Raw genomic sequence first — 144,179 nt, 5'->3', positions numbered from 1 at the left:
CCTAAACAGCTCTCTTCCATCCCTCACCCCCCACTGGTCACAACCATCTCAGGTACTGGTAAACAGTCTGCCAGTATATTAGTTGTAGTTTTTTAATTATAATTATTATTTATTTTCTGCAGTGTAGTGATCATCCTCAACCCTCCCACCTCCATGATCCCCCAAAAAGCTCTGGCATCTGCCTTCATATGGAACCAAAGCACCAATTTGCTCTGGTTCCATATGCAGGCAGATGCCTGGGGCTCAGGAACTCCAGCTCTTGGCTATAACTTTACAACCGAGACTGCTGAAGCTTCCTGCAGCTCAGACATATTTGTGCGTCATGTGGTACGATAGGCAAAGAGTTAAGGGGTAATATTTATTCAGTTTTGATATTTTTAATGATGTTTTACTGTGTTTTATGTAAATATTTCATTTTCCAATGTTCTTCACATAGAAGAAAATGGTTTTTGTATTTCAAAATATATCTATATATATATCTGCATATATCTATATCTGTATATATTCATAACCAGGGCCGGATTTACCATTAGGCAAAGTAGGCATGTGCCTACAAATGCCTTCCATAGAGGGGCGCATGTCTCTCTGATCCATATGCCTTTTCTGCACACCTCTGTAGCTCTGCCCTCACCATAGTAGATAATAACTTTGCCAAAGATGACCGCCACGCTGGCCTGTCCGGTCCGTTTCTCCAGTGAATGCGGACAGAGCAGCCAGAGCAACCTGAGAAAAAGTGTGTGGGGTTGGTTCTTTTATGGGAAGTGACAGTGAGTGACTATTTGTGCGCTATTACAGAGCGCTCTAAGTTAACGGTGGGCATGTATCATCTGCAGCAGCAGTCAAAATCAAAATGACAGATTGCACAGTCAGAGGGCAATCTTTCATAAAAAATACCATAGGTATAAATTTTATTGCTAAAATGCAAAATGGTTTGTTGCACAGGATAAATACACTTAAAAAACAACAACTGACGCTTGGTTTATTGTGCACATTGCAGGCTTGGTCAGCAAGGTTTCTAAATGAAGCCCCAGTCTAGACAATCTGCACTTTTCTTGTATAAAATATTTTTTAAAAAGTATACTGTTCTGACTGGAATCTAATAATACTGGGCAAATACTGTCTGGAGTGTATTATTATAGATCATGGACTGCCTTTTATTTGGCAAAATTAGCAGCTGCTGTAAAAAAGTTTTAGGCTGCATCTATAGGTTCATACATGTGAATCGGGAGCGCGCGCACGGGGGGGGGGGGTTGCTTTAAATTTTGGTGCCTATAGGCACCTGGGCTGTAAATCCGGCCCTGCTGTTCATAACTACCTTTGCGTTTAGCAATATAGGACTAACGTAGTGTTAGGTTAGTGCTCTAGCGATAAGGTTTTTTTAAAAGTGTATTTTATCGAAGTCTATGGGGCGAATACATTAGCTCGGTCACGATATCCGAAGTCCAGGTTTTGCTTGTGTGCAAACAATTTACTTCAATTTGTAATCTAGCCCAATGACAGGAATCCTAAACCTCCATTATGGCTAAGAGATCAGGACACCTTGCATTGATGCACGCCTCCACGCATTTTGGAACATGGAGAACCCAGTTTATCTTGTAGTATCCAACAACACTCACAGACAAATTGAGTAATAACTATAAATAAACAGTTCTCAAATGTCAATATCTCCTGTGTTCTTTTGTCCATGCAAGTATTATGATGCACTACGCTGGACCCTGTAGGTATAGCTAGCACTACACAGGTGGAGTTTGATAAGTTTATGTACAAAATGAAAGAAGAGTAACAGATTGGTTGGTGCCTAACCTTTCTGGAGAGCAGCATTACCTTTTCCTGTCCTCTTCCATCTCTGCAGGACTTCTTCTTTTCCAGGATTCTACTTTATCACTTCATTGGTTCTCCTCACATGACAGGGATAAAAGGAAAAGTTAAAAGTCACAGTAACCCAGTGTGAGCAATTAGAATATTGCAGTGTTTTTTGTTTGTAGGCTTATATTCTTGCCAGAAATTCAATTCTCATAAAAAACAACATAAAAACGAAACAAAAAACAACAGGAAAATTCCTTCTATTAGCACTTTCTTAAAGAAAAATAAAAAAATGTATACTCTACCCTCCTCTACAATATGCTGGACACAAGTGTAACTAAAGAAAAATGACTCCATCACCTTACCCAGAAACTCCTTGTTTGTTTGTTTTTTGAGGGGCGGTGTGGAATGCATAGTCTAGGTTTCTAATTACCTATTAGACACAACTAAAGCGTGACGTTTCCCACAATTATGCATTTAAATAAGAACTTAAATTCATAACTACTGTTTCCGGCGAGCCCGAAGGCTCAATTAGCGCTCCGAAAATTAACCTCAGATCAGATCTCTGGTCCATTTTCAAAATGTGGCCCAATTGTCCCCCAAAAAAAGTATATTTTAGTTTTTTATAAAAAAAATATGTAGCTTTAATAAAATAAAATGCACAAAGCGGTTTTTAGGGGTTAAAGTTAACGTGTGTGCAGTGTTAGAAAAAAACGTCACTGAAAAATGCCATTACATTGCGGTGCACAGGGAACTGTGCGTGCCCTGTAAATAAATATGTACATGCCTATATACATATATATTTTTGTGTTGAAATATTTATTTATATACACTCAGTTGTATATGCCCACCATAAAACAACCACCTGGGTGAAGTATTGGAATACCATACAAAAAATATGCACTCTTTTCAATAAAAAATTCAAAATTTATTGAAGTTTCAGAGTCAGTGACAACCCCTTCTTCAAAACAAACAATTATGGTCAAAACAGCACTTTTATAGTGTACATAATTAATTTCAATACATACCCCCACTCTCTCTAATTGTGGCACCAAACAGCAACAGTGTGTTTTTGGAACCTAAACATGCGTTCCATAGTATCGTACAACCGGAAGTGACATTCCACCCACTTCCGGTTCGTCCCTCTATCCAATATTATATTAACAAGCTGTATAACATATATGTGCACATAGCCCTTCACAATTCCTCCTATATGTTTAAGTACAACTTTGCTCCTAATTAAGTATCATTATTTACGATCACTCATATAATAAGGATATAATTTATGGCCAAATTATCGCCCTTTCTTACTTTGCCTTTTCAACATAGCATAGCATTATTAACCCATAATGCTACATAAACTGATGTTTTATCATGAATCCATATAGTTACTGTATAAATGACTACATCAGAAACTAATTAGAATATATCCACGAACACTTTCATATTCTCAATGTCATATATAAAATCAACTTCCCCCTTGCCTTGTTATACTCTTATACCACTACCCTCCTCTATATGTAGTTATCGAGGTTCATGTGCATATTTGGGTAACAGCTTATAACGTCAGCTGTGATTCCATCAGGCAAAACCAATGGATACACCTCCTCCAGTTCTGCCTGATTAGAGGAACAATACTAGTGCTGGAGACCATCTGTAGATGTTAACCTGCACAAATGTACCTCTTGGAGCCACTCCAACCTTTAAGGTACCCCTGGTACATGGCACCCCCTCTTGTTTTCAATCAGGAGTTTAAGGTCTGGTACTGAGTTAAGGCCCCCTGGATAGATGGTTCCAAGTCTGTATATCCACTGTGCCTCACGGAGCAACAGCATTTTGTCCCTGTTGTCCCCTCTGTCCGGTTTTGTGACGTAGTCAATGAGGACATATCTGATCAAAGAGACCGGGTGCGCCATTTCGGCACAATGTCTCGCCACAGGTTGGTTAGACTGTCCTTTCTTCAGGGCCTGTCTGATTGCCAGCCTATGATTCGCCATCCTTTCCTTTTATTGTCCCCTTCATCTTTCCAACATAGTACCTGGCACATGGACAGTGTAGGAGGTACACCACATGTGTGGTGTGACAGGACATTGAGTAGCGTATTTTGTATATCTTGTTATGTGGGTGATGGAATTGCTTGGTGGCTATTAGGCCATTACAAGTTGTGCACACCAAACATTTATAACAATCCTGATGTTGCTCTCTGGTTCATCCTTATAACATGATTTTGGATCTGTCTTCACAAGCATGTCCCGCAAGTTATTACTTCTCCTGAACCACACTATAGGTTTAACATTTTGGGTGAAGGTTAGTTTTGTATCTGACGTCATAATGGGTCAATGTTTCCTCACAATTTGGCCTGTGTTTGTAATATTCAGTGTGAATGTAGTCATTTCACACAACACAGGCCTGACAGCAGTAAGAGATCACTTACTGAGAACCTCGAATTACAAGGGACCACCAGTGGAATATTTACTTTCATTAATCAAATTTTGTCTAAACAAAAACTATTTCAGGTTTGAGGATCAGTTCTACCTCCAGTCTGCAGGAACTGCAATGGGATCTAACATGGCCCCTGCATATGCAAATATTTTTATGTCCTACTTTGAAAATCAATATCTTTGGAAAAAATGTGACACATCTGTTATCTCATACAGAAGATTTATAGATGATGTATTTTTGATATGGAGAGGTGGGCGGGACTCACTTAACAGTACAGATACGACAGTCAGATTCAAAATCACAGTTGAAGAACAAAAAATTTACTTTTTGGACTTGAGTATATACAGTTGCAAGAAAAAGTATGTGAACCCTTTGGAATGATATAGATTTCTGCACAAATTGGTCATAAAATGTGATCTGATCATCATCTAAGTCACAACAATAGACAATCACAGTCTGCTTAAACTAATAACACACAAAGAATGAAATGTTGCCATGTTTTTATTGAACACACCATGTAAACATTCACAGTGCAGGTGGAAAAAGTATGTGAACCCTTGGATTTAATAACTGGTTGAGCCTCCTTTGGCAGCAATAACTTCAACCAAACGTTTCCTGTATTTGCAGATCAGACGTGCACAACGGTCAGGAGTAATTCTTGACCATTCCTCTTTACAGAACTGTTTCAGTTCAGCAATATTCTTGCGATGTCTGGTGTGAATCGCTTTCTTGAGGTCATGCCACAGCATCTCAATCGGGTTGAGGTCAGGACTCTGACTGGGCCACTTCAGAAGGCGTATTTTCTTCTGTTTAAGCCATTCTGTTCTTGATTTACTTCTATGCTTTGGGTCATTGTCCTGTTGCAACACCCATCTTCTGTTGAGCTTCAGCTGGTAGACAGATGGCCTTAAGTTCACCTGCAAAATGTCTTGATAAACTTGGGAATTCATTTTTCCTTTGATGATAGCAATCCGTCCAGGCCCTGACGCAGCAAAGCAACCTCAAACCATGATGCCCCCACAACCATACTTCACAGTTGGGATGAGGTTTTGATGTTGGTGTGCTGTGCCTCTTTTTCACCACACATAGTGTTGTGTGTTTCTTCCAAACAACTCAACTTTGGTTTCATCTGTCCACAGAATATTTTGCCAGTACTGCTGTGGAACATCCAGGTGCTCTTGTGCAAACTGTAAACGTGCAGCAATGTTTTGTTTGGACAGCAGTGGCTTCCTCTGTGGTATCCTCCCATGAAATCCATTCTTGTTTAGTGTTTTACGTATTGTAGATTCGCTAACAGGGATGTTAGCATTTGCCAGTGATGACTTTTGTAAGTCTTTAGCTGACACTCTAGGATTCTTCTTCACCTCATTGAGCAGTCTGTGCTGTGCTCTTGCAGTCATCTTTACAGGACGGCCACTTCTAGGGATAGTAGCAGCAGTGCTGAACTTTCTCCATTTATAGACAATTTGTCTTACCGTGGACTGATGAACAGCAAGGCTTTTGGAGATACTTTTATAACCCTTTCCAGCTTTATGCAAGTCAACAATTCTTAATCGTAGGTCTTCTGAGAGCTCTTTTGTGCAAGGCATCATTCACATCAGGCAATGCTTTTTGTGAAAAGCAAACCCAGAACTGGTGTGTGTTTTTTATAGGGCAGGGCAGCTGTAACCAACACCTCCAATCTCATCCCATTGATTGGACTCCAGTTGGCTGACATCTCACTCCAATTAGCTCTTGGAGATGTCATTAGTCTAGGGGTTCACATACTTTTTCCACCTGTACTGTGAATGTTTACATGGTGTGTTCAATAAAAACATGGCAACATTTCATTCTTTGTGTGTTATTAGTTTAAACAGACTGTGATTGTCTATTGTTGTGACTTAGATGATGATCAGATCACATTTTATGACCAATTTGTGCAGAAATCCATATCATTCCAAAGGGTTCACATACTTTTTCTTGCAACTGTGTGTATGTGTGTATATATATATATATATATATATATATATATATATATATATATATTGTTGATAATAAACTGGGCACAACATTATACAATAAACCAACAGACATAAATTTGATTTTGAGGGCAGAAAGCTTCCACCCTCACTCTTTGAAAAAGGGTATCATTGAATCACAGTTGATTAGATCCATTAGGAACAACACAGACAGGGAAACAGGCGTCTATCAGTTGTAACTAACAAAAGAAAAATTCCTGGAGAGGGGCTATAAAACAAGGCTGGTAAATAATTCCATAAAAAATGAGCTACAGGAACACACACAGCAAGACCTAATTGCAGGGGGAAGAAAGGAACCCACAGATGACAATAACCTTATCTTTTTAACTACATTTACACCGAATACTACAAACACAGGCCAAATTTGTGAAGAAACTTTGGCCCATTATGACGTCAGATCCAAAACTAAAAAAAAATGTGAAACCTATGGTAGGGTTCAGAAGGAGTAATAACTTGCGGGACATGCTTGTGAAGACGGATCCAAAATCATATTAAAAGGATGAACCAAAGAGCAACATCAAGGGTTGTTATAAATGTTTAGGGTGCAAACGTGTAATGGCCTAATAGCAAACGTGTAATGGCCTAATAGCCACCAAGCAATTCCATCACCCACATAACAAGACATACAAAATACGCTACTCAATGACCTGTTCCCCCTACACTGTCCATGTGCCAGGTACTATGTTGGAAAGATGAAGGGGACAATAAAGGAAAGGATGGTGAATCATAGGCTGGCAATCAGACAGGCCCATAAGAAAGGACAGTTTGACTAACTTGTGGCGAGACATTGTGTGGAAATGGCGCACCTAGTCTCTTCGATCAGATATGTCCTCATTGACCACGTCCTAAAACCGGAAAGAGGGGGCAACAGGGTCAAAATGATGTTGCTCCATGAGGCACAGTGAATTTACAGACTGGGAACCATCTACCGAGGGGGCCTTAACTCCTGAGTTAAAACAAGAGGGGGTACCACGTACCAGGGGTACCTTAAAGGTTGGAGTGTTTCCAAGAGGTAGATTTGTGCAGGTTAATATCTACAGATGGTCTCCAGCACTAGTATTGTTCCTCTAATCAGGCAGAACTGGAGGAGTTGTATCCATCAGTTTTGCCTGATGGAATCACAGCTGACATTATAAGCTGTTACTGAAATATGCACATAAACCTCAAAAACTACATATACAGGAGGGTACTGGTATAAGAGCATAAAGAGGTGAGGGGGGAAGTTGATTGTATATATGTCATCATTGAGAATATAAAAGTGTTTGTGGATATATTCTAATTAGTTTCTGATGTAGTCATTTGTACAGTAACTATATGGATTCATGATAAAACATCAGTTTATGTAGCATTATTGGGTAATAATGCTATGGTATGTTGAAAGGGCGATATTTTGGCCATAAATGATATCCTTATTATATGAGTGATCGTAAATAATGATACCTAATTAGGAGCAAAGTTGTACTTAAACCTATAGAAGGAATTATGAAGGGCTATAAGAGCAATATGAGCCAATATTTCACATAGCAGCCATATCAAAGAGTCACTGTTATTATGGTAACTATGGCAACATGCATAGCGGTTATGTACACAATCGTTTAATGTACAGTAAATGTGTTTATAAGGCACTAATTAGTTACTATGGTATATGACACATTGTATTTATGCACAGCATGTATAGTTTGTAAAATGTTAAGCATAACACTGGGGTAACTACAGAGAGCCAAATCCAAAAGTGCACATTGAGTAACTTCCGGTTATACAAAGTGGCAGATAGTAATACCTGGCTTTGAAAAAGATGGATGCTAGGATTGATACACACGTTTGGCATTATATACTAAGATGTTTGTATGTGCACAATTATATTATACAGCTTGTTAATATAATATTGGATAGAGGGACGATACCGGAAGTGGGCAAAAAGTAATTTCCGGTTGTACGATACTATGGAATGCATGTTTGCACTCCAAACACACACTGTTTGTCACTGTTTGGTGCCACAGAGAGAGTAGGGGTATGTATTAAAATGAATTATGTACACTATAAAGTAGAGATACAGTGGTAAGATATAGATCAGACCAAAAAAGGTGCTCATAAAAACACAAAAAGCAAGAACCATGTGAAGTATTAAATGTAACAATACAGAAATAGTGTATATAAATATAGTGATTTAGTCCTTAATGATAGTGGTAAGCCAAATCACTGTCTTCAGCAACCGGATCTATGTTCGGATGGTAAAACAACTCAGTTCGGCAGCACTCCCAAGATAATAATAATGGCATATAGTCCTATAAGACAGAAAAAGAGGCCCTTAAAATGTGTGATAACATCTATCACCATATAATGTTAGCAAACAGATGGCAACTCACGATTAATAGAAGCACACTTACTGCTATAAACCACAAGCCGAGACCTCAAAGTCACTCGACACTGCTCAACTGATTGCAAGAGAAGGTGTTCCAGGTGGAGGGATCTACAGACCATCAGCGATCTCACTGGCCAACACAACTGCAACTCGAAGATACGTCAGAGCAACTTCGTATAGACAAGAAGCTACCCACACCACAAGGTAAATTAGGAGCGAAAGCATGGTCAATATAAAATAGTTTTTTTATTAAAAGTATAAAACCAGGATAAACAACAACGCGTTTCTCGGCTACATCGGACGTTTCATCAGGCTGTAATCTACAATTAAGAAAAGCTAATTTTAAACACTCCTACAACCAATGGGTAAAGCCAGATCGGCACACGCCCCCCTCACTCCCCTGTAGTGCCCGCCTAAGTCTCATAGCGTACCACAAGCTAATACGTAACACTCCGAGGGAGTGAATGTGTGAGAAGGGGACACAGATTGGATAGTATTATTTATCAATAAGGATACTATTACTTACTTAGTTTATAACACACGCACTACACAAATATCGATTAGGACCTAGAATGATTATAATCATGGTCTCATTAAGTGATATACCACTAAGACGTATATAAATGTGCAGCAATTTATCCAACATTCCATATGATTTATCGCAAATAAAATGATTACAAATGTAACATAACTATAACACGCTACATTTTCTCGTTACCCAAAGATGTTTACAATTAATTTCATTGGCTACGATACACACATTGGATCAACACTTGGATTGAAGGACACCGATTGGATAACGTTATTCATCAAAAAGAGTACTATTAATTACTCAGTTTATAATACACATATTACACCAATAACGATATGGACCTAGACTGATTATAATCATGGTCTCATTAGATGATATCCTACGTGTACTACAAGTAAGATATAAATATAAAAAATGTGCAGCAGTTAATCAGACATTCTATATAGTTTTCGCAACATAAATAAAAAAGTATAATTACAATGTAAAATTACCATGAAACAATACATTTTCTCGATCCCTAAAAATATTTATTTCCTTAGCTACGATACACACATCACATCAACACTTAAAGTCTTGGGCTAAATACGACCGTAGCTGTATTCCAATGTGAAATGCCCTGTGTGCATCCTAACAAGGATATACAACATAAAAACTCTATGTGTATAATAGGCAATTCAATAAAGATAATACAAAACAATTCATACAATGATGATGCCTTTGTTTACTTATATATTCAAAGCCATACATAATCGAATGGACCATTGGACCTTTCAATGCCCCAGCAGCTTAAATATAATTTCTTAGCCTAGAATACACGTACCCTATCATGTGTTATGAGTGTGTGGAATATAAATAGACACTGTTGTAATTCACATCATAAATAATCAAATTTGTGGCTAAGAGACCCACTAACCATCAATAAGCACCATATACCACCTAATAGATATATTATAAACATGTTGAGATACTCTATAGATTCTAAATGTCATAGCTACCACTAGAGAGTTTGAAATGTAATCATATACTTGCAAAAATATGCTTTCATACACACAGACCATAATCTCTATGTGGACCCTATATGCATTATATCAATATAATCGGTACACATTTATTAAGTGAGTGGCTCCCATAGGTCAAGTCAGTCAAAAGCCGCAAGGTCCACATTCATAATAAGTCCAGAGGGATATAAAGGTTTTAGCTTGTGGATCCAATACGTCTCTCTCTGTCTTAACCTAATGAACCTATTGTAAATGTGTGACTTCTCAATATGTTCAATTGGCAAGATAGTTAAACATTCCAAGTTGCCTTTATGTCTTAAATTACAATGTCTAGAGACACTATGCAGTTTGAAATCATGTATATAAATCACTATATTTATATACACTATTTCTGTATTGTGGCACACATGGTTCTTGCTTTTTGTGTTTTTTGGTCTGATCTATATCTTACCACTATATCTCTATATATTTTGTTTTATGAGGTTAGCTGCATTGTGTATGGTTGTTACTGAGGATTTTTAGAGTATTGTATCCTTAGTTATATTTACGCTTCTAGGTATCTTTATACCCATATAGGTATCTTTATGAATATATATTTATTTTTATCACTTATGATTAGTTTATCATATTAGGTTACCATATCTAAGTATATTTGGATACTGTTATAGGTTCTTCTATCACTTCTTACATCACTCATTACTCTGAGCACTTATTAATATATTCAAACACATATTTGTTCATATATCTTTCACACTTTAAATAATTATTACTAAATTTTGTCACATATTTCTAATATCCAGTATGTTGTCTATGAACGAAAGAAATAATAAGAGATTATTAGTATCTAATATTGGGAATACTGATCAATCTCCAAATGATGGGAGTATAGAAAATCTTTCAATTCATGTGTCCTTTGCCAAATTAGAGAAGATTATTAATATAGAATGTCGCCATTGGTTAGATGCAGAAAACTGCTCTTTTAAAGAAGATGAAAACATACTTTCTAAATGGGAGGAAACCCTTACTGAGTACTCTATTAAACTAATGAAAATATTGATTACAAATAGAAAGATTCTAGTGGAAAAAGCTTCCAAATAAATAGATATAATTCAAAATCCTTTGGAGAAATTCAAGCCATTGAAAAAATATGGTGAATTGAACAGTATGGTATTGTTAAAGACTGACCAATTTCAGAAAGAATTAACAGAGAATAGAAATCGTAAATTGGCAAGAGATGAAGATGACTATTCCAAGGGAGATATTCATACTTATAATAAAAAGAAAAAGAAACCAAATTCCCCCCGGGAGTAGCCACCAATATCATCAATTATATGAAGAAGATACTTTTAAAGAACGTTCTACCAATCAGCAAACTAATACTAATTGGACTATAGTGAGTCACGATAAGAATAAGAATAAAACAATGAATAATAACAAACAATACACCTATCAAAATCAATCTAAAAATCATTATAATGATCACAATTGGAGGAATAATAATACCCAGCAAATGCATCATTATCAGACACCAAGAAATGATCAAAGAACTGAGACACATCACGATAGATCTTATCCATCAAGACCACCTTACAATAATTATCAGAAACAATCTAATTACAACACACATACAAGAGTTCCATATTCTGGACAATCAACAAACAATAGAATGTCTAATAGATATGAAGGTCCTAATGGCTTTGTGGCTGGAGATTCTCCAAACTTCAATATGCAGAATAGATATGAATGTTTGAATGAGGATGCTTCTGGACATTCTACTGATAATAGTAGGCTTAATGAGAATTTTTCTATAAATAACGATTCCTCTCCCTGTTTTTTAGAACAGTGTCCGAGACAACAGTCTTGGACACAACACAAAATTGCCAGTTACCTAAAACCAGTAGTCTCCCTGACTCCTTCTCACAAAGGGAAAAGGCCTGCAGAAACGAGGGTGTAGAGGATGTGGTACAACCATCAAAGAGGCAAGACTACAGGAACTAGGTAAAGGCATCTTCAATTTATCTTCCCATGTGTTATCAAATGATGAGATCAGAGTACTGGGTAAGCCCTTCCAATACATATAGTAAGTTTAATATTTTTGTTGATCTAAAAAGCATATCTAGATAGGCTCAATAGCTGCTCTCCCTATGGGAGAGTGGTGAACTTGTTCACACTCTATTTTTGTGTAATTTTTAATCTGCCCGGTACCCTAAATCCATGTGTTGCTCTTGTTACTAGCGCATTATAGTTAATTACGTGCTCAGTCTGGGTTGTGCCAGACCTACCTTAACTGCTAGAACTACCTGAATGATTGCGGTCTAGACTGAACCTTAGGGGTGTGATTGCTATCCTGACCTGTTTATTATTGCAGCGCAGGCTGCACTATATTACTAGCAGAGGTATCGTTGTGCTCATGCTAATTATTCTGATGACTAAACAATAATATCAGTTGAAATATTCACAACAATGTAGCTATTATGTTGCTAATTTATTATAATTAACTTTGTGCACAATCTGGGTTGTGCCAGACTTAGTTTAGCTTATAGAATTACTTGAATGATTGTGGACTTAACCAAACCGAAGGGTAGTGATTATTATCTTGACCACTTTATCATTGCAGCACAGGCTGCACTAGCACCAACAGTGGAACGCTATACTTACATTTATTGCTCTGACGACAAATCATAAATAACGGCCTGGTATTGACAACAATGTAACTATTATGCTACTAACTAATTATATTCAACTATGTGCATAGTCTGGGTTGTGCCAGACTTAGTCTAACTGCTAAAATCACCTGAACGATTGCGGTCTAAACCAAACTTATGGGGAGTGAGTGCTATCCGGACCACTTTATCATTGCAGCGTTGGCTGCACTATATCACTAGGAATAGATACGATATGCTAATATCAATTGTCCTGATGTCAAATCAATAATACCACCCGAGATATTCATAATAATGCAGTTATCATGCTCATAGTAATTGTATATATTATTATCACTTGATATCAGTTCCCCTATCTGAGCATATTTTATATCGCCGGTGACGTGGCTGCAGTATCTATTTAGGGAACACGAGCTATTCGCAAAAAGCACATCATTACTAACTCCTTATTATATTGAGTTATTCGCAGATAGCACATTCATATTAACTCCTTGTTAGACTAAATATTTTGTTATTTTATTTTGGTGTTACGTTAGTTGAATATATATGATACTTTAACCTTGTGTGAATATTACTCATTACAAGCGGCTAGTCAAAACATAGGCTGCAGATATATGATATACAGTGACACATTGAAGGCATATAAATATCTGACTATATCATAAGTCACATCAATCAATCATATACAGCCTAAGTTAAACTAAAAGAATATAGCCGCGGTACTTACGCTGAACTGATATTAGGTGACCAGATCATACGGGTCTCAAAGATATTGTAATGATGATGTCATCAGGACATTATACAGTGTTTGATATTTATCTCAAAGAGGGAATTGACCACCACTTATGCTGAATTTAAGATTATTAAAGTTTATAAAATAAAAACGTGTCTGACTTTATTAACCCATAACTGGAATGAATATTATACCATTTAAACACGTTTATCGACATACTCACATATAAACAATGTGTTTTGACATTATATCTAGCATGAATGTTAGTATACCACTGACTGATTAGTCTAGATGTATCTTTATTTTGAAGAGGAGATTTTATAAATATATACATATTATATAAGTGTACATTATGGGTTGTATTTAATTCAGGTACTACCATTCTGTATACAATCTTGATAATATCAATATATATACATCAGGAATACAGTGGGCCACATATATACCACATTAACACTTCTCCTTAATACACATTTGTATTTGAAACAAGCCTTAACTCAATTTAGCATTATATTTACCTAATATAATCCTTTGAGCATATTTGAGTTGATATCTGGCTGATAATGTACCGAACATTTAGTCAGGATTTTAGCTTTTAAGCACCACGTATCATTGTAGTTTAGCATTAGAGAGCAACCTTAATTGGTTATTATTTAGATCACAGTAACTGTTAATTTATACAGGCCGAATTATTATATTTTGTGATCTATTATTAGGCTGACCATATTGCCGCTTTAAAAAGGGACACATATGAAAAATACATATGTTAGGGCTGTTTTCAGGGCTGTTTAAAGAAATGGTTTTGTATAAGAACCCTCACATATGTATTTTTCATATGTGTTCCTTCTTAAAGCTGCAATATGGTCAGCCTATCTATTATACAACCTATCACATTGGTCCAGGTACTGGAGTGTATTTTAATTTTGTGTCAATCAACCAAACAACTTTGTTTTTTTATGCTTTAAAATTAATAAAGGTTATATTTTAAAATCCTGTTGGGAATTTCTGTTCCTTAGTTAGGGCCCAGAGTGCTTCAATTGCATACTTTGGGAATTATTGATATTCTCTATATCAATCTTCCTTTGTGTCCAAACCTTTAGTACATCTATTAGATTTAAATCCAAAAAGGGAGTGTTTAAGTGTGGTGTTAAGAGATGCAAAATGTGTGTCCATATAGAACATGCAAAGACCAATTTTAAATCCCACGCTACTAAGAAGATTTACTCCATATCTGACAATATCACTTGTGCATCTAGTTATGTGATATACCTTTTATCCTAAAGAAATGAGAGAACTAGTCCCAGATATAAAGTCACATTCAATAGGATAATAGCACTCAAAGCCAGGATATCAGTGATAAGCAATTAGAAACCTTATAAAGTGAGGCTGTAGTGATGACACAACACACCCCCCTCAAACAGAAACAATAGTTCATGTGAGCCCCAGTCCTTTCAGGCATCCACTATAGCGGAATAGGGTGAAATACAAAACTCACCCTTCTGCCGTAAGGATTCGCTAATGTCCGTAAAAAGGATGAGGCAGTAGTCTTTCCTGATGTGAATAAAAGTCCAATCTTTATTTCTCAATTAAAACATCACAGCAAAGGGTAAGAAGGTGCAGGCTGGTTGACTAGTTTCGGCAAAGTATCGTAATCATAATCCTGCAGCCACTTAAAATTGTGCATATTTAAAGGGATTTCCAAACACAGTGATTGGTCAATGTTGATGGGAGTGTAAGTCTACTCCCTCACATATTAACCTCTTACAAACTATTATCAAACCTATTCAGAAATATGACCTTATTTACATAGTTTGAGGCCTTAGGATATATTAATCACAAATAATCAATTCGTTTTTACATTCTCAAAAATAATAATAATAATAATAACATGTATCTTGGGCATATATTAATGGATATACAACACATTTCCACATCTTCACAACTATACCATAGATAGTAATAATATGAGCATATATACATATTTATAAAAGAGCATATAGCATAAGTATATAAGAAATGTATATTCATACTAATATAGTGGTATATAAATACATACATAAATATGGCAATAGTAGGATAATAACCACAATATGCTCTTTGGATAGTTAAATACATACATCGATAGACACATCACCAGGAAATATTTTCCAAACCTATTTTCCTTTTATTCGTAGCTCTTTAAAATGCTTAGACCATAATCTGATCTTAATTCAAAATCTAATAGTCAATAAGCTAAATATTCCGTTATTTGAACTATGGAATTAAACTCATGTAATGTGCTTATAGTATGTTATTTAAATTATATAAATTATATGGGACTATGCCCAGATCAAAGGACACATATGTGTATAAGCAAAGTTATTAATGTATTACTAAAGACTGTACATAGGTGTATATCCTAATATGCTAAGATATATGAAAGATGACCCAAAGCGGAATTCCCTCTTATTTTGACGGCATAATCAATCAATGTAAACTGCTAACAGGGTATGGAGACCATCAAAAAATGATGTTGACTGGTTGGGTACCAACCCAGCATGCGAAACAATACGTAAAGAGTACCAGTGTGGTACCTGTGGGACAGGAAAGAGCCCACAAAACATGTCACAGTATGCACATAAAGAGCACACATGTACACAATTTCCATATATATATAAGGGTGAACGGAGGGGATGAGGGGCCCCAATAAACAGAGGCATGCATCAATGCCAATGGTTGATGAGGTCAAACTCAGAATTGAAGCCCTTTGGTACCTGGGTTTGAAGTTTAAAAATCCAAAAGGCTTCCTGTCTGGCTAAAATCTCCTCTTTATTTCCACCTCTAAATGGTTGCTTAACCTGTTCAATTGCCCTCCAATTAAATTCCCTAACATCTCCTCCGTGCACCTCAATGAAATGTCTTGACAAGGCCGAAACAGTTTTCTCATTTTTGATGTAACCCAGGTGCTCACGTACTCTCGTACGGACATCCCTGGTAGTCATGCCCACATACTGCCGGCGATGCTCGGTACATTCAATGAGGTACACGACGAAATGAGTAGAGCATCTAATACATCCTTTTGTCTCGAATGTTTCATTAGTGACATGAGAATAGAAATTTCTTCCCTCTACTATGTAGTCACAAGCCTTACATCTACCATTGCTACATTTGTATGTTCCATATACGGCCAACCATGTAGCTGATGCTTCCTTTTGTGGTAAAAGGGAAGGAGACAAGATATTACCTAAGGTTACACCTCTAGAATAAACACATTTGAAACCCTTTTCCACAGTTCTTTTAAAGCCTTGTCTCCACGCAGTATTGGGAAGTATTTTCTTATGATGTTACAAACTTCATTATATTCTGATGAATATTGTGTAATGAAAAGAGTCCTATTGTCATCTCCTTTATTTGGCCTATGTGTTAGAGTATCCTGCATATCCACACTACCCACTTCCTTAGCCACATTATTGACCATGCTGGGCTGGTACCCCCTCTCAATCAGTCTGCCTACCATGTGTTTGCTCTCTTTCTTGAAGTCTGCGTCTCTGTTACAAATTCGTCTAGTCCGTAGAAGCTGTCCCTTGGCTATTCCCCTGAAAACATGCTTAGGGTGAGCGCTCTTACTATGCAAGAGCGTGTTACCAGAAATAGGCTTCCTATACAGGCGGGTAACAACTCTTCCTGTATCAACCTTTCCCTCTAGGGAGATATCCAAGTAATTGATCATCTTTCTGTTCCATTCACTGGTGAAATTGACCCCATTGTCACTCTCATTGAGGTAACGCACAAAGCTTTCAGCCTCCGTTTCACTAGATGTCCAAACCAAAAGCAGGTCGTCAATGAAACGTTTATATAGGATGATATGTTTCCTGTAGGGATTACTATCTGCATAGACAAAACATCTTTCTAACCAACCCATGAAGATGTTGGCATATGAGGGGGCAAACTTAGCCCCCATTGCCGTGCCTTGTCTCTGCAGATAGTAAGTGCCCTCAAAATAGAAATAATTATGTTGCAACAGGAAGGTGGTAACTTTAAGTAAATATTCCATTACATATTCCTCAATGTTATAGTGTAACTCTAAAAAATACTTTATGGCCTTAATACCCAAATTGTGAGGGATACTGGAATATAAAGATATCACATCCACAGCTAACCAACTGTGGTCAGTTGTCCATGTAAAGTCGTCAAAAAGTTGCAAAACATGAGTAGTGTCCTTGATATGACTGTGTAGACCAAGAACAATAGGTTGCAAGATTGCATCCAACCATTCAGACAACGGCTCTAGAAGGGAGCCGATGCCTGAAACAATCGGGCGCCCCTTTACATTGGTTAAGCCTTTGTGCACTTTGGGCAAGTGGTAAAACACTGGAGTAATTGGGTTTACCATATTAAGATACTTCAGTGTTTCACCATCCAAAATGCCATATTGTGCCCCATCATCCAATAAACTGTAAAGTTCTTTTTGGAATCTAGCAGTTGGATTACATGTCAGTGTAGTATATGTACTTGTATCCTCAAGTTGCCTTTTGGCCTCTGAAATATATGAATCTTTGTCCATAATAACAACACTTCCGCCTTTGTCAGAATTCTTTATGACAATGGACTCATTAAGACTGTTTAATGCCAATTTTTCATTTACTGTTAAATTATGCTTTTTCACACTTTTAGACTGGTGTAATAATGTGAGATCCTCCACTACACGCTTGTGGAACAGTTCAAGGGACTTCCCACGACTATGTATAGGATAAAAAGTAGACTGTCCCTTAAATCTTGGAAAATTAATATAATTGGGACTTTCACTATAATTAGCATCTAACTGGAGACTTTCCAGAGTAATAATATCACAAGTGTCAGAAAAATTAAAATTTTCCTTTACTTCACTTGATGTCACATTAGCAGCTTCATGTGTTATAGGAGTCATGGCGATATTGTTCTCTATATCATGAGAGAAGTGTTTATCCAAAGTAAGCTTTCTCATAAACTTATTTAAGTCAATAATAGTGTTAAACAAATTAAAGCTGTTATTAGGACAAAATCCTAAACCATAATTTAACACTTTGTACTCTGGTTTTGGAAGTATATGTGTTGATAAATTTACTACACTACCTACTTGGGCTTGCTGCCATTCTTGTTGTCCCTGAGGGTGTATCTGTGTTGTGCATGTATGGGGCCCTTTTATCCTGCAAGACATGTAGATGTCTTAACCATAGATGGTCAGAACACTATCGGAATATGAAAAATGATTTCAAACTGCATAGTGTCTCTAGACATTGTAATTTAAGACATAAAAGCAACTTGGAATGTTTCACTATCTTGACAATTGAACATATTGAGAAGTCACACATTTACAATAGGTTCCATAGGTTAAGACAGAGAGAGACGTATTGGATCCACAAGCTACAAACTTTATATCCCTCTGAACTTAATATGAATGTGGACCTTTCGGCTTTTGACTGACTTGACCTATGGGAGCCACTCACTTAATAAATGTGTACCGATTATATTGATATAATACATATAGGGTCCAGATAGAGATTATGGTCTGTGTGTATGGAAGCATATTTTTGCAAGTATATGATTACATTTCAAATTCTCTAGTGGTAGCTATGACATTTCAAATCTATAGAGTATCTCAACATGTTTATAATATATTATCTATTAGATGGTATATGGTGTGGAATTACAAAAAAATAGAAGATATCTCTCTAGAGATAACTAAATAGGGGGCGCTCTAAACAATACTCGAATAATCAAATAACGTGCAGGTAACAAATAATAACAAAAAATGTGGTGGAGACAAGATATACAAAGAAATATACCAAATAGCAATAAGGACAAAAATAATAAGTCTATTACTAAACTCAGTCCCAAAAAGTGATCCAAACAAAAATAAGTCACAGGTGAAAATCCGTGGATAGATGGCAGCAGCAGCACTCTCCTCACATCAGCTTGGGAAGACGTCTGTGCAGAAGGAAAAGAGAACAAAAAGAGGCGCTTGTGAGGCAAGCGCCTCTTTTTGCTCTCTTTTCCTTCTACATGGTGTGGAATTAGTTGCACCATTGCTACAATGCTTATTGATGTTTGGTGGGTCTCCTAGCCACAAATTTGATTATTTATGATCTGAATTACAAGTGTCTATTTATATTCCACACTCTCATAACACATGTGATTTATTTAACATTGGTTATTGCCATGACTAGTCTAGGTGTCATAAGTTTTGATAGGGTACGCATATTCTAGGCTAAGAAATTATATTTAAGCAGCTGGGGCATTGAGGAGTGCAATGCTCCATTCGATTATGTTAGGCTTTGAATATATAAGTAAACAAAGGCATTATCATTGTATGAATTGTTTTGTATTATCTTTATTGAATTGCCTATTATACACATAGAGTTTTTATGTTATATATCCTTGTTAGGATGCACACAGGGCATTTCACGTTGGAATACAGCTACAGTCGTATTTAGCCTAAGACTCTAAGTGTTGATGCGATGTGTGTATCGTAGCTAAGGAAATAAATATTTTTAGGGATCGAGAAAATGTATTGTTTCATGGTAATTTTACATTTGTAATTATACTTTTATATTTATGTTGTGATAACTATATAGATAGATATTTATATCTTAGTTGTAGTACACGTAGCATATTATCTAATTAGACCATGATTATAATCAGTCTAGGTCCATATCGTTATTGGTGTAATACGTGTATTATAAACTGAGTAATTAATAGTACTCTTTTTGATGAATAACGTTCAGGGCCGTCTTTAATATTGACTGGACCCTGGGCGAAAATTTTCTTGGCCCCCCCCCATGCAATTTCGCTCTCCACCCCAACATCCCAAAAAACAACTAAATCAATTTTTTTTTTAATTATTAGCCCAGCAGTGGATTATCTACTGCTGAGCTAATCATTTAAAAAAATGAAATAAATTGCAATATGTGAAACTGGACCTAAGCAGTACTAATAAGTAAATAAATATATAAATTCCTCCACTGTGGATTCATTTAATATTCTTTTGAATGTGATTCTGGTGTGAGGTTAGCTGGTTAAAGAGATTTAGGGCAGCCAACAGGAGCAAAGCAAGGTAAAGACTGAGGAGGAAGCATGGAGGTGCAGTATAAGTTTACTGACTGGAACAGCAGAACTACTATGGGAAGCTGTAAAATCTGAGACAGAGAGAAAACAAAAACTATAAAAATAAACCTTACATTAATGTGTGAAGTATCTGCATGACACTATACATCAGCCACAGCAGCACATGTCACTTCTTTGCTAGGAACAAGTTCCCTCTCACCTTGCACTAGACAATGCTGCATGGGGAGGAGTGTGTGTGCACTCACTTATTCTTCAAACTGACACCTTTCTACAAAGCACTGTTCCCCTAACAAACTTCAGTTAGTTGATCTTAGGGCCACAGCAGAAAGAGCAGGGCTAGGGGACCAGCAGACTGGATGCAGTCTGACCAAGGCTGCATGGATACAGTGTGAGATGTGTCATACAGCCTCAAGACTGAAGAGAGCAGTGTATGCAGCTGCACAGATGCTCAAATCCTCACTTGCTTGCTGCTCCAGCTTTCTGCTGCATGCACCTACAGTCAGCCCTACCCAGAAACAATCCCTACCACCAGAGCAGTTACCTGGGTAACTTTGGTAACCCCAGTAGAACCTTTTATGATGCAGTGGGAATGGCTGGATGCCGAGTTAGGGCTTTGCATTCAGTGCTGCACAGTGCACATCTAAAACAGCACATGGCAATAGCTTGGCATATCACATGACACCGGCACGGTCTGGCACAGTTTTTAAAAAAAAAATATATATATATATATATATAAGCAGAGTAATTTGACTGTGACAGTATTAGGACTGAATGTGTGTGTTCCCCATGTCAAATCAGCAGTCTGGTATGAACCATTAAAAAAAAAAATTTAAAAAAAAGTTTTTTTTTTGTTTGTTTTTTTAGGACTCTTGGGCCCCTCAACAGAAACTGGGCCCTGGGCAGCTGCCCCTTTTGCCCTGTGTTAAAGACGGTCCTGATAACGTTATCCAATCGGTGTCCTTCAATCCAAGTGTTGATGCGATGTGTGTATCGTAGCCAATTAAATTAATTGTAAACATCTTTGGGTAACGAGAAAATGTAGCGTGTTATAGTTATGTTACATTTGTAATCATTTTATTTGCGATAAATCATATGGAATGTTGGATAAATTGCTGCACATTTATATACGTCTTAGTGGTATATCACTTAATGAGACCATGATTATAATCATTCTAGGTCCTAATCGATATTGGTGTAGTGCGTGTATTATAAACTAAGTAAGTAATAGTATCCTTACTGATGAATAATACTATACAATCAGTGTCCCCTTCTCACACATCCACTCCCTTAGAGTGTTACGTATTAGCTTGTGGTATGCTACAAAACTTATAGGCGGGCACTACAGGGGAATGAGCGGGGCGTGTGCCGATATGGCTTTACCATTGGTTGTAGGAGCATTTAAAATGAGCGTGTTTTAATTGTAGATTACAGCCTAATGAAACGGCCGATGTAGCCGACAAACGCATTGCTGTTTATCCTGGTTTTATACTTTTAATAAAAAAACTATTTTATATTGACCACGCTTTCGCTCCTAATTTACCCTGTGGTTTGGGTAGCTTCTTGTCTATACAAAGTTGCTCTGACATATCGTTGAGTTGCAGTTGTGTTGGCCAGTGAGATAGCTGATGGTCCGTGGATCCCTCCACCTGGAACACCTTCTCTTGCGATCAGCTGAGCAGTGCCGGAGACAAGTCTGCCAAGCAACATTGAGGTCTTGACTTGTGGTTTATAGCAGTAAGTGTGCTCCTATTAATCGTGAGTTGCCATCTGTTTGCTAACATTATATAGTGATAGATGTTATCACACTATGAGGCACCTCTTTTCTGTCTTATAGGACTATCTGACACTATAAAAGTGTTTGTTTTGACCACAATTGTTTGTTCTGAAGAAGGGGTTGTCACTGACTTGCTTTTATATATATATTTGCATACAAAGAGAGAAGTGCTCTACCAGGAACAAACAACAGCTCATTAGCTAGTTCTATGGCAATTTACCACCCGGAAGCAGCCTCTTTTAGACCAGTGTGCTTTTCACAAAGGAAAATTTTCCTTAAGTATATCAGTCTGATCCCGCAGAGAAGGTCAGTCCAGCCCTGAAATACCAGGCAATTCTCCTCTGAACAAGGAATATGACAACCCCAGACAATCGTTTCGGCCTCCTGTGGGCCTCGTCAGTGAGGGGCAGCCACATTCCTCTAAGCACACTGGTCAAGGAGTCCACGTCACCCATAGAGAGACTTCCCCAGGGTCAAATTAATTTGCATACAAAGAGAGAAGAGCTCTACTAGGAAAGAACAACAGTGTTAGAGAAACAGGACCAGCACTCACCTAACAAACAAATTAGCAATTCTCACATAGCTATATTTTAACCCCTTCAGCACCTAATGTGAAATAGACTCCATTTAAAAACAGATGCAGCAAGTTGCTAGATAAACTGTACTATATGGCTAGTTTTTTTTAGCTATTTAGCTACATATCATATGTCTATAGTTTATTAATCTATAGTTTATTGATCAACTAGAACCAGACACAGTAGCATAGTCAACTAAGGCCTTAAATAAAAGGAAGTAAGTCAAATTCCCTGTTGAGTCCCTTGGGGTGCATAGTATCTAACTTCCAGATCCATCTGGCCTCCCTATATAGGAGGTCCTTGACCCTGTCTCCCCCTCTAATCTGTGCGGGGGCCTGATCTATTACCATATATCTGAGCTGGTTAATTTGATGGCCTTTCTCAATAAAATGTGCAGGAACTGGGAGGTTAGCGTTTTTCTCATTTCTAATTGTGGATTTATGTTGGCATATGCGGTCGTTGACCCTTTGGGTCGTCTCGCCAACATATAACAGCCCATAGCTAAAAAACTAGCCATATAGTACAGTTTATATAGCAACTTGCTGCATCTGTTTTTAAATGGATAATTTGTTTGTTAGGTCAGGTGAGACCTTGACAGGTGTGTGACCCCTCCCCTTTGATTTGTGATTGGTCTCCTATGTATATAAATGTGTGCTTTTTCTTTATACATGTTAGCTTGATAAAGGGGCAGGAGCCCTGAAACGTTGCTCTGTTAAATAAAGGCACTGTTGCCATATTTTGAGTGCCACCGGTGTGTTGTTTTATGCTACTTATTACTGGACTCTGGAAAGGGAGGTCCCCCTGGTGTGCACCATCTTGATTTTGTTTGGAATATCAAGGATAAAGTGAGTGCTGGTCCTGTTTCTCTAACACTAAGTACATTACCCTTTCAAGGAATACAGCACCACACATTGTTGTGCTTGGATTTATATACCGGTATACAACAGTTGCCACTGACATTTACAACATGGCCTGTGAAACAGGCAGCTTTTCTTATACAGATGAAGAGGCAGCTCGGATTGCTACCCTGACCCTGGGACCAAGTGAATTTCTGACTGCCCCGGAAAAAGATTTGCAAAAGCGGGAGTTGGAGAAACTCATGAAAAGGCAAGTTAATTTACAGCTACATGCCTCTACTATGGCCGAGTATTACAAAGTTAAACGTATCCCTCGAGGTATGAGGTCCCCCCTCCAACCCACCATCTTCTCAGAAAACCAAGAATTTTGTACTAAATACCAACAAATCCTGAACAAAAACTCTATGGACCTTATGATACTGAATATTGAATTTTCTAACCGTGAGCTGCAGGAGCTGTCTGGGAAGATAGAGGCACAAAGAACAAACTGCAGGACACGATGGGCGAAGAGGAGTTCCAGCATATACACCAGGAAGTTGTCGAAGGGGTTAATTCGGCAAAAGCTGAGATCGAGGAACGCAAGAGACGAAAATTCCGATGTGACGAGCAGGATTACACTTCCAGTAACGTGTACAGATGGACCCGCCCACGTAGACGTCCGACGCAAACAGGCCCAAGATGGATGACATCACGGAATCGCCAACAGAAGGCGACGGATAGTGATGCGAGTACCAACAGCTCCAGCACAGCACACGCATCGGTTGCCAGTGAAGGCACATCCAGTTCTTTTTTGTCAGGAGCAATGGGGTCAAGCGACAGAGGAGGTACAATAAGAGAAGGGGCGGCAGACGGAGGAGGAGGAGGAGGAATGGGGACCTGGCAGAAAACGAAGACCAAACTAAAGAGGTAAATGTGATTAACTTGTCTTCATATGCATTAACCACAGATGAAGTGACGGTACTGAATATGGGCTTATCTTTTTGCCCCACTAACACTCCTGACACATTTTCTATCATGACAGATCTCACACGTTTCTTTAGGGGACTACGACTCAAGGCATTCTTTAATAATCCAAACAAGCAGCCTTTCACACAGAAAACACGGGACATTCACAATGAAGGCACCTTTGATTTAACTCCCTTGGGTCTTCACTTAAAAAGTTCCTTTAACCCTTCAGGAGACAATGTGGCTGTTGAGACTTTTATCAAACTGGTGGATACCGACTTTAGGAAGTTAACTATGAATTACAAAGAGGACAATAGACACAATCTTAACAAAAATCTATACCAAGCACTCAAAACACTACAAAACAACAAAAATCTCACCATCAAGCCTGCCGATAAGGGCGGTGCGGTGGTTGTAATGGACACTGTAAAATATAAAAAGGAAATTATGCTACAGCTTGAGGATGAAACCACTTACATGAGATTGGACGGTGATCCTACTAACAGTGTCTGTCAAGATTTAAAGAGAATATTACTAATAATATGGGTTTAACTAATGAATTACTAACAAAAAATTGTATGATTTTTTGCTTCCTGTACATCCTATTGTCCCTGTATTTTAAGTAGTTCCCAAAGTTCACAAGTGTTTGGCTGACCCCCCAGGGAGACCCATCGTGGCTGGGATAAACTCCCTTCTTAGTCCCACAGCCCAGTTTTTGGATAAGGTTTTGTCCCCTATGGTCACTCAAGGGAAGTCATATATTAGGGACACAGGTCACTTCATTGAATGTATCTCTCAGTTTAAGTCACTGGGAGAGGATGTAATTCTTTCCACATGGGACGTAAATTCTTTATATACTGTTATACCGCATTCTATGGGGATTAACTGTATTAGTAACACATTAGCTAAGAGCGGTCTATATAGTCGGCAACAACAAGAATGGCTTATCCAGTTGTTGGACCTGGTCCTGACCAATAACTTCTTCTTGCATGAAAAGCAGTTTTACATGCAAAAGAATGGGACTGCTATGGGGTCCAATGTGGCCCCAGCTTATGCATGTTTGGTTATGGACTCTGTTACAGAAGCATTAGTTATTTTGTTGTGAAGAGCTTATTTCCCAGCAGCAATGCCTGAACCAGCAAGCCAGCGCCTAAGAAGGGCTCCAAGAAAACCGTAACAAGTATCATTTCATAAAGAGTTAACTCTTTTTTTTCAGCTTTTAGAAACTATTGTCTAATCACCTCTGGAGCCAGACTGCTAATTGATAAGATGAACTTGTAAACTTGTTATCTTAAGTACTGTAATCCTATTGTGGCCTGTCAAAGGACAGTGCTCTCTATCTAAATGTGTGATGGGGGATTTTGTGCTTCCCCCCCTCTCCCCCTGGGAGTGCCCTGTGTGCATGTAACCTTAATAAAAAGCAGGCTGGGCATCCCAGTCCTGAGTTCTTGTTTGACCCTCAATCGCAGCGTTGACTCGTTTTTGTGGGCAGAAGGGTATCCTAGCTGTACTGCAGCTAAGGGAGATTATTCTATATTTGCGAGACTCATATAGAATACTATGGAAAGCAGCTTCTCCCCTCTTTAGCAATAAGGATCCAGGCTACTAAGCGGTCCATCTCTCAGCGAGACTAAGGGTAACCGTAACATTTGGCGGCAGCGGCGGGATTTTCCTGGATTTCCTAGGAGAGGTACAGAACGGATGGAGAGCGCTTACGAAAAATTGAAGCGTACAACCCTAAAGGATTTACTTGAAAGCAGAGGGGGGTACGCCAGCAACCGGCCGAGGAGAGAGCTGATCGCAGAATTGACCGAACTGGATCAGAGCTTCACAATGGCGGAAACACCGACCACGATTAGTGACGAAAAAACCAGGATTGTTCGGGAAAGGCTCTCATTATACGGGCCGAACCCCTCCATGGAATTGGTACAGCAGTTGATGGCGGAGGCGGACGAGGATATACGAGAGACTCGAGCCCACGAACTCAACCTAGCGAACGCACACCGCAATGCTGAAGCCCCGCAGGTAATCATCCCTGTCGAAAATGCTGAGAGGCCCAAGATACCCTATGCGGCATTTCGACCCTTCCTAGAGAGCGAGACAGGGATTGATGAATATTTGGCGGACTTCGAAAGGCAATGTGCCCTGCACCAGATTCCCAACAGAGAGTGGCCCACGATATTGTCTGGGAAACTATCCGGGCGAGCCCTGGAAGCCTTTCGTACTCTGGGTGCTGAGGAAGTGACACAGTATGAGCTAGTTAAGGAGACACTGTTGCGACGGTACGCTGTAACTCCGGACACGTATCGCCGACAGTTTCGGGGCACGGAAAAGAAGCCTAACGATACCCATATGGAATGGGCGCACCGAATGCGGAGAGCGGCAAATCACTGGCTGAGCGGATGTAAAGCGGTGACTGGGGAGGAAATTTTACAATTGTTTCTCTTAGAACATTTTTATAATGGCATGGAACAGCAAGGGAAGGAATGGCTGCGAGACAGGCGGCCTTCTACCTTAGAAGAAGCAGCCAAATTGGCCGATGAACATTATGACTCCCGTCTTCACGAACCCATGAACTACCGAGCTCCAGCACGGGTCGAACCCAGAGAGGTTTACCGTGCACCCCCTCGTGCTGAATTCCGAGCCCCGGTGCCCACAGGGCCCGTCCGACACTCAGGACCACCCAATAACAGCTCTGAGCGTCCCAGACCGACTTGCCACCGATGCAAGCAACCAGGGCATTTCATGGCTAGCTGCCCCCTTAATACGCACCAGACACCCAGGAATTACAATTACCCCTCTGGGTCCTATCGTCCGGCCCGGGCCCTCTGTGTTAACCAAGAGGCCCCTATGGAGGGATATGTGGGGCCGCTTCACGAGGCAGACCCTGTATATGCTGCCTCAGATAACCGCCAGCACCATCGGCAGAGGGTATGGCTCGAGGGGCGATCTACCGAGGGATTGCGAGACACAGGGGCTACTATCACGCTGGTACAGAGTCATTTGGTGCCAGAGCACAAGCGATCCGGACAGACTGTGGCCGTTAGAGTGGCGGGGGGGGATGTGTACAAAATTCCAACAGCTAAAGTACATCTTGATTGGGGAGCGGGAAAGGGGGCTGTGAACGTGGGCCTAATGGATAATTTACCTGCCGAAGTACTACTGGGCAACGATTTGGGCCCCATGACTTCTGCCTATGCTCCAGTATGCAACAACGAGGCGGACCCAGTGACTACACGGGCCCAAGCCCGGACGGAGCGAGAGCTCTCACCAGTGCGGGAGACACAGGTAAGACCTACCCCGACCTTGCCTGACAGGTTAGGCCCCATACCCTGGGACACCCCAGATGCTTTCGAGGCAGAGTCTAAGACTGACCCGACCTTACAAAAGTACCGGGAACGAGCAGAGACCGGAGGGGGCGGGGCAGATAACGAAACATTCTTATGGGAAAAAGGGAAACTATACCGCTGGACAGAGAAAAGGGGACAGCGTAGGCGACAGCTGGTAGTGCCCCACAAATACCGTCAAGAAATCCTCAAAATAGGCCACGACATCCCCTTAGCAGGCCACCTAGCCGTTACCCGTACCCTACACCGCATTACTCACACGTTCTTTTGGCCAGGGGTGCACGCTGACGTTAGAACTTACTGTAACACCTGCGATGTGTGTCAACGAGTAGGAAGGCGAGGCGATCACCCTAAAGCCCAGCTAGTAAATATGCCCATTGTAGAGGAACCCTTCAGCCGGGTTGCTATTGACCTAGTGGGACCACTGGCTACCCCTAGTCCCTCCGGTAAGCGATACATTCTTACCGTAGTGGACTACGCTACCAGGTACCCAGAGGCTGTCGCCCTATCCAACATACAAGCGGATACGGTAGCGAATGCACTAGTACAGGTGTTCTCCCGGGTAGGATTTCCAAAAGAAATCCTATCCGACCGAGGCACCCAATTTACGGCTGAATTGACCCAACAACTCTGGCAGGTTTGCAAAATTAAGTCCCTCCTGAGCTCCCCATACCACCCCCAGACGAACGGGCTGTGTGAGAGGTTCAATGGGACCCTCAAGCAAATGCTCAAGACGTTCACTCAGGAATACCGAGACTGGGAACGCTTCCTGCCGCACCTCCTATTTGCTTATCGGGAGGTGCCCCAGGAAACGACAGGGTTCTCTCCCTTCGAGTTGCTCTACGGAAGAAAGGTACGGGGACCCCTAAACCTGATCCGGGAGCACTGGGAGGGAGAGATGGAGGCTGACGGTGTCCCCATTGTGCCATACGTGCTGGAACTCAGGGACCGAATGGAGCAATTAGCCAAATCCGTGCGGGCTAATCTCCAGTTGGCCCAGAGAAGACAGAAAGTATGGTACGATCGGGGGGCCCGAAAGAGAATCTTCACCATAGGACAAAAGGTGTTAGTACTTAAGCCGGTGAAGACAGACAAATTGCAGGCGTCCTGGCAGGGTCCCTACCAGATCGTAGAGAAAAGGGGAGACACCACTTATGTGATAGCTAGCTGCCACGACAACAATCTTAGAAAGACATTCCATGTAAACATGCTCAAGGAATATTTTGAGCGACCAGAGAACGTGACGGCCGTATGTTGTTCCCCTCAGGAAGACCCCGACAGTTTACCCATTCCAGACCTATTAGAAAAGAGCCTCCCCACAGGTATAGTGGCACAGGTTCAGATAGGGGACCGACTTAGCCCCACTGAAAGGGAGCAGCTCAACCAACTCCTCCAGTCCAAACACCTCACCTTCTCCCCGAAGCCAGGGTACACTACTTTAACCACCCACCAGGTAGATACTCCGGGACAAGCTCCCTTGCGCCAGGCTCCGTACCGAATCCCCGAAGCAGTTAGGACAGGAATGAAGAAGGAGATCGATGAGATGCTCCAGCTCAGGGTAATTGAGCCCTCCGATAGTCCCTGGGCCTCCCCAGTTGTCTTGGTGCCCAAGAAAGATGGGACCACCCGGTTCTGCGTAGACTATCGGAGGCTCAATGAAAATACCGTGACGGACGCTTACCCTATGCCCAGGGTAGACGAGCTACTCGATCGTATAGCCAGGGGAAATTACCTGACCACTATTGACCTCTGCCAAGGTTACTGGCAGATTCCCCTGGCCCCGGAGGCTATCCCCAAGTCGGCATTCGTCACCCCATTCGGCTTATATCAGTTTAGGGTAATGCCGTTTGGGATGAAGAATGCCCCAGCTACATTCCAGCGCTTGGTGGATAGGCTCCTGGATGGCTTCCAGAGTTTTGCTTGCGCCTACCTGGACGACATAGCGATCCACAGTGAGTCCTGGGAGGACCACTTAGCTCATGTGGGAATGGTTCTGGATCAGATCCGGGCTGCTGGCCTGACTCTGAAGCCAGAGAAATGCCACTTTGGGATGGCCGAGGTACAGTACCTGGGTCACCGGGTGGGGTGTGGAAAACAGCGACCAGAGCCGGCCAAAATAGAAGCTGTCGCCAATTGGCCCACCCCCATCACTAAGACTCAGGTCCTAGCCTTCCTGGGCACGGCAGGGTACTATAGACGGTTCGTACCAGACTACAGCACACTTGCCAAACCCCTGACTGACTTGACCAAGAAGAACTTACCTCGACAGGTCCTGTGGTCTCCCCACTGTGAAACGGCTTTCCAGGCTCTCAAAAATGCTCTAATTAACGCTCCTGTCCTGGCGGCCCCAGCCCTTAACAAACGTTTTATCGTCCATACAGATGCTTCCATGTTCGGGCTGGGAGCCGTCCTCAGCCAAGTAGGCGAAGATGGAGGGGAGCATCCAGTTGCCTACATCAGCCGGAAGCTCCTGCCCCGCGAAGTCAGCTATGCAGCGGTCGAAAAGGAGTGTTTGGCTTTGGTGTGGGCATTAAAGAAATTGACTCCCTATTTATATGGTCAGGAGTTCACTCTGGTCACCGACCATAACCCGTTGGTGTGGCTGAACCGGGTCTCTGGAGATAACGGCAGGCTATTACGTTGGAGCTTATCGTTGCAAACCTTCAATTTCACCATTACTTACAGACCTGGGAAACAGAATGGCAACGCCGACGGGTTGTCCAGACAAACCGACCTCAGCCCCGCATAACCAGCGGTCTGGACAGCCTTAGTCTGCCCCGAAAAGGGGTCAGACCGTGTCTGCCAGAGTGTTCCACAGAAAGGGAGCACTGTTACAGAAGCATTAGTTATTTTGTTGTGAAGAGCTTATTTCCCAGCAGCAATGCCTGAACCAGCAAGCCAGCGCCTAAGAAGGGCTCCAAGAAAACCGTAACAAGTATCATTTCATAAAGAGTTAACTCTTTTTTTTCAGCTTTTAGAAACTATTGTCTAATCACCTCTGGAGCCAGACTGCTAATTGATAAGATGAACTTGTAAACTTGTTATCTTAAGTACTGTAATCCTATTGTGGCCTGTCAAAGGACAGTGCTCTCTATCTAAATGTGTGATGGGGGATTTTGTGCTTCCCCCCCTCTCCCCCTGGGAGTGCCCTGTGTGCATGTAACCTTAATAAAAAGCAGGCTGGGCATCCCAGTCCTGAGTTCTTGTTTGACCCTCAATCGCAGCGTTGACTCGTTTTTGTGGGCAGAAGGGTATCCTAGCTGTACTGCAGCTAAGGGAGATTATTCTATATTTGCGAGACTCATATAGAATACTATGGAAAGCAGCTTCTCCCCTCTTTAGCAATAAGGATCCAGGCTACTAAGCGGTCCATCTCTCAGCGAGACTAAGGGTAACCGTAACAGACTCTATTGAAGAAAGAGTAGTCTATAATGATCCCTTGTTTAATGAGTGTTGTCAGGGGTGGTTCCGCTACATAGATGATTTGTTCATCGTGTGGCGGGACCCCCCTGAAAAATTGAGACAGCTCCAGGCCAACATTAATAATACTGTCCCCTTTCTAAAATTGAGTTGCAAATATGACCACAAGGTTGAGTTTTTGGATACTACTGTCCTTAAACAGAATGGGTCCTTAACGATTGATTTATTTGTGAAACCCACAGACCGTAATACTTTATTGCATCGCAAAAGTTTTCATCCCCCTAAGGTTTTTAACAGTGTCCAAAAATCCCAGTTAATTAGGGTAGACAGAATAGTCACTGATCCCCAGATGAAACAAGTCAGATTTGTTGAGATGAAAAATAAATTTATCCAAAGGGGTTATGATAGTCAGCAATTGGATGCAGTAGAACAATCCATTAAGAGTCCCCATGAGTCACATACTACATCTGCTAATAAAAGAATGAATTTTGTTACATCATATAACACTATGAGCCAAAAAGTTTTTAATATTATCAAGAGGAACTGGCCTTTACTTAAGGAAGCTTGTCCAGAGATTGAAGAGTTCCAGACTATCCCAAGAGCAGCCTATCGTAGGGGTAAAACCATAGGTAAAAGGCTGGTTAGAGCCATGTCTAGTTCTGATACAACTAGGAGAGGGGACCAGAGATTCCTTGGTAAACCCAAAGATGGTACATTCCCCTGCCTAGGTTGTGGTCAGTGTGGTAATGTCATAAAAGGAGGTAGCATTACACATCCATACACTGGGGAAAAATTCTCAAATAAAGGGTATTACACATGTAATTCTACACATGTGGTGTATGCGTTAAAGTGCTCATGTGGGCTGTTATATGTTGGCGAGACGACCCAAATGGTCAAAGACCGCATATGCCAACATAAATCCAGGATTAGAAATAAGAAAACCGCTAACCTCCCAGTTCCTGCACATTTTATTGAGAAAGGCCATCAAATTTACCAGCTCAGATATATGGTAATAGATCAGGCCCCGGCACAGATTAGAGGGGGAGACAGGGTCAAGGACCTCCTATATAGGGAGGCCAGATGGATCTGGAATTTAGATACTATGCACCCCAAGGGACTCAACAGGGAATTTTACTTACTTCCTTTTATTTAAGGCCTTAGTTGACTATGTTACTGTGTCTGGTTCTAGTTGATCAATAAACTATAGATTAATAAACTATAGACATATGATATGTAGCTAAATAGCTAAAAAAAACTAGCCATATAGTACAGTTTATATAGCAACTTGCTGCATCTGTTTTTAAATGGAGTCTATTTCACATTAGGTGCTGAAGGGGTTAAAATATAGCTATGTGAGAATTGCTAATTTGTTTGTTAGGTCAGGTGAGACCTTGACAGGTGTGTGACCCCTCCCCTTTGATTTGTGATTGGTCTCCTATGTATATAAATGTGTGCTTTTTCTTTATACATGTTAGCTTGATAAAGGGGCAGGAGCCCCGAAACGTTGCTCTGTTAAATAAAGGCACTGTTGCCATATTTTGAGTGCCACCGGTGTGTTGTTTTAAGGAAGGAACAACAGCTCATTAGCTAGTTCTATGGCAATTTACCACCCGGAAGCAGCCTCTTTTAGACCAGTGTGCTTTTCACAAAGGAAAACTTTCCTTAAGTATATCAGTCTGATCCCGCCAAGTAAGGTCAGTCCAGCCCCGAATTACCAGGCAATTCTCCTCTGAACAAGGAACATGACAACCCCAGATGATCATTTCGGCCTCCTGTGGGCCTCGTCAGTGAGGTGCAGCCACATTCCTCTAAGCACACTGGGCAAGGAGTCCACGTCTGGTTTCCCCCATCACCCATAGGGAGACTTCCCCAGGGTCATATTAATTTGCATACAAAGAGAGAAGCGCTCTACCAGGAACAAACAGCTCATTAGCTAGTTCTATGGCGATTTACCACCCGGAAGCAGCCTCTTTTTAGACCAGTATGCTTTTTACAAAGGAAAACTTTCCTTAAGTATATCAGTCTGATCCTGCCAAGTAAGGTCAGTCCAGCCCCGAAATACCAGGCAATTCTCCTCTGAACAAGGAACATGACAACCCCAGATGATCATTTCGGCCTATATCACAGATGGATATAACGGAACTCACTAACCGAGTGGGGGCATTGGCTCAGAACATGGATCTGATGATACAGGGACTCAGAGACATGCAAACTGAGAACCAGGAACTATGGAAATACATCCATGAACAAGCAGCTGTTAAGCCTCCAGCACTGGAAGTTGTACCCCCTGAACCCCATATTTGTCCATCAGAAAAGTTCTCTGGGGATAGAACTCTTTTCCGTGATTTCAAGAATTCTTGTAATCTTATTTTTTCTCTTAAACCCCGAAGTTACCCAACTGAGAAAATAAAAGTGTTAACTATAATATCCTATTTGAGAGGCGAAGCTAAAACCTGGGCAAATGCCTATTATGAGAACAATGATCCCATACTCAACTCACTTGAGTAATTTTTTAATTCCATGTCCTTATTATACGAGGATCATGACAAACAAAATACTGCCGAAACCACCATCAGGAGTCTTAAACAGGGTAGGCGCCCTGTTGAAGAATACATTACAGAATTTAAAAGATGGGCCCCAGACACACTCTCGAACACCCCAGCCCTGAGGAATCAATTCCGGATTGGACTCTCTGATTCCCTAAAGGATGAGCTTGCTCGCAAAGAGATTCCTGGAAACTTAGAAACTCTTATAACCCTAAGTATCTCAATCGATCGTCGCCTCAGAGAGAGGAAATTTGAGAAAAGAGCAACCGATCACCCCTATAGGAAATCTTATGCCTCTGCACCATCGCTCCCAATAAGACCTCAGAATGAGCCTATGGATATCGCCTTTGTAAGAGGTCCTTTGAAACCAGAGGAAAAGGTACGGCGCAGGCTGAACAATCTTTGTCTCTATTGTGCCGCCAAGGATCATGGAGTGAAGGATTGTCCCCTCTTACTCAAGTCCAAAAAGTCTTGTTACAACAAAGACGCCACCGTCCAGACCTCCTCTCACTTTACCCTTTCTATCTCTCTACAGTGGCACCTCCAACAAGTCTCCACCCTGGTCGTGATTGATTCAGGAGCTACTAGCAACTTCATAGATATCACTTTTGTTCACACCTATAAGATACCGTTAATAAAGAAGCACAATTCACTTGCTATTCGTGTGGTTGATGGTTCTTTAATAAATTCAGGACCCATTACACACCATACAGCACCTATGATAGTAAGATTTCCATCTGCTCATAATGAGACCTGTACATTCAAGGTCATTCATTCACCGTTATTCCCGCTTATATTGGGCTTAAGTTGGTTGAAAAAACATTAGCCTACTATACTCTTTCACTCACATTACTGTTCTACAAACTGTTTACCGACTCAGACCGTATTGCATGTAGACATACAACATCTACCATATATATACACCGGGTTTACTGATGTTTTCGATAAGAAACAAGCACAATCCTTACCTCCTCACAGATGTTTTGATTGTCCTAGTGACTTAATTCCTGGGTCAAAAATACCCTATGGACACATATATCCCTTGTCCGAGCCTGAACTTACTCATCTCAAAGAATACCTCGATGAGAACCTTAAAAAAGGTTTTATTCGCCCATCTACTTCTCCAGCTAGTGCAGGTATCTTCTTTGTGAGGAATAAGGACAATAGCCTTAGACCTATTATAGACTACAGGGAGTTAAATAAATGCACTATCAAAAACAGATATCTCCTACCACTGATACCGGAGTTAATTGAACGCCTCCAGGGAGCAAAGCTATATACCAAACTTGATCTGAGAGGTGCATATAACCTGATACGAATTAAAAAAGGGGATGAATGGCTAACGGCATTCCGTACCCGATACGGGTTATATGAATACACCATAATGCCGTTTGGCCTATGCAATGCCCCAGCCACTTTCCAGTATTTCATAAATCACCTATTTAGAGACCTCCTTGATTCCTATATTGTAATATATCTGGACAATATTCTCATATACTCTGACACTATAGAAAACCATATCACACATGTTAAAATGGTCCTCTTAAGACTCAGACAGAACCACTTATATGCCAAAGCCGAAAAATGCATCTTCCACTCTAAATCGATTACCTTTCTTGGGTATCATATATCCCCTTCAGGGATCCGAATGGAGAATAACAAGGTAGACGCTATTACAAACTGGCCTATACCTCATTGTAGCTGGTCTCGGTACCCCAGACTGGGTATACCCGCTAAGGTCAGCTTCCTCCCACCAAACGCCAACCCATGAACCTCCACTGGATACCTGCCGCTATTATAATAACGGCCGCTGCAAGTTGTTATAGCTACCCCCAATAACATTAGCATAGACTGAATGCTTGAGGGTCAAAATAGGAACTGCTTTATTGCACAGAAAACACAGTTTTTATACATTTCCAACAAATGGGGGTAGTTACTACATAATCAATAGAAACACATATTACACAATGAGACAAACCTCAGGTAATGGTTAATTAAACAAGATTCTAATCACATCCTGACTTACAAAAGGACAATGGATGACTCACACAATAACAGAAAAACACTTCACACCTAGACTAGATAACAACAGGGGGTCTCGGCATTAGATTGTCTGTGCTGTGTGTAATCTCTTGTTCTGTGCCTCACACCTAGACTAGATATACAGACACATAACAGCAGGAGGTTGCAATAAGCTTAAACATTCTGAGTCTGGGGGGGGGGTTGGAGCAGGCAATACTGAATTGGGCTGTCACATTATACTCCAACAAAACACAGGAATCCCAACTCTGTATCAGTTCCCTCCAGTCCTCAGAGTATCTGGGAATTCATGGGAACTGGGTAACCCTGAATCTAGGGCAAAAGTACTCCAAATGTACCCTGGGCACCCACCTCCCAAATCATAGAATCCCTTCAAGTTCTTGGGTCCATAGTCAGTGGGAAGGAGGCTGGCCTGCAGTCCTCTCCAAGTACAAAAGTAACAGAAGCTTCTGTTACATTCCCCCCCCCCCCCTGGGGTAGACTAACCAGGTACCAGACCTCCCACTGGTTTGGACCTGAGTTAGTCGGATGGCCCAGCCCAAAACTTTCTTCCATTTTTGTTTTTGGCCACTGCCACTGGGGAGTGAGAATGCTGACCTCCTCTTCCTGGAACATGCTAAACTGCTGGGGAGAGAGGTCAGCTACCTCCTCTCCCTGGAACTGGTTCTACCACTGGGGAGAGAGGTTGGCTACCTCCTCTCCCTGAAAACCGCTCTGCCACTGTGGAGAGAGGTCAGCTACCTCTTCTCCCTGGAAACCGCTCTGCTGCTGGGGAGATAGGTCAGCTACCTCCTCTCCCTGGGACCTGCTTTGTTGCTGGTTAGAGAGACTGGCTACCTCCTCTCCCTGGAAACTGCTCTGCCTCTGGGGAGAAAGGAAGGCTAACTCTTGGAAACCGCTCTATCACTGGGGAGAAAGGTCGGCTACCTTCTCTCCCTGGAACTGGTTCTGCCGCTGGGGAGAGAGGTTGGCTACCTCCTCTCCCTGAAAACCGCTCTGCCACTGTGGAGAGAGGTAGGCTACCTCATCTTCCTGGAAACCGCTCTGCTGCTGGGGAGATAGGTCAGCTACCTCCTCTCCCTGGAACTGACTGCTGCTGTGGAGAGAGGTCAACTACCTCCTCTCCCTGGAACTGGTTCTGCCGCTGGGGAGAGAGGTCGGCTACCTCCTCTCCCTGGAACTGGTTCTGCCGCTGGGGAGAGATGTCGGCTACCTCCTCTCCCTGGAACTGGTTCTGCCACTGGGGAGAGAGGTCGGCTACCTCCTCTCCTTTGAAACTGGTCTGCCGCTGGGGAGATAGGTCAGCTACCTCCTCTCCCTGGAACTGACTCTGCTGCTGTGGAGAGAGGTCAGCTACCTCCTCTCCCTGGCTTCCTGGAGCTGGTGCTGGGCAGAGGCCAGGGGTGCTCTGCCCTGTGGCCACCTCTTATGCTGGAGGCTCACTGGTCTGTCCCTCCTCAGAGGAAAAGTCTATTAAATTATCAATCTCTGGAGCCTGTGGCTGTGTAGAGAAATTGACTATTTCCTCTCCATGCGACTCCAGAGATATCACAGGTGCTGGACAGAGGCCATTGGTGCCCTGCCCTGTTTCCAGTGCTTCTACTGGTGTGGCAAGCTCAGGGCCAGGCTGCTGATCGTGGTCTAGCAGCTCATGGTAGCTCATTACCGGTTGCCACTCCTCTGAGAAAAAGTCCAATAAATCCCTGATCGCTGCACCATAGCCCTCTTCAGGCTCTGAGGCATGCTGCTGAACGAGATCTAACAGTCTTTTATATGCCTTTTCTAGATCCCACTCATGCGCAGCTAGGTAATCAAGATCGTCCCTCAGCCCGGGTACTTTTGTAAGGTTTAGACTGATAAAATAAGAAATAAGAAATATATGAAATACAGAATATAAATAATCATTAATTTTATTGTTAAAATTGAATTAAATTATTAATTCATATACAAAAGCAATAATACTAGTGATACACCTCCCTATTGGTACCAATCTTATAGTTAAGTTAATTAATTATACTTGTGAATAAAATATATATAAACAGTCTAAAAGAATATATGCACTAAAAGATTCTTCTTAAAAAAGGAACCTTAAACAATTATCCTGAGTTTAAAAGTTATAGCAGTTGGAATGCTTACAATCTGGCTTAAGCATATATAAAAATGTCCTTTTTGTTTGAAAAAATGATCCACTCCTGTTTAAATTTAGATATGATTGAGCAGTATAATCCACAATAAGCCAGCATGTGAAAGTAAAGAAAGTATTAGAAGCTCCAGTTGTCCGTATGGGAGACTTTCAGCAAAGTGACATTTCAGTCTTATAACTCCAAAAGCTGCACTTATATTTGAAAACAGTTTCAAAGTTGAAACTGGTACCTTATTTAGATCCGCTTCCAATGCTCGTCAGTTTAGGGGAGACGCCAAACACAAAGTCCCGTGTCGATCCTTAGACACGCCCACAAGTGCGGGAAATGACGTCAGCGGTTTAGTTCCGGACTTCCTTGGTAGCGTCCTTAGCAACGTCTCTGTTGCTGTATCCTCAGTGTATCCTCAGTGTATCATCAGTAATGGTAACGCGTTTCAGCTCCTTGGAGCCTTTGTCAAACCATACCGGATGATACTGATGGGGTCCTTTTATATCATTAGTGCCAATACTGATTAATTGTTAATTAGGACATTTATACATTTTGTGCTTGCTAAACAATATCCATTGTATTCATAATATCAGGCTTTTTATGCACAATGTAATGTTTATAATCAGTTAGCTTTCCTAAAATATTGTATTTTTTTAAAAGAACGAAAAAGAATAAAAGAGAAGAATAAATACTAAAGAAAATACAAGCTTATAAGAATAAGAGGCTTATAGATATAAGTTCTCAAAAAAAGAGCATAGTTTTGGATGAATCAATAATTTAATAATTTAATAATTTATTAATAACCACCAACTTGTTAAAAATTCATTTGTTAAAAGTAATAAATGTGAGATCTGATCTCAAAGGTGAAACATTCTTAGTGTATTATTAATAAACTATTAATAATAGTTGATATATATAAAAAACATATTACCGTACATAATGGACTTATAAAAGGTGATGTCATAATTGTGACTTTTTATAAGAGTACTTAAGATGATGTATAAATAAAGGAATTTAGGGAATTAGGATATCTAATATATTTAAAATGTTTAATAGATTAAAACATTTAAAAAACATATAAAAGAACAAGTTTATATTAAGGGGATATATACTCTGTTATTATATAAATTTAATGTTTTTTTAGGGATTATTGCATACAAAATCTTTTTTTAAAAAATGTTTTATTTAAAAAATGTTTTATTTAAAAAAGCTCCCTAGTTCAATTTCTAAATTAAGACCCTGAGGGTGTAGTGTATCCAGATTAAAAATCCATTTACTTTCTAACTGCAAAAGTTTATTATGTAAATCCCCTCCTCTTGTTTGTTTAGGCAGTTTGGCTACCCCCATATATTGGAAACATTTTAGATTCCCTCCATTACATTGTTTAAAGTGTTTAGGAACCGGTAAATCTTTATTTCTTTCTTTATCCATGTTTTCGATAGATAGAAGATAAGATCTGGGCTACACATAAAAAACAGGCAACATGAATTAATAATTTAATTAAATTTTAACAATAAAATTAATTAAAATTAATGATTATTTATATTCTGTATTTCATATATTTCTTATTTCTTATTTTATATTTTATAATTCATATTACCAGTACTTAGTGGACCGTTCTCTTTTTAAAACTAACCGAAATAAAACCAAAGGATAATAATAAAGATATTGATATAGAAGCCAATATTAAAAAGATCTATTGCCTTTTGTGTTTTACACATATTGGCGCTCAAATATATACCCATTTTTTGTACTCTTGATTGTTTTCAGGCTTAGGGATTGCCTGTTTTTTATGTGTAGCCCAGATCTTATCTAGCGCATTGTTTCTCTCACACAATTCCCCTTAACTAAGGTTTAGACTGAGCTCTCTGTGTTCCAGTATGTCCTTCTGACGACACACTGCTGTACTCCCACAGTGGGGGTCCTGTGTGAGACTTTTAAATAGCAATCCTGGGCCGCCATAGTCATAGCCCTCTGTAGGACCATCTGTCTCCATCTTCGGACACACCTGGGCCACATACCACCACAGTGCCCGGTACCCTTCATCCACCTCCATCTCTGTCTGGACCAATCCGTCCAGTTCGGCCATCCATTCCTCCCGGGGCTGCTTTTCCAGGAACGGCATTCGTAGATCCATCTGGAGCCAGTATTGCTGCTCTGGAGTAGGAAGGGACTTCCCCTGGTAGTCTTGTTCGAACTGGAGAGCCTTGTGCCAGAGTTTCTGTCGAACTATAGCCTTCCAGGCCAGTTTGCCCTCTGCCAAGACAGGGCCATCAAACTTGGCCAGCACTGCCTGCAATCTCCACTGGAATTCAGACTCCATTTCCATTGAGGTCCCACTGGTAGTTTGGAACTGCTCCATAAGGAGGAAGCAGATCCCACCGCTGCCAGCCAATTGTAGCGGGTCTTGGTACCCCAGACTGGGTATACCCGCTAGAGTCAGCTTCCTCCCACCAAACGCCAACCCATGAACCTCCACTGGATACCTGCTACTATTAGAATAACGGCCGCTGCAAGTTGTTATAGCTACCCCCAATAACATTAGCCAAGACTGAATGCTTGAGGGTCAAAATAGGAACTGCTTTATTGCACAGAAAACACAGCTTATATACATTTCCAACAAATGGGGGTAGTTACTACATAATCAATAGAAACAAATATTATACAATGAGACAAACATTAGACAATGGGTAGTTAAACAAGATTCTAATCACATCCTGACTTACAAAAGGACAATGGATGACTCACACAATAACAGAAAGACACTTCACACCTAGACTAGATAACAGGGGGTCTCAGCATTAGATTGTCTGTGCTGTGTGTAATCTCCTGCTCTGTGTCTCACACCTAGACTAGATATACAGACACATAACAGCAGGAGGTTGCAATAAGCTTAAACATTCTGAGTCTGTGGGGGGGGGGGGGGGGTTGGAGCAGGCAATACTGAATTGGGCCTGTCACATTATACTCCAACAAAACACAGGAATCCCAACTCTGTATCAGTTCCCTCCATCCCTCCAGTCCTCAGAGTCTCTGGGAATTCATGAGAACTGGGTAACCCTGAATCTAGGGCAAAAGTACTTGGGTCCATAGTCAGTGGGGAGGAGGCTGGCCTGCAGTCCTCTCCAAGTACAAAAGTAACGGAAGCTTCCGTTACAACCACCAAGAAAGATGTCCAAAGATTCATTGGCTTCTCGAATTTCTATAGGAAATTCATACAAGACTTTTCATCTGTAGTAAAACCTCTCACTTCCCTAACTAAGAAAGCATCCAAGTTCTATTGGTCTCCAGAAGCTAACCATTCATTTGAATTACTCAAAGCTAAGTTCATTACTGCTCCGATTCTTCAGTTTCCAGATCCATCCAAACAATAATTTCTGGAAGTGGACGCTTCTAGCTACGCCATTGGAGCAATATTATCACAAAAGATGTCACCTGAAGAGCCTATGCATGCTATAGCCTATTACTCCAGGACTATGAACACCGCCAAATTAAACTACCCGATAGGCGAAAAGGAACTACTAGCAATTAAGGCAGCACTTGAGTTCTGGAGACACCTTTTAGAAGGGGCTTCGTTCCCAACTATCATATACACCGATCATAGAAATCTGCAATATCTGAAAACTAGCAAATCTCTTTCTGCACGTCAAGTACGTTGGAGGCTATTTTTCACAAGATTTGATTTTATCAACACTTACTGTCCTGCTATCAAAAATGCCAAGGCAGATGCCCTATCCAGGTGTGGTTCCATACCTGAACACACTCGTTTACCCAATACTGTTATACCTTCTGTTAAGATTATTGGTCTCACAGTGGATAAGACAAGTCTCTTTAAAAACCACCTTTCGACTGATCCAATGAACAAAGACCCTAGATTGCAAAAACACCCCAAAGGCCTATTATACCATGGACAAAAACTATACGTCCCTACCACAATAAGAGATGAGATACTCCGTACAGCACATGACTCACCTCTATCAGGTCATCCAGGATACTGTAAAACCCTACATCTTATACAAAGAGATTTCTGGTGGCCTAACATGGTACATAGTGTTAAGCAATACGTACAAACTTGTGCTGTATGTTCCAAATGTAAACCATCACATATTCGTCCTTATAGATACCTTCTTTCTCTTCCAGTCACGGATAGGCCATGGCGACACATCGCAATGGATTTTATAGTGGAACTCCCCTCTTCCTTAAATAATAACACCATATGTGTAGTTGTTGATCAATTCTCAAAAATGGCACATTTTGTGCCTCTTCATGGTCTTTCTACCGCTTCTGAAACAGCTGACTTATTCTTGAAACACATAGTCCGCTTACACAGACTTCCCGACTCCATCACAACTGATAGGGGCTCTCAGTTCATCTCTAGATTTTGGACCCAACTTTGTAAAACCTTGCACATTCAGAGACATTTAAGTTCTGCATACCACCCGCAGACGAACGGGCAAACAGAGGACAAACCAAACTCTCGAACAGTATCTGCGTTGTTACTGCACTTATCAACAGGACAATTGGTCCTCACTCCTACCAACTGCAGAGTTCTCCTATAACAATACAGTAAACACATCAACTAAGTTAACACCTTTCTACGTTAATTATGGCTACCATCCTACCTACCACTTACTCCATAGAGACGATACAGTGTCACCTCTAGTAAATGACACTGTGAACACCCTGGCTCAAACTTTCACTTTACTCCAAGAAACCCTCAGGGCAGCCCAAACCAAACAAACATTACTATGACTTAAGATGGTCCAGACCTCCCGTATATAAACCAGGTGATATGGTTTGGTTGTCCTCCAAACATCTCCGTCTACAAATTCCAAGCAGAAAACTTGGTAGTTTGTTCGTAGGTCCTTTCAAGATCACCAAAGTTATTAATTCCAATGCAGTTACTCTGGAGTTACCATCCTCATACTGTATACATCCCACTTTCCACGTATCCCTTCTCAAGCCTTATCATCCAGTCAGACCTTCCCCTCACTCAGATCCTGATCCAGTTTCGTTACAAGATGATACTAATTATGAGGTTGCTGAGATCTTAGATTCAAGGTATCATCGACGTTGTCTGCAGTACCTCGTCAGATGGAAGGGATACGGACCAGAAGAAGATTCTTGGGAACCATTTTCCAACTTGGCAGCTCCAAGACTTGTGTCCTTGTTTCATCGCCGTTATCCGTATTGTCTGAAACTTTGAAACTTCGGGACGGCTCCTTGAAGGGGGTGTACTGTCAGGAACATGCTAACTTCTACCAATACTGCTGCTACTTCCCCTTTTAAATCTCTTACCAAGTGACCATGTATTCCTATATAAGGTTTCACCAAACCCTATACCATTGCTAGGTAATTTGAATCCTCTGGATATCATAGAGCATAGCCTCTGATCGAGCTCTGATGAGCTCTTATCTCATCAGTAATTTTACTGTTACCTGGTCGGTGGATCTATGACCGCAATTCATAACCTTTTCTCTGCTTTAAGTTAACCTTCAGGATTTCCACAGAACCGGACACCTGTAAGCACAGTACTCTCTCTCCTCCCTTGTGACGTCATCCACCCCAACGGATTGGAACTCTCAGCCTGCAGGCCTGCACACCAACACGATCCCCACAGGAGTACGGTACAGTCTCTTTTTGTATTGATTGCCTCTTGCCGCATTGAGCCAAGTTTAAGCCAGGACTATTGCTATTAATATAGAGTCAGTTAAACAAACTTACCTAACCTGTTTGCATTACTCTGCATAACTGCACTTAAAGGGCCATTGAATTTTTTGCATTATCTCATGTTGTGCACATCCATAACGCTCCTTATTAATACAAAGGGGTATTTGTCTCTAACAACAATCGAAGTGTGTTAAACTCAGCAACATTGCTTCCTATTACTTCCTTGAGCCACATTCTCAACCAGCAGATCCTGTAAAACCTCTGCTGAACCTATGAGCTCATAGTAATTACCTATACACCTAGCAACACATTATTGTTTAACACCTTACATATATATATTAATAACCTAAGTGCCACCATATATTACTAGCACTATATGTATATTTTAACATCTTGACCCTAGAAAGGTCACCCTCAGTTCAATGAGCATAACAAGGGAGTTACATAAACTTAACCCCCAAGGTGTGGTGTGAGACTGAGTGGTGCCATATATATATATATTGGGTATTTAAACCTTATCCTGACACGAGGCCCAATGAAGGCCGAAACGATTGTCTGGGGTTGCTGTGTTCCTTGCTCAGAGAGGAATTGCCTGGTATTTCGGCTCTGGACTGACCGTAATAGGCGGGATCAGACTGATATACTACAGGAAAAGCATTACTGGGCTAAAAGAAGCTGCACCCAGGTGGTAAATCGCCATAGAACAGGCTAACAATAGTATTGAGCCAGTTGTTCATTCCTGTGAGTGTGCTTCTCTGTGGGTATCTATCTATCTATCTATCTATCTATCTATCTATCTATCTATCTATATATATATATATATATATATTTATATTTATTTATATATATTTAAGATCAGCTGCCCATCACAGCGCGGCTTTCCACCTTTGTTGTGCTAGATTCTCATGCCTTGAGAACGAGGCTCCCATTGCAGTCTATGGACGCACGCCCTGATGAGTGCAAATCTTCCATTGCGTGTGCTGGTATTATGAGTGTAGGGCAAATATCACTGTCCTTAACCAGTGTCTGTCAAGTGGGTAGGGTTTCTCAAGTCTAGAGCATTCTTTACATGGGCCCCACATATACAGACACCTTCCTGAGTTATAAGTAATTTTGAAAGCTTTGCTTACTTCTTTATGACTTCCAATTTATCACTACTTTAAAACATATTTAATGCTTGTAACATGTTTTGAACATGTGCATTTCAGCCTAGGAATGAGGTACTCTATCTTCTGAGTTATCTATGATGCTTAGTAAATCCTTTAGATGTTTTATATTTCATAATAGTATAACATACAAAAGTATATGTCACAACCACCTCTCCTGACTAGACTGTGCAGGTGAGGCTGTGACTGAGATGTGAGGTTGAAAGGGTTAACAATACACTTTCTAAACCATTATAACTTCATGTACAAAAATCCCTTTATTACTAACCTCTATCTGCGCTATTACTATAACCACTCAATGAGAATTGGGATTTAGATCCTGGGTCACTCAAGCAATTTCAGAAAAAAATGCTCTCTAGAAAATGACAATTTTTGTGTAAATTCTCCCCACTATATACAGGGAAAAACACCTTAGGTTCCTAAGCCAGGCCATCTTGGTTAGAGGGTATAAGATAATCAACCCCCTGCTTTCATGGCCTTGTATTCTTAGTTAAAGAAAGTCCTGTACATTTCGATATGAAACACCATGCATTTTCCATTCTTTATTGTTTCAAGGCCTTATTTTTTTACAATGCTATTTATCCTGTTAATGACCTCAGATCTTTGTATTGGTGACATACTGTTGTCAATTAACTATATCAAGTTTTATTGCTTTTAAAGGCTGGTATCAGGTTCTGGAAATACCTTGGGACTAGTGATGTACATCTCACAAAGAGTGCCCTAAAAAATATTTATGTATGCTTTCTAAGATAATTCCTTCATTAAGGTTACAAGAATATGAACCTTTACTATGCTGAACAGTACTAGTTACATGACTATACTTGTAGACCCTCATAGACACAGGCAGGCCTCCCAACTGTCCCTATTTGAGAGGGACAGTCCCTGATTCTAAGCTTTGTCCCTCTGACCCTCTGAGACAGACATATGTCCCTCTTTACAGAATTTCCTTTAGCCCCACCCAAAAAACACCCAGAAACTCCTATAAACCTCCTGTGTCCCTCATTCTCAGCCACAAATGTTGGGAGGTATGAAGGTTTAATGTACTTACTCTTTGGCCTCTATTTATCAAGCCGTCAACTTACCTGCATTCAACGACACCAATACACACTCCTAAGATCTCCTAACATCGCGGCCATGGACCTGAATACGTTCTCCAAAATTATCAAAAAAGCTGTCAAAATGCCAAGCACCAAGTACTGTGCAATGAGCAGCGGACTGTTGTTAACTAACAGTCATCGATCTTGCTGCTCTTCTGCTTTTTTACAGCTTTCTTGGTACCCTGTCACTATACACCCACACTATACTAACTGTTTTGCCCCCTAAACCGCCGCTCTCGGACCCCGCCGCAACTAAATAAAGTGTTTAACCCCTAAACCGCCACTCCCGGAGCCCCTATCCTGCCACTCCCGGACCCCGCCGCAACTAAATAAAGTGTTTAACCCCTAAACCGCCGCTCCTGGAGCCCACCGCCACCTACATTATATTTATTAACCCCTAATCTGACCCCCTCTACACTGCCACCACTATATTAAATGTATTAACCCCTAAACTTAAGTCTAACACTAACCCTAACACCCCCTAACATAAATATAATTTAAATAAATCTAAATAAAATTATTCCTATTTAAAACTAAATACTTACCTATAAAATAAACCCTAAGCTAGCTACAATATAACTAATAGTTACACTGAGAGAAAAAAAGGAATGGCACTAGCACTACAATACTATTGTTACAGGGTTTCTCTATATAAACATCTATATATATATACCATGCATGTACGTTTGTATACCAATCTGAGAATGTATCTTTTAATGAGCTGGGGTGCTTGTGCACAGAAACAACTTTTCGATTAAGTCTGGAGCCCAAGAGAAAGGGTCAAGACTGGAAAGAGTGCACTTGGGCAGCACTCCCGTCCCTGATTAAAGTAAATGATAATAGGCTCACATTCAGAACCAAAGCGTTTCCATTCAAATAAATTCACTTAAAACATAACATTTATTCAACAATAGTTGTAAAATCAAAATGTAGTGTGTGTACTTTAAAAACACATAGGAGCTGGATTGTAAATATTCCCCAATGGTCAGTTGGGTAACCTAATTGTACAAATGTTGGGGGCACCTCCAAAGGGTCCCACTCTTGTATAGGAAATTGTTGGTGTTTTACGGTTAGCTTCTTATACTAGAAGTAGATTGTAATGTTTCACCTTGGGTTTATATATAGATACTATGTGGAGCACTTTCTAAATCTGTGATAAAATAGGTCCAGTATCTAGTTGGTAATTTTGCAAATATGGCCTCTGGTTGTTAACTGGTTAACTTACACATGCCCACAAATTAGGCCTGGTTTTGATTTTTTATATATATATTGGACTTCAAATTGTCCTCTCCTAGAATAGGTTATATATTGATTGTTAACCTTCTATCTGTATTCAGATTTTGCACTAAGTACCTTTGCACTTTGTATCTAAAGTATGAAAATAATTATTATTCTCATGAATTACACTCAGACCTATATTGCATCTTGTAAGGGCATATAGTGCTGATAGTGCTCAGAGTTGTTGGTCGAAATCAAGTTAGTTGCTATTAATACAGGTATATTAAATAGCAAAGTATGTTTGATTAAGTACTGTGCTTGCTTCCAAAAAATTCAATGAGTCTAGATTTCACTTTATTGGAGATAGCAAGACTGGTAAATCTAAGGATAGAGAGTTTAATTCTCTTGGCTGGACATACGTTACTTTCTACAATCTTGTTTATTTCTCTTTTTTTACTCTTTATTATGTTTTGCAACGATTTCAGATTAATGTTGTCTAGTGGTATACATATTTGAAGTATACTGTTAGATCAGCTAATTTAGGTGATGTCTTGTTTGGACATACAGGGTTTATATATCTGTAACAAAAGTTATATAAGATTAGACTTGCCAAACTTATAGCTACTGGCTGTTTGTCTCACATCTTAGGGTGCTTGGTGTAAAGGATGGCAAATTATACGTTTTGTAACTGGCTGTTTTAAATGTGTAGTGATTTTATTTTTTGTCTAATGCAGCCAGTTTTAATAGTGTCTAAGTTTAACAAAAGTTGTTGCAGATTTAAAAATTAAACCTGTATACCATTACCACCTAACATCCACTTCATACGTGTGGTTAAGTCACTAGGATATTTTAAATCAGAAAGATTGTTGTATTATTGTTCAACTATAATACTCTTTGCCAATTTGACTAAATTTTAAATTGAACATAAATAGCTTTAATAGCTAAATGGAAAAATAACGTTTTGTGTGTTTTGTTACAAATTTGGAACAGTAGTTGTTTTACTTATGTGTTAATTTGTGCACTCACTCTTGAAAAAAAGGGGGGCCTTATTTGGCATTAATTCTCATAAGTTGAACCGTTCGTTGCAAGTTATACCTGTATATCATTTGCATCTATTAGTCAACTCTAGCATATGACTATGTTACCAGAATATCCAGGACCACGCAGGTCAGTACACTGTTACCCAAATGTAATGTATTTTTTGGTGTCTACAATCACCGTTAACTGAATAGTAAATTGCACACACACTACTTAGAATGGTGGATGCTAAGATAGCGTAGTATGCGAGTGGTGGCAGTCTTGAGCAATATCTCTTTTAGATTGGTATTGGCTTGTATAGTAAATCTAGGTAAGATGTCTTATTTTGGCATCTGTTAATAAAGATTAAGCTTCTAACTTTAACAAGTCCAAGACTTAAAGGGACCTGAAACCCAAATTTTTTCTTTTATGATTTAGAAAGATTCTATTATTTATTATTCTATTATTTATTGACCAAGAGGGGCAAATTACAAAGAGACATACAGGACTTCCAAGACAATAAAGTGTACAAATGGAGAAATAGATTTAACAACTCCAACACTAGGTCACAGAGAAAAATCCAACTAGTAGAGACAGATGTCTCAGATACTGATGTGGATGACACAGATGATACTGAAACAACCAATGTACCTTCAACTTCAACTAACCAGGTTTCTATTGAAAATAGAAAGAGGAAGTCTTTTTTAGAGGAAGAAAACAGCACAGATTCAGAACCACCAGGAGAGGTGGGTGGAAAAAACAAAAGGATAACAAGAAACAAAAAGAACTCAAAGGACAAACCTCAGACAGCGAAACAACACAAACGCAATCCGAGCCCATTCTCAATAATGAGGATGAAAAACTAAGAATAATTAATTTATCAAATCAAATGCTGAACGAACATCACATCAAGGTTCTATCTAAAGGCTTATCATTTTGCCCTACCACCCCACTGGATAAATTTGAAGCAATAAAAGATGTGCAACTCTTTTTGAGGAAACTACTTCTGAAAAAGCACTTCAGCAATAAGGACAGTGATGAAGCACCAGCCACCTGGTCTGAAGAGGAATTGGAATCACTTCAGATTCTAGAAGATTTAATAGGAGAACAAGAACCCAATGAACAACCAAATTGGAGGAAAACACTGAAAGTCAAATCCAAGTTCGTCCCTTTGACTAATACCAGCTCCAACATTGATGTTTTCAATCAAATCATATGTCAAAGCATTAACAATTTGGAAACTAGCATTAAACCATCTAACTTATCAAAACAGGAAAAGAAAGCCCTAACAGAATTGGAATCTTGGAATGATGTCATTATCCGCAATGCGGACAAGGGCGGCAATATTGTGTTATGGCCCAGAGATATGTATCTGAAGGAAGCAAATACACAATTAAAAAATAAGACATGTTACAGAGAACTGTGGGGAAACCCATCTACAGAATTCCACAGCCAATATAATAAATTGATTGATACAGCTAGTAAGAATGGGCTTCTAAACAACAAAGAAAAGAAGTTCCTAAGGGTCACCCATCCAAAAACGGCAATGTTCTATTTGATTCCAAAGGTTCACAAAAACAGCAAAGAACCACCGGGCAGACCTATTGTATCCGGGAATGAAAACTTGACGGAAAAAGCCAGCCAGTACGTAGATCTTCGCTTAAGACCCTTCCTAACACAATTACCATCGTATGTGAAAGATACAATGGAGGTGCTACAAATAATCAAAGATATCAACATCACAGAGAACACCTGGCTAGTTACCAGTGACGTGGAATCCCTGTATACTAGCATAGAACACAATCTAGGATTGAAGGCTGTAAAACATTTTCTGCAAATGTCCTCAGAAGAAAGCCCTGATCATAATCTATTCATACTTGACCTACTAAAATTTGTATTGACTAAAAATTATTTTCTCTTTAACAACAAATTTTACTTGCAAACACAGGGAACGGCGATGGGCACGGCATGCGCCCCCACCTACGCTAATTTGTTCTTAGGATGGTGGGAGCAGACTGAGGTATTCACAGACACAAATGATGAACATTGCATGAAGATTCCTTTATGGATCAGATACATAGACGACATTTTGTTTCTATGGGAAGGAACCGAACAAGATCTTGAAATCTTTCTTGCAAAATTAAATCAAAATAATCTAAACATCAGGCTAACACACCATAAGAGTCAAACTGATATCTCATTCTTAGATCTGGCTATTAAAAAGGAAGCAGACGGTTCATTGAGCACGGACCTATTCAGAAAGGAGACAGCCACCAATAATGTCCTTTTTGCTACCAGTGCCCACGCTCCCAACACTGCCAAATCCTTACCAATAGGTGAATTCCTAAGGCTAAGAAGAAACTGCTCTCAAGAAAAGACTTTTAAAACAAGAGCTACAGAATTAGAGAAGCGCCTTCTACAGCGAGGATACAGTAAAAGATCCAATCGAAAAGCGAAAACTAGAGCACTTAAGACTCCAAGATCAGATCTTTTAAAAACCAGGGCCAAAAAAGGTGACTCAAAAACCCGATTAGTGCTGACGCATAATCAAGACACCCATCTAATCACGAATATAATCCAGAAAAATTGGTATATTCTTCAAGCTGACCCTGTACTTAAAGACCTAATAGGAGACCGGGTCCAATTGAGCTATCGAAGAAATAAGAATTTGAAAGAAATACTCAGTCCCAGCCACTATGTATATAAATCCAGAAAAACAAGACCAGTGGAACAAGGATCCTTTGCCTGTGGAAACTGCTCATCTTGTAGTAATATGATAAAAAAGAAAACCATAACGGACAGATTTGGTTATCATCATAAAATCAAGACATATATCAGCTGTAACACCTCGGGCGTAATCTATGCCCTTCAGTGCAAATGTCCACGAATCTATATAGGGATGACAACAAGAACATTACACACAAGATTGATGGAACATATGCGAAATATTAGAAATGCCCCATCTGACTTGTCAAAGGATAGAAAGATCACGTCTGTAGCATCTCACTTTCTCAGATATCACCAATCTAAAACCTCTGAACTTAAGTGCCATGGGATCCAAAAAATATCATTGGGTCTAAGAGGTGGTGACCTGGAAAAAGCCCTTCTAAAGGCTGAAACCAGGTGGATCTACTTAATGGATTCAGTATACCCCAAGGGTATGAATGAACAAAACAACTACTCCATGTTCCTTTAGGGACATGGAGACCAGAAAACTGATATAATAGAAACAGTTCAACCAGCTTATGATAAACTAAGGTCACCCCTGTAGACCAATACACTATGTGTGGCTATTAATTCATTTTAATTTAAATTAAATATTCAGATGTGTTTCATTTAACACACATCCAGTATTCCATTATTATTTATATTTCCATGCTGATCTTAAGAGATATATTTTGTGCAGTGGTTCTGCACAACCCCCTCCCCTTTCCCTCCCAAGTTTTCCTTCCCCCCCCTCTCCCCCCCCTTTTTTCCTTCCCTTCTTTTTCCCTCCCTATCCCCTTGGGCTTTAACAAAGTAACCTGCACAAGAATTCCCAACCACATAACCATCACGTTATTAATTTGACACACTTGTCTTTACACCATATTAAATCTTTTCAGTGTTTTATTACTGTCTTACACAGTGCACAACACCCAAAACATTTGTGTTTTATGATTTATGTAATCCAATTGTTTCTCCCACTAATTACTTCACACAATTGTATCACCTTCTGAGTTTATAGACTATAATGTCACTTATGTACACTACATATTCTCACTGGGACCTTCACTCTTACAATATCTTTTCTCGCACATTAGTATTCACATGCCAACATGCACTAGCCAAAGAGCTCAAAAAAATCTTGTATTTTATTTGATATAATAAACAATCTTGATGTAGTTTACTCAACATTGTGTCACTTTTTCGTTGCTCTTATTAGTTCATATTCACTATTTTAATTCTAATCAGAAAGTCACCAACATCCACATCCACATTAAACTGCTTTCTCCTTTATTAATATTTCAAATACATGACACTCATTGAACTAATGTGAATCAATTTGGGTTGTCATAGTATATTCTGGTTAAAGCATCATCAACCCAGTATATTTTATCCCTTTATATTTATTTTCTAAGAAATAATATATATTTATTTATGCACTTATCCTAGTGTATTTTCACATATATTTAGCCAAAAAATATCTATTTGAGGGATACAGTAATCAAATATATATTCAAGATACATAGCAAATACAGATTAAATATCAGGCAAATTGCACCCTGCTCATAATATCCAAAGGAACACAAATCTTAAACTCACAGGCAAAACAGTACTTTCAATCAGTTAAAATATAATATCCTTAGAATTAAAATTATCAGCAGGGAGATACACACTCTCTTGTTTATATATTACTTTATCTAATCATTCACACAGCTTTTCAGATTTCCCCATGGTTTCTATTAATTATTATTATAATTTCTTATTCATTATTCATTTTTATTTATTCTTTATATAATATTTATTTTTTGTTTATTATTTAATTTTTATCTCTTATTACCATCTTTTGGCCACATCATACTATTAATAGCCAGTCAATCAAACGGGATATGAACTTGATATTCAAATATAAGCAGTAAAAGACAAACTGTTATAGCAGTATTATTCAGTTTTCATACCATTCATAAATCTAAGGATGATCACACATCACAATTCAGCGGAGGTATGACGATGTTTGAACTTAACACACCTCCAGTTCAGAACTCTATGATTGGTCGACAGGAACCAATCATTTTCGTTCAAGGCATTCAAAAAACCCCAGACGCCGGCGCGCGTCACCTTTGAAAAAGCCAAGATAGCATCGGCGAAACATGTCAGGGGGGGTATAGTCTAACAAACACCCCATCAGCCGTTTTTAAATGGCATAGGAACTGGTCAATATAATTTAACCTAATACGTTGGTAATTTAAAACTCTATGTACTTAGTGTAAATTGTTCAAACGCAGTCACAGTATACTGACCGGAATGTCCAGAGTTATACTGGCAACCTGGTAACACGCTGGGGGTGGCAGCTTGTGTGGGGACAGCAAATATTTAAGTCTTGGACTTGTTAAAGTTAGAAGCTTAATCTTTATTAACAGATGCCAAAATAAGACATCTTACCTAGATTTACTATACAAGCCAATACCAATCTAAAAGAGATATTGCTCAAGACTGCCACCACTCGCATACTATGCTATCTTAGCATCCAGCATTCTAAGTAGTGTGTGTGCAATTTACTATTCAGTTAACGGTGATTGTAGACACCAAAAAATACATTACATTTGGGTAACAGTGTACTGACCTGCATGGTCCTGGATATTCTGGTAACATAGTCATATGCTAGAGTTGACTAATAGATGCAAATGATATACAGGTATAACTTGCAACGAACGGTTCAACTTATGAGAATTAATGCCAAATAAGGCCCCCCTTTTTTTCAAGAGCGAGTGCACAAATTAACACATAAGTATAACAACTACTGTTCCAAATTTGTAACAAAACACACAAAACGTTATTTTTCCATTTAGCTATTAAAGCTATTTATGTTCAATTTAAAATTTAGTCAAATTGGCAAAGAGTATTATAGTTGAACAATAATACAACGATCTTTATGATTTAAAATATCCTAGTGACTTAACCACACGTATGAAGTGGATGTTAGGTGGTAATGGTATACAGGTTTAATTTTTAAATCTGCAACAACTTTTGTTAAACTTAGACACTATTAAAACTGGCTGCATTAGACAAAAAATAAAATCACTACACATTTAAAACAGCCAGTTACAAAACGTATAATTTGCCATCCTTTACACCAAGTACCCTAAGATGTGAGACAAACAGCCAGTAGCTATAAGTTTGGCAAGTCTAATCTTATATAACTTTTGTTACAGATATATAAACCCTGTATGTCCAAACAAGACATCACCTAAATTAGCTGATCTAACTGTATACTTCAAATATGTATACCACTAGACAACATTAATCTGAAATCGTTGCAAAACATAATAAAGAGTAAAAAAAGAGAAATAAACAAGATTGTAGAAAGTAACGTATGTCCAGCCAAGAGAATTAAACTCTCTATCCTTAGATTTACCAGTCTTGCTATCTCCAATAAAGTGAAATCTAGACTCATTGAATTTTTTGGAAGCAAGCACAGTACTTAATCAAACATACTTTGCTATTTAATATACCTGTATTAATAGCAACTAACTTGATTTTGACCAACAACTCTGAGCACTATCAGCACTATATGCCCTTACAAGATGCAATATAGGTCTGAGTGTAATTCATGAGAATAATAATTATTTTCATACTTTAGATACAAAGTGCAAAGGTACTTAGTGCAAAATCTGAATACAGATAGAAGGTTAACAATCAATATATAACCTATTCTAGGAGAGGACAATTTGAAGTCCAATATATATATAAAAAATCAAAACCAGGCCTAATTTGTGGGCATGTGTAAGTTAACCAGTTAACAACCAGAGGCCATATTTGCAAAATTACCAACTAGATACTGGACCTATTTTATCACAGATTTAGAAAGTGCTCCACATAGTATCTATATATAAACCCAAGGTGAAACATTACAATCTACTTCTAGTATAAGAAGCTAACCGTAAAACACCAACAATTTCCTATACAAGAGGGGGACCCTTTGGAGGTGCCCCCAACATTTGTACAATTAGGTTACCCAACTGACCATTGGGGAATATTTACAATCCAGCTCCTATGTGTTTTTAAAGTACACACACTACATTTTGATTTTACAACTATTGTTGAATAAATGTTATGTTTTAAGTGAATTTATTTGAATGGAAACGCTTTGGTTCTGAATGTGAGCCTATTATCATTTACTTTAATCAGGGACGGGAGTGCTGCCCAAGTGCACTCTTTCCAGTCTTGACCCCTTCTCTTGGGCTCCAGACTTAATCGAAAAATAACTAATAGTTACATTGTAGCTAGCTTAGGGTTTATTTTTATTTTACAGGCAAGTTTGTATTTATTTTAGCTAGGTAGAATAGTTAGTAAATAGTTATTAACTATTTACTAACTACCTAGTTAAAATAAATACAAAAGTACCTGTAAAATAAAACCTAACCTAAGTTACAATTACACTACACTAAAATTAATTACCTACATTAACTACAATTAACTACAATTAAATAAAAATAAATAAAATTATCTAAAGTCCAAAAAATAAAAAACACTAAATTACAGAAAATAATAAAATAATTACAAGTTTTTAAAACTAATTACACCTAATCTAATCCCCCTAAAAAAATAAAAAAGCCCCCCAAAATAATAAAAAGCCCTACCCTATACTAAATTACAAATAGCCCTTAAAAGGGCTTTTTGTAGGGCATTGCCCCAAAGTAATCAGCTCTTTTACCTGAAAAAAAGTACAATACCCCCCAACATTAAAACCCCCCACCCACACAACCAACCCTACCATTAGACGTCTTCACCCAACCGGGCTGAAGTCCTCCACAAAGCCGGGCGAATTGGTCCTCCAGACGGGCAGAAGTCTTCATCCAAGCCGGCCAGAAGAGGTCCTCCAGACTGGCAGAAGTCTTCATCCAGGCGGCATCTTCTATCTTCATCCATCCGGCGTGGAGCGGCTCCATCTTCAAGACACCGACGCAGAGCATTCTTCCTGGCCGACGACTAACCGACGAATGAAGGTTCCTTTAAATGATGACGTCATCCAAGATGGCGTCCCTTGAATTCCGATTGGCTGATAGAAGGTAGGAAAGGTAGGAAGGTAGGAAAATCCTATTGGCTGATGCAATCAGCCAATAGGATTGAGCTCACATTCTATTGGCTGATTGGAACAGCCAATAGAATGCAAGCTCAATCCTATTGGCTGATTGCATCAGCCAATAGGCCAGGAAGGATGCTCTGCGTTGGATGTCTTGAAGATGGACCCGCTCTGCGCCGGATGGATGAAGATAGAAGATGCCGCCTGGATGAAGACTTCTGCCCATCTGGAGGACCTCTTCGCCCCGGCTTGGATGAAGACTTCTGCCCGTCTGGAGGACCACTTCGCCCGGCTTCGTGGAGGACTTCGGCCCGGTTGGGTGAAGACGTCTCAAGGTAGGGTGATCTTCAAGGGGTTAGTGTTAGGTTTTTTTAAGGGGGGATTGGGTGGGTTTTAGATTAGGGTTGGTTGTGTGGGTGGTGGGTTTTAATGATGGGGGGTATTGTACTTTTTTTTCAGGTAAAAGAGCTGATTACTTTGGGGCAACTATTAGTTTTATTGTAGTTAGCTTAGGGTTTATTTTATAGGTAAGTATTTAGTTTTAAATAGGAATAATTTTATTTAGATTTATTTAAATTATATTTAAGTTAGGTGGTGTTAGGGTTAGTGTTAGAATTAGGTTTAGGGGTTAATACATTTAATATAGTGGCGGCGGTGTAGGGGGGTCAAATTAGGGGTTAGTAAGTATAATGTAGGTGGCGGTGGGCTCCGGGAGCGGCGGTTTAGGGGTTAAACACTTTATTTAGTCGCGGTGGGGTCCGGGAGTAGCGGTTTAGGGGTTAATAAGTATAATGTAGGTGGTGGCGGTGTAGGGGGGGGGACAGATTAGGGGTGTTTAGACTCGGGGTACATGTTAGGGTGTTAGCTGTAGACATTCCCATAGGAATCAATGGGATATCCGGCAGCAGCGAACATGAGCTTTCGCTGCTTTCCGACTCCCATTGATTCCTATGGCATCCGCGGTCTCCAGGGCGGTGGATTGAAAAACCAGGTACGCTGGGCCGGAATAGTGCCAAGCGTACCTGCTAGTTATTTGATAACTAGCAAAAGTAGTTAGATAGTGCCAAACTTGCGTTCGGAACATCTGTAGTGACATAAGCATCAATCTGTGTCGGACTAAGTCCGGCGGATCGTATGTTACATCACTAAGTTCTACTTTTGCCGGTCTGTAGGGTTTGATAACTAAGGCGAATCAGGCTCGCCACAAATACGCTGCGGAATGCCAGCGTATTTGCGGTTGACGGCTTAATAAGTAGAGGCCTTTGTGTGAGTTTTTTTTACATTTGATTATGTAGAGAATGAGCTATGACAATATTTGTAAGTTTAGGACGTCAGTCTGAGCTCTATTACATTACTGTTAAAATGAAAAAGCATACAAATTGCCCTGAGAAGTGTATAAGTGATTAAACTCTTTTACAAAATAAAAAAAACCCTCTATCCTAAAAAAAACTGATAAAAAACTATCCTAAAATAATGCCCTGAAAAGGGCATAAGTGATTAAGCCCTTTTGCAAAATAAAAAACCCATATGCTATAAAAAACCTAAGTTAAAAAAAAAACTATGACAAAATAAATGCCCTGAAAAAGGCATAAGTTATTTAGCTTTTTGTGCAAAAAATAAATAAAATACAGCTGCGGGTCTATGGTGGCGCTCCTCTGGGGCTGTCCTCTTCTTCCATCTTCCATCCGATGCGTCTTCTTTTCTTCCATCCGATGTGTCTTCATGCTGTCTCTTCAGCACACTGAAGCTTGAATGCAAGGTTCTTCTTTTTATAGGGTTGCACTTGCATTTCTATTGGCTGATGGAATTTTGAATGGAAAATCAGTCAATAGAAATACAAGAGACTTTAGTTTTAGGATAGGGCTTTTACTAGTGGTGGTTTATTATATATAAGGCGATGTAAAGTTCCTGAAACGTTACACTTGTCACAGTAAATTTGATTTTTCAAATACCCTGCGAGTGCAAGTTTTATTGTTGTTATTGCGTATACCTCTAGCACCCTGGTAGATGATTGGAAGGTGAGAGTGCACATCCTGGATACATTATATATATATATATATATATATATATATATACTGTATATATAATATATATATATATATTTATATTGGTAATGGTAGTGTTTTCTTATTTTTGTAACTTAGGGGGTCTTGGGGGTACTTTGCGATGGGGGTTATGGCAGTTTAGGGGTTAAGCAGAGTAGGGAAATAATTGCAATTGGGGGGTGGCCGATAGGGGTTAAGTAGAGTAGGGAGTTTATTGCATTGGAGGTGTGGCAGTTTAGTGGTTAAAGGGACAGTCTACTCCAGAATTTCTATTGTTTAAAAAGATAGATAATCCCTTTATTACCCATTCCCCAGTTTTGCATTACCAACACAGTTATATTAATACACTTTTTACCTCTGTGATTACTTTGTATCTAATCCTCTGCAGATTGCCTCCTTATCTCAGTGTTTTTGACAGACATGCATTTTAACCAATCAGAGGCGACGTTTAAATAACTCCACAGGAGGGAGTGCAATGTTACACATGAACTAGCAGTGTCTAACCGTCAAAATGCACTGAGATAAAAGGCAGTTCAACTGCTTAGAAATTAGCATATAAACCTACCTAGGTTTAGCTTTCCACAAAGAATAACAAGAGAGCAAGGCAAATTGATGATAAAAGTAAATTGGAAAGTTGTTTAAAATTGCATGCCTTGTTGGAATAGACTATAATAATAGAGAGTCCCTTTAAGTAGAGAGAGGAGTTTTTTTTACAATGGGGGTGTGGCAGTTCAGGGGTTAATAGTGTAGGGGGTGGATAGTGTAGACGGAAAAACTTTATTATCTTTTTGTTGTTGTTTGTGTGTGTGTTTAGTGCATCCTTTTTCTCAGCCCAAACTTTTAATGCAAAACTTTGAAGTCGCGTAAAAAGTTTGAGTGTAAAACACAATTGCATATACTTTAAACTTGGAAGTATAGGGAGCACAAATTATCGCAAATTTGCGCAAACTTGCAGTAATTTAAAAAAATATATATATATATATAATACGGAGTCGAACACAAAGATTACCACGATCTTGGGTTTACATTTGCTTTTCCCGCGCAAACAATTGTGCTTCACCTGTAATCTGGCCCATAATCTAGCCAATTATTAGCACTTGAAAATAATTTCTTGCAAATGTTTGTTTGAACCTAATTTATTTAATTAAATAATCTATAAATATATTATTACACCTAAACCCCCTTACAAGTTGTGCTGTGTTGTAATTTTATAGCTATATAATAGACATGTGCATTCAGTAGCTTTTTTAGCTGCCGAATGCAGAAGAAGGCAGCTGATCACTGCCTTCGTCTCTTTTTGGAGCCAGATTTATTCTTGTGGAAGTTAAACACACTAAGATCTGTGCAAATCCAGATCTTAGTGTGTTTAACTTTCACAAGAATAAATCTGGCTCGGAAAAGAGCCGAAGGCCATTTGCGGCCTACTTCTTCTACATATCGCATCTAACAAAGCTGCCGAATGCACATCTACTATATAATCAGTTTATAAATCTGTATCACAGCAGAGTCTTTCATACACTTGGGAGACAGTATTGGGCCATTGCTGGTTAATGAAAATTAGAGACAGTTTACTTTATTATGATCTCCTCCTCATTTTTAGCTAAAATAAACCAATTTCCAATGTATGATCCACTTTCCTTGATAGGCTATAGAAAGAATAGGTTAATACTATGCTGTTTGTAGGATTGGTCCTAACCTAGATATTACTTAAATTTAATGACAGATTCTATCCAAACACTTACTTATTCTTTTTGTAAAATTGGATTCATGGCTGCATTTATAAGTGAAACCCATAAACACAAAATAAAAATGCAATCACTGTTTACTTATGTATTTATAATGCTGATAAAACTATGATTCCTATGTATTCTCTATCCACATTAACCATTTCTCTGTTTGGGAAAGAATAAACTCATATAAACAAAGAAAAAGTTTTATTGTTTAAGTTTTTAAAAATTAATTTTTACACTTTCTTTATGCAGTGGAGCTCATTCTATGTCCCGAGAGGTGACCGGTTACATTTAATTTCCATCTAGGGAGGGACCCAGTGGCTGAGTAATGATAATAGGCACACTAGCTCAACACACTGAGTAGAACCCAGGACACTGAGTAAGACCCAGGAAATCTTCAGCAGGATGTAAAACTGGCACAGGAACCAATAGGGCACAGAGGCCAGCAGAAGATCTCAGGAAGTTGTAGCAAGGGTCAGTACTGGAGAATGATCAAAACGAAAAGGGTTAACATTGATCTGACAAAGAGGCACACAAGAGAATCCAAAAGAATAGTTTAAATACAAGCAGAGGGTCAGCAACAATCTAGCAGGAGAGGCACAGAGGATAATCCAAGAAGGGTAGTCAAATTCAAACAGGTAGTTGGCAGGAAACTGACAGCAGCAGTAAAGGGTTAATCTAAAAAAATAGTCAAGGTCAAGCAAAAAGTTCAGCAGCAAAATATCAAGCAAAGAAGTAAGCCCCCAGTAGCAAACTACAAGGGAATCAGGTCAAGTGTGGAACGCTAGCATAAATAGAGGCAATGGTGGTGGAAAATGATATGGTGTGTACGTAAACAACTGGAATGAGGTATAACCCCAGGCGCCTACCCTAAGGAGGCTAGGTGAATAAAAATATAAAATAGAATCTAAACTTCAGTGTTGTCTAAAAATTGTGTTTTAATACATATGTTTAAAATCTTTGGAATGAATGTTTTACAAATTAAAACAAGTTTACATACAAAACTTCATGGATCCATGATGAATAACAGATAGAATAAAAAATGAAATAAAAACAATGAGATAATACTTGAGCAATAATATACAATAGCAGCGATGAAGAAATAAAAGCAGTTGCTGACAATTCTTAGTAAAACTTCTCAAAATTGTTCAAAATTGAATTCGAGGTGAGTAAATTATTGGGGAAAAAAGTGAAAAATTTGTAAAAAATCTGTGGAAAAAACTCCTCAAAATATAATCCAAAAAAATATATATATAATCCAAAAAAATATGTATAATAAAGGTGAAAGTCTGAAAAGGTGAAAGTCTAAAAAGTAGTCCTATTTAGTCCGGTGGCTGAAAATCCCAAATCACAGTGAAAATGGTGTATCCAAACTGTTACAAAATCAATGCAAATGATACAAACTTAGGTGTAGAAAATGTCACAATAGAAAATGATGTTTAAAAATAAAATGTGAGTGCTCCAATATTCCTCAAAATGCTTATCTTCAAACACAAATCTTCAAATCAAATTAGGATGAGTGCATAAAAAGCGAAAAAAATGAAAAACAAAAATAATAACCTGTGGAGAGAGAAGAAAAGGAATATAGTGTAGATTGTCCTAAAAGTTTAGCAAACAATAAAATAAGGCTTACCAGTGCTGGTCAACGCGTTTCGGCCCGTGCTAGGCCTTTCTCAAGACTGGTTTTAGTTTACAAGTGGTAGCCTTATATAGGGTGTTTAACCGGATGTAGTTTGATGTTTACTTCCGGTTTGCCGAAATTGATTACTTTTTGGCTAGATGTTCTTAGACTTTATCCAATTGTGTGTAATTCTATTGTCTTAATTCAACACAATAAAATAATAAAATGCTTCCTCAACTTAATCTGTTGTTAAAAGGGATTTTTATTTCTCCCTTCCTAATACCTCCGTGAGTTACGTGACGTCACTTCCGGTCTAGGTAATTTTACGATCAGTTTGTATAGATCGTGTGATCGAATTGGGTAATATATGTTATAATGGAAGTGGGGTGTTTATATTTTTCTTCGTTCCTTACCATTTTGGGTTTCTTTAGGCTGCTAAAATTAGGTCCGTGATCGGACCGACCTGATTGGTCATGACGTCATGGCCTCGGGTTGGCGCCTTTGATTGGCTCTAAGAAGTGGGTTTGCCTAATCCTGCCTTGCTATTGGTGTATTTGTGGGCTATGTTAATGGCCCTGATTAGAGGCGTGTGAATGCTTTATCGTTCTGGTTGGATATAAGGATTATATTAATCCTAATGAGATGGTATTATCTAATATTAATCTTTTAGGAATTTCTCTTGGGGAATTCTTTATTTGGACGATCTTCAAATAGAGGTCTCAATGTTAGGATGTCAGATGTAAATATCGTATCTGTTTGTTCACAATAAATTTGTTTGTTCACAACAAATTTTGAGGATGTCGATAATAATAAATTTTTAACATATTTTTAATATATTTTTAAAAAATGTGGAGGGAACATTTCTTGTTCTAATAGGTGGTATGTCACTTTATTGAAAATCTTCGTCAATGGAAAAGGGAACTTTTTTGGGAAAAAAAGGAACTATTTCTGTATATATAACATGGGAGGTAGAATTTGGTTTTAAACGTAACCAATTGAGTGACAGGGGGAGGGGAGTTAGACCCTATATTCTCTTTCTTTGTACCTAAAAGTGGGGGATATTTTCAAAAGCACTTTATGCTTTTAGAAGTCTGGTTGTGTATTTTAAAAAAGAGTTCGGAATTCTGTAATTTGAAATATTCTTCTTAGAGAGGATTCTGCTTTATAGGGTATCTTTCCTCGTTTCGTTGGTACCTTTTGGTGGTGGCAACGTGAAAAGGGGATGTTATCATACTTCCTACTTATTCTAATTATTACTAAAAATAAGATTATAGAATAAAAAGAGATATGTGTACTATACCTAAATGGATAGTTATCTATATGCATCTTTCTCGTTAAAATAGATAGTTCATTACTATGAGGAAACTGAAGGGGATATATGATCCCTATAGAACTTTAGTATGGGCTTTGGAGACATCAAGGTTTGGGGACTTGGAGCGGAACTTGGATTATGGTCTAACTAGAGTGTAACAATGTTCTCATTTAACTTTTCACTCTTTGCGTGTTTTTTGATGTTTCTTATCAAGGCTTGAATCGTGAGATGCAATTTGAGAGAGAGTGTTTTGGTCAAAGGAGATTCATTTTGTGGGGAATCTGTTTTCGATTCAGAATGTCTGGTATAGTCAGGACATATTGAAAAGATGCGATAAATCTTCTTTATTATTAAGACCTCTTGGGTGCAGACAATCTAGGTTAAAGATCCACCTGGATTCTGCTGTGAGGAGTCTTTTTTCATAATTCCCTCCTCTCCAATCCTTTTTGATCTTTTGTATCCCTAGAAAGGTAAGTTCTTTAGTATTACCTTTATGTTTATCTGCAAAGTGTTTGTATAAAGCTGTGTCTACATTTAATTTTTCGATCAGTAGCAGATGTTCTCGCATCCTATCCTTCAGGGTTCTGGAAGTTTGACCCACATATTGTAGGCCACATGAGCATTGAAGCATGTAGATAATGCCTTTGTCTTGGCATCTGATTAGATCCTTAATCTTGTGTGTTTCCTTGGTGTTGTGACAGATGAAGGATGCTGCTTTTATGCCGTGTTTACAAGACTTGCATGATATGCACGGGAAAAATCCTTTTATTTCTTTTCCAAACACATTTGTAACTCCAGGGGTCTTTTTCTTAGGTATACTCGGGGCTAGTTTATTTTTCAGGTTCTTGGTTTTTCTATAAATGAACCTAGGTTGAATAGGGAGTTTTTCGCCTATTAGATCATCGTCTTTTAGTATACCCCAGTGTTTTTTTAATATTTTTTCAATGATATTTTTATTATCACTGTACTCTGTGATCATCGCTATGTCGAATGACTCTTCATTTGTTGTTGTTTTGGGTTTTTTATATTTTGTAAGTGTAGCTCTGTCGATCATCCTGACTTCTTGAATTTTCTGATCCAACTCTGTCTCGTTATACCCTCTCTCAAGAAATTTACATTTTATCGTTGTTGCCTGTTCTTCCCATTTATCTGCAGTAGAAAAGTTTTTCCTCATTCTCAACAATTGACTCTTTGGGATGTTGTTTTTCCAATTGAAGTGATGGCAGCTGGTCATATGTATATAGTTGTTGCTGTCTACTTGTTTAAAGTGGGTTGAGGTTTCTAACTTCCCATTTTTTACTTCGATTTTCAAGTCAAGGAAGATTATATCAGTCTGGCTGCTGGTATATGTGAAATGTAGATTGTTCTTGTTTCTATTCATAATTTCAAAGGTGAAGTCAAGATCCGATTGTGTCCCCTTCCAAACTATTAGTATATCGTCAATATAACGACGATAGAGGACCAGGTCCGCGCTAGCTGGGCAAGATTCCCAAAAGATATGCTCCCATTTGCCCATATACAGGTTGGCATAGCTAGGCGCGAACCTGGTCCCCATTGCTGTTCCACAAATTTGTTGGTAATATTGTCCGTTATTGCAGAAATAGTTGTGTTGTAGTATATACTAAATACTATCCAGAGTAAATTTCCTTTGTTCATCTACGACTTCGTTATCCTTTTTTAGGAAATATTCCACCCCTTCAAGTCCTTCTTGATGAGGAATACAGGTGTATAATGAGGTGACGTCACAAGTGGCTAAAATATAGCCTTCTTCCCATATTATATCTTCCAGTAGATTTAAAACCTGGGTAGAGTCTTTCAGGTAAGAGGGAAGTTGTTGAACATATCTCTGTAAATTCAGGTCAACGTATTCAGATAGATTACTACTGAGTGATCCGATACCTGAAATAATTGGTCTTCCGGGGGGTTTTTGCAGTGATTTATGTATTTTGGGTAGATGATATATCACAGGAGTTATAGGATGATTTATGTTGATGTAATTATATTCTTTCTCGGTAAGGATCCCTTTCTCTTTTGCCTTATCCAGTATGCTCAATAGTTCTCTCTTGTATGTTCCCAGCGGATTTGAGCGTAGTTTGCAATAGGTATTTTGGTCGCTCAATATTCTTTCGTTTTCCAATTCATAGTCACTCCTGTTCATAATGACGATGCCTCCTCCCTTGTCAGCTGGTTTAATGCTTAGGTCATAGTTGTTTTCGAGTTCCTTAATTGTTTTCAACTGTTGAGTTGTTAGATTGTGTTTCCTTATTTTGAGTTTCATCTGTTGGATGTCTCTAATTTCTCGACATACTAAATTCTCAAATGTTTCTATAGCTACTCCTTTGCTCGCAATTGGATAAAAGGTTGATTTAGGTTTAAGTTCCGTATGTCTATAAGGGTCTGTATATTCTCTTGGTGTATAAGCCAATCTCTCAGTTGGAGACCTCGAAAAGAACCTTTTGAGTGTGAGTTTCCTCACAAATTCATTGGTGTTAATAAATGTTTGAAATTTATCTAGACTCTTAGTAGGAGCAAAGGATAAACCAAACTTCAGGACTGAGTTTTCATCTTTCGTCAGGGTGTGTGAACTAAGATTAAAAATGCCGCTGTTATTTTTCGCATTTTTGTCTGGTTCATGTTCCTGGTTTGATTTCATGTTTAGTTTCTTGTTTAGTTTTATTCCTCCTCTTCTTCCTCGATGAGTCTTCTTTTTGATGCTTTTGGTTTTTCTGGTCCTACGTTTTTTTGGGTCATCAGTAGCTTGTCTTTCTCTTTGCTGGGTAGATGTTCCAACCCTAAAAAAGAGGAGGATGAAGATAGGACCTCGATGTTTGAAGTAGTGGATGTTTGTGGATCAACTCTTGGTTCTGTTCTTTTAATGCAATGTTGAATCCTCCACTCTTCCTTTGTGTTTCCGTCGTCTAGTGTCTTCCCAGGGTGTTCTTCTCGAGCTGTCTTACGACCTCCTTTTATTTGGGGTGTCTTGTATGCCTCCCTATGTGTATAATTGGAGTGGTCTCTTCTTTTGTATTCTTCAAAATTAGTATTTTCTCTCTGTTGGTAAAAGGCAGGTCTCCATTTGTTTCGTCTATTTCCTTGTGTCCTCCTATAGTAGTGTTGTCTCCTTTGTGGATAATATTCCCCTCTCCAGTTGGTTTGATTGTTGAAGTTTTGATGTTTTGGTGTCCTATTGTCATGATGATCCCACCCATTGTTCCATTGGTTTGTCCTTCTATCTGGGGAGTAGTAGACTCTAGGCCTCGTATCTCTCCTTCTTTGGGGAGTGTAACCATAATCATTTCCCCTTCTTTCGAGAGTATAATTATCTCTAGGTCTTCTGTCTCTGTTATCATTGAGTTCCCTGTAGTTATTGTAGTCGTTGTATCGCCTCCGGTTTTGTCTATACCCGGGCTTTTGTCCACGATTTGGATAAGGTGATCTTCTATGGTCATTTGCTCGCATCTCATAATTATTATAATTAGATGTATTGGACTGTTCCTGTTTATAGAGTCGTCTTTTATATTCTTGCTTGTTCTCTAAAACTTGTATCTCATCTCTATGTTTCAGTGTATGTGCAGTTTTTGTAGTCAGGCTTTCGCTGTTGACTATCTCTGCCTCAGTGTTCTCAATTTTAGTAGTGGGTTCCTTTGTGTCATCACTACTTTCTTTATTTTCTTTGTTTTCAAGCTCAATCATAAGTTTTTTGGTTTTCTTTTGGATAACATCTTCTCTGGCTTTTTTGACTCTCTTAACCAAATTGTCTCTCTTATCTGTAAGGTCTTTGGACTCATGTCCGGAATGTTCTAAATTTAGCAAAATTGCTTCGTTTTCTTTAATCTCATAATCCATCTCCGTGGTGAGAGATTCTCTATATTCGATAATGAGCCTCATTAACTGCCTTGATGTGTTGATTAACACCATTTTCCATTTGTCAGAGATCGAATTTGACAAGGGGAAGGCACACTCTTTATGAGTAATTAATCCTTTTGGTATGATGTCCAATTCAAGACATTTTTAAAAAAAGGATATTTCTGCTTTAAATTTGACTTCTGAAATTAATAGTTTTTCTAAGTCTTTAAAAATGGACTGAATATCTATAGTTTCCTCTTCCTCAACTTCAATACTTATTAATTTAGTGTGTTGGTTAACTTCTATAAGTACATCTTGTCTCAATGAATTAAATGAATCCATCTTATTTGGAATATTTAAAATTTCTAAAATTTCTAATTTAATTTAATTGGCTGCTAAGGACTTGCTAGGATATGTCAGAGTCAAATTAGAAAAAATTGACCTCAGCGCCTAATATTAACCTATATGCCCGGGGAGGGGTATTCCTAGCTTTTACCCAATTAAAGAGAAAAAGAATGAGGTATAACCCCAGGCGCCTACCCTAAGGAGGCTAGGTGAATAAAAATATAAAATAGAATCTAAACTTCAGTGTTGTCTAAAAATTGTGTTTTAATACATATGTTTAAAATCTTTGGAATGAATGTTTTACAAATTAAAACAAGTTTACATACAAAACTTCATGGATCCATGATGAATAACAGATAGAATAAAAAATGAAATAAAAACAATGAGATAATACTTGAGCAATAATATACAATAGCAGCGATGAAGAAATAAAAGCAGTTGCTGACAATTCTTAGTAAAACTTCTCAAAATTGTTCAAAATTGAATTCGAGGTGAGTAAATTATTGGGGAAAAAAGTGAAAAATTTGTAAAAAATCTGTGGAAAAAACTCCTCAAAATATAATCCAAAAAATATATATATAATCCAAAAAAATATGTATAATAAAGGTGAAAGTCTGAAAAGGTGAAAGTCTAAAAAGTAGTCCTATTTAGTCCGGTGGCTGAAAATCCCAAATCACAGTGAAAATGGTGTATCCAAACTGTTACAAAATCAATGCAAATGATACAAACTTAGGTGTAGAAAATGTCACAATAGAAAATGATGTTTAAAAATAAAATGTGAGTGCTCCAATATTCCTCTTGAGAAAGGCCTAGCACGGGCCGAAACGCACTGGTAAGCCTTATTTTATTGTTTGCTAAACTTTTAGGACAATCTACACTATATTCCTTTTCTTCTCTCTCCACAGGTTATTATTTTTGTTTTTCATTTTTTTTCACTTTTTATGCACTCATCCTAATTTGATTTGAAGATTTGTGTTTGAAGATAAGCATTTTGAGGAATATTGGAGCACTCACATTTTATTTTTAAACATCATTTTCTATTGTGACATTTTCTACACCTAAGTTTGTATCATTTGCATTGATTTTGTAAAAGTTTGGATACACCATTTTCACTGTGATTTGGGATTTTCAGCCACCGGACTAAATAGGACTACTTTTTAGACTTTCACCTTTTCAGACTTTCACCTTTATTGGGTAAAAGCTAGGAATACCCCTCCCCGGGCATATAGGTTAATATTAGGCGCTGAGGTCAATTTTTTCTAATTTGACTCTGACATATCCTAGCAAGTCCTTAGCAGCCAATTAAATTAAATTAGAAATTTTAGAAATTTTAAATATTCCAAATAAGATGGATTCATTTAATTCATTGAGACAAGATGTACTTATAGAAGTTAACCAACACACTAAATTAATAAGTATTGAAGTTGAGGAAGAGGAAACTATAGATATTCAGTCCATTTTTAAAGACTTAGAAAAACTATTAATTTCAGAAGTCAAATTTAAAGCAGAAATATCCTTTTTTTAAAAATGTCTTGAATTGGACATCATACCAAAAGGATTAATTACTCATAAAGAGTGTGCCTTCCCCTTGTCAAATTCGATCTCTGACAAATGGAAAATGGTGTTAATCAACACATCAAGGCAGTTAATGAGGCTCATTATCGAATATAGAGAATCTCTCACCACGGAGATGGATTATGAGATTAAAGAAAACGAAGCAATTTTGCTAAATTTAGAACATTCCGGACATGAGTCCAAAGACCTTACAGATAAGAGAGACAATTTGGTTAAGAGAGTCAAAAAAGCCAGAGAAGATGTTATCCAAAAGAAAACCAAAAAACTTATGAGGGAGCTTGAAAACAAAGAAAATAAAGAAAGTAGTGATGACACAAAGGAACCCACTACTAAAATTGAGAACACTGAGGCAGAGATAGTCAACAGCGAAAGCCTGACTACAAAAACTGCACATACACTGAAACATAGAGATGAGATACAAGTTTCAGAGAACAAGCAAGAATATAAAAGACGACTCTATAAACAGGAACAGTCCAATACATCTAATTATAATAATTATGAGATGCGAGCAAATGACCATAGAAGATCACCTTATCAAAATCGTGGACAAAAGCCCGGGTATAGACAAAACCGGAGGCGATACAACGACTACAATAACTACAGGGAACTCAATGATAACAGAGACAGAAGACCTAGAGATAATTATACTCCCGAAAGAAGGGGAAATGATTATGGTTACACTCCCCAAAGAAGGAGAGATACGAGGCCTAGAGTCTACTACTCCCCAGATAGAAGGACAAACCAATGGAACAATGGGTGGGATCATCATGACAATAGGACACCAAAACATCAAAACTTCAACAATCAAACCAACTGGAGAGGGGAATATTATCCACAAAGGAGACAACACTACTATAGGAGAACACAAGGAAATAGACGAAACGAATGGAGACCTGCCTTTTACCAACAGAGAGAAAATACTAATTTTGAAGAATACAAAAGAAGAGACCACTCCAATTATACACATAGGGAGGCATACAAGACACCCCAAATAAAAGGAGGTTGTAAGACAGCTCGAGAAGAACACCCTGGGAAGACACTAGACGACGGAAACACAAAGGAAGAGTGGAGGATTCAACATTGCATTAAAAGAACAGAACCAAGAGTTGATCCACAAACATCCACTACTTCAAACATCGAGGTCCTATCTTCATCCTCCTCTTTTTTAGGGTTGGAACATCTTCCCAGCAAAGAGAAAGACAAGCTACTGATGACCCAAAAAAACGTAGGACCAGAAAAACCAAAAGCATCAAAAAGAAGACTCATCGAGGAAGAAGAGGAGGAATAAAACTAAACAAGAAACTAAACATGAAATCAAACCAGGAACATGAACCAGACAAAAATGAGAAAAATAACAGCAGCATTTTTAATCTTAGTTCACACACCCTGACGAAAGATGAAAACTCAGTCCTGAAGTTTGGTTTATCCTTTGCTCCTACTAAGAGTCTAGATAAATTTCAAACATTTATTAACACCAAGGAATTTGTGAGGAAACTCACACTCAAAAGGTTCTTTTCGAGGTCTCCAACTGAGAGATTGGCTTATACACCAAGAGAATATACAGACCCTTATAGACATACGGAACTTAAACCTAAATCAACCTTTTATCCAATTGCGAGCAAAGGAGTAGCTATAGAAACATTTGAGAATTTAGTATGTCGAGAAATTAGAGACATCCAACAGAGGAAACTCAAAATAAGGAAACACAATCTAACAACTCAACAGTTGAAAACAATTAAGGAACTCGAAAACAACTATGACCTAAGCATTAAACCAGCTGACAAGGGAGGAGGCATCGTCATTATGAACAGGAGTGACTATGAATTGGAAAACGAAAGAATATTGAGCGACCAAAATACCTATTGCAAACTACGCTCAAATCCGCTGGGAACATACAAGAGAGAACTATTGAGCATACTGGATAAGGCAAAAGAGAAAGGGATCCTTACCGAGAAAGAATATAATTACATCAACATAAATCATCCTATAACTCCTGTGATATATCATCTACCCAAAATACATAAATCACTGCAAAAAACCCCCGGAAGACCAATTATTTCAGGTATCGGGTCACTCAGTAGTAATCTATCTGAATACGTTGACCTGAATTTACAGAGATATGTTCAACAACTTCCCTCTTACCTGAAAGACTCTACCCAGGTTTTAAATCTACTGGAAGATATAATATGGGAAGAAGGCTATATTTTAGCCACTTGTGACGTCACCTCATTATACACCTGTATTCCTCATCAAGAAGGACTTGAAGGGGTGGAATATTTCCTAAAAAAGGATAACGAAGTCGTAGATGAACAAAGGAAATTTACTCTGGATAGTATTCAGTATATACTACAACACAACTATTTCTGCAATAACGGACAATATTACCAACAAATTTGTGAAACAGCAATGGGGACCAGGTTCGCGCCTAGCTATGCCAACCTGTATATGGGCAAATGGGAGCATATCTTTTGGGAATCTTGCCTAGCTAGCGTGGACCTGGTCCTCTATCGTCGTTATATTGACGATATACTAATAGTTTGGAAGGGGACACAATCGGATCTTGACTTCACCTTTGAAATTATGAATAGAAACAAGAACAATCTACATTTCACATATACCAGCAGCCAGACTGATATAATCTTCCTTGACTTGAAAATCGAAGTAAAAAATGGGAAGTTAGAAACCTCAACCCACTTTAAACAAGTAGACAGCAACAACTATATACATATGACCAGCTGCCATCACTTCAATTGGAAAAACAACATCCCAAAGAGTCAATTGTTGAGAATGAGGAAAAACTTTTCTACTGCAGATAAATGGGAAGAACAGGCAACAACGATAAAATGTAAATTTCTTGAGAGAGGGTATAACGAGACAGAGTTGGATCAGAAAATTCAAGAAGTCAGGATGATCGACAGATCTACACTTACAAAATATAAAAAACCCAAAACAACAACAAATGAAGAGTCATTCGACATAGCGATGATCACAGAGTACAGTGATAATAAAAATATCATTGAAAAAATATTAAAAAAACACTGGGGTATACTAAAAGACGATGATCTAATAGGCGAAAAACTCCCTATTCAACCTAGGTTCATTTATAGAAAAACCAAGAACCTGAAAAATAAACTAGCCCCGAGTATACCTAAGAAAAAGACCCCTGGAGTTACAAATGTGTTTGGAAAAGAAATAAAAGGATTTTTCCCGTGCATATCATGCAAGTCTTGTAAACACGGCATAAAAGCAGCATCCTTCATCTGTCACAACACCAAGGAAACACACAAGATTAAGGATCTAATCAGATGCCAAGACAAAGGCATTATCTACATGCTTCAATGCTCATGTGGCCTACAATATGTGGGTCAAACTTCCAGAACCCTGAAGGATAGGATGCGAGAACATCTGCTACTGATCGAAAAATTAAATGTAGACACAGCTTTATACAAACACTTTGCAGATAAACATAAAGGTAATACTAAAGAACTTACCTTTCTAGGGATACAAAAGATCAAAAAGGATTGGAGAGGAGAGAATTATGAAAAAAGACTCCTCACAGCAGAATCCAGGTGGATCTTTAACCTAGATTGTCTGCACCCAAGAGGTCTTAATAATAAAGAAGATTTATCGCATCTTTTCAATATGTCCTGACTATACCAGACATTCTGAATCGAAAACAGATTCCCCACAAAATGAATCTCCTTTGACCAAAACACTCTCTCTCAAATTGCATCTCACGATTCAAGCCTTGATAAGAAACATCAAAAAACACGCAAAGAGTGAAAAGTTAAATGAGAACATTGTTACACTCTAGTTAGACCATAATCCAAGTTCCGCTCCAAGTCCCCAAACCTTGATGTCTCCAAAGCCCATACTAAAGTTCTATAGGGATCATATATCCCCTTCAGTTTCCTCATAGTAATGAACTATCTATTTTAACGAGAAAGATGCATATAGATAACTATCCATTTAGGTATAGTACACATATCTCTTTTTATTCTATAATCTTATTTTTAGTAATAATTAGAATAAGTAGGAAGTATGATAACATCCCCTTTTCACGTTGCCACCACCAAAAGGTACCAACGAAACGAGGAAAGATACCCTATAAAGCAGAATCCTCTCTAAGAAGAATATTTCAAATTACAGAATTCCGAACTCTTTTTTAAAATACACAACCAGACTTCTAAAAGCATAAAGTGCTTTTGAAAATACCCCCCACTATTAGGTACAAAGAAAGAGAATATAGGGTCTAACTCCCCTCCCCCTGTCACTCAATTGGTTACGTTTAAAACCAAATTCTACCTCCCATGTTATATATACAGAAATAGTTCCTTTTTTTCCCAAAAAAGTTCCCTTTTCCATTGACGAAGATTTTCAATAAAGTGACATACCACCTATTAGAACAAGAAATGTTCCCTCCACATTTTTTAAAAATATATTAAAAATATGTTAAAAATTTATTATTATCCTTTATTATACATCCTCAAAATTTGTTGTGAACAAACAAATTTATTGTGAACAAACAGATACGATATTTACATCTGACATCCTAACATTGAGACCTCTATTTGAAGATCGTCCAAATAAAGAATTCCCCAAGAGAAATTCCTAGAAGATTAATATTAGATAATACCATCTCATTAGGATTAATATAATCCTTATATCCAACCAGAACGATAAAGCATTCACACGCCTCTAATCAGGGCCATTAACATAGCCCACAAATACACCAATAGCAAGGCAGGATTAGGCAAACCCACTTCTTAGAGCCAATCAAAGGCGCCAACCCGAGGCCGTGACGTCATGACCAATCAGGTCGGTCCGATCACGGACCTAATTTTAGCAGCCTAAAGAAACCCAAAATGGTAAGGAACAAAGAAAAATATAAACACCCCACTTCCATTTTAACATATATTACCCAATTCGATCACACGATCTATACAAACTGATCGTAAAATTACCTAGACCGGAAGTGACGTCACGTAACTCACGGAGGTATTAGGAAGGGAGAAATAAAAATCCCTTTTAACAACATAGATTAAGTTGAGGAAGCATTTTATTATTTTATTGTGTTGAATTAAGACAATAGAATTACACACAATTGGATAAAGTCTAAGAACATCTAGCCAAAAAGTAATCAATTTCGGCAAACCGGAAGTAAACATCAAACTACATCCGGTTAAACACCCTATATAAGGCTACCACTTGTAAACTAAAACCAGTCTTGAGAAAGGCCTAGCACGGGCCGAAACGCGTTGACCAGCACTGGTAAGCCTTATTTTATTGTTTGCTAAACTTTTAGGACAATCTACACTATATTCCTTTTCTTCTCTCTCCACAGGTTATTATTTTTGTTTTTCATTTTTTTCGCTTTTTATGCACTCATCCTAATTTGATTTGAAGATTTGTGTTTGAAGATAAGCATTTTGAGGAATATTGGAGCACTCACATTTTATTTTTAAACATCATTTTCTATTGTGACATTTTCTACACCTAAGTTTGTATCATTTGCATTGATTTTGTAACAGTTTGGATACACCATTTTCACTGTGATTTGGGATTTTCAGCCACCGGACTAAATAGGACTACTTTTTAGACTTTCACCTTTTCAGACTTTCACCTTTATTATACATATTTTTTTGGATTATATATATATTTTTTTGGATTATATTTTGAGGAGTTTTTTTCCACAGATTTTTTACAAATTTTTCACTTTTTTCCCCAATAATTTACTCACCTCGAATTCAATTTTGAACAATTTTGAGAAGTTTTACTAAGAATTGTCAGCAACTGCTTTTATTTCTTCATCGCTGCTATTGTATATTATTGCTCAAGTATTATCTCATTGTTTTTATTTCATTTTTTATTCTATCTGTTATTCATCATGGATCCATGAAGTTTTGTATGTAAACTTGTTTTAATTTGTAAAACATTCATTCCAAAGATTTTAAACATATGTATTAAAACACAATTTTTAGACAACACTGAAGTTTAGATTCTATTTTATATTTTTATTCACCTAGCCTCCTTAGGGTAGGCGCCTGGGGTTATACCTCATTCTTTTTCTCTTTCATTGGGTAAAAGCTAGGAATACCCCTCCCCGGGCATATAGGTTAATATTAGGCGCTGAGGTCAATTTTTTCTAATTTTTCTAATTTTTTTCTAATTTGTACGTAAACAACTATCAGCAAAAAATTACACAAGCGATTGTGGTGGCAAAAAATGATGCGATTGACAAAAATAAAGAGATACTATTGCTAGACATTGATACAGCGTGACATTACAAAATTTCGCTGCTCCTTTGATTATAATGAACTCAGGAATGTGAAAAGGGGCAGGCACAAATTTCTTTGAATTGCACAATATTGGAGTTACGAGTTTGGGGTGAGGTTTTTCAGACAGACATTGAATTTAGGCTTTGTAAGTGCCATTTTAATGGATAGGATTGGGGACCAATGTCATTTTAACTTACAGGACATTTGTTATTCCATTGCTAACTTTCTTTTTTTGACTTTGCTATGGCTCAGATAATTATCCTTATGTAAGACATAAATGTGTGTACTCTCCCCTGAACTCATTTTACCATGCACCTTTTTATATATTGATTTTAAGGTTGCCACCTTTTGCCTACCCGATTCCTGGGCACTTTTAAAATGTGCAGGGTTTGGGGTGTGCTTGGGGGCGTGGCTTCACACAACCTCAATAAAATATATTTTACCATTTTTGGTCTACCATTAAAGGATTGAGCTATATAGGAATGTTTTTAGGCATAAAAAAGTTAACACTTTCATTACCAATACCGGCCGGCCAGCAGCAAAACCTTTGTGGGGGTTTGGGGGTTGGGGAGTCACACCCAGGTGGTCATAGTTTAAAATGATTCTGTTTTTTTGTTTTTTTTAAACTATGTGGCACTGAAAATAAATGTAATAGAATATTAATATATTAATTTAATCAAGTGGAACATAAGAATAAAAAGGTTTATGTTAAAAAGATATGAAGTTTTACATTTTTTCACCAAAGTACTAGTCAAACACTACTGACCTCATCAAGTCAAGACTTCAAGTGTACTTAAAGGGACATTATACACTAGATTTTTCTTTGCATAAATGTTTTGTAGATGATCCATTTATTTAGCCTCAACAGCTTTTTTTTTTTTTTTTTAAATGTATAGTTTTGCTGATTTTAAATAACATTACGCTGATTTTCAGACTCCTAATCAAGTACCAAAGTGTTAGGAAAATACTGATGTCTACCTCCTCCAGCTTGCTCCTGTTTGTGTAAAAAAGTCTTTTCATGTGCAGAGGAAGGGGGAGTGTCTGCTTTTTTCGCTATAGAACCACTTGCAGTGGGTGTTCCAGCTAACCTTTTCAACAGTGCTAAACTGGGAGCTTCTAAGTACAGTTTTATACTGGATTTTCATTGTCATGTCTATTACATGCAGTTAAATGAAAATTTGTGTATACTGTCCCTTTAAAGGGACATTGCGCACTAGATTTTTCTTTGCCTAAATGTTTTGAAGATGATGATGATCCATTTATATAGCCCATCTGGGAGTGTTTTTGTAACAATGTATAGTTTTGCTTATTTTAAAATAACGTGCTGATTTTCAGACTCCTAACCAAGCCCCAACGTTTTAGATGTATACTGATGTCTACATACTCCTTGTTGTGTAATGGGCCTTTTTTATTTGCAGTGAAGGGGGAGGGGGGGGGGGGTGCCTGCTCATTCTGATATCCCAGCCCCTTTCACTGGGTGTCCCAGCCTAATCTCATCAACAGTGCTAAACTTGGAGCTTCTAAGGAAGTTTTAAAAAAAAAAAAAAAAGTTTTTATACCAGTATCTGTGCATATTCTTCTTTATAGTAGTGTCTATTACATGCAATTTTATGAAAATTGGTGTATACTACTGTCCCTTTAAATGTTAAACTGAGCTAGGCCAGGAGCTAGGATGTGTTGTTAGCCCAAGCTGCTTTGTAATTGTACAAAGCTACTAAATAAAGCTGATCCTGCAAGATAGTACATTCATGGGGGCCGATTTACCAAGTGTCTGTCCGACATGATCCGCTCAGCGGATCATGGCCCACAGACATCGCTGAATGACATCGCTGAATGCCAATAGCATGCACTGTCAGCATTTAACATTGCACAAGCAGTTCTGGTGAATCAACCCGATTGTATGAGATTGGGCGGATTGCTGTCCGCAGCCTCAGAGGCTTAAGACCGCTGCTTCTTAACTCCTGTTTCCGGGGAGCCTGAAGGCTTGTGCGGAAACAGGGGCATCACTGGCCATTCCGCCCTTGATAAATTGGCCCCATGGAATGCAAAACTCTGCAATATATATTTAATAATATATTTAATTTGGAAAACAAGTATGTGTGTGCCTAATGGATCATTATATAACCACGTCTGTGAAGGACTTCTTAATTTGATCACTTCAGGAATGAATTATGCACATATTATTACAAGATTTTATTTTTTATTACAAATTTTTTATTAACATCCTTTCTTCAATATGTTTTTAATACATCAAGTATTACAAATATAAAATATTTGCAAAGCTATGGTTGTTTATAAATATAAAATATATTTTAATGGTGGACACAATCACATAAATAATGTCACTGAATTAAGAAATGTGATTATGTGAAAATGAAGCTGCAATGCTGTGCAAATTAAAAACATATTGAAGAGTTTTGTCATTTATAAAAGCTTGTAATAATAATATATGCATCATTCCAGGGATCAAATTAAGAAATGCTTCACAGAAGTGGTTATATAATGATCCATTAGACACACACATACTTGCTTTGCAAATGAAAAACATATTGCAGAGTTTTGCATTCCAAAAAAAGATCTGCTTCACAGAAACAGGTAAGTGGTTATATAATGATCCATTTATTATTACTGTCTCACAAACACATTAGGCTTCCCCTCCCTTCCCAAGATTAAAACGTTAACACTTATTACCAGTACCGGCCGGCCAGCAGTAAAACCTTTCAACAGTGTTGTGTGTTAGAACTTAAAGGGACAGTCTAGTCAAAAATAAACTTTCATGATTTAGATAGGGCATGTCATTTTAAACAACTTTCCAATTTACTTTTATCATCAGTTTTGCTTTGTTCTCTTGGTATTCTTAGTTGAAAGCTAAACCTACGTAGGCTCATATGCTAATTTCTAAGGCTGCCTCTTCTCTGAATGAAAACACAAGAAAAAAAGAAGGTGCCGAATGGTGAAGTAAGACACTCAATCGTGATACAAAAGAATAGTGGGAACTGGTACTCACAAACAGAGAAGCGCACACAGTGCTATACCGGCAGGCTGAACTCTGTTAAGAGCTGTCCAGAGGACTCATACTCCGGAATATACAAGCAAGGAACTGACTGTGAAAAGTCGCCCAACAGACTTACTCTCCAGATCAGGCAGGTGGTAATCCCTATACAATCTAATATAACCTGATCACCTAATGGTCTATCTAGCCACTACCAGATCGGATAAGTATGTCAACTAAATCCTTTCAGAGTGTGATACCAGACCGTTGCGTGGATAAGGGTATGACGTACCACAATTAAGTGTGATCAGTACAAACCCCAACAAACCACAATATGTTTCTCTGTTCTATGACCGTTTCCTCAGGTGTATACTTACAATTGATTCGTGTCCATTTAAGTATGATTCTCATGGCGTGCCCACACTGCATCTGCGCATGCATGGAGCTTGGTGTAATTTCATGATGACAAGTATTTTGGAATACCCAATACAATTGGTTGAAAAACGGGGGCATATTCATAAGGCTGTCAAATGAGCAGTCAGAAAAAAACAAATAGACACACCCCCACCCTCTTAACGTCACAACCAATCTAATGTTTGCGGCGTATGGGACCAATAAAATGCTAATATTCTAATTAGCCATGTGCGTGCTGAATGTGAATGATGTCTATCTATCTATCTATCTATCTATCTATCTATCTATATATATATATATATATATATTTACAATGAGACGGGTACACATAAAAAAAATTGTCTCATGTATATTAAGGATAGACTTTTCATGTAATCAATGCTTTAAAGGCATTTCAATCGAACATCTTGGGCACGTTCTAACAATATAAGCTGAAATAATAAAAATAAAGGACAAACAATAAGAGTATGTAACTCATAAAATTATAGATCTATAAATTATATATAATACAATATCATTATCTCCATATGAGATCTCTCAAATATAAAAATAGTTTACATAAGATATAAAATCTCATAAAAAATACTCTAAACGAAATGTAACTACAACACTGCATGAGCAAAATTGTTAGAAATGATAATATAAGAAACCTAATAAAGAATGACCTAAACAAAAATAAAGAATGACCTATACAAAAATAACAATGACCATGATATAAACATGACACTTGTCAAAAGACAAAGAGATACATATTTAATAATTGAAAGCAGCCATATCAATTTTCAGCGATGTGGACTTGAACCAAATTACTTTGACCTGACTCATTGATGACCTTTGACTCGATTCAACATAATCAAGGATGACTTGTGACTTGACTTAGACTTTGACAGCAATGACTCTAGACTTGACTTGGACTTGTGCCCTATGACTTGCCAAGTCTTTATACATTCTAAAGGTCACAGTTGTGATATAGGATGGTCCCTGGAGAATGACAATTCATGAAGTGTAGGGTATAGGGGTCCTAGCTTATGTCTGTGATGTGAGGGGATCCATAGTAGGTCTGTAAGGGTAAGGTTGGGTGGTAATGTGGAAGATTCTACTAGGAACCAGCCAAAAGTGTTCGCTTTGAGATTATTCCAGTCTAGGATGTGTGTGAGTCTGGAGGCGTTGAAGTAGGTAAAGAGGTTGGGGAGAGCAAGACCTCCTTGTGCGTAAGGTCGTTCTAAGGTGTGTCTGGCAGTCCTAGGCCGTCTGCCTTTCCAGATATAATTAGTGATTAGCCCTTGTAGCTTGTTCAATACGGGTCTTGGGATGTTGTATGGGATGCAGCAAAAGAGATAAATGATTTTGGGGAGAAAGGACATCTTAATGGCCGCAATTCTCCCCGACCAAGATATTTCTCTGTATTCCCATGTGCCTAGTAGTTTATGGAACTCTGTAAGTCGCTCCGTGAAATTTTTGTGTATGGTTAATGTGGGATCTGGAGTCAGGTGGACAACCAATATCTTTACTGAATCAGTTCTCCAGTTAAATTTGTATTGGTCTTGCAGGGCTTTAAGTGTCTGAGGTGGGATATTTACTGAAAGAGCTTCCGTCTTGTCTATGTTTAACTTATAGAAGCTTATAGAGCTAAATGTCTTGATGATCTTGAAGACTGCTGGGATAGATTCTGTTGGGGAAGTTAAGAATAGGGTGATGTCATCCGCGTAGAGCGAGATTTTGTGTGTATGATTACTGGTTTCCTGACCTTTCACCAATGGGTCAATCCTGATGGCTTGCGCTAGGAGCTCTATGGCTGTGGCGAAGAGTAATGGGGAAAGGGGGCAGCCCTGCCTAGTGCCGTTGATGATGGCAAATGTGTCTGATTGGAAGCCTGTGCCTCTTATTCGGGCAGTGGGGTGGGAGTTTAGGGCTTGAATGGCCCTAATGAAGGGGGCTGGAAACTTGAAAGCCTCTAATGTCTCCCATAAATAACTCCAACGCACCCTATCGAAGGCCTTTTCTGCGTCCAGGGACAAGGCCAGAAATTGGGCCTCGCCCCTGGACACAAGGTTAAGTATGTCTAAAATCCGTCTAGTGGTGTCAGGGCCCTCTCTGTCTGGGATAAATCCCACTTGGTCTGGGTGGATAATGGTAGGAATTACTCTTGACATTCTGTTGGCTAAAATTTTTGCATATATTTTAATGTCTAGGTTGAGGAGGGAGATGGGTCTGTAACTGCCACAATGCTCTGAATCTTTCTCTGGTTTGAGGATGGTGATAATTACTGCCTCAAGAAACTCAGTTTTGAATGAGCCTTTTTGCATAACTTCCTGAAAGGTTCTGCAGAGTAGGGGAGCTAGTATTGCCTGATAGACTTTGTAGAAGTGGGCTGTGTAACCATCTGGCCTGGGGACTTCCCTAGTTTTAGTGATTTAATAACACTAATGACCTCTTGTGGTGTGATCTGGGCTGTTAACAAGTGGGTGAGTGTTGGGTCTAAAGTCGGGAGATGAAGATTTGCTAAGAAGGTGGGTGTGTCTGTAGGGGGGGGGAGTTTAGCTTGGTCTGTTTCAATATTGTATAGTGACTGATAAAAGTCTTTAAAGGCTTTACCTATATCTCCCGGGGAAAAGAGGGGTTGACCATGTACGTTTCTAATGGTTAGGATCCTGGATTGCGCTGAACGGTGACGTAATTTTTTGGCTAATAGGGACGTGGCTTTGTTACCAAAGTGATAATATAGTTTTTTGAACCTCTCTAGAGTATTATCTGTTCTTTGTAACTCAGCGTCTTGTAGTTGTTTATTTATCTCTTGGAGTTTGTAGTTAGTGGTGACAGAGTAAGACTTGGTTAGCTGTTCTTTCAGTCATCTAGCCTGGGTGACTAGTGTGGAAAGGTTGGCTCCTCTCTGTTGTCTAAAGTCAGTCTCTAAGTCCATTAGGTGTCCTCTCAATACAGCCTTTAGCGTGGCCCATAGATTTTCATTGGATGTTTGGAGGTCATCATTTATTTCAAGGAAGTTAGTGATTATCTCCTGTATTGCTACTTTGGAAGGGGGGTTTGTGAGTAGGTTATCTCTCAGTCTCCAGGTCGGGCCCGGAGGTAGGGAGGGGCGAGCGTCTAATATCATATGTAGAGTGTCATGGTCTGACCACGATACTTGGTCTATGTTGACGTAACAAACTTTTTCTAACAGTCTAGCAGGTATGAAAAAGTAAGAGAATGACAATTCAAACAGTCAAAGACATTTTTCAGTCTGAATTTGGAGAAAGAAACATTCCAGCTGCTGTAAACACATGATGGAACTCAACACTGAGACAGGTACGGGCAGTAATTGAATGTGATCATCCAAGGGTCTGTTGTGTGCTGGAAAAGTCTGGACATAAATAACTGTTCAAATCAAGGGAGTGGCTTCAATTTAAGGAGTTGGTGGGTATTTGCAGAGACAACAGATTTTACCCAGGGGGAGAAAATCGTGACAATCAACTCTGTTGTTCCATCTGTTCTTGCTCTGAATCACCACTTGGAGAAACTGAAGTCTCAGATCTGTTTGTTAACTAACCTGGTCAGAAGTCTGCAGTCATCGCTGATCAAAAGATTCCTTGGAATCTTTGCCAATGTGAAGATGACAAGCACAAAAGATGTAACCACTGCACCTTTTTCAGACCAAATCTACCTAAAAGCAGCTGTCTTGGGTCAAGCTTTTTCACTGCAGTGGGTAGGGCATCATGTGCTTGTCAACCCTAAAGTCAGGGAAGTGGTTGCACAATAAATTAGAGAGTTGTTTGAATGTGCATGCTCTATCTGAATCATGAAAGAAAAAAAATATCCCTTTAAAATATGATAATATTTACCCTTCACTTATTTTTTCCTGTAATGGCACACTTTAAATGATTGAAACAAAAACAGATTTTAGTTTAACTAACTGTATCTTTAGTTGTAATAGTATGTTACTTTCTGCTGTGCTTACTCTTTGCTAGAACTGATCTTGCAAGATGTAGTTGAGGATGTATCTGCTGCTTCTTGTTTTGAGGATGAAAAGAAAGAGGTTCAACAGCCTGAAGATGAGGTTTGGCTGTTTGCAGTATATCGCAAGAAACCAAGAAAGGACGTTGGGACCACTCCAGCACATCAGCTAAGTCACAACCTTGACATATCTGAAGGTCAGAATGCTCCCTTGTTCTGGGCTATGAACATAAAGATTCTTCCAGCACTATTTAAAGTGGCCTTCAGGGTATTGGCAGTGCCTGCTTCTATTGATCATGTGGAGCGTGTTTTCAGCCATGGAGGAATCGCTCTACGGCCCAATTGTGCACAAATGTCTAATAGACTTTTGGCCAATTTAATCTTTTGTAAGTGCATTGCTTAATATGTTTCAAAGAAAATAACCCTCACTCACATTGACTCTCTCTTAAAGAGAGGGATTGCCTGGTATTTCGGGGCTGGACTGCACTGTTAAGTTAGGATCAGACTGATATGCTACAGGAAAGTTCTTCTCTGTGAAAGGCACATATTGACAAAAAGAGGCTGCTTCTAGGGTGGTAACTAGCCATAGAACAAGCTATTATGCTATTGTTCGTTCCCAGGCTGAGCGCTTCTCTCTTTTTATTTATGCAAATTATGACACTTGGGGAAGTCTCCCTAAGTGTCATGCGGGAATCCAGACGTGGACCCGTTGCTCAGTGTGCCTAGAGGGATATGGCTGCACCTCACTGACGAGGCCCACAATAGGCCGAAACGTACGTCTGAGGTTTTGCTGTTTCTCTCGTTCAGAGAGGGATTGCCTGGTATTTCGGGGCTGGACTGCACTGTTAAGTCAGGATCAGACTGATATGCTACAGGAAAGTTCTTCTCTGTGAAAGGCACATATTGAGCAAAAAGAGGCTGCTTCTAGGGTGGTAACTAGCCATAGAACAAGCTATTATGCTATTGTTCGTTCCCAGGCTGAGCGCTTCTCTCTTTTTATTTATGCAAATTATGACACTTGGGGAAGTCTCCCTAAGTGTCATGCGGGAATCCAGACGTGGACCCGTTGCTCAGTGTGCCTAGAGGGATATGGCTGCACCTCACTGACGAGGCCCACAATAGGCCGAAACGTACGTCTGGGGTTTTGCTGTTTCTCTCGTTCAGAGAGGGATTGCCTGGTATTTCTGGGCTGGACTGCACTGTTAAGTCAGGATCAGACTGATATGCTACAGGAAAGTTCTTCTCTGTGAAAGGCACATATTGAGCAAAAAGAGGCTGCTTCTAGGGTGGTAACTAGCCATAGAACAAGCTATTATGCTATTGTTCGTTCCCAGGTTGAGCGCTTCTCTCTTTTTATTTATCTCTCTTAAAGTATGACAGCACAGCACTTTTCAATTACTTGGGTTTTTGAGTACTTGTTGTAACACTTGTTGTATTATTTCTATAATAATTTTGTTACCAATAAATACTGTGTTTTTCTCTGTTTGTCCTTATGTCACAATTTCAAATTTTAAATTTTACATGAAATTGAACTGGGGAAATATAAACATATTTTAAACACCTTCCTGATATAAAGTACTGTACATTTTACACAATATAATGCAAAGAGTACTAATGACTTGTTGAACACTTGAATCTTAAAGCGGAGGACTTTACCTAGACTTGCCTTTGTTGACTCAGGACTTGACTTGGACTTGCTTGTCTTTACTCAGGACTTGACTTGGACTTGCCTGTCTTGACTCGGGACTTGATTTGGGACTTAAATACTAATGACTTAATCCCACCAATATGTCTTTTTGTCTTAATCTTTCCAGTCTATTCCCACCCCAAGATTTAGGTATATATTCTATAGGGGTGATTTCTAGGATATCTTTCCTATCCTCATGATTGCACATTGCATGTCTAGGAACACTGTGTTTAAAGGATTGTTTGAGAATATTTCTGAGGTGTTCACTTCAGCTCTTCCTTATGGGTCTGGTGGTTCTACCTACATATACTGTATTCCACAAACACACTCCAAGTGGTAGATTATAAAAGGAGAATCACATGACATACATGATGAGATATTAAACAGCTCCTTGGTTACAAAATATCTAAATGTATCAATCCCTCCTGGAGTGTCTTTGCACATGCCACATCATTTTTTTCCACATTTGAAAACTTATTTTTTTCATAAGGCAATTATTGTTATTATTGGATTTTCTTGAAGCTGATAAACCCCATTACTTTTTCATTTATACCTTACTTGGTGCTAATCTATTTTTAAGAGTAGGTGCTCTCTTAAAGGTACATCATGGGGCATCACCCACAATATATATCTCTCAGAATAGGATCCCCCATAAGGATAAACCAATATTTTCTCAATGCATCTTCAACCAAATGATGGTTACTATTAAATTGTGAAATAAACCGCAATTTATTTTTAGTATAAAAGTCCTTCTTTATAGAATGATCTTTATTGCTTACTAGAAGATCTTTTCTATCTTCCTTTCTAGCCTGTAAATAGCCCCTATTTATAAGATCTTCATATTTGCAAAACTGGGCTCGAACCTGGTGCCCATGGCCATACCCTTGTAGAAAAAATTGTTCCTGGAACACAAAATAATTGTGTTCCAGGATAAATGAAGTAGCCTCTAATATAAATATATGCTGTTTTCTCTAATCTGAATGCATTTTTACATGTTTCACAACTAGAGGGCATTAGTTCATGTGTGCCATTTAGATAACATTGTGATCATGCCCGTGGAGTTACCTAGGAGTCAGCACTAATTGGCTAAAATGCAAGTCTGTCAAACAACTGAAATAAGGGGACAATCTGCAGATGCTTAGATACAAGGTAATCACAGAGGTAAAAAGTATTGGTTATGCAAAACTGAGGATTGTGTAATAAAGGGATTAGCGATCATTTTAGAATACAAATTAGGTTACAAAACTGGGTCCATCCACACTCTGTTGTGATAATGACAGTCTCAGTCAGATCCGAACTGAGTTACAGAGGCGGGACAGAGACTGAACTACAGTGTATGGCAACCGCGCAAGGACAAACTTTTGCATCTGGTGCTGTAACAGTCAGAACAAAAGACCTCCTCCAGGAGTCCAGGACATAAGTGGTTAGATCCGGGACACGGGACATAACCCTGCATTCCGGGACTGTCCCTGTTATTCCGGGACAGGTGGCAACCCTAATTGAGTTGCACTTCTTTAAAGGGACATTAAACACTTTGGGATGGTAATATAAAATGATAAATCATATAAAAAAACATAGCAATATACTTTTATTATTTATTTTGTGCCCTTTTTCTTTAATTCCATTCTGAAATTGTGAGCTTTTAAGTTTCTGTTAGAAATGGAAGTGCAGAGCACTGTTATATTCCACACAGCTATTGGATGCACACTCTAGAGACCTATTTATAACTTCCTAATTGGACACAGCAGAGAATGTAACCTAAGTTACAACATGGCAGCTCCCATTTTTATTTAGACATTAAAACTTTACACTTATTTTGACAATATTTAAACAGCTAATGAAAATGTAAAAAAAACAAACTACATGTTATTCTCAGACTATTCTTTTTTTGAATGCATCATTCTATCTAGCATTTATTTACAGCTAAAAGCAGCGTTGAGAGGTCCTAACGCTGCTTTTTAACGGCCGCTGGTATTACGAGTCTTGAAGGTACAGGTGTACTGCTCACTTTTTTGGCCAGACTCGAAAATACCGCAAATCCACTTACATCAATTGCATATCCTATTTTTTCAATGGGACTTGCATAGCGCCGGTATTACGAGTCTTCCAAAAAGTGAGCGGTACAGCCTCTCCTGTCAAGCCTGGTACCACATTTAAAAGTCAGTAGTTAAGAGTTTTATGGTCTAACGCCGTAGTATAAAACTCTTAACTAAAGTGCTAAAAAGTACACTAACACCCATAAACTACCTATTAACCCCTAAACCGAGGACCCCCACATCGCAAACACTATAATAAATATTTTAACCCCTAATCTGCCGAGCCGGACATCGCCACCACTATAGTAAATATATTAACCCCTAAACCGCTGCACTCCTGCATCGCAAACACTAGTTAAATACAGGGAGTGCAGAATTATTAGGCAAATGAGTATTTTGACCACATCATCCTCTTTATGCATGTTGTCTTACTCCAAGCTGTATAGGCTCGAAAGCCTACTACCAATTAAGCATATTAGGTGATGTGCATCTCTGTAATGAGAAGGGGTGTGGTCTAATGACATCAACACCCTATATCAGGTGTGCATAATTATTAGGCAACTTCCTTTCCTTTGGCAAAATGGGTCAAAAGAAGGACTTGACAGGCTCAGAAAAGTCAAAAATAGTGAGATATCTTGCAGAGGGATGCAGCACTCTTAAAATTGCAAAGCTTCTGAAGCGTGATCATCGAACAATCAAGCGTTTCATTCAAAATAGTCAACAGGGTCGCAAGAAGCGTGTGGAAAAACCAAGGCGCAAAATAACTGCCCATGAACTGAGAAAAGTCAAGCGTGCAGCTGCCAAGATGCCACTTGCCACCAGTTTGGCCATATTTCAGAGCTGCAACATCACTGAAGTGCCCAAAAGCACAAGGTGTGCAATACTCAGAGACATGGCCAAGGTAAGAAAGGCTGAAAGACGACCACCACTGAACAAGACACACAAGCTGAAACGTCAAGACTGGGCCAAGAAATATCTCAAGATTGATTTTTCTAAGGTTTTATGGACTGATGAAATGAGAGTGAGTCTTGATGGGCCAGATGGATGGGCCCGTGGCTGGATTGGTAAAGGGCAGAGAGCTCCAGTCCGACTCAGACGCCAGCAAGGTGGAGGTGGAGTACTGGTTTGGGCTGGTATCATCAAAGATGAGCTTGTGGGGCCTTTTCGAGTTGAGGATGGAGTCAAGCTCAACTTCCAGTCCTACTGCCAGTTTCTGGAAGACACCTTCTTCAAGCAGTGGTACAGGAAGAAGTCTGCATCCTTCAAGAAAAACATGATTTTCATGCAGGACAATGCTCCATCACACGCGTCCAAGTACTCCACAGCGTGGCTGGCAAGAAAGGGTATAAAAGAAGAAAATCTAATGACATGGCCTCCTTGTTCACCTGATCTGAACCCCATTGAGAACCTGTGGTCCATCATCAAATGTGAGATTTACAAGGAGGGAAAACAGTACACCTCTCTGAACAGTGTCTGGGAGGCTGTGGTTGCTGCTGCACGCAATGTTGATGGTGAACAGATCAAAACACTGACAGAATCCATGGATGGCAGGCTTTTGAGTGTCCTTGCAAAGAATGGTGGCTATATTGGTCACTGATTTGTTTTTGTTTTGTTTTTGAATGTCAGAAATGTATATTTGTGAATGTTGAGATGTTATATTGGTTTCACTGGTAAAAATAAATAATTGAAATGGGTATATATTTGTTTTTTGTTAAGTTGCCTAATAATTATGCACAGTAATAGTCACCTGCACACACAGATATCCCCCTAAAATAGCTATAACTAAAAATAAACTAAAAACTACTTCCAAAACTATTCAGCTTTGATATTAATGAGTTTTTTGGGTTCATTGAGAACATGGTTGTTGTTCAATAATAGAATTAATCCTCAAAAATACAACTTGCCTAATAATTCTGCACTCCCTGTATTATTAACCCCTAATCTGCCTGCCCTAACATCGCCGACACCTACCTACATTTATTAACCCCTAATCTGCCGCCACTATATTAAATGTATTAACCCCTAGACCTAAGTCTAACTCTAAACCTAACCCCCCACTAACTGAAATATAATTTTAATAAATCTAAATAAAATTACTATCATTAATTAATTTATTCCTATTTAAAACTAAATACTTACCTATAAAATAAACCCTAAGATAGCTACAATATAACTAATAATTACATTGTATCTAGTTTAGGGTTTATTTTTATTTTACAGGCAACTTTGTATTTATTTTAACTAGGTACAATAGTTATTAAATAGTTATTAACTATTTAATAACTACCTAGCTAAAATAAAGACACATTTACCTGTAAAATAAAACCTAAACTATGTTACAATTACACCTAACACTACACTATAATTACATTTATTACCTAAACTAAATACAATTAATTACAATTTAAATTTTTAAAAAAAAAATCTAAAGTACGAAAAACAAACAAACACTAAATTACAGAAAATAATAAAATAATTACAAGAATTTTAAACTAATTACACCTACTCTAATCCCCCTAACAAAATAAAAAAGCCCCCCAAAATAAAAAAAAAACCCTGCCCTACTCTAAATTACAAATAGCCCTTAAAAGGGCCTTTTGCGGGGCATTGCCCCAAAGTAATCAGCTCTTTTACCTGTAAAAAAAAAAGTACAATACCCCCCCAACATTAAAACCCACCACCCACACATCCAAACCTACTCTAAAACCCACCCAATACCCCCTTAATAAAACCTAACACTAACCCCTTGAAGATCACCCTACCTTGAGAAGTTTTCACCCAACCAGGCCGAAGTCCTCAACGAAGCCGGGCGAAGTGGTCCTCCAGACGGGCAGAAGTCTTCATCCAAGCCGGGAAGAAGAGGTCCTCCAGACGGGCAGAAGTCTTCATCCAGGCGGCATCTTCTATCTTCATCCATCCGGCGCGGAGCGGCACCATCTTCAAGACATCCGACGCGGAGCATCAGCCAATAGGCTTTTTTCTACCTTAATTCCGATTGGCTGATAGAATTCTATCAGCCAATCGGAATTGAAGGGACGCCATCTTGGATGACGTCATTTAATGGAACCTTCATTCTTCAGTTGGACGTCGTTTGAAGAGGATGCTCCGCGTCGGATGTCTTGAAGATGGAGCTGCTCCACGCCGGATGGATGAAGATAGAAGATGCGGCCTGGATGAAGACTTCTGCCCGTCTGGAGGACCTCTTCTTCCCGGCTTAGATGAAGATTTCTGCCCGTCTGGAGGACCACTTTGTCACTTATTTTATAGGTAAGTATTTAGTTTTAAATAGGAATAATGTAGTTAATTATAGTTATTTTATTTAGATTTATTTTAATTATATTTAAGTTAGGGGGGGTTAGGTTTAGGGTTAGACTTAGGTTTAGGGGTTAAGAACTTTAATATAGTGGCGGCGACATTGGGGGCGGCAGATTAGGGGTTAATAATATAATGTAGGTGGCGGCAATGTCGGGGGCGGAAGATTAGGGGTTAATAAGTGTAAGATTAGGGGTGTTTAGACTCGGGGTTCATGTTAGGGTGTTAGGTGTAGACATAAAATGTATTTCCCCATAGGAATCAATGGGGCTGCGTTAAGAGCTGAACGCTGCTTTTTTGCAGGTGTTAGGTTTTTTTTCAGCCAGCTACCGTAAGCAGCGCTGGTATTGAGGTGAGATGTGAAGCTAAATTTTGCTCTACGCTCACTTTTTTGCGGCTAACACCGGGTTTCTAAAAACCCATAATACCAGCGTTGTCTGCAAGTGAGCGGTGAGGGAAAACAGTTAGCACCGTACCCCTGTTACCTCAAAACTCGTAATCTTGCCGTTAGTGTTTAATGTCCCTTTAACAGGGTTGGTTCCATTAATTTTCATTTAACTATATTCAGCTATACTACATTAGGCTGGTATTTTTGTACTAATTAGGATTATTGTAATAGTCATTAACTTTTAATAACGTTTATGATAGTAATGCAATTTTCTTTGATTATGAGAGTATTTTCAAATGTTCTGTATTCCTTCTTCATATTACAAAATCTCAATTCTCAATATATTTTGTAACTTTGGCTTTTAATAAAAGAGTCAAAAAGACATGGAAGTAATTTATTTTTAAAGGACTACTAAACACAGTAAAATAGCTTAATCAATAAATTCATAATAAAGAAACAATGCAAAAAGGACTTTGTTTGAAATTCTGCTTTGGGTAAAAAGTCAGGCACATTTTTGCAAGTACACAGCTAGATTAAAACTAACTCTTCCATTTTGATTTTAATTTAGCTGTATGCTTGCATGAGAGTTCCATATTTTCTATGAATTGTGTTAATATTTCCGTTTTGTAGTAGACATGCGCAATTGAAAAATTTGTTTCGGTTTGTTTCATTTCGATTCGTTTTTTTCTTTTTTCCGTTCTATATAGTCGGATTGATTCGTTATGCGTCGGTAATTCGTTTTGGTTACATTCGTGACACGCTGAATTGTGATATTCGGATTTAATCGCAAATGTTATCGAATTATTCGTAATTTCAGATCAATTCTTTATTTCGGCAATATTAGTTATATTCCGTTAAATCGGTATTTCTGATCTTATTTGGATCTATATTTTCGGATACATTCGTTTTCTAATCGATTCGATAATCGATATTATTAATAAATTTATTTCACTGTTAAAATGACTGTAATATTAATAAATAAATTTAATATTTAATTTAAACACTTATTTACTTATTATTATTCAGACTGTGCAGCCGAACAGGCAGCATGACAATTATGCTTGCATCACTCCTCACTTTAGCCACACCAATGTAACTAATATCTTAGCTTTGTTTGTGAGTAGAAGAGCAGGGTGTAGTGAGAGATATGTCTGTTAGAGAAATTGTGGATGTGGTAGGGAGGGTTCATGGAGGTAATAGGGACAGTAGAATTCGGGACAGTGGAGTTACTAGGGAGAGTAGAGGTAGAGAGAGTGGATGTACGGATAGGGACCATGTAGATAGGGAGAGTATAAGCAATAGGGAGAGTGAGCGTAAAGGTAGGTATTGGCATCATGTAGGTAGGGAGAGGGGCCTTGGAGGTACTAGGGAGAGGGTAGGTAGGGGGAGGCATACTGTAAAAAAGCACACCAGTGCCAAAGTAGTCCACCATAAGAGGAGTAGGCCACCTACATCCTCTGAGGAGAGTGCTGAGGAGGAGGAACAGCAGCCAGCAGCAACACCACGGCATAGAGGGCAAATCGTCACACACAAAGAAAATCTGGCACTTGTGGCTTCTGTGATCAAAGTCAAGCACATCTTATTTGCTTCTGATGTGTCGTCATCTGCAAAGACAGCATCATGGAACACAGTGTGGGATGCTGTGTATGCAGTTGGATCAGTGGACAGAACAGCCGCCTGTGTCAGGCACCGGTAAGTTTCAAAAACTATTTTCTTTTATAGTAAAATGTAGCTAGTGTTAAAGCCTGTGTGTACACAGGCCAAAATGTGTAAGGAAAGAAATAAAGTAAACCTCTTAGGAGGCATTGTGCCCTTTTGCACTTTTATCTCGAGCACACACTCATCCTTAAAGGGACAGTCAACCCAAAATGTTTTATAATTCTTATAAATTATAGATAATCCCTTTATTAAAATACCCATTCCCTAGTTTATCACAGAAAACATGGTTATATAATATAAATACACTTTTTTTTTAACTATCTGTGTGATTACCTTGTTTTTAAGCATCTTCTGTTGTGACTGCCCCCTGATCACATGACTATCTATCGACTTGCATTTAAGACAGTGCTGTGTTGTTAGAATCCACGGGCGTCAGCACAATGTTATCTATATGTCTCACATGAACTAGCTTCCCCTGATGTGGGGTACGCACTATGCATAAATAAATAGTGCGATCTTGCTACTTTTATATAGATAGCAGCAGAGAGAGACCCAGGCTAACATAGTCAGACAGCATCCTTAAAGGGATATATTACTAAACCCAAATTTTTTCTTTAATGATTCAGATAGACCATGCAATTTTTTTAAGCTACTTTTAAATATACTCATATTATCAATTTTTATTCAATCTTATGGCATCTTTATTGGAAAAAGCAGGAATGTAAGGCAAACTTAAAGGGACACTGAACCCAAATTTTTTCTTTCGTGATTCAGATAGAGCATGCAATTTTAAGCAACTTTCTAATTTACTCCTATTTTCACATTTTCTTCATTCTCTTGGTATCTTTATTTGAAATGCAAGAATGTAAGTTTAGATGCCGGCCCATTTTTGGTGATCAACCTGTGTTGTTCTTGCTGATTGGTGAATAAATTCACCCACCAATAAACAAGTGCTTTCCATGGTCCTGAACCAAAAAATTAGCTTAGATGCCTTCTTTTTCAAATAAAGAAAGCAAGAGAACGAAGAAAAATTGATAAAAGGAGTAAATTAGAAAGTTGCTTAAATTTGCATGCTCTATCTGAATCATGAAAGAAAAAAAATTGGGTTCAGTGTCCCTTTAAGTTCTGCATCTGGGTAGTGCTTGCTGATTCTTGGTTAAATGTAGCAAACCAATCATCAAGCTCTACCCAGCTGCTGACTTAAAAATGTGCCTGCTCCTAACCTGATATTCCTACTTTTTCAAATAAAGATATCATGAAAAAAAAGAAAAATTGCTAATAGGAATAAATTAGAAACTTGCGTAAAATCGCAGCTCTATCGTGAAAGAAAAACATTGGGTTTAGTATCCATTTAAGGGCTTAACGAGCAGCCCCGTTCTCATGCTTGTCTCGCACAGTCTCCTCTTCCCTCTACTGCGCATTCTGCGTTGGTTGTTAAGTTTTTACGGCCAGGTATGTTTTTCTCGTTCTGCAGACATACCTGGCCTTTTATAATATAGGATTATTAAAGGACCACTCATGCAGCATAATCGCATAATTAAGAAGTGCATAATAAAAATACAATGCAATCATAACACTTTAAATTTATAATAATTTTTTTATTTTTAAAGACCATTTTTTTTTTATTATCCCCTGTACTATGTGACAGACATCATCCAATCACAGACTAGTATACGTATGTATACCGTGCTAGCTTCTGCAGATGCTCAGTATGATATAGTTCCTTTTAAAGTGTGTATATAAAAAGACAAATTTAGATAAATTAAGTAAATTATAAAATGAATTGTCTTAAAGGGACATGAAACCCAAACATTTTCTTCCATGATTCATATAAAGAATACAATTTTAAACAACTTTCCAAATTACTTATATTATTACTTATATTATTTAATTTGCTTCCTTCACTTATTATCCTTTGCTGTTCTAACTTGTTAACAAAACATATTTATTTGTTTGTCACATACATAAATCTTATATTCATATAAACTATTATAACCTGTGTATATATATATATATATATATATTATATATATTTATAATTTTATATATATATATATATATATATATATATATATATATATATATATATATATATATATTATATATAAGTAGGTAAAACTATAAACATCAGTGGTACAGGGCAGGCAGTACTTTCCAATATGTTAAACTCTGCTGGCATTCTTTTGACGTTAAGATGATAACTGTAAGAAATCCTTATTTTCAAAGAAAGTCATTATTGTTGTTCCAATGTGTGTATGTTTTAATTTGCTTAAAGGGACAGTCTAGTATAAATAAAACTTTCATTATTCAGATAGGACTTTTAATTTCAATCAACTTTCCAATTTACTTTTATCATCAAATTTTCTTTTTTCTCTTGGTATTCTTAGTTTAAACTAAACATAGGTAGGCGCATATGCTAATTTCTAAGCCTTTGAGGGCTGCCTCTTATCACATGCTTTTTAAATCTCTTCTCAACACAAAGAGACAGAAAGTACACGTGGGCCATATAGATAACACTGTGTTCAGGCACAGGGAGTTATTTAAGATCTAGCACAAAACAATGCTAAATGCAAGACAATAGATGATAATAAACAGTCACAGTCATGTGATCAGGGGGCTGGAAGAAGGTTCCTAGATACAAGGTAATCCCAGAAGTAAAAAGTATATTATTATAACAGTGTTGGTTATGCAAAACTGGGGAATGAGTAATAAAGGGATTATCTATCTTTTAAAACAATAACAATTCTATGGTAGACTGTCCCTTTAACAAAAAAAGTTTTTTTTTTTAATTTATAGGTATTATGATTGCAGGGCGCTGGTGAAAAGGAAAATGTCACTAATGCGCGCTCCACATCAAAGACAGTGAGATTTAACAGTTGGGAGGAGCAGGTCAGGGACAGACTACTTCCAGAGGCTGTTGTCACAGGGGTCTGGAGCGCGAGTCGGACAGACGAATCTGGCAAGCAACAGAGAGTTGGTGAGTAAAATTAAATATGATTATTTTAAGTTCTCATTATGTGTACTGTTTTAATACTACTTACCCGTGAACTGCTTGTATAATCATGTAAGAGATGGTCTGTCTCCTTCTTCATCAATATCAATGTCCAGTGTGTCTTTATTAATCTTTAACTAAATAGAGAAAGAAACAGAGAGAGTTAGATATTAAAAAATGGAAATAAATGATGGAATGTGGATTAAATGGTCAATTTACAAGTCACTCACTTGTTTGTGCCTCTGGGCTGAGTGCCTTTGGGCCAAACATTTAAATTCTTTTCTTTATTCCTTCTTATGAGGAGTGGACTTCCAGAATGACAACACTGTGTCCTAGAGATTAACTTTATGGTTTTGCAGATGGTATATATATATATATGTGTGTGTGTGTGTATATATATATATATAAATTAAGAAAGTAATTCAAAAGTTGAAGTTATAAATAACAGCAGCCATGCCCAAGGGAGTATAGCAGGGAATTAGAAAGGACTTATTTGTGGCCATTCAATGACAAATCATTGCATAAAAGTTCAATGTTTCTTCTTAAATATTCAAGGTTGAAGGCCACATGATGTTACCTTGAAATTACAAATAAAAATAAAATTTGTGACATTTTTTGGGCTTAGCTTTTAAGTGTAATGTAGTTTTAATTTTTATTTTTAAATAATTATTTCAACCCTGCTGTAGGAATAATAGTATGTCTCAAAGAAGGGTAAAATTTGACTTGGGCAAGTTACTTGATTAATGTCCTCTAGCTAACTACCAAATGTCATCAAAATAAGAGATATTTAGGTTTGGGAGCCATGATGATTTGGCATGGAATGACACTCGGGCACACAGTGCAACTGGGTCAGCTGGAGATTATGGGAATATTTTTATTCTGCATGAAAGCTGAGAGCATGGTAACCCAGCTTTGGTATGTTTATTTTTAAAAATGTCATCTGCTCCATGAGCTGGGGGGCCAACTGTGAACGCTAAGGACAAAGTGTATTTCCTGTGATTAAAAATACACATTCACTGTGGACTGCGGTGGGCCGAGCAGTGCTAGAGCTTCTGGTGTTAGGTGACAGAGTATCACTATTAGTCTCCTCCATCTCTTCTTCTTCCTCTAATGGTAAGGACATTTTTCTTTGTCTATCACACACCCTCTCTATCAATTTGTCCCTCCATGTGGTCAAGATATTTGTGTGGAGTGCTATCTTGCCCTTTACTCTAGGATCGCAAATTGTGGCTAGCATGAAGCGAGGGCAAGTGTCAATACGCTCTTTTACTTGACCAAGTCAGTTGCTCCTTCAGCCTCCTTACAAGGGCAGCAACATCATTAAGTAGACTACCACCAGGCAATAGTTCCCTGTTGCAAAGGAAAGCATCTAATTTGTTCGAGAGGTGGGTGAAGACTGAAGAGGGGAATGCCAGGCTAGTGTTCTCTTGGCTTAAATTTTCTGTCACCATCCAGAAAGGCATGAGGACTGCCACTAACTGTTCAATCATGGCCCAATCCTCCCTGCCCAGTGGTCTGGCAATGCCAATAGAATGTTTGTATGCCTTGAATTGCCTTTTGCTGCTCTAATATATGCTCCAGCAGATCTAATGAGGCATTCCATCTCGTACTCACATCTTATTTGAGACCGTGCTCTGTGAGGCCTGCCTTTCTCTGTTCCTGCCTAAGGAGATGGCTATCTTTTACACTGTGATGGAAGTGGCCAGCTATTTTTTGGCACAACTCCAAAAGTGTTGCGAACCTTCCGGTGTCCTGATCGAGGGCAGCCTTAACAACCAGATGCAGTACATGCGCAAAACAACGTACACCCACAAACCTACCATCCTGAAGCACCTTTATCATATTGGCTGCCCCATCGGTGACCACAAACCCCATTTGTGCCTTTGTCCCTTCCTGCTCTCCCAGCCAATGAGCCACCATATTATTCAGTGCATGTCAGGGGCGTATTTATCCCTAGCCCAACAAGGCCAGTGCCTAGAGCGGCAGATTTGGGGGGGCGGCAAAGTGGCACTTTCAACTGCATTTTTTTTTTTCCGGTAAATTAAAAAAAAAAAAAATTTGTTCTGTGGTCACGTGACCCGGCTTTTTGCTGAGGTCACGTGACGTTTTCCTTACTTCTGCCGCCCGCCTTCCTGTTCCAGACTGTTGCCGACTTGCCGCACATTGGAGGGAGACACGCACGTGCGCACGTGATCTCCCTCCCAGGGTAGTGAGGAGCGGCTGTGAGGATCGCACGCACTGACACGCATGATCGCAGTGTGAGTGGGATCATCGCAGATCGGACAGGAGTCAGGACAGTCACCGGAGGCCGGAGCGGAGAGGACTGGTGAGGAGGGAGGGGGCCAGCAGGGCAGGGGTGACCAGGCGAGAGGACTGGTGAGGAGGGGGGTGATGAACGTGCCGTGCCGGTGATATAGTAAGACGTCACCCGGTCACCGTGATAGTAAGATGAGCAATGTTTAGTTCCTGAATTGCTGGCTGGCATATACTATCATACTATCACTATGCATGATGTTTTTGTATAAAAAGTGACTAATTTTCTTTTAAGCGGCTGACTACCTACCCCAGCCATGAAATCCTTGCTGCTTAGATATGTTCATTTCAGCATTGATTCACTTAACGACCACTAAAAATGGGCAAGTCTAGATCTGCAAAATTCAGCACTTTTCAGCACCACATATATTTGTAAAAAGTGCAATACCTTACCTAGTGGGGTGTGAAACCATTAATTTGCAGTAGAATGATCCTGTAAGTCATGTGACAGGTGTTTTGTGTGCTTGGTGAAGGTTTTTTAGGGGTTAGGGGATGTCCCCCTACACAAATGTCAGACTTATAAGAACATTACAAAGTCCAAGTGTACATTGTTCAATACTAAACCCTTTTAACCTCATTTTGAGTCATACAAATTATAAAGTAATACACTTTCCTTTACAACTTGCTTCATTATAGATAAACTACTGTGTGGTTGGGAACAGATTAGACCAAGATACTGAGCTTGTGGCCATGAAGCCTGAAAGGACAATGACTGCAGCATTGATTTATTGAAAATCCCTGTCAAGATACAAGAAAACAGGAGCGCAACTCCGTGCACCAAACAGTACACGGACGATCTAAGTGTAGATTAAAAAACTTTTTAATGGTTAAAACAAAAGTACAAACAACCAAACATATGACTGAACACTCACATCGATGTCCTCAAACATATGAGGTATGTATGCGCATCTCTTGTTGTTTAAAGTGAGCGTCTCTCCACCGGTCTCCTCCTCTCACCCTCCTGTGATATTCGATAGCCAGCGGGTAAGTCCTCTCATAGGTATTAGGACCCTTGAGAAATTTCTAGAGAAAGAACCAAGGGAAATCTGTCTTGGTTCACTGATTTAGCTTATAAATTAAACTGCTGGCCGTATTCTGCCTCAAGTAACAGGCTGACTGCACCGTGCTCAGGGAGGGAGGGGAGGTGATTGCCTTGTCTTCTTGACCTGGCTCAGCTGACTGCAGACTCTCTCCTTGATACGGCACCTCTCTCCTCGTCACTGCCACTCTGCTGCTTGATTAAATACGCATCCGGTCCAGTCCACTCGATACAGAGAGACACTTACAGCAATTGAATTCAATTCAATGTGAATGTTCAGTCATATGTTTGATAATTTGTACTTTTTGCATCCACGGAATACACACCAGTGGACTTTAAGGAGCAGCAGGACAGTGTGGAAAAAGACTGTGGATCTTACATTTATGCATGGACTGCAGTGATTTACTATAACCCCTTTTTTAAACATATATTTGGTAAGAGTACATTTATTTACCTGCTACATTACCTGTTACATTACAGGGGTTTAGTGTGTATGGTTTATAGGCTATATATTCTATTAGGATTGAATTGTGTTTAATAGATACCTATATTTCTATTTGTTTTAGTTTGACTTATTAATTATCAAATCAGTGGGTCTATTATACATTTAGGGTGGCGCTTTGGGAATTTGTTCTTTTTTTTTAGCATTGATTTATTACTCGGTTATCATAATCTGTCCGAACTGTATAACTTTCCCTCCCTCAGGCACACAGACCCAGCAGCTTGTAATGAGCCAAGCTTCCTGCAGAATAAAACTCAGTTCCTCTTCTGCTGGAAGTAAGCTGTGGTTCATTTACCTCTCTGCACTCCTATTAATCATTATACTGAGCACTCCCAACCGAACCCAAATAAAAAAAAAAATCACAACTCCCTAACCAAATAATGATATCTCAAAAAATGACCTAAATCCGGGGGGGGGGGGGGGGGGGGGCGGGCAGCAGGATTCTGAGTGCCTAGGGCAGCACAAAACCTAAATACGCCCCTGGTGCATGTAGGATATTCTGTGAGGTGTGCTGATGATACATCACCTCAACCTGCAGGAGCAAAGAGTGGTGCCCCTTGGCTACTGCACCAACCACTGCCCCTGAGGCTTTTGCCCCTGAACATTTTGGTAATATATCTTGTGACACATTGGGCAGCAACCAATGTGCCCTCAAGGACGGGAAGGCATGTTGGCCACTAGGAGCACTCCACAAGTCAGTGGTGAAGTGCACTGACTGGCCAGCAGCCTTTCCCAGCTCCTCTTTCAAAACCCCAACCTATGACCGGTAAAGTGAGGGCACTACAGTTCTACTAAATGTGGTATGAGATGGAACTTTATAATCTGGTGCAACAGCCTCCATAAGTTGTTTAAAGGGGTCCCTTTCCACCAGATTAAAAGGAGCCCCTCCAACGGCTATGAGCTGAGCAATGAGGCATGTCATTTTTCACCCCTGCTGTCTTGACATCCTACTGGAATTAAATCCACCAAAATGCTTTATTGTGGGCTGGATGGATTGCATGTGATGTCGGCTGTCACTAGGAACAGCTGCACCAGAAGAGGCATGATCGCCCTGCTGCTTGTGCTGCCTTCTGGTGGTGAGTGTGACACGGGTCCTAGTAGTTCTCCTAGTAGTGCTGGCTGGAGGAGACACACCACTTTTTGCCCTTAACACCACTGGCTTGTGGTGGGTGCAGAGATGTTGGTTCATCCCTGAATTGGTGAGATGCCCCAACACTCTCCCCCGGCTAACTTCCCTGCCATACAATTTGCATTTGGTTAGGCGGCCGTCACCAACAGCCACAAAATGCTCCCACACTTGTTAGCAACGGCTACCTTTCCCACTCTGCGGTGAAGAATCTTAGGTGGCAGTTTCTTCCGACGCACATGCTGGAACAACTTCTTTAGTTTTTGTTAGATCATGGCCTTTTCTCTGTGACATAACAGGAGGAGGCCTAAACATTGCAGGGATGGTGGGAATGGAGGAGGTTAGTGGCCTACCAGTAGTGGCGGGTGCACTAACTCCAATCTGGCTGGGAGACTTAACATGAGCTATTGGAGAGCCAGGGGACACCGGTGACGATGTTTGAGACTGAGGGGAATACAAAACTATAGAATCAGGAGAAATATGGGCAGGGGAATAGCGAATATGATCATGTGGTTCATGATCAAAATTATGAGATAACACTGATTCTACATCTTTTATGTTTGTAAAGATGGATTTATTACCAGCAGCAGATGTTGGGGAGCCCCCTTCTCCCTGGTGCCTACTAGTGCCCTCTTCACCTATAGAAACAGCAGATTGGCTATCATTAATGGTGGCACTGGCAGTAGTGGTGGTGGTGGTGGCAGAATGAGCACGAGCAATGTTATCCTCATATTCCAATACTTCACGTTTGAGCTGCTTAAATGAATGTTCACTGGAAAAAGCCTGTGTTGGTACTGCCTGGCCTCTCCTGTAAAACATGTTAGTTGTCACCACGGAACTAGAACTGGCAATAGCGGAGGTGGTGACACAACTGGCACTAGTGATTGTACAGGTGGTTTTGGGGGGAAGATCCTGAAAAAGACGACGAGGAAGAAATGCAGACTGCTTCCTGGTCTCAGAGGAGGACCTATCAACCCTGCTAGAGGATTTTAAACTTAAATATTGCCTCCCAGACCTTTTCCATTTAGAGGGTGGGCTCAGCTGACTAGTACTACTGCTACTGAAGCTACCAGTGCTTTGACTCCTGCTGCTGCTAGCTCTGCTTTAACACATTACCTTTACCTGGGGCACAGAAACAGGACAGGGCAACAGTTCTTGCTGCTTCATTTGCCTCTCCTTTGTATCACATCTCTTGTGTTGTTTTACGTGTGGAGGCTGGATAACAAATGTCTGTGCCTGGCAATGAGGATGTGGAAGTATGTGACACAGACAATAGCGGTGCACATGTGGTGGTTACTGTGTCACTGCTGCTGGATTTTGGAGGAACATGAGGTGGGGGAGGACTATCTATTACAAATAATTATGTCATTGTGTACTAATTAGATTTAAAAAAATAAAAATAGAAAACTCAAATAATAGTAGTACTATATAACTATATAATTATTATCATTAATAATAAATAATATAGGATAATGTGTCTTCTGCTGCTGTGTTCAAAATCATCTCCTCAACAACAAGTATGCCTGTAATCTAAGTTTGAGTAACTCTCTTAAAACAAAAAAATAGAACTAGAATATTATAATAATATTTAACTAACTACCCTAGTGATAACTTTACATAAATCTATTAATGCAAAAAATAACTATAATAACAAAAAAAAAGATATTTGACTGTTGTAAAACTTTCTCCCTTGAGTCAAAATTTCACAAACAATAATAATAATAACAAAAAAATACTAAATAAAAATGTAATTTTTCACGCAGACCAGTAAATCTCTAGGACACGGTGCCTTCATCTCTTCAGTTCAACTTCAGGACTTGTCTTTTTCTGCTGCCAGCCTGCAAGTCTGAATTAAATCTCTTCCCTTTGCTTAACAACAACAGCACAGCACCACCCTTGAGGAAAACAAAGCAATTCTAAAAGCACATTGCACAGCGTGTACCAGTAATCCAACCCCCAAAAGTAAAATAATCAGATTATTGGACTAGAAGACTATCACTGTGACAGTAATCCAACCCACAAAACAAAAGGAATCAGCTGATTGGACAAGAAGTCCATAGACGAATATGACACGCTCATTAGAATAAAACAAATGTATTTGAATTGATTTGTTGTCATTCATTAGTTATGTTACGTTGATTTGGATTGGTCAAGTGGTAACACCAAGTTATACAATACATAACCATACCTAGTCCAACACCGAACGTACAACTTTTTTACTGTTCTATCTCACTCATATATTTACTGGTTCTTTGGATTTAATAATATTATTTACATGAAGTCAGACAACAGCGCCACGCACATCCGAATGAAAATTCGGATTAGTATGATTTCGTCAGGGATTTGATTTGGATATTCCAATAGGTCTGAATCTCAGAATTTAATCAATTTCGTCCGAATTCGGAACAAAATGAATTGCACATGTCTATTTTGTAGGGTTTTTTTATGGACTTTGCTCCCAGGCTGGCCAAGAGTTAACTGTCTAAGTCACCAATACCACTGCAGCTGTCTGTGAGTGCTGGTGAGTGCCTAGGGCTGTGAGTTTTGCAGGGTCATGGGATGTGTACCAGGTCCAGTTTGACAGTGTAGTTCATTTCTGTGTTTCGTATGGGTTGAGGGAAATTACTTGTTTGTATCTAAGTATCTTGTTTGGTTGTAGTGCAGCGAAGGGGGTAAGTTGCGCAGCGATGAGCAGCAAATATAAATATATATGTAAAGGAATATGCATATATATTTACTGAGAACACACAGCTCCCATTATAGACCACAATGTAAAGGCACTTTTCAGTGCTGTTTTTTTTTTTTTTCAAACACCGCACACCCGCAACTTTTAACCTCTTATAACTGCTTTTAGTGTTTTAGCAGTTATATTTTTATAAAATAAAGATGCTTATTTTTTTTTTCTTTTTAAAACCAAAACACACCACTTCATTTTGGGGGAAATTGGGGGACATTTAGAAAATTAACCAGAGATCTGATCTCTGGTTAAATTTCTGAGCTCTAATTGCTACTGCAAGTTTGCGGTAGCAATAACCAACCACTTGTAATGGCTGGTTATTTATCGCACACCCGTAAACTGGTGAATTTGCCTGTTTGCGGGTGCGCAATAAATTAGCGATCCAGTTGTAATCTAGCCCTCTAGGGTTGGTTGGCATTTAACATATTATAACTATCTTCATATTTACACTTGTATTACATTTCCTGTTAGCATAGTCATCTATATAGGACAGTATATCAGTCATTTATTTTTATTACGATTTATGAAAATTATGTACTTTTGTACTATTATGACAGTATTTTCCAGTATTTTGTATTCCTTATTTATATTACAGAATATTATTATTATTATCGGTTATTTATAAAGCGCCAGCAGATTACGCAGCGCTATACAAAGAATAAAACATTACAGGGATGCATTGCATGCACAAACAAGTACAGTAGGGGTACATTACAGTACTTGTGAAACTGCTTTGCAAATCTGGGATTCTGATGTTAGTTATAACTTTTCACACACTCAATATAAAGCAGCGCTTCTGGTGGACTGACTGGGCTATAAAAATAGAAGTAGACGTAAAATTGGGTGACACAATATACGCACTAGAATAATCGTATTAACTTGCTATAGTTCCTTTTACACCAGTATATATTACTAATACTAGTGACGATAGTGATAAAATATATGTTAAAACATTAAATCATAATAAAATATAATTTTTTTAACAAATTGATTGGTTAAAATTACACACTAATAGAAACAGTACATGTCCACAAATGTCCAAATATATCAAACAGGTATTTGGAAACAGTACCGTAAATAGTAGTTAGTATAACTGTCTTCAAAGTGTCCGTGTAGCACACAGTGTGTATAGATGTTGTCTCCTTGATGCTTCGCTTGTGTAGCCTCCCCAGAAACTTGTAACAGTACTCCAGTCTCCGTTTTGAACAACTAAAAATAAAAAAGAAGGGGACAGGCGCAACCGTGACTCAAAGTATCCGTTTATTTGACACACATATAGGACATACAATATTGCAATTACAGGATTGCAATAGGTTATTCGCCTTTTTTTAAAAAATAATCCAACTCTCCTGGTTAACAGTGTATGGTCTCTGCAGGTGATTTGCGCACTTCTCCTTAAGTGAATTTTCCGCTTGTAGCGATCTGGTCTCTTTTTAGCCGCACTATGGCCTAGATTAAGGCCTAGATTTAGAGTTGGGCGGTAGCCGTCAAAACCAGCGTTAGAGGCTCCTAACGCTGGTTTTTACCGCCCTCTGGTATTTGGAGCCAGTCATTAAAGGGTCTAACGCTCACTTTCCAGCCGTGACTTTTCCATACCGCAGATCCCCTTACGTCAATTGCGTATCCTATCTTTTCAATGGGATCTTTCTAACGCCGGTATTTAGAGTCGTGGCTGGAGTGAGCATTAGAAATCTAACGACAAAACTCCAGCCGCAGAAAAAAGTCAGTAGTTAAGAGCTTTCTGGGCTAACGCCGGTTTATAAAACTCTTAACTACTGTGCTCTAAAGTACACTAACACCCATAAACTACCTATGTACCCCTAAACCGAGGTCCCCCCACATCGCCGCCACTATATTTAAATTTTTTAACCCCTAATCTGTCGCTCCGTACACCGCCGCCAACTACGTTATCCCTATGTACCCCTAATCTGCTGCCCCTAACACCGCCGACCCCTATATTATATTTATTAACCCCTAATCTGCCCCCCACAACGTCGCCGCCAGCTACCTACAATAATTAACCCCTAATCTGCCGACCGGAGCTCACCGCTAGTATAATAAATGTATTAACCCCTAATCCGCCTCACTCCCGCCTCAATAACCCTATAATAAATAGTATTAACCCCTAATCTGCCCTCCCTAACATCGCCGACAGCTAACTTCAAGTATTAACCCCTAATCTGCCGATCGGAGCTCACCGCTACTCTAATAAATTGTTTAACCCCTTAAGATAATTCTAACCCTAACACTAATACCCCCCTAAGTTAAATATAATTTTTATCTAACGAAATAAATTAAGTCTTATTAAATAAATTATTCCTATTTAAATCTAAATACTTACTTGTAAAATAAATCCTAATATAGCTACAAAATAAATTATAATTATATCTTAGCTATTTTAGGATTAATATTTATTTTACAGGCAACTTTGTAATTATTTTAACCAGGTACAATAGCTATTCTTCCGACGACTTCCCGACGAATGACGGTTCCTTTAAGGGACGTCATCCAAGATGGCGTCCCTCGAATTCCGATTGGCTGATAGGATTCTATCAGCCAATCGGAATTAAGGTAGGAAAATTCTGATTGGCTGATGGAATCAGCCAATCAGAATCAAGTTCAGTCCGATTGGCTGATTCAATCAGCCAATCAGATTGAGCTCGCATTCTATTGGCTGTTCCGATCAGCCAATAGAATGCAAGCTCAATCTGATTGGCTGATCGGATCAGCCAATCGGATTGAACTTGATTCTGATTGGCTGATTCCATCAGCCAATCAGAATTTTCCTACCTTAATTCCGATTGGCTGATAGAATCCTATCAGCCAATCGGAATTCGAGGGACACCATCTTGGATGACGTCCCTTAAAGGAACCGTCATTCGTCGGGAAGTCATCAGAAGAAGAAGATGGGTCCGCGGTGGAGGTCTTCAAGATGGAGCCGGTCGTCATTGGATGAAGATAGAAGATGCCGCTTGGAAGAAGATGGTTGCCGGTCTGGATCTACTCTTCTTCCCGGATAGGATGAAGACTTTGGAGCCTCTTCTGGACTTCTTCAGCCGTCGCTTGATAGAAGACTTCAGCCGGATGATGGATGTCTAGCCCCCCGCTTGGGCTTGGATGAAGATTTCGGAGCCTGGAACGATCGGTGATACCTGGCATGGTGAAGACAAGGTAGGAAGATCTTCAGGGGCTTAGTGTTAGGTTTATTTAAGGGGGGTTTGGGTTAGATTAGCGGTATGTGGGTGGTGGGTTGTAATGTTGGGGGGGTATTGTATGTTTTTTTTTACAGGCAAAAGAGCTGAATTCTTTGGGGCATGCCCTGCAAAGGGCCCTTTTAAGGGCTGGTAAGGTAAAAGAGCTTTGAACTTTTGTAATTTAGAATAGGTTAGGGCATTTTTTTATTTTGGGGGTCTTTGTTATTTTATTAGGGGGCTTAGAGTAGGTGTAATTAGTTTAAAATTGTTGTAATTTTTTTCTAATGTTTGTAAATATTTTTTTATTTTTTGTAACTTAGTTCTTTTTTATTTTTTGTACTTTAGTTAGTATATTTAATTGTATTTATTTGTAGGAATTGTATTTAATTTATTGTAGGTAGTTTATTTAATTAATTTATTGATAGTGCAGTGTTAGGTTTGATTGTAATTTAGGTTAGGATTTATTTTACAGGTAATTTTGTAATTATTTTAACTAGGTAGCTATTAAATAGTTATTAACTATTTAATAGCTATTGTACCTGGTTAAAATAAATACAAAGTTGCCTGTAAAATATATATTAATCCTAAAATAGCTACAATATAATTATAATTTATATTGTAGCTATATTAGGGTTTATTTTACAGGTAAGTATTTAGATTTAAATAGGAATAATTTATTTAATAAGAGTTAATTTATTTCGTTAGGGGGGTGTTAGTGTTAGGGTTAGACTTAGCTTTAGGGGTTAATACATTTATTATAGTAGCGGTGAGCTCCGATCGGCAGATTAGGGGTTAATTATTGTAGGTAGCTGGCGGCGACGTTGTGGGGGGCAGATTAGGGGTTAATAAATATAATATAGGGGTCGGCGGTGTTAGGGGCAGCAGATTAGGGGTACATAACTATAATGTATGTTGCGGCGGTGTAGGGAGCGGCAGATTAGGGGTTAATAATAATATGCAGGTGTCAGCGATAGCGGGTGCGGCAGATTAGGGGTTAATAAGTGTAAGGTTAGGGGTGTTTAGACTCGGGGTACATGTTAGGGTGTTAGGTGCAGACTTAGGAAGTGTTTCCCCATAGAAAACAATGGGGCTGCGTAAAGAGCTGAACGCTGCTTTTTTGCAAGTGTTAGGTTTTTTTTCAGCTCAAACAGCCCCATTGTTTTCTATGGGGATATCGTGCACGAGCACGTTTTTGAAGCTGGCCGCGTCTGTAAGCACCGCTGGTATCTAGAGTTGCAGTGGCGTTAAATTATGCTCTACGCTCCCTTTTTGGAGCCTAACGCACTGAAAACCCAGCCATTCTGTGAACTCTAAATACCAGTGGTATTTAAAAGGTGCGGGAGAAAAAAAGCACGCGTAGCTAACGCACCCCTTTGGCCGCCAAACTCTAAATCTAGCCGTAAGAGTTGGGCGGCAGCCGTCAAAACCAGCGTTAGAGGCTCCTAACGCTGGTTTTTACCGCCCTCTGGTATTTGGAGTCAGTCATTAAAGGGTCTAACGCTCACTTTCCAGCCGCAACTTTTCCATACCGCAGATCCCCTTACGTCAATTACGTATCCTATCTTTTCAATGGGATCTTTCTAACGCTGGTATTTAGAGTCGTGGCTGAAGTGAGTGTTAGAAATCTAAAGACAAAACTCCAGCCACAGAAAAAAGTCAGTAGTTAAGAGCTTTCTGGGCTAACGCCGGTTTATAAAGCTCTTAACTACTGTGCTCTAAAGTACACTAACACCCATAAACTACCTATGCACCCCTAAACCGAGGTCCCCCCCCCACTTCGCCGCCACTATATTTAAATTTTTTAACCCCTAATCTGCCGCTCCGTACACCGCCGCCACTTACGTTATCCCTATGTACCCCTAATCTGCTGCCCCTAACACCGCCGACCCCTATATTATATTTATTAACCCCTAATCTGCCCCCCACAACGTCACCGCCAGCTACCTACAATAATTAACCCCTAATCTGCTGACCGGAGCTCACCGCTAGTATAATAAATGTATTAACCCCTAATCCGCCTCACTCCCGCCTCAATAACCCTATAATAAATAGTATTAACCCCTAATCTACCCTCCCTAACATCGCCGACAGCTAACTTCAAGTATTAACCCCTAATCTGCCGATCGGAGCTCACCGCTACTCTAATAAATTGTTTAACCCCTTAAGATAATTCTAACCCTAACACTAATACCCCCCTAAGTTAAATATAATTTTTATCTAACGAAATAAATTAAGTCTTATTAAATAAATTATTCCTATTTAAATCTAAATACTTACTTGTAAAATAAATCCTAATATAGCTACAAAATAAATTATAATTATATCTTAGCTATTTTAGGATTAATATTTATTTTACAGGCAACTTTGTAATTATTTTAACCAGGTACAATAGCTATTCTTCCGACGACTTCCCGACGAATGACGGTTCCTTTAAGGGACGTCATCCAAGATGGCGTCCCTCGAATTCCGATTGGCTGATAGGATTCTATCAGCCAATCGGAATTAAGGTAGGAAAATTCTGATTGGCTGATGGAATCAGCCAATCAGAATCAAGTTCAGTCCGATTGGCTGATTCAATCAGCCAATCAGATTGAGCTCGCATTCTATTGGCTGTTCCGATCAGCCAATAGAATGCAAGCTCAATCTGATTGGCTGATCGGATCAGCCAATCGGATTGAACTTGATTCTGATTGGCTGATTCCATCAGCCAATCAGAATTTTCCTACCTTAATTCCGATTGGCTGATAGAATCCTATCAGCCAATCGGAATTCGAGGGACACCATCTTGGATGACGTCCCTTAAAGGAACCGTCATTCGTCGGGAAGTCATCAGAAGAAGAAGATGGGTCCGCGGTGGAGGTCTTCAAGATGGAGCCGGTCGTCATTGGATGAAGATAGAAGATGCCGCTTGGAAGAAGATGGTTGCCGGTCTGGATCTACTCTTCTTCCCGGATAGGATGAAGACTTTGGAGCCTCTTCTGGACTTCTTCAGCCGTCGCTTGATAGAAGACTTCAGCCGGATGATGGATGTCTAGCCCCCCGCTTGGGCTTGGATGAAGATTTCGGAGCCTGGAACGATCGGTGATACCTGGCATGGTGAAGACAAGGTAGGAAGATCTTCAGGGGCTTAGTGTTAGGTTTATTTAAGGGGGGTTTGGGTTAGATTAGCGGTATGTGGGTGGTGGGTTGTAATGTTGGGGGGGTATTGTATGTTTTTTTTTACAGGCAAAAGAGCTGAATTCTTTGGGGCATGCCCTGCAAAGGGCCCTTTTAAGGGCTGGTAAGGTAAAAGAGCTTTGAACTTTTGTAATTTAGAATAGGTTAGGGCATTTTTTTATTTTGGGGGTCTTTGTTATTTTATTAGGGGGCTTAGAGTAGGTGTAATTAGTTTAAAATTGTTGTAATTTTTTTCTAATGTTTGTAAATATTTTTTTATTTTTTGTAACTTAGTTCTTTTTTATTTTTTGTACTTTAGTTAGTATATTTAATTGTATTTATTTGTAGGAATTGTATTTAATTTATTGTAGGTAGTTTATTTAATTAATTTATTGATAGTGCAGTGTTAGGTTTGATTGTAATTTAGGTTAGGATTTATTTTACAGGTAATTTTGTAATTATTTTAACTAGGTAGCTATTAAATAGTTATTAACTATTTAATAGCTATTGTACCTGGTTAAAATAAATACAAAGTTGCCTGTAAAATATATATTAATCCTAAAATAGCTACAATATAATTATAATTTATATTGTAGCTATATTAGGGTTTATTTTACAGGTAAGTATTTAGATTTAAATAGGAATAATTTATTTAATAAGAGTTAATTTATTTCGTTAGGGGGGTGTTAGTGTTAGGGTTAGACTTAGCTTTAGGGGTTAATACATTTATTATAGTAGCGGTGAGCTCCGATCGGCAGATTAGGGGTTAATTATTGTAGGTAGCTGGCGGCGACGTTGTGGGGGGCAGATTAGGGGTTAATAAATATAATATAGGGGTCGGCGGTGTTAGGGGCAGCAGATTAGGGGTACATAACTATAATGTATGTTGCGGCGGTGTAGGGAGCGGCAGATTAGGGGTTAATAATAATATGCAGGTGTCAGCGATAGCGGGTGCGGCAGATTAGGGGTTAATAAGTGTAAGGTTAGGGGTGTTTAGACTCGGGGTACATGTTAGGGTGTTAGGTGCAGACTTAGGAAGTGTTTCCCCATAGAAAACAATGGGGCTGCGTAAAGAGCTGAACGCTGCTTTTTTGCAAGTGTTAGGTTTTTTTTCAGCTCAAACAGCCCCATTGTTTTCTATGGGGATATCGTGCACGAGCACGTTTTTGAAGCTGGCCGCGTCTGTAAGCACCGCTGGTATCTAGAGTTGCAGTGGCGTTAAATTATGCTCTACGCTCCCTTTTTGGAGCCTAACGCACTGAAAACCCAGCCATTCTGTGAACTCTAAATACCAGTGGTATTTAAAAGGTGCGGGAGAAAAAAAGCACGCGTAGCTAACGCACCCCTTTGGCCGCCAAACTCTAAATCTAGCCGTAAGAGTTGGGCGGCAGCCGTCAAAACCAGCGTTAGAGGCTCCTAACGCTGGTTTTTACCGCCCTCTGGTATTTGGAGTCAGTCATTAAAGGGTCTAACGCTCACTTTCCAGCCGCAACTTTTCCATACCGCAGATCCCCTTACGTCAATTACGTATCCTATCTTTTCAATGGGATCTTTCTAACGCTGGTATTTAGAGTCGTGGCTGAAGTGAGTGTTAGAAATCTAAAGACAAAACTCCAGCCACAGAAAAAAGTCAGTAGTTAAGAGCTTTCTGGGCTAACGCCGGTTTATAAAGCTCTTAACTACTGTGCTCTAAAGTACACTAACACCCATAAACTACCTATGCACCCCTAAACCGAGGTCCCCCCCCCACTTCGCCGCCACTATATTTAAATTTTTTAACCCCTAATCTGCCGCTCCGTACACCGCCGCCACTTACGTTATCCCTATGTACCCCTAATCTGCTGCCCCTAACACCGCCGACCCCTATATTATATTTATTAACCCCTAATCTGCCCCCCACAACGTCACCGCCAGCTACCTACAATAATTAACCCCTAATCTGCTGACCGGAGCTCACCGCTAGTATAATAAATGTATTAACCCCTAATCCGCCTCACTCCCGCCTCAATAACCCTATAATAAATAGTATTAACCCCTAATCTACCCTCCCTAACATCGCCGACAGCTAACTTCAAGTATTAACCCCTAATCTGCCGATCGGAGCTCACCGCTACTCTAATAAATTGTTTAACCCCTTAAGCTAATTCTAACCCTAACACTAACACCCCCCTAAGTTAAATATAATTTTTATCTAACGAAATAAATTGTCTTGTTAAATAAATTATTCCTATTTAAATCTAAATACTTACCTGTAAAATAAATCCTAATATAGCTACAATATAAATTATAATTATATCTTAGCTATTTTAGGATTAATATGTATTTTACAGGCAACTTTGTAATTATTTTAACCAGGTACAATAGCTATTAAATAGTTAATAACTATTTAATAGCTACCTAGTTAAAATAATTACAAAATTACCTGTAAAATAAATCCAAACCTAAGTTACAATTAAACCTAACACTACACTATCAATAAATTAATTAAATAAAATACCTACAATAATCTACAATTAAACCTAACACTACACTATCAATAAATTAATTAAATACAATACCTACAAATAACTACAATTAAATAAACTAACTAAAGTACAAAAAATAAAAAAGAACTAAGTTACAAAAAATAAAAAAATATTTACAAACATTAGAAAAAAATTAAAACAATTTTAAACTAATTACACCTACTCTAAGCCCTCTAATAAAATAACAAAGACCCCCAAAATAAAAAAATGCCCTACCCTATTCTAAATTACAAAAGTTCAAAGCTCTTTTACCTTACCAGCCCTTAAAAGGGCCCTTTGCGGGGCATGCCCCAAAGAATTCAGCTCTTTTGCCTGTAAAAAAAACATACAATACCCCCCCAACATTACAACCCACCACCCACATACCCCTAATCTAACCCAAACCCCCCTTAAATAAACCTAACACTAAGCCCCTGAAGATCTTCCTAACTTGTCTTCACCATGCCAGGTATCACCGATCGTTCCAGGCTCCGAAATCTTCATCCAAGCCCAAGCGGGGGGCTAGACATCCATCCTCGGGCTGAAGTCTTCTATCAAGCGAGGGCTGAAGAAGTCCAGAAGAGGCTCCAAAGTCTTCATCCTATTCAGGAAGAAGAGTAGATCCGGACCGGCAACCATCTTCTTCCAAGCGGCATCTTCTATCTTCATCCAATGACGACCGGCTCCATCTTGAAGACCTCCACCGCGGACCCATCTTCTTCTTCCGACGACTTCCCGACGAATGACGGTTCCTTTAAGGGACGTCATACAAGATGGCGTCCCTCGAATTCCGATTGGCTGATAGGATTCTATCAGCCAATCGGAATTAAGGTAGGAAAATTCTGATTGGCTGATGGGATCAGCCAGTCAGAATCAAGTTCAATCCGATTGGCTGATTCAATCAGCCAATCAGATTGAGCTCGCATTCTATTTGCTGTTCCAATCAGCCAATAGAATGCAAGCTCAATCTGATTGGCTGATCGAATCAGCCAATCGGATTGAACTTGATTCTGATTGGCTGATTCCATCAGCCAATCAGAATTTTCCTACCTTAATTCCGATTGGCTGATAGAATCCTATCAGCCAATCGGAATTCGAGGGACGCCATCTTGGATGACGTCCCTTAAAGGAACCGTCATTCGTCGGGAAGTCGTTGGAAGAAGAAGATGGATCCGCGGTGGAGGTCTTCAAGATGGAGCCGGTCGTCATTGGATAAAGATAGAAGATGCCGCTTGGAAGAAGATGGTTGCCGGTCCGGATCTACTCTTCTTCCCGGATAGGATGAAGACTTTGGAGCCTCTTCTGGACTTCTTCAGCCGTCGCTTGATAGAAGACTTCAGCCGGATGATGGATGTCTAGCCCCCGCTTGGGCTTGGATGAAGATTTCGGAGCCTGGAACGATTGGTGATACCTGGCATGGTGAAGACAAGGTAGGAAGATCTTCAGGGGCTTAGTGTTAGGTTTATTTAAGGGGGGTTTGGGTTAGATTAGGGGTATGTGGGTGGTGGGTTGTAATGTTGGGGGGGTATTGTATGTTTTTTTTACAGGCAAAAGAGCTGAATTCTTTGGGGCATGCCCCGCAAAAGGCCCTTTTAAGGGCTGGTAAGGTAAAAGAGCTTTGAACTTTTGTAATTTAGAATAGGGTAGGGCATTTTTTTATTTTGGGGGTCTTTGTTATTTTATTAGGGGGCTTAGAGTAGGTGTAATTAGTTTAAAATTGTTGTAATTTTTTTCTAATGTTTGTAAATATTTTTGTATTTTTTGTAACTTAGTTCTTTTTTATTTTTTGTACTTTAGTTAGTTTATTTAATTGTATTTATTTGTAGGAATTGTATTTAATTTATTTATTGATAGTGTAGTGTTAGGTTTAATTGTAACTTAGGTTAGGATTTATTTTACAGGTAATTTTGTAATTATTTTAACTAGGTAGCTATTAAATAGTTATTAACTATTTAATAGCTATTGTACCTGGTTAAAATAAATACAAAGTTGCCTGTAAAATAAATATTAATCCTAAAATAGCTACAATATAATTATAATTTATATTGTAGCTATATTAGGGTTTATTTTACAGGTAAGTATTTAGATTTAAATAGGAATAATTTATTTAATAAGAGTTAATTTATTTTGTTAGATAAAAATTATATTTAACTTAGGGGGGTGTTAGTGTTAGGGTTAGACTTAGCTTTAGGGGTTAATACATTTATTATAGTAGCGGTGAGCTCCGATCGGCAGATTAGGGGTTAATTATTGTAGGTAGCTGGCGGCGACGTTGTGGGGGGCAGATTAGGGGTTAATAAATATAATATAGGGGTCGGCGGTGTTAGGGGCAGCAGATTAGGGGTACATAACTATAATGTATGTTGCGGCGGTGTAGGGAGTGGCAGATTAGGGGTTAATAATAATATGCAGGTGTCAGCGATAGCGGGGGTGGAAGATTTGGGGTTAATAAGTGTAAGGCTAGGGGTGTTTAGACTCGGGGTACATGTTAGAGTGTTAGGTGCAGACTTAGGAAGTGTTTCCCCATAGAAAACAATGGCGCTGCGTTAAGAGCTGAACGCTGCTTTTTTGCAGGTGTTAGTTTTTTTTTCAGCTCAAACAGCCCCATTGTTTTCTATGGGGGAATCGTGCACGAGCACGTTTTTGAAGCTGGCCGCGTCCGTAAGCACCGCTGGTATCTAGAGTTGCAGTGGCATTAAATTATGCTCTACGCTCCCTTTTTGGAGCCTAACGCACTGAAAACCCAGCCATTCTGTGAACTCTAAATACCAGCGGTATTTAAAAGGTGCGGGAGAAAAAAAGCATGCGTAGCTAACGCACCCCTTTGGCCGCCAAACTCTAAATCTAGCCGTATGTGCGGACACTTCAGAACCCGGTCTGTTCTTTCAGTCTCAGATTCCCAAGTAACTTTTCATCTTACTGAACACGTTTCATCCGCTGCACGGGCGGACTTTCTCAACAGATGATTTTATGATTTTGGTATTTTTATATATATATATATATCAGATTACTGTGGGTTGGTAAACTGCAGGATTCTCCCAGCCCTGTCTCTCTGGGCTTCAGCTGCTCACTGAGAGAGAGCTCTCTCAGTGAGCAGCTGAAGCCCAGAGAGACAGGACTGGGAATCATCTGTTGAGAAAGTCCGCCCGTGCAGCGGATGAAATGCGTTCAGTAAGAAGAAAAGTTACTTGGGAATCTGAGACTGAAAGAACAGACCGGGTTTGCACACTTCTCCTTAAGTGAAGCTTCCACTGCTCTGAGCAGGAGGACAGGAATCCCCACAATTCAACCCGATCGAGTATGATCGGGTTGATTGACACCTCCCTGCTGGTGGCCCATTGGTGAGCTTCTGGTGCAATGCTGAAAATGGAGAGCGTATTGCTCTCTGCATTCAGCGAGGTCTTGCGCACCTGATCCACACTGTCGGATCAGGTCCGCAAGACATTTGATACATAGGCCCCTCAGAGTCAGATGGAGAAAACTCCATGGTCTTGGTACCCAAATCAGTAATATCCTCTATTCCATCAAAACAGGACTTTTCCTCACTTATTATGCAAGTGAAACAACGTATAAAGAATTAAATCTCAGACCTTAAAATGACATAGAAATTGGGAACAGAGTTGATAGTCTGGAAAAGGATTTGCAGTCTCACGCAACTGCTGTTGCTAAAGTAAATATGCACATGAAACAACAAGATCAGTCCATACAGCAGCTAGAAGACAAAGTAGAGGATCTTGATATTCCAGAATCAGTGGAAACTTCAGAGCTACCTGGATATCTGCAATCTTTATTTGCATCCCTAAGAAATACAGAAGAGACATCACCGGTTGAAATGTACAGAGCCCACAGGGCATTGAGGCCAAAACCCCCTGAAGATGCGCCTCCTAGGGATGTGATCGTCAACTACCAAATAAAAGAGCAGCTAATGAGAGCAGCTATTGATAAACACTGAATCCAAAAAGATGGCTCTACTGTCCAGTTCTTCACTGACTTGTCGGGTAGGACGCTGTACCGAAGAAAAGAACGTGCACCACTCACGAGACTTCTACAATCAAGAAACATTAACTACGGATGGAGTTACCCATTCCAACTAGTGGCTACATGGAAAAACAGACGGGCCACTTGCTCATCACCACAAGATATAGAAGAATGTTGCCATAAACTGGAAATTCTGCCTCCAACTGTTAAAGTGGACACACGCTAAAGATCCACGTCAAGTATCATCACCCCCACAGGACCACTACCTCAAGGCAAAGAATGGCAATTCGTCCAGCGCAGAAGATCTAGACCACAAAATCTTGATGACACTCTGGTTTACCCGGGATGAAGATTTAACTGTCCAAATATGGATCAATATAGAAATAGAAAATAGAAAAAAGGGAACAGAAAATGGGAAAAAAGGAAAAGGAAGAGAAAAGAGAAGAGAAGGAAAGGAAAGAAAAAAAAAAGAACATTATATATGAGATCTGCAGTAATAGACCAGTTTAGTGATATATTTAGGTTAACTGCTGATGTTAATTATAAATGTTAATTGTAAATTAACTGTTTTTTTCTTGAGCAAGTTCATAAATCTAAATAGTACTTAATTGTATACCTCTTAGGTTGGATAAATTCCAGTAGGAATCTCATTAGCCATTACTCCCTTCCCCTACATAAAGAAAGTTCATCATGTTATTAAAGTTATAGTTTGTTATACTATGAAATTGCAAAGAATGTATTGCAGAGAATTGATGTATGTTAACAGGCTCTTATTTACAGGATGGTTTTTATGCACAACATGACAGAAACTCTGATCCAATTTATTTCCCAAAATGTAAAAGGGTTTAATGTCCCCCATAAAAGATCACTGGCATTCCGAGATATACTTCAGAGAGGAGGAGATATAGTTTGTTTACAGGAAACTCACTTTAAAAGAGGCTCCTTCCCAAAATATATGAATAGTGCATATCCTCAACATTTCCATAGTGCACACAATAATAAAAAAATTAACGGTGTCAGCATTCTTATACATAAGTTGAAAAAAGAGTGTGTCACTGAGCGCCTACTACAAAGATGACCCTTAGCTCTAATAAAATGACCCCTAGCGGTCAGAGAGTGTATGGAGAATCAGAAGAAGTATTATCAAAGCGCCAAATAACAATGGCAGCGTCTAAATGGTATACAATGAGTATAATTCAAGCACTTGCTTTTGAATAAAAATATAACAATGTAACAGTTTAGATAATTTAATGTGACAATATAAAATGATGTGACATTTTGTAATTAAAACTTGTTACAATTAAAACAATAATCGAGGATCCAAGATTTTACAATATTTAAAATACCAAACTCCTTGGGAGATGGCAAGAGTTGCAATACAAGATACAAAATACAAATAACAAAATGACTTCTTGAAAGTAGGCCTATGGGCGTGTTGGAGCGGTGTTCTTAGTACCTTGAATCTAAGAAATGTATCTTCACCGTGTGGTGAAAGATTGTAAGCTTGTTAAATATTATGTGTCAAAGTCGATAGTGTATTGATTAAAAACAAACAAAATAAAAAATTCCTTGAAAAAATATTTTTGAAAAATAGTGAAAAAACTGCACGAAAAAAGGATTAGCAGAGAACAGTGTAAATGGAAAAAAAAACAGTAAAAGTCCAAAACCGGTGCTTATCTAAGTGCAACCCGTCTTCATAACTGATTGACAGTAAAAGTAATGTCAGTAAAAATATATAATAGTGAAAATGTGGTCTTCACAAATGTGTTCAAATATAATCCGGTGATCAAAATAAAAAAGAATTGTGATCAAAAAGTCAAGTGAAAAAAAGAAGAAAAGAATGTCTGTTCAAATTGGTGTAAAACAGTCACACAGCCAAAAATGTGTATGTGATGATTATCCTCCAAGATTGGGGGTGCAATGTGTCTTCTAAGCAAAGAATTCAACTCGCTGCAGATAAAAGTCCTTCTGCCAAAAAAAGAAATAAACAATAGTGTAGATGGTTTAAAAAGGATAATAATATTAGAATGTCACTCTACACTATTGTTTATTTCTTTTTTTGGCAGAAGGACTTTTATCTGCAGCGAGTTGAATTCTTTGCTTAGAAGACACATTGCACCCCCAATCTTGGAGGATAATCATCACATACACATTTTTGGCTGTGTGACTGTTTTACACCAATTTGAACAGACATTCTTTTCTTCTTTTTTTCACTTGACTTTTTGATCACAATTCTTTTTTATTTTGATCACCGGATTATATTTGAACACATTTGTGAAGACCACATTTTCACTATTATATATTTTTACTGACATTACTTTTACTGTCAATCAGTTATGAAGACGGGTTGCACTTAGATAAGCACCGGTTTTGGACTTTTACTGGATTTTTTTCCATTTACACTGTTCTCTGCTAATCCTTTTTTCGTGCAGTTTTTTCACTATTTTTCAAAAATATTTTTTCAAGGAATTTTTTATTCTGTTTGTTTTTAATCAATACACTATCGACTTTGACACATAATATTTAACAAGCTTACAATCTTTCACCACACGGTGAAGATACATTTCTTAGATTCAAGGTACTAAGAACACTGCTCCAACACGCCCATAGGCCTACTTTCAAGAAGTCATTTTGTTATTTGTATTTTGTATCTTGTATTGCAATTCTTGCCATCTCCCAAGGAGTTTGGTATTTTAAATATTGTAAAATCTTGGATCCTCGATTATTGTTTTAATTGTAACAAGTTTTAATTACAAAATGTCACATCATTTTATATTGTCACATTAAATTATCTAAACTGTTACATTGTTATATTTTTATTCAAAAGCAAGTGCTTGAATTATACTCATTGTATACCATTTAGACCCTGCCATTGTTATTTGGCGCTTTGATAATACTTCTTCTGATTCTTTATACATAGGTTGATCCCGTTTACGTTAATTGATCAGAAAAAAAGACAAAGAGGGTATATTCTTAACCATAAGTGGCCTAATATATAACAAACCAGTAACTATAATAAACATATATGCTCCCAATCAAAAACAGGCTCCCTTTTTCAAATCTCTCATTACGTACATTCAAGATATACATATAGGTCAACTAATGGTGTTAGGAAACTTTATTACTGTGACAGACCCTTCTGTCAGGACTGAAGGAGTTAATTGTGTTTAGCTAAGAAACTAATTTCTAAAGACAGGTTTTCTGGCCTCAGCTATTGTGTGCTATAATTACATTTAAGTAATAAACAGGCCATTGTTTAATCACCCTCAGAGAGCAGACGCTAGGTGATAAGACAAGCCAAATGTGTTTAAGTTGTTATCTGCCTAAGTAAAGTATTTAAGTAATGTAATTCTACTGTTTCATAAAAGGGCGTCTTCCCCTTTTTATCTAAATGTACAAGAGTCTTTCAACCCCCCCATCTGGGGTCAAACCTGTATAAATACTAGGCATCTAGCCTTTAATAAATGTCATTCTGTTTTAAACCTGAAACTGGCTGGGTTGTGAATTGCTGATTCCCTATGCAGGACATTGTTCATCTGGTATTAACCCTTGGTACACTGTTGGTACTGTAACATTGGTGGCAAGCGACGGAATGAACCTTATCGCCCAGAAGAGCAACTACACAAGCCAGTAACCTCAGGAAGAGGGGGATTATTACAATACTGACTAAGATGGAAAGAGTACCAGGAACAGAAGGAACCAATGGGCCCAGCATAGCAGACAGAACCCCTGAAGAAGCAAGCTTTGATCGGGCGGTTAAAATAAGACTGGCATATTATGGCCCCAACCCATCTGCGGAAATTATCGACCGGGTCATAGCAGCTGTGGAGGCCAACCTACTTCGCCAAAGCGGCGCTGCAGCAAATCCAGTGGAAAAGAGAAAAGTAAATTTTGCAGCTTTTAAAAACTTCCTGGAAACAGAAGGAGAGATTGATGGGTACCTTGCGGATTTTGAGAGGCAATGTGCACTACACAAGGTACCCGCAGAGGACTGGGTCACGATATTATCCGGAAAATTATCCGGCCGGGCCAGTGAGGCTTTTCGGGCCATTCCAGATGAGGAAGTCGGGGATTATAATACTGTAAAAGAGGCTCTGCTCTCCAGGTATGCGGTTACACCGGAGGCATACCGGAGGCGGTTCAGAGACACTGTTAAATTAGCTGGAGATTCCTACCTTGAGTGGGCATGTAAGGTGCACCGCACAGCAGCTCACTGGATAGCGGGGTGCCAAGCCGTATCTGGGGAAGAGGTGCTGCAGCTATTCCTGTTGGAACATTGCTTCGACAAGTTACCCGCAGGAGTTCGAGAGTGGGTTCGGGACCGTAAACCCTCCACCCTGCATGAAGCGGCTCGCTTGGCAGATGAGTATACGGATGCCCACAAACTGGACACTGCTACCACTAAGCCCCCTGCTAGAGTGGAGTACAGACCCCCAGTCACCCCAGCAGCTGCCAGTTACCAACCCCCGGCGCACCGCTATACCACACGGCATCTGGCCACGAACTACCCTCAGAGAACCCGGTTCAATTCGCGGGGCTACTCACAACCGATTCGATGCTTTGGATGTAAGCAACTAGGGCACAAAAGACCAGAGTGTCCCCTAAATACAGCGAACCAAGCACAGTCCTGGAGAAGACCTGCCGGCGGAATCACACGTAACCCTCAGCCTGCGGCCCGCTACGTAGAGGCGCAAGAATGCTGGAGCATCCTACATGAGGCAGACCTTGTGCAAGCTGCCCACCGGAATAACCGGCAACTGGTTAAAGTGAATGGGAAGAAGGTCAGTGGTCTACGGGATACTGGTGCTACCATGACCTTGCTTCAAAAGAACTTGGTGTCTGAGAAACAGTACACTGGAGACACTGTGGCTGTGAGGGTAGCAGGGGGCGATGTGTTCAGCCTACCTGTTGCCAGGGTACATTTGGATTGGGGAGTGGGCGCTAGACCTGTGAATGTGGGGGTCAAGAAGGACTTACCTGCTGATGTTCTTCTTGGAAATGACTTGGCTCCCCTTGTTTCTGCCTATGCTCCCATGGGTCCCGCTGATGTTAACCCTGTGACTACCCGTGCTCAGATCCGTGCAGCAGAGACTGACCCCCCTGCTGCTAAGCCCCAGGACGCTGAGCTCAGTAAATCTCTATCCGCTATTGATACGTGGAAGTCCTGTTACACATGCGCTGATGAAGGAGAAGAGGAGCGCAGAGGAAAAAGCACGTTTAGAACGTGAATCTCTGCTAGACAAGCTGCACCGACAGACTGCAGAAAACACCAGCTTGAGAGTGGGACATGAAACATTAAAGACAAACTTAGCGACACTTGAGGAGAAGCTGACGCTGGCTCATAGTGAGGTGCAGCAACTCAAGGGCACCCTATGTCAGTATGAAGGGATTGTGGATACCTATAAAGAGCAGGTACAGAAAACTCGTAAAGAAGCTGATGGGATTTTGAAGGACTGTTTAGCCCTAGTCTGGGCACTGAGGAAGTTGAACCCTTCTTTGTATGGACAGGAATTCTCTCTCATAACGGGAATACAGATGGATTGTCCTGGCAAACTGACATGCCTACCACCTCCTAGTCCGGTCATCCCCAGGTTGACCCGCCAAAGGGTCAAGCCGGGTCTGCCGGAGTGTTCCACAAGGGGGGAGATATGTGACAGACCCTTCTGTCAGGACTGAAGGAGTTAATTGTGTTTAGCTAAGAAACTAATTTCTAAAGACAGGTTTTCTGGCCTCAGCTATTGTGTGCTATAATTACATTTAAGTAATAAACAGGCCATTGTTTAATCACCCTCAGAGAGCAGACGCTAGGTGATAAGACAAGCCAAATGTGTTTAAGTTGTTATCTGCCTAAGTAAAGTATTTAAGTAATGTAATTCTACTGTTTCATAAAAGGGCGTCTTCCCCTTTTTATCTAAATGTACAAGAGTCTTTCAACCCCCTCATCTGGGGTCAAACCTGTATAAATACTAGGCATCTAGCCTTTAATAAATGTCATTCTGTTTTAAACCTGAAACTGGCTGGGTTGTGAATTGCTGATTCCCTATGCAGGACATTGTTCATCTGGTATTAACCCTTGGTATACTGTTGGTACTGTAACAATTACCTTTTTGATTCCCAAACTAGATAGCTCCAACCTAAATATACGCATTGCCAAAAATACCCTTAAATCACTCTGGAATCTTATAAATATACTTGGCCTACACGATCCTTGGATAATTTCTAACCCAAACAAAAGAGACTACACCTTTTTCTCCAGCCCAAATAAAACATATTCTAGGATAGACAACATTTTAATAGACCATATAACCTTATTACACATTTCAGAAATAAGCATTTAACATACAGCCTGGTCGAACCTTTCTATGGTTAAATGTAAACTTAAATGGCCCTCTGCTCCCATAAGAGAGTTTATGTGGAGATTAGATGACTCTCTCTTACTGGACCCTGAAATTAACAAAACTCTTGAAACAGAATTAAAATATTTCTTTATCATAAACACACACGGCGATATTGAGCCCGCAACCATTTGGGAAATGCATAAAAGCTACATTAGAGGGATTTTGATCAAACTTAAGGCCACTAAAAATAAAAAACAAAGACCTAGATTTGGAGTTTGGCGTTAGCCGTGAAAACCAGCGTTAGAGGCTCCTAACGCTGGTTTTAGGCTACCGCCGGTATTTGGAGTCACTCAAAATAGGGTCTAACGCTCACTTTTCAGCCGCGACTTTTCCATACCGCAGATCCCCTTACGTCAATTGCGTATCCTATCTTTTCAATGGGATCTTTCTAACTCCGGTATTTCGAGTCGTTTCTGAAGTGAGCGTTAGACATCTAACAACAAAACTCCAGCCGCAGGAAAAAAGTCAGTAGTTAAGAGCTTTCTGGGCTAACGCCGGTTTATAAAGCTCTTAACTACTGTACTCTAAAGTACACTAACACCCATAAACTACCTATGTACCCCTAAACCGAGACCCCCCCACATCGCCGACACTCGAATAAAATTTTTTAACCCCTAATCTGCCGACCGCCACCTACGTTATCCTTATGTACCCCTAATCTGCTGCCCCTAACACCGCCGACCCCTGTATTATATTTATTAACCCCTAATCTGCCGCCCCAGCTATCGCTGACCCCTGCATATTATTATTAACCCCTAATCTGCCGCTCCGTAAACCGCCGCTACTTACATTATTCCTATGTACCCCTAATCTGCTGCCCTAACATCGCCGACCCCTATATTATATTTATTAACCCCTAATCTGCCCCCGACAACGTCGCCTACACTTATTAACCCCTAATCTGCCGACCGGACCACACCGCTACTATAATAAAGTTATTAACCCCTAATCCGCCTCACTAAGCCTATAATAAATAGTATTAACCCCTAATCTGCCCTCCCTAACATCGCCGACACCTAACTTCAATTATTAACCCCTAATCTGCCGACCCAATCTCGCCGCTATTCTAATAAATGTATTAACCCCTAAAGCTAAGTCTAACCCTAACACTAACACCCCCCTAAATTAAATATAATTTAAATCTAACGAAATTAATTATCTCTTATTAAATAAATTATTCCTATTTAAAGCTAAATACTTACCTGTAAAATAAATCCTAATATAGCTACAATATAAATTATAATTATATTATAGCTATTTTAGGATTAATATTTATTTTACAGGTAACTTTGTATTTATTTTAACCAGGTACAATAGCTATTAAATAGTTAAGAACTATTTAATAGCTAAAATAGTTAAAATAATTACAAATTTACCTGTAAAAGAAATCCTAACCTAAGTTACAATTAAACCTAACACTATGCTATCAATAAATTAATTAAATAAACTACCTACAATTACCTACAATTAACCTAACACTACACTATCAATAAATTAATTAAATACAATTCCTACAAATAAATACAATTAAATAAACTTGCTAAAGTACAAAAAATAAAAAAGAACTAAGTTACAAAAAATAAAAAAATATTTACAAACATAAGAAAAATATTACAACAATTTTAAACTAATTACACCTACTCTAAGCCCCCTAATAAAATAACAAAGCCCCCAAAATAAAAAATGCCCTACCCTATTCTAAATAACTAAAGTTCAAAGCTCTTTTACCTTACCAGCCCTGAACAGGGCCCTTTGCGGGGCATGCCCCAAGAAGTTCAGCTCTTTTGCCTGTAAAAGAAAAAATACAATACCCAAGCCCCCCAACATTACAACCCACCACCCACATACCCCTAATCTAACCCAAACCCCCCTTAAATAAACCTAACACTAAGCCCCTGAAGATCTTCCTACCTTATCTTCACCTCACCGGGTTCAACGATCTGTCCAGAAGAGCTCCTCCGATGTCCTGATCCAAGCCCAAGCGGGGGGCTGAAGAGGTCCATGATCCGGATGAAGTCTTCATCCAAGCGGGAGCTGAAGAGGTCCATGATCCGGATGAAGTCTTCTATCAACGGCATCTTCAATCTTCTTTCTTCCGGATCCATCTTGCAGACCTCCGACGCGGAACATCCTGCTGGCCCGACGGACTAACGACGAATGACGTTCCTTTAAGGGACATCATCCAAGATGGCGTCCCTCGAATTCCGATTGGCTGATAGGATTCTATCAGCCAATCGGAATTAAGGTAGGAATATTCTGATTGGCTGATGGAATCAGCCAATCAGATTCAAGTTCAATCCGATTGTCTGATTCAATCAGCCAATCAGATTGAACTCGCAATCTATTGGCTGTTCCGATCAGCCAATAGAATGCGAGCTCAATCTGATTGGCTGATTGGATCAGCCAATCGGATTGAACTTGATTCTGATTGGCTGATTCCATCAGCCAATCAGAATATTCCTACCTTAATTCCGATTGGCTGATAGAATCCTATCAGCCAATCGGAATTCGAGGGACGCCATCTTGGGGGCGGCAGATTAGGGGTTAATAAGTGTAAGGCTAGGGGTGTTTAGACTCGGGGTACATGTTAGGATGTTAGGTGCAGACGTAGAAGTGTTTCCCCATAGCAAACAATGGGGCTGCGTTAAGAGCTGAACGCGGCTTTTTTGCAGGTGTTAGGTTTTTTTTCAGCTCAAACAGCCCCATTATTTCCTATGGGGGAATCGTGCACAAGCACGTTTTTGAGGCTGGCCGCTTGCGTAAGCAACTCTGGTATCGAGAGTTGAAGCTGCGTTAAAAATGCTCTACGCTCCTTTTTTGGAGCCTAACGCTGCCTTTTTGTGGACTCTCAATACCAGAGTTATTTTTATGGTGCGGCCAGAAAAAAGCCGGCGTTAGTTTTTCGGGTCATTACCGACAAAACTCCAAATCTAGCTGAAAGAGAGGAATATACACATATAGCTAATGAAACATCACAATTAGATTATTTACACAAATTGCACCCACTCGAAGAAAAACTCCAACAACAATTGAAATTCTATAGAGAAAAGATAACATCTTATTTACATATAAAAGCACAATCAATAGCCTTTAAGCTGAAATAAAAATGTTACACAAATGCAAATAAACCGGGGCGACTTCTAGCAAGATCCCTAAAAACCAAGCAGATTAAATCATATATATACTCCATTAATAAACCTGATGGGACCAAAGCGGAGGACACAAAACAAATAGCTGAAATTTTTAAGAATTATTACCACTATTTGTATAACTTATTCCCCAACAGACTTCAGACAAAACATATTGACAAAAGCAAAGCTTATCTAGAAGATATTCAAATACCTTCCATTTCTGTAGATGATAGTATGACAGACTCCAATTAATAAAAAAAGAGGTATTCAAAGCTATAAAAACCTTGAAAATAGATAAAGCCCCAGGTCCTGACGGATTCTCCGGTTCCTACTACAAATTATATAGTCACCTTCTAATTCCACATCTATTAAAGTAATTTCCACAAATAGATAATGGAAGTCTTCTTCCAGACAAAATGCTTCAAGCATATATAACAGTTCTCCCCAAACCTGGGGGAAAAAAATGACATACCTGCTAACTTCCGGCCAATCTCTATTTTAATCATAGACCTAAAAATCTTTGGCAAAATATTGGCAGCAAGACTCAATAGAATCTTAACAACTTTAATTTCACCAGATCAAGTGGGCTTTGTACCGCGAAGAGAGGCAAGAGATAACACTGTTACAATCTGTGACATCTTAGAATATATTAATAAAAATTACATTTCATCAATTATGTTATCTACAGATGCAGAAAAAGAATTTTGATAGATTAGATTGGACTTTTTTAGAAATCACACTATCTAAATGTAACTTTCATACAAAGAGTGATGGCTCTCTATTCCTTCCCTACAGCCAAGATTCAAATTAACGGTACTCTTTCAGAACAATTTGAAATAAGAAATGGTATGAGACAAGGTTGCCCACTCTCCCCCTTACTATTTATTCTCTCTTTCGAAACATTAGCCTTCAAGATCAGATACAATAGTGATATAAGAGGTATCACAATTAAACAAAAAGAATATAAGGTATCAATGTTTGCCGATGACGTTCTTATGACCCTATCCACTCCTCTAGAATCTCTCTCTGCGGTGTTGACTGAATTAAAATCTTATGGTGAGGTCTCAAATTTCGTAGTCAATATAAATAAGTCAGACCTATTACCTTTAAGCACATCAGTACAGACCTCAGTAAACTTAGGAGCAGTAGTGCTTTCACTATCCAACAGAAATATATTAAATTTCTGGGTGTCCATTTAACTATTTAAACTAACGGCATACATACTCTTAACTACACAAAACTTCTCTCTGATATCTAAAGACTGACTTAATCTTGGTCCTTGAAAACACTTCATGGTTAGGAAGAATAAACACTATAAAGATGATGATATTGCCTAAAATTTTATATATTTTACAAACACTTCACCTCCCTCATACAGACACATGCATATATAAAAAAATTATATATAATTATATATGGAAAAACATCACCCTGTATAAATAAATGAACTATGTACACTCAAAAAGAATTGGGAGGCCTGGGAGGCCTGAACTTAAGGAAGGATTGAAGTATCCATTAGACACAGACCCTAGTATTAAAAGGATTATCCCTACTTACATGGTATTTGACTTAAAACCAAAATAAGAAATTGAAAACATAGGTAAAGGATTTTTTAAACCTTGGTTGCGATACCACCAAGTCAATCATTATATAAACTCACACAGGAACAAATTGGATTTCCAGAGACCTCTCACTAATTTTGAACAAATGTGTTGGTCTAACCTCCCACAAAGAGGGATATAATTACATCCTTACAGCCACCTCTCCTAATCCCCATAAATATATGAGAGGTTGGGATAAAGAACTTACTGACAGATATACACAAAAAGACTGGAAGAATATCTTTAGAAATACAGTGCACTCAGCCCACTCAACACAAGCCCTAGAAACTAATTATAAAATAATTTTACATTGGTGTGGTGCCATTTTATCACTGGAATATTCACTTAGCTGTTATTGGGATCCCTTCCCCCAGGTACACCTTTCTCTCTGAACTATAGACACTCCCATTGGTCTTTTTGAGTGGCATTTGATAAGCCACTCCCTTTTGAATTGGGTTATAAAATATTGTAACACCAGAGCATCCCTTCTCTTTTGTATCCTGGGCATGCTGTAAAGATGGATGATGTTGGACACAGAGAATCTGGCTAAGTATTTCTGGGATAATATTCTGTGTAGCACAATTGGGGTTAGTTTAGAAAAGTTGCCCTGTATCTTAAATTTTGGACTGTTTATCTGTAAAATAGATTGATATATATATACCTGTAAATATTTATCTTATTATCAACATATATTGATTCCTAAATAAACTGTTTGACAAATAATGGAGGACCCTCATAGAGTTTATTTCACAATTTATCTGTGTTGGTTTTAGTGGTACCACCATAGAGATTTAGTATATTATATTTAGTAGAAAGTAGAGATATTTTAAATTAATAGATAACCACATTTTGGCGGCCATGAAGTTGTAGACGAATCCATATGCCATTTAGTTTTGCAGGAATCAAATGAATGTTGATTTATTTTAAATTTAACTGCAGTAAATGTAGATTTGATGTTTTATAGCAAAGTTTTGTATGTAGTACTTTATTTAAAAAAGCGCAAATAGGGGTTGGTTTCAAAGGCCTGTTGTATGTTTTCAAGAAAAGCATGGCTTTAAAAAAAACCTGTATTTCTGGTCTGTATAAATTTGCATTTGCATAGGGGAAGGCCTGTTTTGTAGCCTGCTAAATCTTAAATAACCCCCACAGTGTCTCTTTTGTGTTGAAAAGAGATTTTTTTTTTTTTTAAAAAAAGCATGTGATAAGAGGCAACCCTAAAAGGCTTAGAAATCAGCATATGAGCCTACCTATGTTTGGCTTCAACTTAGAATACCAAGAGAAAAAAAAGCAAGTTTGATGATGGAAGTAAATTGTGAAGTTGATTATACTAGACTGTCCCTTTAACTCTTGTATTTTTCTTGTTTTTGGAAACTGGATACTTTTATTGTTGAGCCAGTTTTCTATCAGTTTTCTAATGAATTTTAGAGACATGTGTTGTGTTGGTCCCATCTAAATGTTTTTACAAACAAAAGCTTTACAGTACTATGTAATAGCTGCCAACAGTAAGGTTTTTTTAATTTATTTATTTTTACAAAGGATTCATTTCTGTGAATGTGTTACACCCAGAGCTGTAGCTTGCCCTATACATAAATTTAATTCTGAATTGTATGGGAAATTGTGTAGAATTTAAAGTTAAGAAATTACAGTTTAATTAAGCTTTGTTTTGGGTAACAAAGTTAAAAATTTGCATTTCCTGTGTTTGGAGCAGAACCTGGAACCAAAACTACAGTTGAAATTAGCATTTAGAAGTTCTATAGAATCTTCCTGTACTTAAAACATTTTTATAATTTTTCCTCAATTTGGGAAAATATCAGTAAAAAGGATTCCTTGCTTTGCTTTGTTCATTTATTTGATTTAGGTTAGTATTATTGATGGTTCACACCTTTTAAAAGAGAACAATATTTAATTTTTTAATTTTGTTCTGCTTAATTTCTGTTTAGTTTCATTGCCCTATAGAAATTATAATTCCTTGCATTTGGGGCAGTTAAAATAGTCTGGCAAACTATGCTGTGAGAGACACACAATAGTCTGTTCCCCAGATTTAAAATAAAGAATAATCAGCAGTGGTTAGAAAAACTGAATTTAACTATATTACCACCTCTGCTGGAATGCTGACCTGCTTATAACAGATCTAATTCCTACCCTTCTACATGGCTTAACTGCTATGTCCTTTGTTGTGTAAAATTAGCATCTCAATGGTATCTTGTACATCCTGTGTTAACATTTAAAAAAAACAAAAACAAAACTACTATGCTGTGAGAGACACACTATTCTAGTATATAATATATATAGAATTTTTTTTTTTAATTATTTTAGTTCTAACGGCTATCTGTTAAAAATGTCTGGAAAAAACTATATTTCACAGGAAATCTGTGATTACTTTAACAATTACATTCATACATATAATGGTCCATTCCTCATCCCAGAAGCTAAAAACAACAAGTGTGAAAGTGTTTTAGATATACTAACACAGGTATTAACTCTTAAAAAGATGAATAATAATAAAAGAAAATGTATGATAGCGCAGGCAGTGATTTCAACTATAAAGAGATTAACGGACATTATTGGAGAACTTACAGAGCAAAATAAAGACCTTAAATTAAAGTTAGATAACACACAGACTGACAGAGATTGTATTAAGCTTTCTGCTTTAACTAACACCATACAGATCAGCAAATTACAACGAAAATTAAAATTAACAGAACACATCAGTAACGAATACTCAAACAAAATTACTGAGTTACAGATGAGAATTGAACAAAAAGAAAAAATAATTAGTGATATTTCTGGGAACAATGCAGATAGTGATAACTTACTGCCACAAAGGAAAGAGCCAAAACAATTAGTAAAACAAGATCAAATGCAAATGGGCCCCACTAAAAACCCAAGTTCTGTTCCAATTGCCCCTGTCATAATTTCTGAGAATTTTAACAACCTGAAAGTTCCTACAGGTTTTTCAAATCAGACTAGGCCAATGACTGTAGCAGATAAAGACATTTTTAAGAAATGGTGGGGCACAATCCCCACAAACAGCTTTAATAACTTTTCACATTGGTTTCACAAGGGAACTGAAAAAGCCATAACATTAGGTATGAGCATGCCGGAATGGACCGAATTGCTTCAAGATGTCATGGGCCCCTATGCCAACAGGTTATTAGGATTTAATTCAAGTATATGTGATCAGGCTGGCAGGATAGCTAAAACCTTTTTCAATTTTACTAGTCTAGAGAAAGAGATTAGTGAAATTACCATGAGACCACTAGATGGGCCATTTGAAGTAGCAAAAAGAGTTTTATTTTGGTGTGTGCTGCGCCAGCCACAGACCCAAATGGTCTGGGGGTCACCAGCTCACATACAGAGGGTACTTGAAGCTCTCCCCAGAAAATGTCAGGAGTTTGTAAAGATGTATGATCCAAACTCCACAAACCTACATATGGTGCTCACTAGAGCTGAGAAGTGGTGGAATTATCACCCATACACCATTAAGGCAAATTCTGCAGTGAAGCAGTCAATGGAGAATAATCTGAATATTCACAGGCAGGAATCAGAGAGGGGTAATAGAAGGAATGTTTGTGGATATCAGAATAGTAGAGCATCAAATACAGGAAACTGGAGAGACAGGAATTTAAATGGCGATATTAACAGAGGAGAAAATTGGAGGCTGAGGTCAAATGAGATAAACAATAAGGCCAACTTAAGTTATTGGGAACTCAAACAAAAAAACAGGAGAATGAGAGATCAAATTGGGTTTCTAAAGAAGCAACTGACAGAGCTGGAGGGCTCAAATTAAATCATTCATTTTTTTTTTATAAGCATATTTGTTTGCAGTACATTTGTATCGTGTAATGTGTACTTTAGTTTTAAGTTCAATTAATAATTTTAAGTGTTTTTCATTATTAAGTTTTAAATGCCAATATTAAGAATGTATAGTTAATTGATGCATTCTCTTTCTAAAAAAACAATAACAGATACCTCCATTGTGATTAGTTTTGGGAGGCCACATGTAATACCATTTCTATGTAAACTGTCTGAAGTCTTATCTTGCAGGAAGAAAACCAATGAAGATAGAAGGCTTCTCACCTTTCCTTCCAGTTTTTCCCCAATAACACACATTATAGATTGTTGTTTTTCAGGTGTCTTCAGGACTGATCTTACCATGAAGCTATGATGGTGGCGTTGGACAAATTAAATAAGTATAATGTATCACAATGGAGATGTAAAATGGTGCATTAGGCCAAAATAATTATATATATATATAGCATAAAGGGGTAAATAATCATATAAATCAAGCAACATAAGTTAAGTAAGGGTGCGAGTGGGATGATGCAATAACAGAGGCACTTTCCAACTTAAAGTTAATAACTGTGAATGTGGTTTCTACTGCAGATGGAGTGTTGTAGTGTGAAGTAAATATATGCCTGGTTTTAATCTTTTTTTCATTCCTTTGAGGGTCTTGGAAAAAAACAAAATGGTTCAAAGAGAGCAAGGACCAGATGCCAAAAGCAAGGACCAGATGCCAAAAGCAAGGCCAAAATATGACAACAAAGAACTTCAGTGAACCATTATAACTTTTGTTTTACAGGCACAATTCACACTTTCTTAATAAAGATTTTACTACACACATACCCATCTAGTGTACCCACACTCACACACTCATACATGAACTTTTCCCAATATTTAAGACCATTGTATAAATGTTGCTAATGGGGTTTAGCATAGGATTTTGTGTTTCTATGTATAATTTTAAATTAATTTTTCTAATGAATTGTATAAAGTTAGATTAGGAATTGACAGTCCTAGGAAAGTACAGAAGAGCTCATATCGCCGAGGGAATTATTCCGAAGGGATGGTGGGAGAATTTCTCCTGTAAGGTTTTCGCTCCCACTGTGTTCTTCTGTACTAGTGGGGATAACTAGAAAACGGGGCAACATAGGAGAAGAAAAAGTGAGGGAATGTGGTGACATTTTATCACTGGAATATTCACTTAGCTGTTATTGGGATCCCTTCCCCCAGGTACACCTTTCTCTCTGAACTATAGACACTCCCATTGGTCTTTTTGAGTGGCATTTGATAAGCCACTCCCTTTTGAATTGGGTTATAAAATATTGTAACACCAGAGCATCCCCTCTCTTTTGTATCCTGGGCATGCTGTAAAGATGGATGATGTTGGACACAGAGAATCTGGCTAAGTATTTCTGGGATAATATTCTGTGTAGCACAATTGGGGTTAGTTTAGAAAAGTTGCCCTGTATCTTAAATTTTGGACTGTTTATCTGTAAAATAGATTGATATATATATACCTGTAAATATTTATCTTATTATTAACATATATTGATTCCTAAATAAACTGTTTGACAAATAATGGAGGACCCTCATAGAGTTTATTTCACAATTTATCTGTGTTGGTTTTAGTGGTACCACCATAGAGATTTAGTATATTATATTTAGTAGAAAGTAGAGATATTTTAAATTAATAGATAACCACAATTGGTACCAAACACCAAGACAAATTAAATACCTCTTTCCAGAAGCCTCAGACAGGTGCTAGAAGTGTAACACTGATAAAGGTAGCATGGGACATATTTGTTGGTCATGCCACATTATAAGAGATTTTTGCATTGTAATATACTATATATATAAGGACTAAGGGGGAGGCGCCGCTGCTGGCTGCCACACTTTCCTCAGGCTCCTGACCTTTTTCTGGATTTATCTTAATTTTAACCTTCTTACATTCAAAATTCATCATAATTATTTCAAGAACCAATACCGACTCCACATAACGCACAACTAGACTCATAAAAATTGAACGGATGACATTACTAAAGTGAGATACTCAACGGATGGAAATATACTCCCACCGGACCATCTTACTACCAGAAAGAGATACCTTCAGCTGAACACCACAAACAAGGTACACTTAAACTAAAAAAAAAAAAAAAAAGACAACCCATGCACAAATTGGGTTTTGGATTTCATCATCCATTTAACAATGCTCAGATTTCATTTCTAAACACAAGAAAAACTAATTGATTAAGTCTATTTTACTAAAATACATTGGTTTTAAAACCCCTGCATGCTTTCTTATCTGTTATCTACAATGCAGCCTGAAGTGCAAAATCTCACACCTCACTCTGGCCTGAATCCTATAGAGCACGGCAATGTAACCAGCCCCCACTGCTAACATTCCTACAAATACTAGAAGCTATTTTAACCCCTTCACTGCAGAGGGAATGACCACCTATACGCCCTCACTTCTGCACTCCTTAAGACCCCAAAAAGCGGTCACAGCACTCAGTCCCTCACTAGTGGCTACCCTAAAATCACTCAGCATTTTCAAAGGGACCAACAGGAGCTGTCATGGAGGAAAATCAAAATTTAAAGTTCTATATCCTGACACTATCACAGCTCCCCCACCACCCTGTCCCCCCGCAAGCCCAATTGAAGTGATCCAACCTAAAAGCCACAAAAACCGCACTATCAAATCAAGAAAATCTCTTTGTGTGATCCCTATTAGAAGACACATTGTCTCCAAAGTACAGAGCAAAAACTCAGAATCCCAAGACTGTCCTATCAAAGCAATCCTATGCAATGCCAGATCAATAAAGAACAAAACAGCTATTATTTCCGACCTTATTGAAACATGCGAATTAGCATGCATCACAGAATCATGGTTAGATGAAAATGCAGGGCATATTCTAGAGGCAGCTATTCCAGACAATTACACAGTGTTCCACCGCCCGAGACAAGATTGCAAGGGAGGCGGAGTTATGATCTGTGCAAAATCATCCTTAAATCCCAGACCAATATCAGTCCACAAAACCCAATCTTTTGAATGTGTAGCTGCCAGCCTCTCAATAGAGAGAGGATTCCGAATACTTCTAATATACAGACCCCCAGGAGATGGGAAGAGATTTCTTCAGGAACTCCCAGACCTTTTGGCTGGCTTAATCCTTGAACACCCCAGATGGCTTATATTAGGAGACTTCAACACTTGGATTGACAACACCCTATCCCTGCTTGGGCAGGATCTCCTCAGCTTGATGAGTACACTCGGCTTTACACAAATTGTCACCACTCCCACCCACAGAAAAGGTCATACACTTGATCTAGTGTTTCAGTCTGGACTAGAAGTGTCACCAGTAACTGTAAACCCAGTTACCTGGTCAGACCACCACTCCATTCACTTCTCCATTGTATCAAAATCAACCAGACACCAGCCTCAGAACCTGGTCAAACACCGCTCATTAAAAGGGGCGACACCACTGGATGTAGCATCACATATGGATCTAAGTGAACTAATGGGCACCTGCGAAGACCCCAGCTCCTTAGTCCAACTCTACAACAAAACCATGAGAGACACCCTAGAAAGCATTGCACCATCTTGCATACGCACTGTCCAAACCCACAACAATGCACTGTGGTTTGATAGCTCCATCAGAGAAATGAAAAGAACAGGACGTAAGCTCGAGAGAAAGTGGCGCAGAACACATGATCCAGAGGATAAAGCCGCTCTTACCAAACATCTAAATAAATATCAATCCAAGATAACTCAGAAAAAATCTTCATTTTTATCATGCAAAATTGCACTCTCCCACAATAGACCCAGGCAACTGTTTCGCACAGCAGAAAGGCTCTGCAAACCAGCATGCATGCTTAGCCCCACCAACTTTTCTCAGGATAAATGTGAAGCATTTGCGAACTTCTTCAGAGACAAGATTTCCTCAATCTGAACCGCTATCACAACAGGCCAAACAGTTACACACCAGAACCACTACAATGGAATGCCAGACTGCCCCAGTTTATGGTCCACTTTTACAAATGTGGATATAAAAGAAGTTAAAAACACCATACAAAAGTTGCACCCTACTACGTGTGACTTAGACCCTGCTCCAACTCAGCTCATATCTGGATGCATTGAAACACTCGCCCCAGTCCTCACAAAAATAGTGCAGTGTTCACTAAAAACAGGAGACTTTCCAGATCCTCTAAAAGAAGCTGTGGTAAAACCACTCCTAAAGAAACCTTTATTAGACCCAGACTGCATGACTAATTACAGACCAGTATCCAACCGCCCATTTCTGGGGATAATAATTGAAAAAGTAGTGGCAACTCAACTGGAAGCCCATCTATCATGCCTAAACATATTCGATCCTTTCCAGTCAGGCTTCAGATGCCGCCACAGCACTGAAACAGCGCTAGTCCGAGTGCTAAATGATCTCCTCATGGCAAGAGACAAAGGTGATTACTCCATTCTAATCCTCCTGGATCTCTCAGCTGCATTTGACACCATTGACCATAGGATTCTAATAGAGCGCTTGCAGTACATCTGTGGTCTAGGAGGCACAGTCCTTAACTGGTTTAAATCCTTCCTCGCTGGTAGATCACAGAGAGTAATATCAGGATCAAGCTCATCAGCACCAACAGAACTGACCTGCGGAGTTCCACAAGGATCTATCCTGTCTCCCATGCTATTCGCAATTTACTTACTACCACTGAGGGACATCATTAACCAAGATGGCCTAAGGTATCATTGTTACGCTGATGACACACAACTCTACTTCTCCTTTTCTCCAGATACTACAGACCCAGCATGCCGCATATTCAGTTGCTTAACAGACCTCATAGAATGGATGAATGCTAGCTGTCTCAAAGTGAACCCAGACAAAACAGAGTTACTCTTGGGGAGGGGACCCCGGGCATCAAAAATATCCCACGATCACCCAACTGGCCTGGAGCTTGGAGGCTCTGAACTCGTTAGTTCAGCAAAGGTACGAAACCTCGGAGTGCTGATTGACGCTGGACTATCTTTTAAACAGCAGATTTCCTCCGTAATAAAATCTGCCTACTTTCATCTGAAAAACATAGCCAGGATACAACACTTAATTCCACCGGATGATATGCCAACATTAATCCATGTATTTGTATCCTCTAGGCTAGATTACTGCAATGCACTTTACTTGGGCCTCCCAAAAAAAGAACTCCATCGCCTTCAGACAGTACAAAACGCAGCAGCAAGACTATTGACCAATCAAACTCGCTCCTGCCACATAACACCTGTTCTCCACTCCCTGCATTGGCTTCCAATTAATGGCGAACATATTTTAAAATTGGCCTGCTGACCTTCAAAGCCTTAAACAACCAAGGCCCACAGTACCTAAAAGAGCTCCTGACACCCTACATCCCATCCCGTTCACTTAGGTCAGCCAACACATCCCTCCTCTCAGTGCCAAGAATAAGGACAAACTCAGGCTCCAGAGCATTCTGCCACGCTGCCCCTACTTTCTGGAACTCTTTACTGTGCGCAATCAGAGAGGCACCATCCTTACAGACTTTTAAAAAAAAAGCTAAAGACCCACCTCTTCCATCAGGCATTCAGTCCGCCTATCTGACCTTCAGAAACTCCTAACTTTTATGTCTTATGTTGGTACAGTATATTTGTAAAGTGCTTTAAGTCTCACAGGGAGAAAAGAGCTATATAAATCACAAATTATTATTATTATATTATATTATTAAAAGAATTTAATTCAATCTTAGCCAGTAATATTAAACCCACCCCACAAGTTTGTTTCTTCAACACACTAATGGCTAGATTACGAGTTTAGTGTTATGAGGGGTGCGGTTCTAACTTGCATGTTATTGTCACCGCTCACTTGCCTACAGCGTTGGTATTACAGGAATAATAGAAGATGCCGTCTGGGTAAAGACTTCTGCCCGTCTGGAGGACCACTTCTGCCCGTCTGGAGGACCACTTCTGCCGGCTTCGTTAAGGACATCTTGCTGCTTGGATGAAGATTTCTCCCGGTAAGTGGATCTTCGGGGGTTACTGTTAGGATTTTTTAAGGGTGTATTGGGTGGGTTTTATTTTTAGGTAGGACTTTGGGCCGCAATAGAGCTAACTGCCCTTTTAAGGGCAATGCCCATCCAAATGCCTTTTTCAGGGCAATGTGGAGCTTAGGTTTTTTTAGTTAGGGTTTTATTTGGGGGTTGGTTGTGTAGGTGGTGGGTTTTACTGTTGGGGGGTGTTTGTATTTTTTTTTTACATGTAAAAGAACTGATTTCTTTGGGGCAATGCCCCACAAAAGGCCCTTTAAAGGGCTATTGGTAGTTTAGTTTAGGCTAGGTTTTTTTTATTTTGGGTGGGCCTTTTTTTTTTTTTTTTAAACAATTTTTTTTTTTTTTTTTTTAATTCTTTTTATTAAAGAAACACAGGTACAGTTAGACAAGTGTATGCGTATACAGAGTAAAATTAAAGACAATTCAAGATGTACATATGGAATAAGCATTACATATATCAGCAGCCACAATGTAATTATTACCACGGGTATCAAAGAAGGGCTGCAGGTTGTGTTTCCGTCCTCTATAGGTAGTTATCATTATAGTCCTTCTATATTACTCAAAACAGAGAAGTCCTTGTGAGAGGGGCTTTATCAAGGTGGCCAGGTATCCATTCATGTGTAACCCATGTTTCTTATTTTTTAATATAATAACAAACAAAACAACTTAACCAAACTAAATATATAAACTAAACACTTCCCTAATTGACCAAAAGATGTCAGAGGTATGCCATTTCCAATATATGTATAGGAGGAAGGATAGTACATATATTTCCCAATATTGTAAGATAGGCAAATTTGTGGAGTTAATCAATGAACCTGCCGAAGTGTAGTTGATAAGAGCGCTATTGAAAAGAGGTATATCTGGTTCTATTAATGAGTTATACCATCCAATATTTTCCCTAAATAAACAGTGGTCTAGCGGTTAACTGAGGAGGTATAAGTGCGTATGACGTGTACAAGCCTAATTGACTTAGAGTGAAATAACCTATATGAATTAATGTTTAAATTTGCACTTGCTGTGACACTTTAGTTTCCAAGATATGCCTTAAGATGTGATTGAAGCTAAATTACACTAAAATTATATTGCAACTCTCTTAAATATAGGTTTCACTGCTAGTGGCTTATAACATGTGTAAAAGACCACGCTGTTGGGGATAACTAGGGTACATGTGAAATAGCCATATTAAGATTTTAGCAGGGTGATAAGACTTATTGAGAATGACTAGGAGGCAAAAAAAAAAAAAGAAAAAAAAATAAACCCCAAAAATCACAAAACTGAAATTAAACACCTGTACAATAACAAAATACAACATAGCCAAGTCCAAACAAATTAGGGCGTCTGCTGTCTTACTCTAGATTCTCCTAACGTTGACTAAACTCAATATCTGGAGAATATGCTCTCCCTTTCTACACCTCTCCACCAGTGTATATGGCAGAAAGCAGCTAACTATGGAACAACCTAGAAGATCTGGTTGCTTAGCTGAACCTTATCTCCTCATTGCTGAATTACCCTAGGGCAGGAGCTAGAAACCTAATATAATATATTAATTGTAGGTGAGTCCTTTTGTTATTAATATGATACATGACTATGGTATAAGAAAGGATTTTTACATTAGGATCTAAGGATTAGAACACAAATCCAGTTGATTAATGGAAAAATATAGTAATGGCTATTAATTGACAGTGTCATTCAAAATGATAAGTGCATAAACTGCGTATCTAAATGGGTAGCTGACAAATTGCTTTTTGCAATCCTCATGTCTAAGAACAAATGCACGATCCCATCTGCTGATATAGAGTAGTGTGTCATTTGTTACAGTAAAAAAAAAAGAAATTGGTGTAGGTGAACAAAAGGGTATTACAAGTTATGCAAATAAATGACTGCGTTCGTTTCTGTGAGAGGAAAATTGAAGCATCAGTAAAAGCCTTAGGTTGAGGATATAAATAACAGTAGGATAAAATAATATGTATAACAATGGGCAAAAAGTAATTTAAACTGAGAAGCAACCATAGAGCATCATTATTGGGGCAATAGTAAACATTAGGACCTATCATGAGAGAGACACGCTAGTCTTTCTTTTTCTTTTTTTTTTCCTTTTTTTGTAAGTGTAAGAGGTCATGAACAAATAGAAATGCATCCTGACAACAGACTATAGGTGCAGACAAATATTATGTCATAACAAAGGGGAAAAACAGGTATCAAAAACAGTAAGCAATTCTTTGTTGACAATGCATTCAAGTCCCAGAAAAGTTAGTTGTAGGATCTGACTCCATGCCTTAGATATTAACCCAGCGTTACAACCTTTACAACTCTCTAGGTCCACAGGGTCAACGCAGAGTTCCTTATTTAGAACGAATGTAAGTCTGCACGCAGAACCGACAGCACCACCTCACTCATTTAATAAGATAACCAAGGGAGGCCATGTGCTTATCTTAAAATTCAGCGATATGCTTGCCGAATCTGAAAGAGCCGGTTAAGTTTATATAAGTGTGTCTATAAAGTGCCATAAAAGCCAGCTCACCAACAATCCTCCCCGATTCCTTCATCTGCAGGTAGCCAGAAATACAAAGAAACTGTGACCCTGCAGCAAGTGAGTAGGGACAGGTGGATCGGTTACCCGATTCCAACACAGGTCAGAGCTAGGTAGCCGCACTTTAAAGGAACGCGGCCTGCTTGTGTGGGGCGACAACCGCCATGCTGGTTTCCGTCCGGGTGTGCCATTTGAATAACAAGAGGCCTATCCATGTCAGAAGTGTCAGTTCCCCGAGCAGACATATTGTGGGCTCTGCGGGCAGAGAGGCTATCCCGGTGCGGTACAGAATCCAGGGCCACCACTGGGTGTACCAGAAATGACATCTGTGGTCCCACCTCCAGTACCTCATTTGGCCAGAAATGAGGCAAGGCTGCTAGTGAGTGTCTTCTGCCGGTAAGGTTGTTCCAGTATTTTCATTGCTGCGCACAACTCAGAGCAGGAAAGCAACAAGCAGTCTAGTTTAGGCAGGAGCACAGCTTTTAATTGAGCCATGATGAAGGAGTCGGTGCAGCGATCTGTAAAGATATGTGACTCCATTTTTTTATATTTTATTCAAAACCAGAGTAGATATGGGAGACTCGGCGGTAATATTCCCGCCACTGAGCCAAACGGCTTATTTTCTTATTTTCCTCCTTCTCGGTGGCCAAGGGATGGTATACCTTGATCCCAGTGAGTTCCCGGACACAGATATTGTCAAGGGAGAAGAGGATGGCGAGATCTACAGCCACTTCAACTCTAAGCTGAACGGAGCTTCAGGAGCCTGTGGCCATCTTGGATCGCCGCCTACCGGAAGTCCTTTTTTTTAAACAATTTTTATTGAAGTTTCAAAGAAGAACAAAATACAAAGTTCGCCCATTAATAATATGAACATCAGAATATGACACACAATACAGTTACATGGAAATTTTCCACCCATCGAGGACAGGGGTTGCAGTTCCAAGCATCAAATCAATATACTAATGTTGGAAATCTCAAGAATAATAACACAATAACAATAACAGAAGATTAATCATGGAAGATGAAATCACATGTCATGTCTAATGAGGTGTCAAGGAAGGGTTTGGGCAAATTAGGATGGAACTTCATTTTATATTTTTTTAATTGGTACATAGTCCCCACATCTGTAGAAGGGATATAATATAACTTTCTATTAAGGTAATCAAGATGTGGGGAGTTGGCTTTTGTGACAACCGCAGATGGGTCATAGTTTATGGGAAGGGGAAGGTATTACAGTGGGCTAAAAGCCATTCAAGTTATAGGGAAAGATGGGGTAAGGGGGGGGAGCCAACCATAGTAGGGGTAAAGGGTAACCAGGGGAGGGAGTCGAGGGTAAGCAGCATTATCAGAGGGATAAATGTTCCCAATAGGCAGTATCTGTGGGGAAGTAGAAAGACTATTTCTTATCTAGCTAGGGGTCGCATATAAAATGACTTAAGCAATAGACTCTATCAGGGCATTAACTGATTTAGGGTAATAAGGAGAGTACATTGTTTAATATAGATACTTAAAGGAAATGGGCTGTCATATCAATGGTAATAGAACAGGAAAATACAACTTGATAGTCCTCAGACAAATAAAAGACATAAAGATCTGACATCATGAACAGCTATAAACCTGTGTGCATAACTCATTTAAAGTAGAGGTCAATAGCTGTGTTCTAGTTAGGGCTACATACACTTAAATGTGGTCTTCGAACTGGAGGGGCAGATAAGGATGTTTCAAAACTTTACTAGTTAGCATTGAAAAAGCTATGGTGAAACCTGCCACCAAGACTAAATCGAAAAATTCTGTGGCTTAATGGGAAAGCAAAACTGCATATATTTAAAAAACATGTAGTGCTGTGAGCTATAAAAGGTGGCTAGAACAAACAACCAAACTGTTTATGAAGATGTATTTCTCAACCTACATATAATGACGTAGATAGTGAGGGGGTTCCTGGGCCTATGTATGTTGAGAGATTCTTATATGGAATTTGAACGTGGGCTATGAGCTCAGTGGAGAGTGGTCGCTTAATAGCTGTAAGAGAAGGTTATAATTCTTATGAACTTAAACTAATATGAACTGTTATGAACTATCTTATAAAAATGAAAGGTATTCTATATGTATAGAGCCCATCTCTTAACCCTAGTCGCAACAGCTCTGTGCAGTTCAAAGTCAGACTATAGTTAGGTGGATAACATAGGCAAGGTTAGTATAGGTGCTAACTGTGTTATAACAAATAACAAGACATATTTCCCTCTATGCAGTGAAGTGGATTTCAGGAACCTTCCCCAAACTACAGTCTAGCAGACATGGACATACAGCCACAAGGGGAGAGAACTAAAAGTATCATCTTTTGGTCGTAGGTAGTCCTTATATCTCAGGTACATAGACTGTCATTCAGTAGAGCCATTGTGAGTGAGTCGGGGTCTTAGAATGGTACCAACATCCCCATAATGCTAGAACTAAGTTGAGGGCTTGTTTACAGCATTTGTAAGAGCCTGAGGATATGTTAAATAAATGCACTGCCCAAAACTCACTAGAGCCAATTCAGACTGCTAAGATATAAATGGGAGTTTACGTGTCACAGACCCAATTAATACATAGGGCACTGCATAGTATAGTGAACATATAGATAAAAGTGGACACTGTGTACTAATATTATCCTATCAAATATGTCTATATATAAAGGCGGTCATTATTGTAAAGAGGGGTACCCCTTGGTAGAGGAGTAAACTTCTGTAATGAGACCAGGTCTACATATCTATTGTAGAAAGACTATCAATATGTAATATAACTCCTATATGACTTAAAATACAGTCGGCTAGATTTAGAGTTTTGTCGGTAACAACCCGCGTAGCTAACGCTGGCTTTTTTTCCCCCGCACCTTTTAAATACCGCTGGTATTTAGAGTTCTCAGAAGGGCTGCATTAGGCTCCAAAAAGGGAGCGTAGAGCATAATTTACCGCCACTGCAACTCTCAATACCAGCGGTGCTTACGGACGCGGCCAGATTCAAAAACGTGCTCGTGCACGATTCCCCCATAGGAAACAATGGGGCCGTTTGAGCTGAAAAAAAACCTAACACCTGCAAAAAAGCAGCGTTCAGCTCCTAACGCAGCCCCATTGTTTCCTATGGGGAAACACTTCCTATGTCTACACCTAACACCCTAACATGTACCCCGAGTCTAAACACCCCTAGCCTTACACTTATTAACCCCTAATCTGCCACCCCCGCTATCGCTGACCCCTGCATATTTTTTTAACCCCTAATCTGCCGCTCCGTACACCGCCGCCACCTACGTTATGCCTATGTACCCCTAATCTGCTGCCCCTAACACCGCCGACCCCTATATTATATTTATTAACCCCTAATCTGCCGCCCCCAACGTCACCTCCACCTACCTACAGTTATTAACCCCTAATCTGCCGACCGGACCTCACAGCTACTATAATAAAGTTATTAACCCCTAAAGCTAAGTCTAACCCTAACACTAACACCCCCTAAGTTAAATATAATTTAAATCTAACAAAATAAATTAAATCTTATTAAATAAATTAATCCTATTTAAAGCTAAATACTTACCTGTAAAATAAACCCTAATATAGCTACAATATAAATTATAATTATATTGTAGCTATTTTAGGATTAATATTTATTTTACAGGCAACTTTGTATTCATTTTAACTAGGTACAATAGCTATTAAATAGTTAAGAACTATTTAATAGTTACCTAGTTAAAATAATTCCAAAATTACCTGTAAAATAAATCCTAACCTAAGTTACAATTAAACCTAACACTACACTATCAATAAATTAATTAAATAAATTACCTACAATTATTTACAATTAAACCTAACACTACACTATCAATAAATTAATTAAATACAAATAAATACACTAACTAAAGTGCAAAAAATAAAAAAAGAACTAAGTTACAAAAATATTTACAAACATTATAAAAATATTACAACAATTTTAAGCTAATTACACCTACTCTAAGCCCCCTAATAAAATAACAAAGCCCCCCAAAATAAAAAAATGCCCTACCCTATTCTAAAATAAAAATAGAAAAGCTCTTTTACCTTACCAGCCCTTAAAAGGGCCTTTTGCGGGGCATGCCCCAAAGAATTCTGCTCTTTTGCCTGTAAAAAAAAAAATACAATACCCCCCCCAACATTATAACCCACCACCCACATACCCCTAATCTAGCCCAAACCCCCTTAAATAAACCTAACACTAAGCCCCTGAAGATCTTCCTACCTTATCTTCACCACGCCGGGTATCACCGATCGGTCCAGAAGAGGCTTCGAAGTCTTCATCCAAGCCCAAGCGGGGGCTGAAGACGTCCATCATCGGGCTGAAGTCTTGATCCAAGCGGTGGCTGAAGAGGTCCATCATCGGGCAGAAGTCTTCATCCTATCCGGGCAGAAGAGGAGATCCGGACCGGTAGACATCTTCATCCAAGCGGCATCTTCTATCTTCTTCCATCCGATGACGAGCGGCTCCATCTTCAAGACCTCCGGCGCAGATCCATCCTCTTCTTCCGACGTCCTAACACAGAATGAAGGTTCCTTTAAGGGACGTCATCCAAGATGGCGTCCCTCGAATTCCGATTGGCTGATAGGATTCTATCAGCCAATCGGAATTAAGGTAGGAAAATTCTGATTGGCTGATGGAATCAGCCAATCAGATTCAAGTTCAATCCGATTGGCTGATCCAATCAGCCAATCAGATTGAGCTCGCATTCTATTGGCTGATCGGAACAGCCAATAGAATGCGAGCTCAATCTGATTGGCTGATTAGATCAGCCAATCGGATTGAACTTGAATCTGATTGGCTGATTCCATCAGCCAATCATAATTTTCCTACCTTAATTCCGATTGGCTGATAGAATCATATCAGCCAATCGGAATTCGAGGGACGCCATCTTGGATGACGTCCCTTAAAGGAACCTTCATTCTGTGTTAGGACGTCGGAAGAAGAGGATGTATCCGCGCCGGAGGTCTTGAAGATGGAGCCGCTCGTCGTCGGATGGAAGAAGATAGAAGATGCCGCTTGGATGAAGATGTCTACCGGTCCGGATCTCCTCTTCTGCCCGGATAGGATGAAGACTTCTGCCGCTCCGGATGTCTTCTTTTGGTCCATCGGTGCCCGGCTGGGTGAACACGACTCAAGGTAGGGAGATCTTCAGGGGCTTAGTGTTAGGTTTATTTAAGGGGGGTTTGGGTTAGATTAGGGGTATGTAGGTGGTGGGTTGTAATGTTGGGAGGGTATTGTATGTTTTTTTTCAGGCAAAAGAGCAGAATTCTTTGGGGCATGCCCCGCAAAAGGCCCTTTTAAGGGCTGGTAAGGTAAAAGAGCTTTTCTATTTTTATTTTAGAATAGGGTAGGGCATTTTTTTATTTTGGGGGGCTTTGTTATTTTATTAGGGGGCTTAGAGTAGGTGTAATTAGCTTAAAATGGTTGTAATATTTTTCTATTGTTTGTAAATATTTTTTTATTTTTTGTAACTTAGTTCTTTTTTATTTTTTGTACTTTAGTTAGTTTATTTAATTGTATTTATTTATAGGTATTTTATGTAATTAATTTATCGATAGTGTAGTGTTAGATTTAATTGTAGTTAATTGTAGGTATTTTATTTAATTAATTTATTGATAGTGTAGTGTTAGGTTTAATTGTAACTTAGGTTAGGATTTATTTTACAGGTAATTTTGTAATTATTTTAACTAGGTAGCTATTAAATA

The sequence above is a fragment of the Bombina bombina genome, chromosome 2, assembly GCF_027579735.1.
Source record: "Bombina bombina isolate aBomBom1 chromosome 2, aBomBom1.pri, whole genome shotgun sequence".
In the NCBI taxonomy this organism is placed as follows: domain Eukaryota; kingdom Metazoa; phylum Chordata; class Amphibia; order Anura; family Bombinatoridae; genus Bombina; species Bombina bombina.
This window is presented reverse-complemented; position numbering follows the sequence as displayed.